The sequence below is a fragment of the Pelodiscus sinensis genome, chromosome 2 (assembly GCF_052426305.1).
Source record: "Pelodiscus sinensis isolate ZL-2025 chromosome 2, ASM5242630v1, whole genome shotgun sequence".
Classification (NCBI taxonomy): Eukaryota; Metazoa; Chordata; order Testudines; family Trionychidae; genus Pelodiscus; species Pelodiscus sinensis.
Window position 1 is genome coordinate 56,542,140 of NC_143053.1, and position 144,179 is coordinate 56,686,318.

At 42.3% G+C, this 144,179-nt stretch overlaps 1 protein-coding gene across 1 annotated transcript; it reads left to right on the forward strand.

Annotated features, from left to right (window-relative positions):
• The first annotated feature begins 28,590 nt into the window (after positions 1-28,590).
• TRPA1 (transient receptor potential cation channel subfamily A member 1) lies at positions 28,591-102,735 on the forward strand. Its single transcript, XM_075920527.2, has 27 exons — positions 28,591-30,189; positions 39,443-39,605; positions 40,076-40,251; positions 46,271-46,378; positions 48,412-48,520; positions 50,772-50,917; positions 55,015-55,151; positions 57,509-57,557; positions 69,466-69,565; positions 70,827-70,927; positions 72,884-73,053; positions 73,141-73,305; positions 74,409-74,523; positions 76,032-76,198; positions 78,966-79,059; positions 79,423-79,482; positions 83,703-83,801; positions 85,379-85,449; positions 86,008-86,155; positions 89,355-89,444; positions 89,670-89,839; positions 91,472-91,601; positions 93,077-93,259; positions 94,476-94,544; positions 99,886-99,996; positions 100,839-100,936; positions 101,610-102,735. The coding sequence occupies exons 1-27, from the start codon at positions 30,073-30,075 to the stop codon at positions 101,806-101,808; spliced, it is 3,345 nt and encodes a 1,114-aa protein (XP_075776642.2). The 5' UTR covers positions 28,591-30,072; the 3' UTR covers positions 101,809-102,735.
• Positions 102,736-144,179: the final 41,444 nt, after the last annotated feature.

A 144,179-nucleotide genomic window follows, 5' to 3' on the forward strand; every position in this document is an offset into this window, starting at 1 on the left:
GTCCCTCGAACTGGACACAATACTCCAAATGAGCCTCAATCAGTGCAGAGTAGTGCGGAAGAATGACTACTCGTGTCTTGCTCACAACACTCATGATCCCAGAATCATGTTTGCTTGTTTTGCAACAGCATCACACTGTTGACTCATACTTAGCTTGTGGTCCACAATGTCCTATTGATCCTTTTCTGCAGTACTCCTTCCTAGACAGTCGCTTCCCATTCTGTATTTGTGAAACTGACTGTTCCTTCCTAAGCGGAGCACTTTGCATTTGCCCTTATTAAACTTCATCCTATTTACCTCAGACCATTTCTCTAGTTTGTCCAGATCATTTTGAATTATGACCCTTGTCAAGTATGGGTTCTCTTGGCCAGGCCTCGTGTGTATAGCCAAGATTTACCTCAGCAATCTCACCACGTCACATGGATAGCAACAAGGCTTATCTACCAATAAAATGGAGTTTGTCAGAGTCCAGCACTCAACACCATATATGGGCCTCATACCACACCCAGACCACTCCCATGCCACTCCCAGAGCACAAACAACACCAAATATGGTAATAGGCAAGAACATAAAAACCTCTCTGCCCTTAGCTCGGGGAAGACTCCTGGATATTGGAAGACAGAATCTGAGTCTGGCTTAGGACTGATCACCCAAAGGCTGCCTCCCACCCACCAAATCTAAAAAGTCTAAAAAGGGGTGTACGAATCTCGAGCATGCTCCGTTTCCTTGTGTGTCTTTGTGTTGTTGTTGCTGAGTTTGTACGTATTTAATTTACCCCCACTGTTGTTAAGTTGTTTAAAAGAGCCAGGTTAGAAAAAATATTGCTCTGTGGTAACTTTTACCCTTGCTATTGTCAGTGTTAAAGAAACAGTTTTTTTAAGTGTGTATATATTTGACTTAGCTGTAACTTAGGTATGGTTTAAAAGTTGTTGTATGGTAAATATTAGGTAGTTCATTATATTAGGTAAATGTTAAGTAAATATTAGGAAGTTGTTCTGCTTAATAAATCACTCCTTCTTTAGCAAAATTTGTTGTCTTGCCATCATTCTGTATTTTCACTGGGTATTTGGCCTTAAGCCTCTGGGGCTCCTGCCATTTTATCGAACCAAGCACCAACAACCCTATCCTCCAAAGCACTTGCAACCCCTCTCAGTTTGGTATCATCTGCAAACTTAATAATCATACTTTCTATGCCATCATGTAAATTGTTGATCACGATATTGAACAGAACAGAACCAGTCTCAAAACAGGCCCCAGCTAGAAAAATTTGTGGTGTGTGTGTGTGTGTGTGTGTGTGTGTGTGAGAGAGAGAGAGAGAGAGAGAGAGAGAGAGAGCGTGCGCGCTGTGGTTAAGGTTATTAATAAACTTTTGGATATGCATAATAGTTGTCTAAATAAAACCTTCTTGGATTTCACCCTTTCAGTCTTGGCTTCTCCTCCTCAACAAACTGGCAATGAGGACAGTAGTATAGAAACTGCTGATCTTCTGTTTGTGTATGTCTACACTACAGGGAAGCCTCAAAATTAATCTGAGGCAGGCTCCCGTAATGTGGACATGCTACCTCAACTTAGAGCCCCAGGAATCACTGGGGATTAATTACTTTGAATGACTCTGGGGAGTAGTTATTTTGAAATAGCTGCCACAATTTCTCATTATTTCTCATAAATACAGGAGCTATTATTTCAAAATAATTTTGAATTAACAGGCTTGCTGTGTGGATGCTTACCTTATTTCAAAATAATGGGAGTTATTTCAAAATAACTCTTTAGTATAGACGTGCCCTTTAACATTAATTTCACTGTCCTGGGGCTTTCTTATTGCCATAGCAGAAACAAGAATAGTACACATTATTTTATCCACTGTGCATGGAGTACTGCTTCCATCCATACTCAACACAGTAAGAGCAGCACAGGTTTGTTTGCTACATAGAACATGCAGTTACTCAATGGGCATGTTGCTTCTAAACCATCAGGCACCACTAAAATACATACTCCAGGCTCCACCCTTAAAAACAATGATATGGAAGAAGCCCTTAGCTGTGCATTTGGATTTGTTTGTGAAATAAACTTTGACCTAATGTAACACATGCCTGGCTGAAGTTGCACCATCCTCCACTCTCAGTCAGGGATGCTGTAGTGCAAGAACTTAAAAAGTTAGTACAAAAAATGGTATCGAAGAGACTGAATCATCTGAATGGGTTTCACTGATAGTAGTGACAAAGAAGATAAGGTAAACAAAATATTCATCTTTGCATAGAGTTAAGGGAGCTTACTAAAGCCATCAAAATTGACAGCCATCCATTCCCATATATAGAAGTATTTGTGGAGTGCATATGTCTGTTAGTCTTTAAGGTGCCACAGGACTCTCTGTTGTTTCTGCAGATACACAGTAACAAGGCTACCCTCTGAGACTTTGAAGAACTTTGTGATGCAAAGATATTTTGTACTCTTGATCTACAGAGTGCATATCACAGACTTATGCTACAGGACAGCACAGATTTCAGCTTTTGTCATGTGTGATGAACTATTCTGCTTTAAAAGTGTTCTGTGCTGATTGCATCGGCGCCCAGTGCTTTCTGAAGAATGATTCTACAGAAGCAGCCTGGATTCCAGTGTTATTTGGATGATATTCTTGTGTTCTTTAGGAATCTTCCTGAACATGTAAACCATCTCCACGTGGTACAGAACTATATCAAAACAACAGAGCTGAACCTGAATTTGACTAAATGCCACTTCAAACAGAGTTGTTATTTCTGAGACATCTAATTTTGCAAATGTGACTGAAACCATGTCATGACAATTGCAAAAGCACAACCTCAAAGAGATGTATGACCCTTATGTGCATTCTTAGGTCTTACCTCGTGGTATGCTAAACTTATTCCGAATTATGCATCAGCCATAGAGCCATTATGAGCACTACTCCTGGGAACCTTGAGCTTTGACCTTTTGCACAAGTCAGTTTTGAAACAATGAAAGAACATTAGAAAGGTTGATTGTTTGACCTGTGTTATCCAAAATTGTGAGCATGGCTGCCTCAGACTATGGACTGGGAGCAACAATCAAATCTGTGATGAGACCATAGAGAAGACTATTGTGTTTGCTTTGAAAATATGTACAGAATCTGAAAGGAAGTATTCAACTGTTGAAAAGGAGGCACTTGTGTATGGGCTATGCAAAAATTGAAAACTTACCTTTAGGTTTGTGATGCTAACAGCACCCCAGTGCAAGAGAGTAGGGGGTTAAATGACATGTGCTTGTGCTTTAAGCGAGTTAAAGGAACATACAGCCAACAAGGAGAGGGGAATAACCCATCAACATCACAACAGGTGGAGGAGACTGCAAGAAATAGAACAACTTACATTTTAACAAACACCAGAAGGGGAAGAAACCAGCGTGGAACTTCTTTCACTGCCAAATTCCATATTGCCTTCCTCTCAGCTTGAATGTATTTTAGGGAGTAATCTTCAGAAAATCTCTCTCAAAGACACACTGGACAATATAATAAGGGCAAAGACCTACAAGTTAGCTTTTACCTAAGATAGAACCAAGCACTTTGGACTTTGCGAGTGATCTTGACCCAAAGGGGCGGCTAGACATCTTGGCGGAAACTACCTGGAACAAAATCTGTAGCTTGGTTTGTTAAGTCTTAGCTTCTATCAAGCACTTTTCATTTTTATTTGCTTGTAACTATTTCTAACTCTATTATTTGTACTTGAACTCACTTACAATCCTTTCCCTTTTCATTAATAAATTTGTATTGCTTTTAATCAGTACTAACCCAGCTCTGTGTTTGACTTAAAGTTGCTGTTAACTCCAGTTAATATGGCAAGCTACTGGGAATTGCATCTGTAAAGAAATGAGCAAGGATTGCTTACCTGCCAGAGCCCTTGCTGGGGTTGGGGGTGAACTCAGTCTATTAAAATTCATTTACATTCTTTATTGTTTGAATGTTTTCTCTGTAATGCTTTTACCTTAAGAATAAATTTAGAGGTGTATGGTAACAACTGTGTAATTATATGGTTGTGGCATACTGTACCTTAAAATAGTACTCTATAACCCCCATATTCATCATTTGTATATGACTGTGAGATTTCATACAAGGAATGCCTAGCAAGGTATCAGCTGAGTATATGTTTTCCAGTATCTTCAGTTTTTGGCTATTGGGTGTCCCAATCCTACCTAGTTTTGGATATGTTCTGCCTAAGAGTAAGTAGAATTAGAAATCATAGCCATTTCAACCTCAAAGAAGAATTTTAGGGCAAATGATATAAAGAAACAGCCGAGAAAGACAGAGGTTGCTCAAGACTGTATAATTGGGGAAGAAACCCTTTCAGAGGTCCAATGCAGAATTAAGAATGAAACTTAAGGATAATATTTAATCACAAAACTGAGGGACTTTATTTGCATTGTTAATCTAGAAGTTATAGTTATAATATGAAATGACTGGTAAAAATAAAGGCCCAGTCAGAGGCTGTCCTTGTATTCTGAGTCCCAAAGAGACCATGAAGGAATTTATGACATTTATAAACCAGTTTAATTTCTCATATAATCAGGGGAAGAATACATTTTTAGAAAATACATACATGACAAATTTAAGAGACCAAGTATGATTATAATTGGACAAAGCCAATCAAGTGCATGGAATTCTAAAAGACCCTGAGAAAGAAAAACAAACAAACAAACAAAGGAGACGAACTGTACTTCTTATTTGAATATATAACTACTATAAACAGCCATGCTACCAGTAGAATATATAGGTATTTTGCCATTAATTTGAATGGACTTCAGGCCCCATTGAAGTGAGACATTTAAGCATATGTCAATGACATTAATCATGTGCCTAAAATTAATCACATGTGGAAATGCTTTTCTGAAACTGGCCCAGAATGCTCAGCATCTTGCAAAATCAAGCCATTAATGGTTAGACTTCTCTATTTTTGCAAAAATCACTTGCATAATATCTTACTCCCTCAAGACAAGTTTAACACTTAGAAGTTGGGAAAAGAGCCATCCCTGTGTACAAGTTTCCACTTAATATTTTTATAAACTGCTTAAATTTTATTTATCTAGATTGCAAGATTATTTTCCCAGACTAATAAATACTTTGCTAAATAGGAATTGATTTAAAGACGTGTTTAAAATTTAGGAGACATATGAATGCTTTTGCTAAATCAGGACTTTAATGAGTGTCAAATGGAGGTGTGACTCCTTACTGGCTGATTTGTGTAATTATAGACTTTGGGATCTTTTCTAACCATCTAGATTGCCACTTCCACTCTATTTTTTTCTCTTTGTTTATTCAACACAGGAGGACTGTCTGCAAATATTAACTTGGGTCCTGAAGGAGCATTTGATCAGTAATGAGTTGATGTGTCTGTGTTTCAGTGAAGGTTGGTTGTCACTTATTGCTGTTTTTATGTACTGTATAATGAAATATACACTGAAGGGTTATAAGAGTTTTTGCTGGTAGGTGCATTACTATCTGATGGAGTTTGGTTTTTGCTATTTAATAATTCTAGTCATCTGTAGAAGTGGGCTGTGCCCATGAAAGCTCATGACTCCATCTACATGTTTTGTTAGTCTATAAAGTGCTACCCGACCATTTGCTTGCTGATTTTTTAATAAAAATAACAAAGACATATCTAGCTTGATATTTTCATATCTCCTGTTAGGCTCAGATTGTGAACAGTCTCTCTCCCACACAAGGGCAAGCATAAAGCTTCCTTCCACCCACTGTATTTCTGTGCAGGTGCAGCTCACAATAGTAGCCTTGTGTTCTGACTGTGGTGTTGGTAACCTTTGTGAGTTGATTAGGCCTGGGCTATACTAGGTGAGGCAGGTTGTCTTAAGGTATCCCATCCAGATTTGCAAAATGCGTAGCTAGTTGGCTTATCTTAAGCTAAGCAGTTGTGGTGTCCACACTGTGAGAGGCCAATAGGCGCACACACTCCTGCCGGCTTTCCTTACTCCTCACAGAATGGAAAATACTGGATGCCAGCAGGGGCTGCCCTCAGTGTTCAATTTATGGGTCTATATTAGACCAGCTAAATCGAACGCTAGAAGATCAACCTCTAGAGGGTCGATTGTCTCTGTAGTGCAGACATGCCCTTATAATCTATGAATTTCCAGGGGAAGCCTGGGTAAAGGCATGGAAAACATGACTGTTATGGGAGTCTTTGGGAGAGATGTGTTGTTAGTTGGGGATCATGCTGAAGAGTTTGCTGAGTTCACAGCAACCATGTTTTGCTGAATCAGCACATCAGTTCCACTAACTAATTAGTCATAACAGTATTATGTAAACACACCACCCACTTGCACAAGTGACTTCCCTAATCACTGCCCTCTCACACTGGAAATATGTGTGGGTGTGCAAACATATGTGCTTTTTATGTATCATCTGCATATATCTTCTATGTGAAAGGCATCAGATTTGATAGTTGTAGAAAATGACACTATCTTCTACAGGTGAAAAAGAGGAGATAACTATTGTGTCCAGTTTCCCTTTTCCCTTTCCATAAAATAAAAATAGGTTTTAATGGGAAATGCTTTCCTTTGCTCTTGCTATGAAAGCATAGTGGTGCTCCATTTCTCTACATAAACTCTATGGTACCAATTTCTAAATGATTGAAATTGCTTTAGAATATCTTGAGTGGAAGCCATTATACATAAACCTAATTCCTCTTCTTGTCTGGCCTTTGAAAAAGGCAAGTACTTTGAAATGCAGAGATTATTAATCTGAAAGTAAGGGTGTTTTGAATCCACTCATTTTGAGGGTTTGATTTCTCTGGCAATATAAAAACATCAATAAAAAGTTAATAACTAAAGTTCCATAGCTTCCACTTCTGTTGTTTCCTTAATAGTGTATATGGTTTAAAAGATTGCAGCCACAAGGCACTCTCTTCTTACAGTCAGATGATTAAGAAAAATTTTGGAAATCTGAAGTATAAAGAGAGTTTTCATTCGTGTCGTCTACCATGCATATAATATATGCAAGTACACACTGTTTCAAATGCCTTCTAGTGGTAGTTTTAAATTATAGTACAAGACAATCCTGTTTGCTTACAATGTCCAGAAAACTGTCATCTGAAGAAGTGGGTGCCCAAGAAAGCTCATGATACCATCTACATGTTTTGTTAGTCTGTAAAGTGCTACCAGACCATCATTTGTTTCTGGAAGGGTACGTCTATACTTGCATCCTAGTTTGAACTAGGGATGCAAATGTAGGCGACCGAAATTGCTAATGAAGTGGGGATTTAAATATACCACACTTCGTTCGCATGATCTCACCGGCACATTACTCCGCTCAACAGCTGTTTCAAAAGTGAAAGCGCGCACTGGGACTCGTGAGTTCAAACCAAAAAATGAGGAGTAACATTAGTTCGAACTAACATGTCCCGGTGTGCACTTTCACTTTCAAAACAGCTATTGAGTGGAGTAACTCGCCGGCAAGATCATGCTAACGAAGCTCAGGATATTTAAATCTCCGCTTCATTAGCAATTTCGGTCACGTACATTTGCATCCCTAGTTCGAACGAGGGTGCAAGTGTAGACATACCCTAACAGACTAAATTGGCTACTCCCTGAAACTTCAGGAAATAGGTAGATGTGTCTGTCTCTAGAGTGTGAAAATCAGTCTTTTTGAATTAGCAGCAAAACTCAAGAAATATTCTCTTTTAAAAAAGTGTATTTGGATAAACGGATATATAGTATAATAAAGGAGAAGTTATATATTCAAAAAATAACAGAAATCTCATACAATTAAAATTGAATGATTTGTTACTATGTTCAGACCCCCAAGAATCAAGGAGGATCTTACTAGTTTGCTAATAATTATAAACAAGTACAAAGAAAGAGAAGTTTACAGCTTGAAGATATCATGAGCTTTGGCTCTTGAGTCCAACCTGGGGTCGCAGAGATAGGGTGGATATTTCTTGTACAGTAGAGCATGCAAGAAAATCTTTTAAAAATACCTTGTTTACTCCACTTCCCTTCCATCTATACACACAAAAGGAAATAACATATCACATTTCACTTCTACTGTTTACAGAAGAGCTAAACTGCTTATAGAAATATTTTGGTGAGGTGTACTCATGGACGGAGATAAAAAAAAAGAGAGAGAAAAATAAAGATGCTAACTGTTCATGATTTAATTTCACCGCATAGTATTTTACACTAATCTCATTTAACTGATAACATGAGCGTGGTAAGAGATTTGAATGAAAAGCATTAATTACTATGCAATAAAATTACTTGCTTCTTCTGTTTCTTGGCTTTCATTTTCTTACCCATTCACTTTTCATACTTGTGGCTGACATGTTACAAACATTCCATGTGAGCTTCATATATTCTTAGACTTGTGATTTTAAATAAAAATCTCTAAAGAGCAGTGTGACAAATATAAGGGCTTCTTTAGTAGCCATTAAGACTGTATCTGGATCTATCACTTGCATTACATTTCTGTTCAAATATTTTTAAAAGCTTCCTACCAAAGGACTTTCCAGGACAATCCAGGCAGGCAAGAGAACATGTCTCGAAATGGTCATGTAACAGCTTCCACTTAAGAGTGATTAATGGATAAAAGCAGAACTACTAGCTTTCATGACTCCACCTCATTTCCACCAATGCAAGGGAAGTCAAAAGCCACCAATGCTTGAAGCTTTCTGGAGAATGAGGAACCTTTATAGCCTTCAAAAGGTAGGTGAGAACCAGATTGAGACAGACTAAGACACTAAAACCCATGAAGATGTTCGAAGAAGCGAAGCATGCCAAGGTAGTCAAAATGGGATGGTAGTATTTTAAGTAAGATAAGACTAACTGTGCACATAAGCTGATAGTTTTAAACTCTGTTTTTATACATGGGGTTGTGTATCCAGGTTCCAAAGAGGACTTGGGACTCTACGTCAAGACAGGACTAGCTGGGATCAGAAGCAGGAAGCATTAGCTACTTGGTCTGAAACAGATTCTTCTGAGCCTGAGACACAACCCTGCCTGAGGTCCAGTGTGAGGTCCAGTGTGAAATCAGGGGCTAGTTGGGTGTTGCTAATGATCTAGTTGTCCTCATGGTAGAACAAGCATGTTCTCAGGGAATTACCAGGCTGGAAATTCTGCCTTCTGATAGACTATCTTTAACCCTTTGTTTCCCACTTTCCTCTCTAGTACAGATGTTCTGTTGGTGGATTCTGTGCTCTGCGGGCTTTTCTGAAATCCCATCATATTGCTTGGTCCTGTAATCATGGGCTCTGCTTGCTCCACCAGAGACAGATCAGTACCATGGTGTTAGCTTCTGGCCAGCTGGCAGCATGATGAGATAGTGTCTTCTAAGCTACCTCTCAAATGCTGGAGCTCTGCCCTGGAGGTATATGACTAGAGTTGCTGGTACTGCATGCAAATGCCATATGGGCCTATAACTAGTGGTACATAACTTCCTGCCTGGAAACATGCAAGAAAAGTTTCCAATTCATATGATATTCTATTCTGCATAGAATTTTCTTCTATGTGCTGTTAAGCAGCTGGCATGCAGAAATGCATGAAGTGATCCATATATACATATTGTATTTGCTGTAGAGCTTATTGGAATCCACAGAAGAAAAGCCAGTATATAAATGTAAAAGGTAATTTTTAATCAGAAAAATACATCAAACAGAGATTAAATCTCCTGAGCACAGAACTAGACTCATTGTCTTTCTATTATGTCAAAGGGAAAGAAGTGCTTCAATAACAGTCAACATATTGCTCTGAATAGATTCTAATTCCTAGCCTGGTGTCTACTGGTTGCAAATAAGAGTGTGTGTGTGGGAGGGGAGGGGGAGAGGAGTAAGGTCTGACACTTAAATGATTATTCAGAGAGAAATCATTATTTCATTAAAATAAATTCAATATGCCTAAGCATATTATCTTTAGTTTCCTTCAAATTAGACACTGGCAGGGAAGCATTCAATGTACTTATATTAAATTTTAGAATGCAAACTCATCCCTTTCCCCACTCCAACAGAAAGTGCTTGAGTTACAAATATATAATTTTAATGTAGAAAAATGAAGATCTATATAAAACTAAATATAAATGGAAAAGGATTTGAGAATGGAATTTCCACATGCAATATAATCAGAATTGTGGACACTTTTAAAAAACAAGCTGAAATGCTAAATTGCTTGCCTTTTATATATTCTTTCATGCTTGACCAGTCTTAAAGTAATGAAATCAATGCAAAATAATGTTTACCTATATATTGGGAAATCTCTGGAATTTTCTTTGTGAGTATAGAGAAAATCAATATTTCTGGAATAACATGTCTTCAGCATACATATCTCAAAATCTGTTTGGTAAAAGATTGATCCGAAGTGGAACTTTTCACATGTCAGACCATACTCATGAATGCATCAATAATTGTAGCAAAAAAGGTATATCATTTTAAAAGGGCACAAGACTAGAATTTTCCTCTTGGGCGCTACGTCTACACTGTAAGCTTGTAGTGCAAAAAATTCTTGCACACAGTAAACAACTTTGAAACATTAGTTTTTGTATCTCTATAGAAAATATTAGTTACAGAAGAGGATCCGAGGGAAAACTTATCTGGAAGAGGGATAGCCATCCTTTCCAGGTTCAAGCACAGGAAAGATCCACTCAACACAAACTATTTTGCACGCATTCATCTAGCTTTGGAGATAAAGAACTCATCAAATTTGGGCAGCCTGCTATCTACTGGTCTCCAGATAAAAATGAAGAGGTGGCTGAAGCATTATCTGACATATTGGAATTCTTATGACTCATTATCCTTCAGATAATGTCTTGGACACAGCAGCACAAAAATCTCATAGGTGGTCTCCCCATCTTTGGTTTCATACTGGTAATTTCTGGATGTAGAAACACCTTGGAGTTGTTTCTAGAGTTTGAGTAGATGTATATGGATAATAAAAGCTATTTTTCCCCTAGAAGTGTGTTCCAACCTGTACTAATTCAACCCTGAGCTCTTCTCCAGTGCTTTGAATAGTGTGTCCAGGAGTCTGACAGACTAGCAAGAAACATTTCACAAATGGATTCTCACTCTCACATAGGTGTCATAAGTCTCATTCAGCACCATTCACATCTGTTGCAACTACTCATATGCATAATATCACAGCAAGATCGTTACATTTTTGATAGAATGACTAACCATGCTCAAAGGAATATAATAATTTTTCCAATGGCTAATCACTCACCGCAAATAGGATGAGTCACAGGATAAGAGCAGAATTTTACTGCAATTGTGTGAGTTGTTATTCAAAACTCCATGACTAATCAATTATCTCAATGTATTTGCTGCTGCATTCAGTTAGACCATGAGATTAATTTACCACAGTGACGTCTCAAAACAGACACTTTCAAGTTTAGTATAGCATGTAAAACTGGCATTCTGTAGAAAGACAAGTAGTTTCTTTGAGGCTAAAGGAGTTAGGTACCTATCTTTAATTAAATTTTAACTAACTTACATGCCATGTCATCAATGTAGCGTAAGTAAAGGAGGGATAATAGGGGATGGGATTTGAGGAAACATTGTTCTAAGTCAGCCATAAAGATGTTAGCGTACTGTGGGGCCACGCAAGTACCCGTGGCTGTGCTGCTGATCTGGAGGTATAAGTTGTTCCCACGATCAAGGACTCATATCCCTGTTTGTCCAGCAATGTGATTTATACCATCATGTGCCAGCAATGTCCCTCTGCAATGTATATTGGACAGACTGCTCAGTCACTTCGCCAAAGAATCAATGCCCACAAATCAGACATCTGACATTTTCACAAACAAAAACCTGTTAGTATACATTTTAATCTACCTGGGCATTCCCTTGAAGACTGGCAATGTGCAACTTACTTCAAAGAGATTTTAACACCAGATTGCAGAGGGAAACTTCAGAATTTTCATTCATGCTTAAATTCGACATGTTACGAATGGGCCTTAATAAAGATGCTAATTACCTTACACATTACAAAGACCTATTGATAGTCCTAGTAACTCCAGATTAGCCACTCACTGATTTACAATAAAGTATTTCCTCCTTCCCTCTCCCTTGCCCCACCTTTTGTTCTAAAATCTGATTTCTTAGTTTATAATGTGTTCACTTTCTTCATTGTATTCCTTTGTTATATATGGTCATGCCAATTCTCTTTCAGAATATGATCTGAAGAAGTGGGTCTGGCCCATGAAAACGCATCACTTAATAAACTATCTTGTTTGTCTTTAAAGTGCTACATATTTTTTTCCTTTTGCTTTACCAAGATCAGACTAACATGGCTACCTCTCTATTACTCTTCAGTAAATACAATGATCTGAATCCAAACACAAGCTCCAACACTGAAAATACATTAGTGATATTTTATTTACACAATACTATCCTCTAGCTTTCTCCCCTCACAATGCAAGCCCATTCGGGTCTTCAGTATATTCCCCAGAACCTTTTCTTTCCTTCACCAGTTTCTGAGAACCTTTCATTAGTGCATTAAGCAAATTGCCTACCCTTCTCTCAGGTATTATAAGATCTCTCATCCTTTCCACAGAGGGAAAAACATTTGGAGAGGAATGTTTTATTTGGAAGGGCTGTTTTTTAACCAAATATTTATTAACTTTATCTTTTGCTATGTGTTTGTATTGGAGAAGACAAGATCAGAGAAACATTCCTTCCAGTTGGAGGGGAAAGCAGCAAAGTTTCTGATGGTCTGCAGTTCCTGTGCTAGTTCATTCCTCAGTCTCCAACTACCCTACCTCCCATGAAGATGAGCTTTACTGTTATTGCTGAGTTCTGTTGTAACCAAGGGACAAATCTGTTGACCACAGTCATTGTCCCAAAATTTTAGATGGTCTTTTAGGTATCTTGGGTGCAGGCCATGGAGTGCTTTGAATATAAAGACTGAGACCCTGAATGTGATTCAGTGTTCTGTGAGAAGCCAATGCAGATAGAAAAGGACAAATCCAATGTGTTTTTTACCCTGCATTGCTGAGGAAACCTGGTGCAGCATTGTTTGCCAAGTGCTTAAGGTTTCATGCCCAGATATACAACACTGCTATAGTCCAGCCAATGTGTGATGACATGCAAGAATATCTGAGGCCAGGTCTTTGGCTATGTCTACACGAGGAAACTTTTGAAATTACTAAAATTGACTTACCTTCCAATTTAATAAAATTGAAATAGCGTGTCCCCACTGTGGGGAAACCTTGAAATATGTTAGAATTAGTCTGAAATAACATGTCTGCATTCAACGGAGCCTGCCTCAGACTTAGAGCCCCTGGAAGAACTTTGGGGAGGGCACCAGGAGGGCAGATACTCCCTGTGGCTGCTTGGTCAGGCAAGCTGTGATGTGTGCTTTCAAGGGCTTCTCTCTACAGCTGTATTTCACAAGTGACTCTTCCACGGCCTCTCCCCTCGTAGGACACAAAAAGGATGCAGTGGGCATGTGCCTTCTTGTGGACACCAAAGCACTCACAGCACAGAGCTAGAGCTTCTGCAAAGCAGTGCCAGACGCACAGGCCTCGTGCTGTGCCTCATGGCGCAGTACTTCTAAACTGCCCGTATGTTGCTCTAATAGGACAAAGACCTGCAGGACAAACACAAGCATGGACTGCAGGTCCTGCTCACCCAAGTTCTGGTGCTCCTGTGGTGGCACCACATACCTGCTGATACTATGACCAGGATGGCATCAAGCAGGTTATAGTAACAGCAGATGTGTGGTGCCACCACAGAGCATCCGCTCTACTCCGTGGCCCTGTGGTAGGCCAGCCGTAGCTTTTTAATTTTCATCCGGCACAGGTCCAAGGTCCTGGTGTGCCCTATGTCAGCAAGGCTGGTGGCAATATGGAAGTAGATGTACACATTCCTTTTCCTGGTGTGGAGATATTGGAGGTTGGTGTCTTCCCTCCACACCAGGATCTCTGCCCCAGTCCAGGCTGGAGCTCTCCTGTATCCCTGGGCAGTGGTTGCTATGGGAGCAGCAGAAGTGCTGACAGCTGTCGGAGGGTGAGAGGGAGCATTGGGGTCGCTCATGTCTCCCTTGATCGCACAGAGCTTTCAAAGCTGGCCACGTGTGACAAGCCCTTCTTCTGCTCTCAGGACTTTTAAGCTCTGCAGAAGGAGGAGAGCAATGGAAACACCAGGGCTATGTCTACACTCGAAGCTTCTTGCGCGAGTAATATGCAAATGAGGCTAAGTGTGGAATATCACCAAGCCTCATTTGCATACTGAGCCACCATTTTTTTCAGAAGAGGCTCTTGCACAAGAAGGAGCATTTCCACTGCCCCTTCTTGCGCAAGAAAAACCCTCTTGCGCAATGCTGTTCTTCCTCTCAAGTAACAGATGTAACGGCATTGCCCAAGAGAGTTTTTCTTGCACAAGAAGGGGCAGTGTAGACGCTCCTTCTTGCGCAAGAGCCTCTTCTGAAAAAAATGGTGGCTCATTAGGTATGCAAATGAGGCTCGGCGATATTCCACGCTTAGCCTCATTTGCATATTACTCGCGCAAGAAGCCGCGAGTGTAGACATAGCCCAGGTGTGGCCAGAGCAGTCGGAGCTGTAGCTGTGAGAGGCCTCTGGAAGCCAATTATTTTGAATTAGCAGCAGTGAAGCATCCACTGTTTTGAAATAACTATTTCAAAAGTAGTGTGATTCCCCAAGGAAAGCAGGAGTATAGATTTTGAATTAAGCGGACCGCTATTTCGGAATAAGCGGCTTGGTAGTGTGGATGCTCCACTTATAAATTCAACTTTAGGGCTAAGTCCACAAAGATGTGTTGGAGTCTCCAGTGATTATAGACATTCTTACTCACAGCGAGTGCAATGTGAGAGCTCTGTGTCAGTGAGGAATCCAAGAGTACCCTTAGACTACAGATTAAATTGTTGGAACCTAAACCTTCCACCTACTGGTAGGTTCTTTCTTTTCCCTGAAATGCTTCCAGTGATTAGATGATTCAGAATGAAATGTCTTTAAGCAGCACGTTATCCTAAATGCATAATGTGATCTGAGCGTAGTCTTAAATGCTGAGACAGTTCAAATAGCAGAGACGGTCAGTGCTTAAAGCAGCCTAAAACTAGCTCAGCAGTTAAAGGTGCTTCAAGTGTTTAAAACTGCCTTAAACACTTAAGTTGACTCAATGCTTGAAGATGCCAGTAAGCTGCCCTACTAAACCTCTTTAATGCTGATGTGACTTTAATCAAGTTTTCCAGCATTCCACCACTTTCGCATTTGCTTCTTTGCTCTGACATGTCCATTTAGTGGTGCACCTGAACTGCTCTTAGGAAAAAACATTTGTAATACTCCTACAGTGCTAATGTATTTTTATTTTAACTAATCAACAGGGAAAGACAGGGTTCCCTTCTGGGAACCTCCCTGACTTCACCCCACCCACATGCCTGCCCTGTCCCTTTTCACTAAGCAATTTCTATTACTCCATCTCAAATTGTTTGGTTAGTAGCATATTATCCATTCTCGCCCTTTCCTCATTACCAGCAAACCTCCTTTAGCTCATCTAACTGACCTACATCCACTTTGTCCCTCACTGCTCAACAATGTCCCATTCCTCAAAAATGCCTTTGTTTCTCTGCTTTGGCTTCTCTCCTTGCCTGATAATCTCTTCCCTTCTGCTCCTGGTCCCCCATCCCAATTTACTCCTTCTCCTGTCATCCTCTGAATTCTTCCTCTTCTGGCTTCCAAACCACAGGTGCTCCTCTTCCTTCAGTATTGAGGCATATTGTAAGTACTGGATCCTGGCAAAAGAATACTGTGATGGGGCAGTCACAGAAGTCCCTTCGGGATAGTTCCCCAATGTGTTGATCATCCCACTGACTTCTGCCTTCAGGCTCTCACCTGCTTGTCCCGCTGAACCAGATATTCTGGTCTTCCCCAGACAAGAGCTGGCATAGAATTGGGGTAACAGTTACCATGCAGAGCAGGTCAGATACTGAACCACTTCAGCTGTGGGAGGATGCAGTTCTAGGGCACAGCACTCAGGAAACCAACCCCCAAATGGGATAAAAAACCTCCAGATAAATCTGTCTTTCTGTATCAAAGTTTTACACAGTGAAAGCTCATCAGGTAAGCCTTATTTATCAATGAAAGAGAGGTATTCACAATGGTTATTCCCTTGAGATACCAATTATTTACACTAGGCTTGCTAGTTACAAAACTGTGTTACAATGGAAAGGAATGGGATTCTTGTCCCATGTTACACCAGAACATTTAAAAATTCTAATATTTCAATATTGGAATGAAGCATCAAAGTTTCAGAATTTCTCCAAGAACAGAAATTCTGAAAAGTTTTAATCTGAAAACACTAACAGGCAATTTCATTAGTAACATTATTACAACTATGAGCCGCATTCTAGATCAATCCCTTAATTTACAATGTTAACCACTTTTGGCATAAAATATTTGTATATAATTTAGAAAATGTCATACCCATATCAATTCTCATCTACACAGTGATGGATACTTACATATAATAGTGCTATAAATTTGAGGCAAGATCAAGAACCAGAAATTTCAAAGTTGTTTTGATCACTTCAAAGTGGGCCAGCAATTCATTCTGAGTTTGCTTTAGGCTATGTCTAGACTGCAGTTTCTCCGGGATACTGGAAGTATCCCGGAAAAACTCTGCTGCACCCAGGGAACACATCTGCTTTTTCGGAACAGTTCCCAAAAAAGTGGGCATGTTCTTTCGGCATCCCTGCATTCTTAATTTTATGAGGAATAAGGGATGTTCTGAAAGAGGAGGTTTTTCTGACATTCAGGTTCATGTAGAAGGGCCAAATGTCACAAAAGTCTCTTCTAAAAAAAACAAGCAGAAAAAGATATGCAAATTGCAAATTGCAATTTGTGTATCTTTCTCTGAAAAAAAAAAGAGCAGTGTGGACATAGCCTTAGTCACAACATTATCCCACTGGTGAATAGAGCTGGACTTAATCAACAGTTCAGATTCTAGTTGACACCAATCAGCAAGCTCGAGAGATGAACTCCTGTATCAAGAGTTGTTTGCTTTTTGGATGTTATTTTAGTTTACTATGTGTTTAGAATAGATTACTGTATTTTATGCATTCCTGTTTTGTCCTCTTTCTATACAATCAAACAATCAAATAGCAAAGCAAGAGAACACACTGTTCTGCACCACCAAACAAATCCCTTGTTTGAAAATCCCCTGTGTGACGAATGGACTCTGAAACCAGAAGATGAGTTGAGAGAAGGAAACATTTTTTGAAAAAAAAAACCAGAATAATTTGAGCATGGCACTCGGTAAATGAGGCAGTAGGATATACTGTTGCTAGCCAAATTTCTTCAGATTACACAAATACAAATACAGTTGTGCAGTTTGATGTGTGTGACTAGACAACTTCGTTAAAATATGATTGTACTAGGAAGTATTGTTGTCTATAAAATAAATGTGCTAAACCATACTAGCTATTTCCATATAAAAACATATCAGATAGTGGTTATGAGTAGCATGATTCTCACTGTAGAACATTAGAGAATTAGTTGAAATAAATCAAGATATTTTGTGCAGTTTGAAAGTAAAATAGAGAAAATAAAGTGCAAATTGTATTTCAGAAAGTATATGCAACTTTTTCTAAATTCCATATTACATTAGGTATTGATCACATTCTGCTATTTTTTATACACTAATTCTTTTTTCTTTTTTTTTGGAAACATTTATTAGTACAGTACTATGGATCTAAATAAGTAGACTACATTTTGTCCACTGATGTTTGAATTATCCATTAAAAGCAATTAGTTCATTGCAAATAGGTAAACAAATACTCTCTAGTGACCACCTAACAAATCTAAAACTGCTTTGTGATATTGCATTAGAAAAAATGTCTGAAATGCTAGGTACATTTGTAGGTGTATTTGCAGCCCATAATGAAAATGGATGGACTTAGTCAGATGTTAAAAAATGTTTTCAAGAGTAAACTTTATGAGTATTGATACTCCTCCTCCTTTGTCTGGAGGGACAGAGAATTCTCACAACCAGTGCAAACCACCCTGTGACATAACGACAGGAGGCAGGTAACTGTATAAAAGTATCAGCAGATCAAGATTCAGAGTCTTAATTTTGATATCTTTATGCGTGTGTTACCACGAAGAGATCATTAGGCTTTGCAAACATCTTTGTAGGGTAAGTATAATATTGTTTTTCTGCAGATCAAATACAATTACAGCTGAAGCATGTTGCTCTTTCTGTTTGTGTGCTTTAAAATATACTTCTTTATATTTGTAAGATACAAAAAGAATTATCTTGCCATTTATTTTAGATACAAACTTTGCATAATTTAAACTAATGACGGTTCTGTGCCCTATGTGCTATAATGAACTTCAATAAAATCCCTTCTGAAAATGGAAAAATGAAATAAATATGTAAAATCAGTTCTTTAGTACACTATGGAATGTCTATTCATCATGTAAACTAGTTCACAGAGTAGCTTTTTATTTTTACAATAAGAAAGATATTGTTTCTTTCCTTAAATTGATCCTAGTGCATTGCTACCATAGAAAAAATGTATATCTAAAAAAGCACTTCAGTTACTAGTAGCTGTTATATTAATTATATTTGTGTCATTATTGTTTGAGTAACTGAAACATAGAATTAATTATATTTGCTTCTGGAGATATTATGCAATTATTAGATATAAATTATGTTATCTCTGGTAGTGTCCAGTTCATTTCTACTAAACAAGCAATACAGCATATATATTTCAAACAGGTCCCCAATTCAGTGTTGTTGTACTCTATTATGTACAAGTTGACCCTATGAAATTTAAGCACTTAGGCCCTGAACTGGTGAATCACTTATTAAAGCGTTAGCAAATGAGTAGTACCATTGACTTAAGTGAAATTTTTTACATGCTTAGATGGGGAAAATTATATATATATAATTTCCATTTTATATTTCCAGATTAAATCCATGGTAAAGATGTTCAACCATATATAATTAGGCAAGTCTAAAGCAAAACTATAATCCACTTTTAAATGTATTTTTTCTTTACTTTTTTAAAGAAAGCAGAGATTTCATTTGATACATTTGCAATATTTTGCAAGAATTCTTTTTACCACATATTCTACATTTTAGCAAGTTTCTCCCATCCCACCCAGAAGAATCAGTTCATTGGGGTATCAGTGGAGTTGCGTGAATATAGCTGAAAGCAGCAGAATAGTTATGATTATTTGTTATTTATGCTACAATTCCACCTATGAGCCCCAGTCGTGGATTAGGACCCCATTACGCTAAGATCAGTATATACATTTTAACTGACATCTTGCATATCAAATGATTGATTGGATATTCATGGAAAGTAGATGCTGGCACAGTAACCTAACATAATTCTATTCTGAACAATGGATGTCCAATTTGAGCTATTCCCAGCCTGTGGTTTACAGACTTCTGGTGACTTCTGGGTGACCTGCAGAGAGCAAACTACTGCTAGGATGCTGGTCCTGTTCTTTGTTTTCAGCTGCTCCTACAAGTGCCCAGGTTAATTACTGCAAAGGACATTCAGACCTATAAAAACAGGTAGAAAGGAGGAATAGCCATTCCACCTGCTGGCTGTCTTACTAGTGCTCACTGATAAGGCCAGAGAAATTGGTATCTGTTAGCATGGAAAAGGAAAGGAATGTCAGTAGTTTCAGGGGAGAAGAGAGCCAGATGGCTAGTCAGTATGTCTAGAGAAAAGGAAAACAATGGAAGTTAAATATATGCGGGAAGTTAAAGAAAAAGAATATTAAGCATCCTAGAACTGTAAGTGGGGGAGCCAGGGAGAAAGAAACAGTAAAGGAACAGTAAAGGTGAGAGAACATAAGAATGGCCATACTGAGTTAGACCAAACATCCATCTAGTTCTGCATTCTCTCTTCCAACAAATGCCTCAGATGACATGAAGGGAACAGATAATCATCAAATGATCCATCCCTTGTTGCCCGTATCTCACTTCTGGCAAATAGAGGCTAGGAACCTCTTCCCATCGTAGCTAATAGCCATTGATGGATCGCCTCCATGAACTTACCTAGTTCTTTTTAGTCCTGTCCTTCACATGTAGGAATAAGAAATCCTTTCAAGTAGGAATAAGAAATCCTCCAGAAAAGGGCTTATTTTCCGGAGAATCACGTCTAGACTGGCGCTTTTCTCCGGCTTATCCCCAAGCCGGAAAAAAGCGGCAGCCATGTAAATGCAAATGCCGCGGGGGATATTTAAATCCCCCGCGGAATTTGCAATTCCAAAGTCTACATTAGCATCCCTTTTCCGGAAAGGGGTGCCAATGTAGACACAGCTCCTGTGATTTAGTCAGCTGTTGATAAAGGTACTTATTTTCCATGAATGTTAATGCAAGTTATTTATATTCACCCTTTCAAGAGCTCTGCAGTGGGACTGGATGACATACAAAAAAGGGTATGTCTACATTGCAGAGTTTTTCCAGAAAAAACGCTGTTTTTACGAAAAAACGTCACTAACATCCACACTGCAATTGTGTTCTTTCAAAAAAAAATCAAATGAACAGACGGGTTTTTCTGACATTAGTAAATCTCTTTCTGTGAGGAAGAAGGCTTTCGGAAAAAGGCATGTGTGGATGGGGAAGAGGGAGTTCTTTTGAAAGAAGAGGAAAGAGGAAAAAGCACAGGTGCCCTGATGGCCACTCCGTCCATAGCAATCACATCTTAAATGCAAGATGGCGTCCATTCAATGTGGACGCTATCTTTTGAAAAAGCAGATTGCTTTTTCGATGCACTTTAGCAGTGTGGATGCTCTCTTTCGGAAGAAGTCTTTTTGGAAGATCTTTTCTGGAAAACCTTCTTCTGAAAGAAGTCTGCTCTCAAGACGCAGCCAAACACACCATGATAATTAGCAGGAAAACACTAAATTTCTTGTCAGTTTACCACATAAAAATTGTGCCTGAGTTCTGTGTGTATGTGTGTATAAACACAAAACAACTTTTTTTTTTATAACATGGGGGAATCTTTCTTGCAGGATCAAAGATATTTGTGAGTGGGGTAAAAATGCAAGAAACAATGTGGGAGTGGGTATTGAAGGGTGGGATGAGAGCAAGACTATAAAACATACTGCCATGCAGGACTCTACCTCTTTCCAGCTCATTATATTGCTAGATATAACCAAGGGACCTTTGTAGATGGCCTTTTCTCCTGATCACATAGAATTCCTGGTTAATGAAAAATGTCATTTCAGTAGGGATGCTGTTGTCTTAGAAGAAGCAATAATTAGGAAGAGGCACTAACTGTAGGGACCACAATGATAATTTAGCATGTGCAGCTGATATGGAAGGGTCAAGCTAAGAGTAGCCAGTAGCACTTTTTAATTGTATCACAGCTAAAAAAAAAAATGGAAAAGAACTGTCAGAGGAGTAAACATTCAGACCTAGCCAGGCATTGAGACATAGTCAGAATTAAACATCAATTTGTCATAAGAACATATATCCATTAAGCAGAATCTAGCTCTGTTAAGAAGCAACTATTGCATTTGGTTTAATTATTTGTCAGATTTCAATTGACTCCCTGTGAGTCAAAAGGGAAGGGCAATCCAGGGAACTACAGACCAATCAGCCTTACCTCAGTCACTGGAAAAATCATGGAGGGGATCCTCAAGGAATCCGTTTTGAAGCACTTGGAAGAGGGGAAAGTGATCAGGAATAGTCAACATGGATTCACCAAGGGCAAGATACGCCTGACCAATCTGATTAGCTTCTATGGTGAGGTAACTGGCTCTGTGGACATGGGGAAATCTGTGGATGTGATATACCTTGACTTTAGCAAAGCTTTTGATAGTCTCCCACAATATTCTTGCCAGCAAGTTAATGAAGTATGGCTTGGATAAATGGACTGTAAGGTGGATAGAAATCTGCCTAGATTGTCAGGCCCAACGGGAAGTGATCAACGCTCAATGTCTGGTTGGTGGTCAGTTTCAAGTGGAATGCCCCAAGGATCAGTTCTAGGACCCATTTTGTTCAACATCTTTATTAATGACCTGAATGAGGGGACTGATTGCACCCACAGCAAGTTTGTGGATGACATTAAGCTAGGGGGAGAGGTAGATATGTTGGTGGGCAGGGACAGAGTGACCTAGACAAATAGGAGAATTGGGCCAAAAGAAATCTGATGAGGTTCAACAAGGACAAATACAGAGTCCTGAACTTGGGACAGAAGAATCCCAAGCTTTATTACAGGCAGGGGACCGACTGGCTAAGTAGCAGTTCTGCAGAAAAGGACCTAGGGATTACAGTGGATGAGAAGTTGTAACCAAAAAGGCTAATGGCATATTAGGGTGCATTAGGAAGAGCATTTCCAACAGATCTAAATAAGTTATTCCCCTTTACCCAGCACTGGTGAGGCTGCATCTGGAGTACTGTGTCCAGTTCTGGGCTCCACACTATACAAAGGATATGGATGCACTGGAGAAGGTCTAGCAGAAGGCAACCAAAATGATTAGGGAGCTGAAGCACATGACCTACGAGGAGAGGCTGATGGATTTGGGCTTTTTTAGTCTGCCGAAAATAAGAGTGTGTGACTGGAGGTGAGGGGGAGATTCAACTTCCTGAGGATGGAGAGAGGCTGTTCTCAGTAGTGACGGATGGCAGAACAAGGAGCAATGGTCTTAAATTACAGTGGGGGAGGTCTACATTGGATATTAGGAAGCACTATTTCACTAGGACGGTGGTGAAGCACTGGAATAGGTTATCTAGGGAGGTGATGGACTCTTCATCCCTAGACATTTTTAAGTCCAGGCTTGACAAAACCCTGGCTGGGATGATTTAGTTGGGGTTGGTCCTGCTTTGGGCAGGGAGCTGGACACAATGACCTTTTGAGGTCTCTTCCAACCTTATGATTCTATGAGACATCCTGATTAAGGACATATTTATTAGGCAGAGTGGCCTCTATTCAATGTGAATACTTAATAACTTCACGCACTCATGTTTCATATTTCCATTTCATCAGCTTTGGACAGTACAAAAAATGTCATTGCCTATATTCCCGTTTTCTGTCATTTCTCCACATTCATGTTATATATCTCACATTCCAGGGCAGTACTACAGTTCAAGATCTTGTTTCATATTCCCACTGACATTTTAAAAAGATTTTTCAGCATTTCAGGATTTGGTGGTAATATCTATTCTCGTTTACAATCCCCATTTTGATTTTATGAGATACATTAAACATTTGTCATAATAAGTTAAGCCATTTAATCGAAAGCAATTAGTGTACTCCTTAGTTACAAGAAAATTCCATTAAGATATAACACAGTAAAATGAGTCATGAGATTTATGTAAAGTTTTAAAATAAATTCAGTTAAAGGTCACAAGATTATACACAGGAAAAAAACAAGTATTTAAAGACAATATTATTGTTCTTTACAGTCAAGGAGTGCCAGAGTGCTTTTTATAAGCTACTATAGAACCATAATTTTGTAAGTCTAATAGCACTAGATCAAATTAAACTCTGGGTAACTCCATTGACCCAAGTAGAGTTATACAAGGGTTAATATGGCTTATTCATTAAATCAACAATATTAAACTCTAAATAATATTATTTTACATATCAATAATTTACAACATTTCTATTTGACAATGCTGCCAAATGGGATCATCTTCATAGTAAAAATGATAGTGTAATTTTTCCATTTATTTATGGAGGGCTAATTTTGCAGTGCCTATGACTATGAAACTTGACTTATTTGCAAGATTTTCCTGTGTCGAGCCCTTGTATATTCACTGTGCATGCAATTCAGTTATTAAACAGTCATATTTTCAATGAAAATTTTCTCTATGGAATTTTGCTGTACTAATGGAGCCATTGTTTTACCATTAGTGAGCTCATATCTGAAAGAAAATGGTATAAATGTGTTTTCAATCCACTCTAGGGAAAATGATTCTAAGAAGAGTTACTTTTTGACTGCTTATTTAAATTTGTTTCTTATGTCAAGTCATTATGGGGAAATCTGAAGCTGTGGTCAGTAGGCTTATGATTCCATTTGATTTCTATTGGGAACTAAAAAAGTGCATATTATTTTTTCACACTCTAAGCATTTCCTCTGCACACCACTGTAAGACTTCTAACTCATAGTGACTGAAAAAGAAAACAGAAGTATAATGAGTCTCAAGAATATTACTAAAACCACTGTAAGAATCTAGTGATGGCACTTTATGTGGGGATATAGCCTGCCATTGTTCTACAGAAAGAATTGTGGCAAAAATCCAAGGGAATTTTACATAAAAGGAGATAGCTGACATGATCCTAGAAAAATATTAGTTAAATACAAAGTGCAGATGAATTCAGTGATATACAGTAAAACTCCATTAGTTCGGCATCCAATGCTCCGGGACTCCTGATGGTCTGGCACCATCAGGAACCCGAAAGTGCTGGGGCAGCCGGACAGGCTTCCCCCATTCAGCTGCTGCTGAAACTGACCAGCAGCTGAATTGGGGAAGCCGGGAGCAGAGCAGCTGGGGTGCTGCCGGGTTGGTCCCGTAGCGCTGCCCCTCGGGGCTGCGGGACCAACCCAGCAGGACCCCAGCTGTTCTTGGGGACGCCTGAGACAGAGCAGCTGGAGTGCTGCCGGGTTGGTCCCGCAGCGCCAAAGGACGGCGCTGCGGGACCAACCCGGCAGGACCCCACCTGCTCTGCCACAGGGGTTCCCGATTCAACCTCTGCTGAAACAGATCAGCGGCTGATTCCAGGAAGCCAGGGGCAGAGCTGCTCTGCCTGGGGCTTCCTGGAATCAGCTGCTGATCTGTTTCAGCAGCGGCTGACTTGGGGAGCCCTGAGACAGAGCAGCTGGGGTGCTGCCGGGTTGGTCCCGCAGTGCCGAGGGGCGATGCTACGGGACCAACCCCGCAGCACCCCAGCTGCTTTGCCCCAGGCATCGGGATTCAGCCGCTGCTGAAACTGACCAGCAGCGTCAGTTTCACCAGCAGGCTGAATCCCGACGCCTGGGGCAGAGCAGCTGGGGTGCTGCCGGGTTGGTCTCGTAGCGCCTCCCCTTGGCACTGCGGGACCAACCCGGCAGGACCCCAGCTGCTCTGCCCCAGGGGTCCCCAAGTCAGCCACTGCTGAAACAGATCAGCGGCTGATTCCATGAAGCCCCGGGCAGAGCAGCTCTGCCCCGGGCTTCCTGGAATCAGCCTCTGATCTGTTTCAGCAGCGGCTGAATCGGGGACCTCTGGGGCAGAGCAGCTGGGGTGCTGCTGGGTTGGTCCCGCAGCCCCGAGGGGCAGCGCTACGGGACCAATTGGGCAGTACCCCAGCTGCTCTGTCCCAGGCGTCCCCAAGAGCAGCTGGAGTGCTGCTGGGTTGGTGCCGTAGCGCCGCCCCTCGGTGCTGCAGGACCAACCCGGCAACACCCCAGCTGCTCTATTGCAGGCATCCCCGATTCAGCTGCTGCTGAAACTCACCAGCAGCAGCTGAATCAGGGACGCCTGGGGCAGAGCCGGACTATCAAAAGGGGGGGCTATGAGGGGTCTGGGGTGGCATCCCCTCCCACCCCACTCCAGACCCCTCATAGCCCCCCCTTCTGATAGTCCGGCATATTTGATAATCCGGCACCCCCTGGGTCCTAAAGGTGCTGGATTATCGGAAGTTTACTGTACTATGCTCTTCATTATATAGCAAAGATCCCTGCAGAGAATGAAACTTAGCTGAAAAGGGCAGCCCTGTAAGCTACCTGAACCAGGCCTGCTGACGGGGAGGAATGGAAGGGCAAAAGGGGAAGTTGCCCCAATGTCCAGCGATTCAAAGGGACCCTGGGCTCCTGGTCACTGCAACTACTACTGCGGCAGCAGCTGGGAGTCTAGGCCATTTAACCACTGCCGGAGCACTGCACCATGCACTCCTTGTGGTTCTGAGGATTGGTGGGAGGAGGGGTACCATGTGCTGGGTGGCATTGAGGACTGGCTGTTCTTGTCCTCACCCCTTCCACCTGAGGCCCCGCCCCTGTCAGGAGTGGAGAGCCCTGCTCCCCTCACCTTACCCTAAACATGCCTATTTTGAGATAGAATGCTGCCAGCAGTGCTAATATCCACCCATGTTCTCTACCCTCTGTGCTCAGAAAGGCTAGACAGCCTTCTAGGTGGCTCTTATGCAGGTAATAAGCTCTAATAGAAAGCGTCATCGGTTCTCCTTTATCTGGGGCAGCCATTTCTTGACTTAAAGTATGTATTTACATAGTATAGATCTTCTAATACTTTATTGTGAGCACTATCACAATTCTTCTTGCTCTGTTTGTCAGTTTGGTGATCTAGCTTATAGGAGTCAGGACTATTTTGTTTTTCAGCATTAGATAGTGGATCTACTGGGTACATGTAGATGAAAATGGGAAACTGTGGGCTATATTCTATCCTTGATCCATACAGAGACCTTCCAATGATGTCACTTGGAGAGCCATACATGAACTCAAAGAAAAATACAACACTGTATTTCTCTTCAATATTACATTTTTGCACATATCTATAGTTTCAAGTCTTAATGACCTCTGTTTATGACGAAGTCAGCATAATACCTCCATAATTCGTTTCGGTATTCCACTCTTGGTATATGTAAGCCCAAACACTTAAAAAACTTTAATGTAAATCTATTGGGCTAAATTCTACCCTTAGTTAAAATGCTGGAAAAACAGGATAACTCAGCTGACTCCCATTAGATTTATATTGGTATAAATGGGAAAATAATTTGGTCCATCTATGGCAAGAACCACAGTAATGGTCACAGGTTTTCCAACCTGGATTACTTCAGTGAGGGAACCACTGGGTTATCAGCTCATTTAGCGTTCCACTTATTTAGGTGGAGTATAGATTAGGAAACTAGCTTTAAACAATGATATTTGAAAATCCTGGACATGTTTTCCAAACCAACCCCTTTGAGTAGCTGACCACAATTTTCTTTAAAAAAACCAACAAAACAAAATTTAGTCGTAAGCTTTCTATGACTGATCTCAACCTGAATTTGATTTTTGTAGACTATTTAACCAAATTTGATTTGACCTTCTTCCAGTCATATGAGCCTAAAAATGAAATAATTTTTGCACACCCCAATAAAAATTTTGGAGTTGCATAACTTAAAGGAAGCTTACTCAAGACATTTCTAAATTGCCATGATTATATTATTCATCACTGAGGAAAGAAAAGCAATTCAAATCTGAAGAAATCATCAGTGCCATTGTGAATTCTGTTACTTCAGAGAACTATCAAGAAAGATTAAGGCAACGTCTACACTCCATTCTTAAATTGACCTATGTTAGGTCAACATACAAGCATCACATTAATTACTATAGTGGCTGATATTTACACTACGCTCCTTCTGTCAATGGGAAGCATCCTCATCAGGAGCATTTTCACTAACTAAAGGGGGTAGGTATGGGGGGATTAGCGCCTGGGCTCTCTGCTTCATGCAGCTTCCCACCAGGAGCCCCCTGGCGCTTCTCATCTTCCCACTCCAAGCTAGGAGTGGGGGAGGAGAGCGACCATCTGTGACTTCTCCCCTCTGGCAGGGAGATCTCTGTCTGGAATGTGATTGGCTGCTGTGCTCCTGATGGATAGTGGGGAGTCAGGACCACAAGCTAGGCTTCCAGTGGGAACCAGTTTTGCCATTAAATTGACAAGACTGACAGTCAAAAGTCAATGTAAGGAATGCACTGTCTACTCGGACACTGCATTGCTCTACTATATCTACATAAGTCAAGGCGGTTTTATTATGTCAGCATGGCAGAGCAGTTAGATCGGCAGGTACACTCTGATTGGCCTGCGGGTGGAGGAGCGTGCAAAATCTCCTCCCACCGTGAGGGGCATGGGCATCTAGAGGGAACCACAAGTTGTTCAGAACAGCTGGTGGTTCTTTCTGGGGAGGTGTTGGGGGCAAAGACTTCACATGCTCACCCACCTCCAGACCAATCAGGGTCTGTGGGCAGGGATGCAGGAAGTGTTTTGGCCCTGCCCCATTTGCCTGAGGCCCTGCCCTTTCTAGGGCAGCCCACGGCTACTTAAACATTTCTGAAGTGGCCCCTGCTCAAAAATTATTGCCCACCCCGGGTGTAGATAGACAAGGCCTAAAAATAAAGTCTTGGAAGGAGAACAAACACTACTACAGTCTATACTGAGCTCTGAGAAATAGTGTAAAGTGCAAATTACTTACAACTCGCCATTTCTGAGAAGGGCTTCTTCATAATTAATTAACTATTCCAGTAATTCATACTTAAAGGCATTAGTAACGTCCCCTCTGAGCTACTGTAGTATATGAGTGACCACCCAATTTACTTAGTTGTAATGATAACTGGGTAGTCAAATAATTTACAGTGACTTTATGACATTTTTAGAAAATGTATAGTACATATTGGAACATCTGCAGTTGAATTTTCCCCCTTCAAGAGGCCCTAACGTAAAATGTGTCATTGTTAAAATGGCTTTGGTCGTAGGCATTTTAAAATGCTCTGCAGAGCTTTTTTTGCTTTTTAATTTTCTTCCTACCCCAAACTCTCTCCAACTCTCTGGTTAAATAAATTGCAAAAAATAATATTAATGCAATGTAAATGTTGAGAAATCAAGCATACAAAACTCAGGAAAATAATAAATTAAAGTTATAACATTGTCAGCCACATTCAACATGTTATTCATTTCTATTTTTGATTTTTAAAATAGCTATGATAATATACAGGATTATAGTTTATAATGTTAAATGTATACAGAATTATAACAATTTATACCGTGTTGCAGATATGCATGTAATGAATAGCATAAACATATAAGACAAAATTCTAGGCCCAGTTAACAGTGTTGAAGCCAGTTTAATCGGCTTCTTGTAATGGCTAGCTGACCTTGTCATGTTATCCTTCATAGCCTTCAGTATAAGCAGCATGCTGGAGTGTGAAGAGAGGTGAGCCACAACTTCTAGACAATCCCCAGCTTCTGGAATGACTCAAGGGGATTAGAGGCAGGAACATGGAGAACAGATCAGCCCAAAGGCTACCTTCTGTTTGTGGGAAACTAGTATAGCAAGAATTGCCTCCTTTCCCAATTCTCACAGAGTGCCAAAGGCTCAGCATTGCCAGCAGCGCACTATAGAAAAGCCTGTAGAATTTCCATATTTGAGGACTTGACTCATCAACAGTTAGGTTGCAACAATTCTTTCTTTCTTTCTTTCTTTCTTTCTTTCTTTCTTTCTTTCTTTCTGCATTTAAGTTAACTGCACTATAATATTTGTACATGGCACAGAGCTCTATAAATTTCTCCAATTTGTTGATATTCTGGAAATCCTCATTGACACCTTAATTAATTTACAACTCTGTGACTATACTGCCAGCACTATGGTTATATGTTTGTAAATGCTTCTCCACAAAACAGTAAAACAATGGTGAAAAAATTCACAATTCCATGTTGGGCGATCCCATTATAGGGCTATTTACTATGTACAGTGGGGGTTTCAGGATGAGCTGTTCAGGTCTAGTGTTAGCGAGGAAACCTTGCTTGATTGGAAGGCAATGTCAACATTTGACATTTCAGATGATTCTGACGCTTTTGCGTAAACATGGGGTTTCCTGGTTGTTCTTCGGACTCAGAGCCTGTCCAATATTTTGACCGGCCAAGACAGTTTTGGAGGCTTCCGTGCTGAAAGAGGCTGTGCTGCTTAGCACGTGGCTGGGACAGCCTTTCTCCAGCCCCCAGGCGAGCCCTGAGCCGCTCTCGAGCTCGCCTCTCTCACCAACACTCCGCGAGCCCACATCAATACTGGGGCCCCCGCCCACCGTGGTAAGGGCCTGTCCGTGGTGGCGGCGAACGCTCCTCACCGCCCCCTGGGGGCGCAACACTCGCCCCGCTCCGCGCCTCTCCTCAGCTCCCGGATCCTTCGCTCGCGACTGGGAGGGAAAGACCCGGGCTGAGCGCCCCCCGGGGAGGCTTTCCCCGCCGGCGGAGTGTCGCTGGGGCTGCCGGCGGTGCTAAGCGTGCGGGCAAGGGTGCCCGCTTCCAGCCGCGGGGCCGTCCCCGGGGGAGCTGAGGTGCGTGGCACGAGGCGTGTCCCTGGCTGGCCACGGCGCGGGACTCACTCGCTGCTCTGCTGCCTTCCAGGTGGCTGCACCGAGCCATGAAGCGCGCCCTGCTGAAGATGTTCCAGCCGCGGGAGAAGGCGGCGTGCGGCTTCTACCAGGGGGTCGTGTGCGAGGCCGATGCTGCCTCCCTAGCCTCGCAGGATGTCTTTAAGGTCGGTGCGGGGACGGCGCGGGGAAGGTTCGGCTGCGGGGTGGGGGTGAGTTGTCTAAAGTGAGGGCGTGGGAGAGGTAGGGGGCAAAGCTTGGAGGAGTTAGAGTGTTACTGATCAATGTCAGCAGCCCTCCTTTTCCCTCCCTCTACACCCACTTCCCCCACCACACACACTGTATTGCCGGGGGTAACAGTCCCAATGTACAGCCCGGGGAAGGAAGGAAAAAGACGCTTGAAAACTTGCCAGCAGTAATGGTGCAGCCTGTTGATCCCCAGATATTGGCTAAGAGACTGGATATTAGCTATTAGGACATGAAGAAGAGTGTGGCTTGAAGGCATGTTTCTTTCACCCACAAAAATTGACCCACTACAAGATGTTGCCTCACCCACCTTGTGTCTTTTGAGAACTTTCTAAAGTTTGATCTTAGGCTACTTGGTATATTTTGGCATGGAACAGTGACAATTTGGGTTTTAACAGAATGCAGGCTTTGAATTTTTTAATCTCAGTGTTTACTCTCATTAAATAAAGATTGTTTCATCCCTTCTGTTGTTTGACATGCACCCTATAATTTCCCACAATTATGAAATTTTAAATTTATAAAATTGCAAAAAAGCTTAAAATATAAACATTGAGAATATTCAATTGTATATCTATCTATCTATCTATCTATCTATCTATCTATCTATCTATCTATCTATGCAGAATAACAGAATATTCCATTCAACAGGAAAGATAAAGAGATTATATAAAATATTCCCAAATACACGTTGCATCTATAGCTAATCTATACTCAGAGGTATGATTCCCAGCTCTCACAGATGTACCCACATTAAAGATAATGGAGCAAGTAATTAAGGAAATCATCTGCAAACACTTGGAAGATAGTAAGGTGATAGGGAACAGCCAGCATGGATTTGTAAAGAACAAATCATGTCAAACCAATCTGATAGCATTCTTTGATAGGATAATGAATCTTGTGGATAAGGGAGAAGAGGAGGACGTGATATACCTAGATTTTAGTAAGGCATTTGATACTGTCTCGCATGATATTTTTATCAATAAACTAGGCAAATACAACTTAGATGGGGCTACTATAAGGTGGGTGCATAACTAGCTGGATGACCATTCTCAAAGAGTAGTTATTAATGGTTCACAATCCTGCTGGAAAGGTATAACAAGTGGAGTTCCGCAGGGGTCTGTTTTGGGACTGGTTCTGTTCAATATCTTCATCAACAATTTAGATATTAGCATAGAGACAGGGGCGGCCTGTGAGCCTAGGCAAACTAAGCAGTTGCCTAGGGCGCCGCTGGCCCAGGCTCCCGATGATGACATCACGGCCATTGACAGCTGTGCAGGCGGGGGGCGCTAATCGTGCCTTCCGCCTGGGGCGCCAGCTGCCACAGCCAGCCTCAGACTGCTCCTGCATAGAGAGTACGCTTATTAAGTTTGCAGATGAAACCAAGCTGGGAGAGGTTGCAACTGCTTTGGAGGATAAGGTCATAATTCAAAATGATCTGGACAAATTGGAGAAATGGTCTGAGGTAAACAAGATGAAGTTTAATATGGACAAATGCAAACTACTCCACTTAAGAAGGAACAATCAGTTTCACACATACAGAATGGGAAGCGACTGTCTAGGAAGGAGTATAACAGAAAGGGATCTAGCGGGTCTAGTGGACCACGAATGAAATATGAGTCAACAGTGTGACACTGATGCAAAAAAAGCAAACATGATTCTAGGATGCATTAACAGGTGTGCTGGAGCAAGACACGAAAAGTCATTCTTCCACTCTACACTGCTCTGATTAGGCCTCATTTGGAGTGTCCAGTTCTGGGCACCACATTTCAAGAAAGATGTGGAGAAATTGGAGAAGGTCCAGAGAAAAGCAACAAGAATGATTAAAGCTCTAGAGAACATGACCTGTGAAGGAAGACTGAAAGAATTGAGCTTGTTTAGTTTGGAAAAGAGAAGATTGAGAGGGGACTTGATAGCAGTTTTCAGGTATCTAAAAGGGTATCACAAGGAGAAGGGAGAAAAATTGTTCTCCTTGGCCTCTGATGATAGGACAAGAAACACTGAGCTTAAATTTCAACAAGGGAAGTTTAGGTTGGACATTAGGAAAAAGTTCCTAACTGTCAGGCTGGTTAAACACTGGAATAAATTGCCTAAGGAGGTTGTGGAATCTCCATCACTGGAGATATTTAAGAGTAGGTTAGATAAATGTCTATCAGGGATGGTCTAGACAGTACTGGGTCCTGCCATGAGGGCAGGGAACTGGATTCTATGACACCTCGAGGTCCCTTCCAGTCCTAATATTCTATGATTAGCTCCAGCAGAGCTAGTGAATTAAAAAATAGCAGAGTAGATAAAGTATCATGTGCTGTAACTCAGGCTAGCCACTCAAGTATGTAACTCTCTAAGCCCCATGTCCATGTACCCACAAGTATATTACTGTTTCTGGCATGCTAGCTTGTACAGAGTTACCATGGTATGTCTATGCACAATGGGAATCACAGACAGCTCCCAGCTCAAACATAGGCATAGACGATACATAATTGGAGTAGTCTGAAGTTTCTAGTGCCAGAAAATATGTGAACTTGCAAGTGTGTCTAGACTACAGGTTTTTTTTTTAAAAAAGTGGCCTTTTTTCGAAAAAAACTTCCCCTGCGTCTAGACTGCCACCACATTCTTTTGAAATTAAATTGAAAGAACATAGCAGTTTGTCGACCGCGGTAAACCTCATTTTACAAGGAAGAATGCCTTTTTTCGAAAGTGCTCTTTTGAAAAAAGGCGTTCTTGAATGCAAACAGGGCTTTTTCGAAAGAAGTGGTTGCAGTCTAGACGCTTTCTTTCGAAAGAGGCTTTTTCGAAAGAATCTTTTGAAAAAGCCTCTTTCAAAAGAAGCTTGTAGTCTAGACGTACCCTAATAGAAAACAATGACTGAGAAGAAAATTCAGGTAAGTCAGGACTGAAACATTACCATCTGTGCCTTCTACTTCTCACTCCAGTATTAAGGCTCCTTGAGCCTGAATGTCATTTCATGGGCACTAGTGTTACACTATTGTAATTCCATCTTGAATAGAATTACTTTTGATATACACCAATGTGAGTAAAAGGAGAATCTTGTTGTAAATTGATACATTTAGACTAGACCATTATGACAATTGAAGTTGTGTGAGTATACAAGACAGAAAAAAATGATAAAATGCTACATGTGTAGTTAAGGTCATTCTGTATTATTTAAGAAATAATATGTAATTAATTTCTTTACCGTAATACACGTACACCAGGAAGGTTGGAATTTCCTGATTTTTGAATACTTAATTGTGGAACCTTAAATTTTTCTTAACTCTGTGTGTGTGTGTGTGTGTGTGTGTGCGTGCGCATGCATAAAAATATATATACAATTTGTGTGCGTAACAGAACCCTTATTTTTATAATCTTGCCTTCAAGAGCTGTTATTTTCATGTTAAAGACCCTTTCAGTACTGATATCCCCTGCTTTTTATCACTTTCTTCAGATAGCACTCTGGTAGATGGTCTATGTGCCTTAGGTCCCAATCCTGCAAGTACATGTTTAATTCAGTTCACCTTAGTAGTCTTACTGAGGTCCTATATGGGCTAGAATTGTGCTTCATGGGGCTGGAGGAGAATTCCACGAGAATAATCAGGCTATGTCTACACAGCAGCATTATTTCGGAATAATAACGCGCATCTACACTGACAGCAATTATTCTGAAATAATGTTGAGGTGGAGGACGTCTTACTCTGACTCCTGTAATCTCATTTCATGAGGAGTAAGGGCAAAGCCAGATTTAGGAAGTGCAGGGCCCAATTTGAACCATTTTGGCGCCTCCCCCCCATCCACCCAGGATTTTTTGTTGAGCAAAAAAAAAAACCCCCACTCACACAAACGACAACCACACACAAATATCACATCAGAAGTAGATCTGATCAAAATGTATACCAATGTAGTTGAACGTTTTAAAAAAATGCCATCCTTTATTATGCAAAATTTTACACAAAATTAAATCAGTTTCCTTAACTGTGGGTCAAATATTTTCAATTGCAAACTATCCAATTTTTTCAATAAAGTTTAATTTTTAAAAAGTTACCAGAGAGCGCTGCAGTTGTCTGTTACATTGATTTACTTTTTAAATAGCAAAAATGGAGTCTTTGTTAAGAAAGTGTCAGTTCTGTGGTCAAGTTCCAGTCCTTAGTGATTTCAGCACCAATGATTTCACTAGGTAATATGGTACCTCACCACACCGTTGCCTCCTTTGCACTGCCCTTCAATACATTGCCTGCATGTTGAGCCCAAGGTCAGTCTACACAAGATTTTATCAATGATTTTTGCTCAAGCGATCACTGAGACAAGTCAAGGACTTTCAATTGATTCTAGTCAGCTCTGCCTTTAAACACTGGATAAAAAGGGTCAGATATAATCGAGGATTCCCAAATAGACTCTACACCGCCAGAAATAAAACCTGTTTCCATCTTCTGTGACTTTCAGTTAGATGTGACAGTTGATTAACAGATGGCAGTAGATCGCTCATTCAGACCACTGGCTGATAATAGTTAGTCACCCTGACCAGTCATTAACCAGAGTCATGGACTAACCCTACTCTCCATTGTCTCTATGATTCTCTAATGACCTGTGACAAAAAAGGAAGGTGGAAAGGGAAACTGAAGGAAAAGACCTCTCTAAATTCACCAATCAAAGAGCAGTATTGCCAACCCAAAAATCACAAGGAACGCCTACACAAAGTTATGAGACTGGTCTACAAATCATAAGATTTTTTTAAAAATAAAACATGTTGGATTTTTATTGGCCTTTTGTTTGAGTATTTCGGGTTCATGTTTTAAAGCTTTCCTCCTTAGCTGTAAGGCCCAGAAGTATAGAGAACTTTTTTTTTAAATGAAAGCTGAGATTCCTACATAATCAATTGACTCCAGGTCTTTAAAAAACACCAAATGTTTTGAGACTCATGGTAAAACAATGGAGGAATTCTTGTGAGCCCATACTTTGCCCACAGTATAAATAAAACACACACACACACAATATCTTCTCCACTAAACATCCTAATGAGATACTGCAAATGAGGAACTGAATTCAAATGAGGAAATGAGCTCCTGATATGAACAGGTATCAACCTAGTTTTTCATGTTTGAGATGGGTTACCAGGAATCATACATGACAATATGAAATCTTTCTACTCTCAAGTCAGCATAGTCACAAAACACCTATAATTTTGATCTATGCATTTATTGGATAGTGAAAGAGAAAGGAGGGGAATTAGTGTAGATAAATGTTCAAATTAAAAAAAAGCCTGAAGGAATTAGGACAGGGCTCCTACATCTCACATTCAGAACTGACTAGGACACTTATGACTAGATTTTCAAAGGTGTGTAAAGATTAGATAGATATCTTTGAAGATCTGAGTTGGCAACTGTCTCTTTAGGACCGTGGTCCCCAACACGGTGCCCGTGGGCGCCATGGTGCCCGCGGGGGCATTTCCATGCGCCCGCCAGGTGCTCGGGGCTGGCCTGGCACCGGGCGCATGGCGGGGGGAGCGCCGGCCCCGGGCGCGCGGCGCTGGGCGGGGGGAGCGCCGGCCCCGGGCGCGCGGCGCTGGCGGGGGGAGCGCCGGCCTCGGGCGCGCAGCGCTTGACAGGGGGAGCGCCGGCCCCGGGCATGCAGCTATGGGGGGGGGCCGCCCCCGGGCATGCGGCTATGGGGGGGGCTGCCCCCGGGGCGCAAGTGTCCCCGGCGGGCGAACGGCCACGCCCCCTGGCGCCCGGCGGGCGAACGGCCACGTCCCCTGGCGCCCGACAACCTCGAAAGGTTGGGCACCACTGCTTTAGCAGCTTAATTACCTTTGAAAATCTGAGCTTAGATTTCCAAGTCCAATTTTCAAAAATGACTTTAGTCACATAAGTGCTTTTGAAAATTTTAACTGGGGGCCTAAAGAGACAAAAATAGACAAAAGGGAGGAGATATGGTATTCCTTTTAAAAATGTGTGACATCTATTTTTGACTAAATTTTATATTATTTTTCTCCCACGGGTAACTGATCCCTCCATCCCCCTCACTATGCCACACTCCCCCCCCACCTTCCTGCAGATCTATCATCTTATGCATGTGCAAGATCTGTGAGAGCCGTCCCATGACTCTGCAGTTAGTGTCTGCTGGCTTCTGGGTGGTGTCTCAATGCTGCCACATTCACCTCCAAAGAGTGGGCTTTCCCAAAGCAAGCCCTTGCTGCAGACCCCCAAGGCATCCACAGGTCCAGTCTCCTTTCAATGGGCTCACTTCCCAGGGCTCATTGATCTTGGATCTGGCTTCTATCCCCTTTCCAACCTTTGCAACTGCCCAGAGGTGCTCACCTTCCGCCTTATCCATTCCCACCTCATTCACCCCACAGGGACAATCTCTGCCTCACTTGTCTTAGGGACTATTCTACCGAGATGCAATATAAAGTTTCCATGTAAAAGGACTCAATACAAAGCTAAAAACTTCAATGAGAGAATGATTATTACAGAGATGTGTCTACATCTGCTGCAGGGAGACACCTCTGCCTGCCTTCACCCCTCTCCCTCAGAGTCTACAGCCCCATTGCAAAGCAGGGGAGTGGAAGGAAAGAGGCTGAGGCCCATCAATGGGACTGAAGCAGTCATGAGCAAGCCATGCCTGGGAGCCATTCTCCTGTCCATTGATGGTGCAGTGTTGCTTCAGGCATGCTGAAATGCAGTCACCTCTAGGGTGGGCTGGACAGCTGTTTAACACCTGCACAAGGTTTCAGGAAGGGGGCAGAGCGGGCTGCCTTCCTGCAGAGCCCCCATCAGAAATACCATGCCCTCCTGGCTTAGGAAAAGAATAAACAGGAGGACTGGAAATTAACCCACCCAGTCTCATGTCCCCTAGGCAGGGAATGAGCCATCTACATTAGGCCCCAGCTGGAGTATCATGTCCAGTTCTGGGCGCCACATTTCAGGAAACGTGGAGAAACTGGAGAAAGTCCAGAGAAGATCAACACAAATGATGAAAGGTCTAGAAAACATGAGATAAGAGGCAAGGCTGAAGAAATTGGCCTTGTTTACCTTGGAAAAGAGAAGACCGAAAAGGGACATGAGAGCAGCTTTCAAGTATCTAAAAGAGTATCATAGGGAGGAGGAAGAAAAATTGTTCTGCTTGACCTCTGAGGTTAGGATGAGAAGCAATGGGCTTAAATTGCAGCAAGGGAGGTTAGGTTGGACATTAGGAAAAACTTCCTGCCTGTCAGGGTCGTTAAATACTGGAATAAATTGCCTAATGATATTGCGGAATCTCCATCACTGGAGATATTTAAAACCAGGTTAGATAGACACCTGTCAGGGATGAGCTAGGGCAACTCAACTTTGGAAGCCCCAGGGGCCACACGGATACTTAAAGAACATGCTGAGGGCCTCAACTTAAGTGTGGTTGCATATGCAAGCAAATATATACAAATAGCTTCTCTCACACTGACAGGCATGAATACAAAGATTAAGGCAAGACTACACAACACACAGGCCCCATTTAAGTCAGTTCTGCTGATATTAATAAAATGCAATATTTACCCGATCTCTACCCATGTGACAGCACTTTTCATGAGCAATGACAGTGCAAGAATTTAACTACTGAAACACATATCAACAGAAGATCATTACACTGACTACTTTTTTGTTTCGGCTCCCACTCGCCGGCCACGTGTTGATCCCCACATAAACCCAAACTGCACCGCGGGGCACAAACAAACTGGCCTTAGGCAGCATACCAAGTTATTAATAAATATTTTATAAACCTTGACCTTTTCTCTCTGCTGCCATGTCTCCTCTCCTTGCGCCATCATCTCCCCTAGTGCCTGCTGCCCCCCAACTCCTCACCCTCCTCTGTTGTCCTGACTCCTGCCCTTCTCACTGCCCTCAGCCTTCCTGAGACCTGCCCCCCTCCACCAGGAGGCTTTTAAGCTGACTCCCTCCAGCACTGGCTCCTGCTTTTCCTGCCTTGCTGCCTCTAATACAGAGGCAGCAAGGGGGGAAGCAAGTAGTCAACCAGACTAACCAATAAGCCTAGGCTACTCGTCTACATCCTTAGAACAGAATGGAGGCAGGTGGGTGGAAAGATCTCTGACCTTGGGCAGAAGGGAAAACAGTTGAGTCTGGAGATTATTTACAGTTTTGTTAAATTAATTTTATTGCTCATCTAAGGCTTGATTCTGCACTCTTTGAAGTCCGTGAAAGGCTTTGCCATGGACTTCAATGGAGCAGGATCTGTTTCCTTCAACATGGAGCTAAGCAACTGGTGATCTATAGGGTGCATCTACACTAGCCCCCTAGTTTGAACTAGGGAGGCTAATGAGGGCAACCGAAATAGCAAATTCATTCCACAAGGAGTAACAGCTAATTCAAATTAGGGGTTTACTTCGAACTCCCGTTTCACTGCCGCGGGTAGTTAATCTGGGTTAGTCAGATTCCAAAATGGCGACCGCCCGGGAACATGCTAATGAAGCGTGGGATATTTAAATCTCACACTTCATTTGCAATTTCGGTTGCCCTCATTAGCCTCCCTAGTTCGAACTAGGGGGCTAGTGTAGACATACCCATAGAGGGGTTTGGTTATAGCAACTGCAAAGAACATACTCATTTTAGCTTTTTAATATGGCTTATTTTATGCATTTTCAGGCTGTAAGGCAGGAGATATAACATGAAAATTATACAACAATTCACATGGCATTTTTTATTTTAATTGTTTGCCATTCTTTTTAGCAAAAGGGAAAATTAGAAGTTGGAATAAGGAAGTTGAATTTTTTAAATATTGTATTTCATGTTTTGTTTGATGTTGAGTATCTGTTTTCTAATTTTCTGTTGTTAGCTGGTTTACAGTTGGTTGATTCATTTTGTTTGTCTTTTGTATATTGAAAGCCCAAATCAATTATAACATTTTATATGATGTCAATAAAAAAGTTTAACATTTTCAGAAACAACTGTTTTACTTTTAGAAATTAATTTTATGCAAAGGTTAGGAACATATCATACATTTATATTTGAAATATTATGAAAAACATGTGCAAAAGTTTTATTAAAAGCAATGTAACTCACACAACTGCTTCTGAAACTGACAGGCAAACAAAACAGAAAAAAATTATCGTGAGCTGCTTTTTAATATGTGTTGTTACTAAAGCCTACTTACTGGAAAAAGAGAGACAATTACTATACTTGAATCCAAAATTAGATGATTTCAGATGGAAGTGCTTGCAGATTACGGAGTTTTATTAAGAAAAATCGTTCTGGACTAAGCAAATTGGATGAACTGAATGCCACTCCATTGCATCATGCTGCAGGAGCAGGTCAAATAGAATTAATGGAGATGATTATACATGATTCTTCCAATGAAGGTAATAAATAATTCAATATTTTTCTGTATCAAATAAAAATAGTTAAATAAATACATTTGTAACTTCACTGGTATAGACTGGTGTTTGAATTTATTGCTTCCATTTTCACAGTGGAATCATGATTTCCTTAATATTTGTTTTGGTAACTTTGCTACATGTCCATCTTTGTACTTCTCTACTGTAGTATGTTGACAGTTTTAATGTAATATTTTCTCTCAATAATTACGTAATTAATTAAATGTAATTAATTTATTATGCAAATGTCAATATGGTAATAGCAGCAAGAATCTTTCACTGTTGATAATTTATTTAAACAAAATTACAAACCAACGCAATGAAAGAGAACTAAATCTCTACTGACATTATGATATTTAATAGGAAAATCAGTTCTCTATTAACTACATCAGAACATTTGCCCGCTACATGTTTATTGTAGTGTTTACCTTTTTTTTTTTAAACTTTTGACCTAGCGCTCAATGTGATGGATTCCTTTGGAAACACCCCACTGCACTGGGCCGCCAAAAGAAACCAGGCTGAAAGTGTTAAATTACTTCTCAGCAGAGGAGCTAACCCCAACATTCTAAACTCCAGTATGATGGCACCTCTTCATCTAGCTGTGCAGTCCCTTCACAATGAAATAGTTAAGGTGAGATTATAGAACAAGTAAATATACATGAATAAATGGCTCAAGAGCCAGCTGGTAGTGGACACAGTGTCATTAGCTGTATGTGAAATTACAACTGTACAAATTAACCCACAAGAGGCTTATATCCCTGAAAATTTAGCCCTTTGTGTTCTTCATATGACAGGAATGTGATCTGGCATGTGGCACTCACAAAAGATATAATCTGCACTGAGATATGATTTATCAACAAAGTTATCATGGAGATGTGTTCTGACAATGGTTTTTAGTAAGAAAACTTGATTTTTAGTAAACATATTTTATAACCATTTTGAAAACAATTTCAATATAAATATTAATAAAGCTGAAATCAAAATATTGCAAAATATTATGAAAAAATGTCACAAAAATGGGACTATTCCAAATCCTGTGAGACAAACAACTTCGAAACTTTTAGAAAAACTATTTCTTGATTTTTTGACAAGGCATATTTCACTCCATATGGGTATGTCTACACTACAAAGTTAGTTCGAACTAACGGACGTTAGTTCGAACTAACTTTGATAGGCGCTACACTAGCGCTCCGCTAGTTCGAATTTGAATCGAACTAGCGGAGCGCTTAGTTCGAACTAGGTAAACCTCATTTTACGAGGATTAAGCCTAGTTCAAACTAGCTAGTTCGAATTAAGGGGTGTGTAGCCCCTTAATTCGAACTAGTGGGAGGCTAGCCCTCCCCAGGTTTCCCTGGTGGCCACTCTGGCCAACACCAGGGAAACTGTATGCCCCCCTCCCGGCCCCGGACCCCTTAAAGGGGCACGGGCTGGCTACGGTGCCCGTGCCAGGTGCAAGCCTGCCAGCACCCAGCCAGCAGACCCTGCACCTGGCACGGATCGAGCCACCCACCCGATGTCCCCCAGCCCACCCCCTCTTCCTGGGACCAGGCTGGCGGCTCCCGGGAGCTTGCCCTGGACCGCAAGAGGCGGGCACCTTCCTGGGCTAGTGCGGACATCGTGGACCTTGTCCACGATCTCCGCACGAGGCACAGGAAAGTGGCCGGCTAGGGCAGGAGAGCTGCCAGCCTGGCCACCCAGGAGCAGGTGTGCATGAAAATCAAGGGGGTCCACTGAGACCCCCGACCCTGAGCCCTGAGCTTACAATGGCCGTCCTGGGTCAGACCAAAGGTCCATCTAGCCCAGTAGCCTGTCTGCTGACAGCGGCCAACCCTAGGGACCCTGGAGGGGATGGACCGAAGACAGTGACCAAGCCATTTGTCTCGTGCCATCCCTCTCCAGCCTTCCACAAACTTTGGGCAGGGACACCACTCCTACCCCCTGGCTAAGACCACTCCATGGACCCAACCTCCATGACTTGATCTCACTTCCCTTTAAACTCTGTTCTAGTTGTAGCCTTCACAGCCTCCTGCAGCAAGGAGTTCCGCAGGTTAACTATTTGCTTTGTGAAGAAGAACAACTTTCTCTTACTAGTTTGAAGCCTGCTACCCATTCCTTTCCTTTGGTGTCCTCTAGTCCTTCTTTATGGGAACTCAGGAAGAACCGTCTCCACCCAAACCCTGCTTTTAGAGACCTCTATCCTGTCCCCCTCCGTCTCCTCTTTTCTAAGCTGAACAGTCCCAGTCTCTGTAGCCTTTCTTCATCTGGGATCTGTTCCCAACCCCTGATCATGTTAGTTGCCCTCCTTTCTCCCAGCCTTTCTCTTCCCCTCTCCCACCTCCTTTTCCCAGTCTCCCCCCAGTTTTGTTCAATAAAGACAGAGTCAATGTTGGAAGAAACGTTATCTTTATTTTGTACATCAATAAGAAGGGGGGCTAGGGAAGGGTAAGTGGAAGGAGGTGAGGGAGGAATGGGGTACGAGCCCCCGATGGGGAGGACTGGGCTGGCTCTGCGGGCTTCTGGGGGTGGAAGCTCTCCTGCAGCCCCCCAATTACCCGCTCTCCCCAGATGGCAGCCTGCGGCAAGTGCAGCCGGGCTGATGGCCGAGTGGTGTGATGTGCCCAGTGTGGGTACTCCGGGCACTCCAAGCCAGAACTTCTTTGCAAGCGGGGCACCCCTTAAAACTGTGTGTCCGGGGTGGGGGTCGGGACCCTTTAAGCGCAGCCCTCGGCTAGCCTGAGACAGCATCTCCATGCTCTAAGTCCTCCTCTTATGCCCTGCCGGCACTGCTTCCGGCCATCCTTAAGCCCTGTTCAGAGCCCACTCAATGTGGACTTGCTAGTTCGAATTAGCAAAACGCTAATTCGAACTAGTTTTTAGTTCTAGATGCGTTAGTTCAAATTAGCTTAGTTCGAATTAACTAATTCGAACTAAGTTCGAACTAGCGCTGTAGTGTAGACGTACCCTATGCTAGTTAGGTACCTGTACGGGTAGAATTCTGAAAGTTATAACAGGAGCAGAAAAATCACTTTTCAGAATTGAATCCAAACTTTTCCAATAGCTATCGCAAACACAAAAAGGAATACAATACCTCTGTATTCCATAATGTAAATAAAAGTTCTGTAAGAGGTCAAAGATTTCCCTAAGCAGCTGCCAACTCCTCCTTCCTCCTCATAACTTTTGCAATGCACATATGTACTGTTGGTTAAAAACAAATATGGAACATATTGGGATATGAAAATTAAATTCTGGATTTGAGTATAAATTAATCTTCAGGACTCTCTACAAGTCTACTCGTGTTTAAACATATGCTTTCATGTCATTCCCCTTGCTCTCCTGTATTCAAACTAACTCTCCTTTTGTTTCTTTTTCCAAAAGCTAGTTAATGTGTCAAATTCTCCAGTGCAGACAAAGCATATGGGAGCTATTGGAAAGGGAAATAAGCAAGAAAAAACACAAAAAGAGAAATACAGATAATATATAGAGATATTTAACTTTTTCAGATTTCCCATAATCCATTGCTTTTTAGAACTGTGCTGGTAACTTTGAGCAATGTACCCTGATGGCAGTAGAAATGGAGTGGTATATAGTTCAGTTCAATGTGAACACAGAGCAAAATTGAATCAGAACTTGACTGAAAATAGTATAGCTAGTGCGGAGTCACTTTACTGCTGGTGCATACAACAGTATTGCCCCACTAGTTCAATTACTAGTGATTCTTCAGACAGACATGACCTGGACTACTCTTACCTATATCTTCTTGTATTGTGGTACATATACCTGGAACTCCTTTCCTCTCCTTCCATTACTCTTCTTTATTCTGCCTGCAATTGGTTCTCATCAAATAAAGTATTAATAGTAAGAAAAATACCCTATGCATTATAAGCAATTACATAGTTAAGCTATTAGCCAGGATGGGCAGATATGGTGTTCCTAGCAAGAAGCAGGGAATGGGCAACAGGGGAACACTTGGGCTATGTCTACACTACAGGGTTTTTGTGCAAAAACTCGTGGAGCATCCGCACCTCAAGCTTGTTTTTGCGCAAAAAAAATATATATCTACAGTAAAACTCCATTGGTCTGGCATCCAATGCTCCGGCACTCCTGATGGTCCGGCACCATGAGGAACCCGGAAGTGCTCTGGCTGCTAGGCAATTGGAGCTGCTCTGCGCCTGGCTTTCCCGATTCAGCCGCTGCTGAAACTGACCAACCCGGCAGCACCCCAGCTGCTCTGCCCCAGGTGTCCCCAAGTCAGCCGCTGCTGAAACTGAAGGGCAGCTGGGGTGCTGCCGGGTTGGTCTCACAGCGCCGAGAGGCGGCGCTACCAGACCAACCCGGTAGCACCCCAGCTGCTCTGCCCCAGGTATCCCCGATTCAGCCGCTGCTGAAACTGACCAGCAGTGGCTGAATCGGGGACGCCTGGGGCAGAGCAGGACTTTCAGAAGGGGTGGCTCTGAGAGGTCTGTGGTAGCATTCCAAAAAGAAATAACAAAATGTTTTTTAAGTACATTAGAAGCAGGAAGCCTGCTAAAAAATCTGTGGGTCCCCTAGAAGATCGAGATATAAAAGGAGCAATCAAGGACGATAAAGCCATTGCGGATAAACTAACTTCTTTGCTTCAGTCTTCACAGCTGAGGATGTTAGGGAGATTCCCAAATCTGCACTGTCCTTTGTGGGTGATGAATCGGAGGAACTGTCCCGGATTGAAGTGTCATTAGAGGAGGTTTTGGAACAAATAGAAAAACTTAATGTTAACAGATCTCCAGGACCAGGTGGCATTCATCCAAGGGTGCTAAAAGAACTCAAATGGGAAATTGCTGAACTATTATCTGTGGTTTGTAACCTATCCCTTAAATCGGCTTCCATACCTAATGACTGGAAGGTAGCCAACGTGACACCAATATTTAAAAAGGGCTGTAGAGGCGATCCTGGCAATTACAGACTGGTAAGTCTAACTTCAGTACCGGGCAAATTAGTTGAAACAATAGTAAAGAATAAAATTGTGAGGCATGTAGAAGAACATAATTTGTTGGATAAAAGTCAGCATAGTTTCTGTAAAGGGAAATCATGTCTTACTAATCTGTTAGAGTTCTTTGAAGGGGTTAAGCAACATGCGGACAAGGGGGATCCAGTAGATATAGTATACTTAGATTTTCAGAAAGCCTTTGATAAGGTCCCTCACCAAAGGCTCTTGTGTAAATTACATGGCCATGGGATAAGAGGAAAGGTCCTTTCTTGGATTGAGAACTGGTTAAAAGACAGGAAACAAAGGGTAGGAATAAATGGTAAGTTTTCAGAATGGAGAGGGGTAACTAGTGGTGTCCCGCAAGGGTTAGTCCTGGGACCAATCCTTTTCAACTTATTCATAAATGATCTGGAGAAAGGGGTAATCAATGAGGTGGTAAAGCTTGCAGATGATACAAAACTGTTTAGGATAGTCAAGACAGAAGCAGACTGTGAGGGACTCCAAAAAGATCTCACCAACCTCAGTTATTGGGCAACAAAATGGCAAATGAAATTTAATGTGGATAAGTGTAAAGTAATGCATATCGGGAAAAATAACCCCAACTATACGTACAGCATGATGGGGGCTAATTTGGCTACGACAAATCAGGAAAGAGATCTTGGAGTTATTGTGGATAGTTCTCTGAAAACTTCCACACAGAGTGCAGCGGCGGTCAAAAGGGCAAATAGGATGCTAGGAATTATTAGAAAAGGGATAGAAAATAAGTCTCAGAATATCTTATTGCCCCTGTATAAAACTATGGTACGCCCACATCTTGAATACTGTGTACAGATGTGGTCTCCTCACCTCAAAAAAGATATTTTGGCCTTGGAAAGGGTTCAGAAAAGGGCAACTAAAATGATTAGGGGTTTGGAACGGGTCCCATATGAAGAGAAGTTAAAGAGACTGGGACTTTTCAGTTTAGAAAAGAGGAGGCTGAGGGGGGATATGATAGAGGTATATAAAATCATGAGTGGTGTGGAGAGGGCAGATAAAGAAAAGTTATTTATTAGTTCCCATAATAGAAGAACTAGAGGACACCAAATGAAATTAATGGGTAGCAGGTTTAAAACTAATAAAAGAAAGTTCTTCACACAGCATGTGGTCAACCTGTGGAACTCCTTTCCAGAAGCCTGTGAAGGCTAGGACTATAACAGAGTTTAAAAAGAAGCTAGAAAATTTCATGGAGGTTAGGTCCATAAAAGGCTATTAGCCAGGGGATAGAAATAGTGTCCCTGGCCTCTGTTTGTCAGACGCTGGAGAAGGATGGCAGGAGACAAATCGCTTGATCATTGTCTTCGGTCCACCCTCTCTGGGGCATCTGGTACTGGCCACTGTTGGCAGACAGGCTACTGGGCTAGATGGACCTTTAGTCTGACCCAGTACGGCCATTCTTATGCTCTTATATAAGAGTGTCCATGCAGCGTGAATGCTCTCTTGCGCAACAGAACATCGCTTTTATGCCAAAAGCTCTTCCACAAAAAGCTTTTTGTGCAAAAACCCTGCAGGGTAGACAAAGCCTTGATGAATATTTTTCTGTTTATTCCCTCTGAAGCTCTTGGCATTGATCACTGTTGGAAGACTGGATATTGGGCTAGATGAACCATTGGTTTGAACCATTATGGCCATTTTTATGTTTACTATCCAGGTGTTGGTCCAACACAGCAGTACAGATGTTAATTTGGAAGGAGAAACTGGGAACACACCCATAATAGTAGCATGTTACAAGGAAAATCCTGAAGCACTGACACTTCTGGTATGTATAATTATTCAATTTCTCCTAATGTTCTTCCGCTTATCTTAATATAATGTGATGTCTCCTTTTCTACTTTGTGTATCTGTTTAATCAAAGTGTAAACATAAATTAAAGTACCTGTACTGCAAGCTGCATGTGCCTAAAGGTAGCATCATTCACTTCTAATAATAACCTTTATAATAATGTAAATAAATGTGTCATGTCCTTATGCTCTGATATAGTTCCATTATATGGAAAGGTACATCTATTTGCAAAATTGGTGTTTTAAGCTGGTAGGAGCCCCGGCCTCATTTCTCCAGCTTCCTTGGTGATGTCTTTCCCTAATCCCCTTTCCAAATGAAGTTTATTGAGGAACTATATCCCCTCTCTAATGAGTACTTTCACTGGACAGCTGCTACACATACTACAGTAAACTTCCAATAATTTGGCACCTTTGAGACCCAGGGGGTTCCAGATTATCGGCTATGCCACAGTATCAGGAGGTACTCCGGAAGGAGGGCTCTGAAGGGTCTGGGGGCGGGGCGGTGGTGGGGGAAGCCCTGCGCAGCTGCCGGCGACAGCAATGACTTGGGGAAGCGGCAGGGCAGAGCAGGTGAGGTGCTGCCGGGTTGGTCCCGCAGCGCCGCCGCTCACCTGAGCAGCGCTGCGGGACCAACCCGGCAGCACCCCAGCTACTCTGTCCCTGGCTTCCCCAAGTCGCTGCTCGTCAGTTTTAGCAGCGACGGACTTGGGGAAACTGTGGGGCAGAGCAGCTGGGGTGCTGCCCGGTTGGTCCCACAGCACCACCCTCACTCCTCTGCTCAGCACCCGGCAGCACCCCAGCTACTCTGCTCTGCAGCTTCCCCAAGTCCGCCGCTCATCAGTTTCAGCAGCGGCAGTGGTGTGGAGCAGAGCAGCTGGGTTGCTGCCGGGCACCGAGCAGGAGGGTGAGGGGCAGTGCTGCGGGATCAGCCGGGCAGCACCCCAGCTGCTCTGCTCTGCATCTCTTCCCCAAGTCCGCCACTGGTCAGTTTCAGCAGCAGCAGCAGACTTGGGGAAGCGGCATGGAGCAGCTCCAATTGGCCGGGGGACTTCCGGGTTCCAGTTGGTGCCGGACTATCGGGAGTGCCGGACCACTGGATGCCGGACAACTGGAGTTTTACTGTATCTACTAAGTTCAATTTGCTGGGTCTCTAATCTTCCATGAGGAAGATGAAAAAAAACCTCACTCTACCTTGGTCATGTATATTTCTTTTTAAATGCAAAAAAGCCCTTAATGAACTGTGATTTTTTTCAAATGTGAATTTTAGAAAATGGAAGAGTAAGCTTCAAGTATGCCCCTTGAGCAATTATACTTCATTGTTTATTGCATTTGTATGTAAAAATATTGCTTGCTAGTCTAAATAAATAAATGATATACAGTTTGAATCTCTCTAGTCCAGCACCTCTGGGACCTGACTGGTGCTGAACCAGAGAAGTTGCCAAACCAAGGGAGGTGAATATTGTCTCGCAGGATTACCAACACTTCCATTGCTTACAGGGAAAATGTACCCCATTTTGGGGTAATTTAGAGCTAACTAACATTACAGAACACTCAGAGTCAGGACTGGTGGCAGTAAACAAACTTTATGAAACTGGGGGAAAGTTGGGCACACCTATCATAAGTGGCTAATTAAAATTGTGTTGGGCTATGTATGTTGCCAGATGATAGAATGCTGTTCTAGAGCAGTTCAACCTACATTTTAAAAGTCTTCAAAACATAGATTAGAGACAGACATTGTGTAATGCCGGCAGAATCAAACCTGGGACCTCTGGAGCTTAGTGAATGAACCTCTACTGCATGAGCTAAAAGCCAACTCCCTGTTAGCTAAGGTTGTAGAGCAAATTCACCATTCTCTCTGTACATGGTCTCAGTGACACTATGTGGGACAGTATGCCACATCATCAGGTGGGTAGGGTACAGTTGCATGTAAGAAAGTACATCTATGTCAGGGTCTTATTTGGTCATAATTTGCAGCATGACCTTTAACTACATGTGAAACACTATTTTTCAGCTTGAAAATGGAGGAAAGTTATGTAAATCAAACAAAACTGGATGTATGCCTGTCCATGCAGCTGCATTTTCAGGTGCAAAAGCATGTCTGGAAATTATTTTAAAAAAAGGTAAATACATGTTCCAAATCTCTTTTTTTACTGCCCTTATTAGTTATAACATGGGTGGGAAACCTCTAGCAGCAGAAGGTTTGTCAGAGTGAGCTGCGGGTGAGCCACCACGCTGTTTGTTTACCTGCGTGTCTGAAGGCACAGAGCCCTGCAGCTCCCAGTGGCTGTGGTTTGCCATTTCCAGTGAGTGGCATCTGAGGGAAGTGGTGGCTCAGCCTATGCCTCTTCCTGCAGCTCCCATTGGCCAGGAACAATGAACCACAGTCCCTGGGAGCTGCATAGGCTGGAAGTGGCTGGCAGCATATCACATCCCTGCGTCCCCTGGGGGGATCTCCATGTGGTGCCCCCACCCTGAGTGCTGACTCTGCAGTTCCCATTGACCAGGAACTGCAGCTAATGGGAGTGATGGGGCAGTGCTGGAGTGTAGGGGCACACAGAGATTCCTTGACCCCCTGACTGGGAGCAGGTGCTAGAGGGGTCACTTTTGGAAGCTGACCCCAGGCTCCATGTGGGCTTTTGCCTTTAAAATGTAGCAACAGCCCTAGGGCTGTTGCTACACTTCAAAAACGGAGACGCCCTATTGACTATTCAATTAGTCAATTACCTGCAATTTAACATCCCTACTCTCCAGCCAGGAGACATCATCTGATGAGCCCCTCCGCTGCTGCCCCTGGTGGTTGGCTCTGGCTGAGAGCCATCAGGAATCCTGCTATTGCTCCTCCGCCTATTATTACTACATTTATTTCTGTCCAGTCCTGGCTTTCTGACTTGATCCCATCCAGCTAGCAAATACTTCTTCCTGCTCTTCTGCCTTCAGAACTCTGCTAGGAACTACTTGCTCTTCCTGGCAGCTTTCCTCTCCCTTCCCCTTTCTGACTCCTCACTGACTGATCCAGCTCTGACTTTTAACTGACCTTTTATAGACCCCCAAGTGCTTCCCTATCCTCTCCACTGACACAAGTGGGAACACATAAACTGGGACAGGAGAGCTGAGCACAGTTTCATTTAATGGGCCACACTGTGGGTATTTCAGTGGACCTCATGGTGTCATGCTGCTTTGAGCAGTGTGGTGCTACCATGTCTGGCTGTGTGTTCCACTTTGTTGCTGTCTGGGTGCCACCTATGTTAAATGTCTCCTGACCAGGGACAGATCCTGCACGTGGCACAACCTACCACAACCACTTGCTCCAGATCAGTACCTCCTCCTGCACTGACAATCCCTCTCAGACCCCGTACTCCATTTTGTACCCCATTCCCTACATGGAGCTCTCCCCACACTCCCTCATTAATAGGAAAGACCTGTGCCTACTATGCACATTTTTTTGAAGTGGCCACTGTGAAAATTATTGCTCACCCCTGGGATAGCCTACCGAGCGGCTTATGCTGCTGAGATACACTACCAATTTTAGGCACTAGCTTAAGCACAGCTAATGTGGGTATGTTTAAATAAGCTGGGAATCACATCTCCCAACTCAAATGCAGACAAGCCAGTAGTAACAGTTAATGTGTATTTAGTGCTTTGCTTCTCAGGCTACATCTAGACTACAGGCTTCTTTCAGAAGAAGCTATTTTTGGAAGAGATCTTCCGAAAAAGCTTCTTCCAAAAGAGAGCGTCCACACTGCAAAAGTGCATCGAAAAAGCGAACTGCTTTTTTGAAAGAGAGCATCCAGACTGAATGGATGCTCTCTCACATGTAAGCTGTGATTGCTATGGATGGAATGGCCCCCAGGGTACTTGTGCTTTTTCCTCTTTCCTCTTCTTCTGAAAACACTTCTTCTTCCCCATCCACATTTTTTGCGAAAGAGCTCTTTCACAAAAAGGCTTCTTCCTCGTAGAAAGAAGATTACCAATGCCGGGAAAACCCCTCTGTTCTTTAGATTTTCTTGTGGAAGAACGTAGTTGCAGTGTGGACGTTCCTCAAGTTTTGTCGGAAAAAACGGCCATTTTTCCGACAAAACTCTGTAGTGTAGACATACGCTCAGAGGACTGTGCAAACAAAGATTTTGATCCTGCAAACATTTACATTAACTTTCTACAAGTTCAATAAGAATTATCCGATGATTAAAGTTACACATATGATTAAGTGCTTGTAAAACTAGGTCCGTAACTTATACACTCTCTTCAATGCATGCACAGGAGTTACATATTTGTATTGAGGGGGAAATATATCCTTATGTTTGCTTCCTTTTTAAATCTTGTTTTGTTGTGTAATATTTATTTAATACATATGTCTTTTGTTTTCTCTCTCAGGTGAAGAGTTAGGCCATTCTGCTGAAAGTCACATCAATTTTACCAATAATGGAAAGTGCAGTCCTCTCCATCTGGCAGTTCAGAGTGGAGACTTGGAAATGATTAAAATGTGCATTGAATATGGAGCACAAATTGATCTGAAACAGGTAACTGACATAAGCCATTTTGTTTTCAGTATAAACTGATTATTACTAAAAAAAACTTGAGTTTTACAAAATGTATTACTCATTTTTTTCTGATTGTCACCCTCATTTTGTAGCATTAAAATATACAAAAACTTGTTTTATAGGAACATACAATGTATTGCATACAATATGACTGCGTCTAGACTGGCAAGATTATGCGCAAAAGCAAGTGCTTTTGTGCAAAAACTTGCCAGATGTCTACACTGGCCACTTGAATTTGTGCAAGAGCACTGACGTTCTGATGTAAGAATTCAGTGCTTCTTGCGCAAATACTTTGACGCTCCCGCTCAGAGATAAGCCCTCTTGCGCAAGAATACTTGTGCAAGAGGGCCAGTGTAGACAGGCACCTTAATTTTTTGCGCAAGGAAACCCAATGGCTAAAATGGCCATCAGAGCTTTATTGCGCAAAAGCGTGTCTATACTGGGCACAGATGCTTTTGCGCAAAAGCACTTTTTGCACAAAAGCAACTGTACCAGTCTAGACGCTCTTTTGCGGAAATACTTTTAATGGAAAACTTTTCCGTTAAAAGTATTTGTGCTACATCTAGATGTAGCCTATATGTTTTACAATAGTATATCAGTTGTATTATTGGTCTCCAACCTTTTTAAGCACAAGATCACTTTTTGAATTTAGGTGCAATCCAAGATCTACCTCAAACCTAAATATCCTTGCCCCACCTCTTTTGTGTTCCTCGCTCCACCTCTCTCTGAGGCCCTGCCCCTGCTCACTACATCCTCCTTCCCTCCCCCTTCCTCACTTACTTTCACCAAGTTGGGGCAGATGGTTAAGTGCAGGTTCTGGTCTTGGATTAAGGGATTTAGAGTGTGAGGGGATCTGAGCTGAGCTCGGGATAGGCAGTTGGGTTGCAGGAGGGGGTTCTAGGTGCAGGCTCTGAGGGTATTTGGATGCAGGGGAGCTCAGAGCTAGGGCAGGGCCTTGAGGCATAGGAGGGGGTTCATGACTTGGGTAGGGATTCAGGATGTGGACTCCAGCTGGGCACTGCTTACCTCAAATTGCTCCTGGGTGATGGTGGAGTGGGGCTAAAGCAGGCTCATTCCTGCCACAGCCCTGCACCACTCCCAAAAGCAGCCAGCAAACTTAATCTATCCCTAGTCCTGTTGTGCCCCCTCTCTGCTCTGTGGAGATAGGATATAAGGTGGAAGAAGGGGGCACCTTAACATCAGCACCCTCCTCTCCCTCTCCTGCCCTGCCAAGAAAGTAGGAGGCTCTTGGGGGAACAGCTCCAAGACCAAGGGCAGGAGATGTGCAGCAGTGGGAAGAGGAACAGCTGAAGTGCCAGCACTTGATAGCCACGTGGCCAAACCTGTCAAGATCAGCTGTCAGAGGTTCCAAGATCTACCAGTAGATCCTGCTCTACTGGTAGGTGACCACTGATGTAAAACAATGTGTTTCTGTTAGAAAAGCTAAATGAAAAGCATGTGGTATTTGACAACTTAGTTGTATCAGGGAAAACTATGCAGAAAAGGCTTGCATGGGACATTTGAGGATACCTCTTTATAGCAGCATTATTGTGGAATAACTGATGTTATTTCAAAATAACATAGTGTACATCTACACAGCAAGCCATTCATTTGAAATAATGTTGAGATGGAGGACTTCTTACTCTGCTCTTGTAACCCTCATTTTACAAGGAGTAAGGGAAGTCAGAGGAAGAGTATTCTAACTCAGACTTCCTGCCGTGTAGATGGCTTATTTCAGCTATTGGTGCTATTTTGACTTAGGCTACACAATTGATGTAGTTCAAGTTGCAGAGCTTATTTCGGCTTTAGCTCAGCTGTGTAGACATACCCGAATTCCATCTTTTTTGTGGAAGAGGCAATGCAAATGAAGTGCTTATTAGCATTTTCTTGTGCTTCATGTGCATAATCTCTTCCGATCTGTTTGTGGAAGAGGTTTTTGTGCAAAAAAAGCAGCGTAGAGGTCCATTTTGTGGAAAAACCCCTTTTGCTCAAGAGCCCTTGTACCTCAAAAAAGGACCCATTTACACTGCTTTTTTTTTTTGTGTGTGTGCAAAAACCTCTTCCGCAAAATGGATCGGAAGAAATTATGCAAATGAAGCATGAGAAAACGCTAATGAAAGCTTCATTTGCATTGCCTCTTCCACAAAAAAACTTAGTGTAGACATAGCCTGAGTGTCTCTGGAGGACAAATTGTAGATCAAGCCCTGTTTTGTCTTTGTCATGCAAGCTATCTTAGGGTATGTCTACACTACCCCGCTAGTTCGAACTAGCGGGGTAATGTAGGCATACCGCACTTGCAAATGAAGCCCAGGATTTGAATTTCCCGGGCTTCATTTGCATAAGCGGGGAGCCGCCATTTTTAAATCCCCGCTGGTTCGAACCCCGTGCAGCGCGGCTACACGGGGCTCGAACTAGGTAGTTCAGACTAGGGTGCCTATTCCGAACTACCGGTACACCTCGTTTCACGAGGAGTAACTGTAGTTCGGAATAGGAACCTAGTCCGAACTACCTAGTTCGAGCCCCGTGTAGCCGCGCTGCACGGGGTTCGAACCAGCAGGGATTTAAAAATGGTGGCTCCCCGCTTATGCAAATGAAGCCCGGGAAATTCAAATCCCGGGCTTCATTTGTAAGTGAGGTATGCCTACATTACCCTCCTAGTTCGAACTAGGAGGGTAGTGTAGACATACCCTTACTGACTTCCAAAGGTCTCTGAGTATGAGTAAGGGCTATTTACTTAAGTATCGATGTGCTAGATCGAGCAACATTCACTCACTTAAAATCTGCAGTACTTTTTATATCTAAAAAGCCAAGTCCTGTTCTCCTCACTGTCACCACTAGTCTGATTGTAATCAGCAGGAATACAGATGTAAATAAAACAAGAAGTCCTACTAATCATAATCAGACTAGTGGACCCGAAGAAGCTGGAGATGAAGAGGGTGTTGTGACAGGGCTGCTGCATCTTGCCCCAGAGAGACAATAAAGAAGTCCTCCAAGCACGGTAGAGTGGCAGTGGAGGAAGCAGCCAATCAGTGGCCAGGAATGCCCTATGAAAGGAGGGGACGAGGAGCAGAGGAGCAGTCAGGTGCTCTGGAGATTTCAAGGTGTACAGCCTGGGAGATTGGCTGGCTGGCAGCACAGTGGACAGCTCCCTGTGGAGAACTTCTTGCAGTTCTGTGGACTATGATGGGACTTGGAGACAAAGCCCTGAGGTGAGGATGAAGATAATACTTCCAAGAGGGGAAGGCCTGGGGGCACCACTCTTTTCCAGAGTGAGGAACAAACTAAAGAGGGGACAAACTAAAGGGGGACTCCAAAGAGGGCACTGAGATGGCTCCCTGTTAGATGTGTCCTCTGGAAGGGGTTTGTGTGCTTCAGCACATGGGCTATTTGTGTGACTCCAAAGAGCCTTTGAACAGGAGAGAGTGCAGGAACAGTCAGCCAAAGGGGGCACTCATGAGAGATGAGCATCACCCTGTTACATGTGGGTTACAGAGGTTCTATTAATGTAGTTGAATGTGGACCAGCCTTATGTGTTTTTCTGTGTGAGTGTAAAGAGAAGAGTATTTACCATGGATATGGCATCATGAGAAAGACCATTTCAATTCAGTGATACTTTCTGCTCATTAAGGAATTGGAAATTGTATCTCAGGAAATAAATATAATTATCATGACAAAAACTGAATAATCCTTTTTGAGATTTTTTGTACCAGTTTACACACAGATGATTTTCCCTGCTTTAGCCTCCTACCTTCAAGGCTACACTGTGTGATCATTATTATTCTAGCTTCATAGGACAGCTTGGACTTTTTCACAGTCCATCTATGTCACTTTGCTCAAGAGGCTGCTGTGCAATAACTATGAGTATTCGGTAGATCTTAAAATTGATCTCATGGACACTGCATTATTCCTAGGCTTCTGTGGCCTAAGGTGCAAGAGTCCACATGCATGAACTGAAAGGTGGTCTCCTGCATTGCAGTGCAGGTCACTGAAGTAAGGATATGACTCATTTTTTAAGCAGAATGAATTGATTGAAAACTAATCTGATTTTAAATTGTGCCTTAAAATCTTGTTTGCAGAATGAAAAATGCACAGCTCTTCATTTTGCTGCCACCCAAGGAGCAACTGAGATTGTTAAATTAATGATGTCATCCTATGCCGGTGATGAATCTATTATTGATGCAGTAGATGGGAATAAGGAAACACTGCTTCATAGGTAAGAGAATCCTCTGACATCGTACTCACAATCACTGTTTCAGTTCCACCAACATCCAACAATGTCACTTCAACAAAATTAGAGAAAACAGGAGGTAAGCATCCACATCTGGAAGGTTTTCTCACTGAAATGGGAATTCTGGAGGGAGGTGATTTTAGTTTACAGTGTAACTGGTTGATTGGTCAAGATCTTGATGCCTGGAGTGAAGACCAGGGAGACTTTGAGACTGTGGCATTTCAGATGGTACATCCAGCTATTACATTGCCATTTGAACTGGAAAATGATTCTAGTGTAGGACCAGTGGGCAAACCAGCTGAAAGAAATTGCAGTACAGGCAGTCCCCGGGTTACGTACAAGATAGGGACTGTAGGTTTGTTCTTAATTTGAATTTGTATGTAAGTCAGAACTGGTACATATTGTAGGGTAAACTCTAGCCAATCATTTCTCCAGAGCTCAGTTTTATTCTCCCACACCTCACTTCCCTCAGTCCTTTATTCTCAAGCTGAGGTGTCTGCTGAGAAAAGCTGCTCCGCGTCTCCCTGGTCTGCTGGGGGGAGAGGGGCGCTAGCTTCATGTCTCCCTGGTCTGCTGGGGGGAAGCAGCTAGTGCGGGGTTGCCTCACCCCGTTTGTAAGTAGGGATCCGATGTAAGTCGGATCCATGTAACCCGGGGACTGCCTGTACTGGAAAAGGGGTACTCATGGGAAGAGAAAATGGCATTTTGGAATGATCAACAGTCTCTTGAGGCACCAGGACCAAATAAATTCTACATGGGTTTAACAAGATTCAGCGGATCTTCCCAAACTAATGAAGAAGGAATGTAAAAAAATGCACTGGTGTCTATTTCACTGTTCCATAACAAAATTATTTAGTGACTGATTTAAAAGAGTCAGGGTGTGACTGCAAATCCGTGCACAGTTACTATGACTGCATTTGCACGTTAAGGATTTGTAAATGGCTATTTGTGCATGTAACTGCATTTCAGCTCAGGTGTAAATTAAAGTAGCAGTAGTAGCAAGATCAGGATTCTATTGCTGAAGAAGGGCAGGCAAATAGGAAAGCAGGATGCAATCTGCACAGATTTTTCTCATCACCCAGTGAATTTTGGATGTAGTAAATGCCACCGGGCATCACAAGAATTCACTGTTAGCAGGATTCCTCACAAGACACCATAAGGTAGGTAGGGGCTCTGTTAAGGGCAGTAAGTGTGTGTATGATGATGACGTGGTAAGAGTCCTGCTCTCAGGCTTCAGTCTGAAAATTTTACAAAGGCTTATTATTCTATGTCCTGTCATCTTGGAGTTTCTTTTGTCCATATGCCAAATAGTTGATTTTCCTGTTAGTAAATGTCTCCTGTAGATAGCAGAAGTCTCTCCACATACTTGAATCACTTATATTATTTTTAAAAATCACTCTTTTAATATTATCGTTTCTAAATATAGTGTTGTACTGTTATATAATAATTCCACCAATGTGTTTTGTGGTATCTGAGAAATTTTATCACTGTGGCACTGTAATTGTGTATAGTTACATCACACTGAGATCACCTGTTGTAAAATGTAGTTTTAAGCCTGAATGGAAAAGGGAAGATACAGTTATTGAATATAGTTTATTTGCAGTGAAGTCCCATTTTTTCAAAACATTAAATTCCTAACTTCAGAACTTTTCTGAAAGTTTTCCCTACAATATTACTGTTTAATATCTTAATATCTTACTATTAGATAAAACTTCAGATATATGCAATATGCAGACAGTTAAATATATTTTAAGTTAATAACACTTCCACTTCCCCTGAAGTATGTTTTAATTCTTTCCCTAGTTTTGCTGTGCAATTGATTATTACAGTCAGAATATTCACTGAGCAGAGCCATTGCAATTACAAGGCTTGATCTGGCATTCTGTGCAGATCCAAAGCTTCCAATAAGGCCAATAGAAGTTCCAGGTGCCATATCTCATTGAAATCATTTGAAGTTTCAGGTGACACAGAATAAGTTGAGCTCATGGTGCATATGATTTTTTAATCAACATTTTACAGTATTATAAAAAGTACTAATGCCTTTCTCCACTGAAGTCAAAAGGAGCTTTGCCATGAAACAAAATCCTGGAGCCTTTAACGTCAATGAGATTTTAGCATATCTACAGAATGGAACATGGTTAAAAATTCAAGGTTAACAATACGAGTGGACAAAAATGTATTATATGTGGCATTATGCAGGAAGCATTTTTGTGTCTCACTTTTTATATAAAGAAAATTATTTGAAAGCACTAAAAGAAGGCAGCAGATGTAGAAAAGTGTATTGCCCTTTACGTTTAAATGTCATTGACCTTTCTAAAATAAACTATGTTTTTACCCCACAGGACTGCATTATTTGATCACTATGAACTGGCAGAGTATTTAATTTCAATGGTAAATATTTAATTAAGGAATATATTAACAAAGATTGTTGCTAGTTACTAATGCAGTTTGTACAGAAACATCTATTAAAGGTTTTTACTTAAAAAATAATTTCCTGTTTAGCAAGCACAGGAAATTACAAAGACGGTGTTTCTTCAGTAACAGGTTTTCTTCTTTCTATACCTTTCAGAATACACAGCTGCAGATTATAGTGCTGTTATAGTTATGATTCCCTTCTGTAGCATTCTGTAGGTGTTCATAATCATGCTGCAAAACTGCATCTGTATTTGTATTTGAATTATGAAACATGCAGAAGTGATAATAGAATATACCAGAATGATTCAATTGACCTCACTTTTAAAGTACTTAACAAAGAAAGGAAATAAAATTTAAAATATACATTTAATTCATCCCCTTTTTTCAAAAGTGAAATCTCACACCCATCATAGACATGTAGGTGTTACAAGCATCACACAGACATTTCTAGGTGGAGAAGAGGGTTCATGTGTGGTCCAGCAATAGCTTGTATACACTCACTCACCTCACCACAGGAGATTTATTGGGTTTCTTCATTGACTAATTGGGAAGGCAAAAGAGAAAACCTAGTTGGAGCTGCTGCTGGCTACAATATGGGTGCAAATTAACACCAATGTAGGTTGTCACATCTTTATATATTTACTGTATGCTCCACTGTTTATCCTGTGTTTGTACAGCTGAACAAATTGTATTCCCCTATATATAGAGCTATGCCAGATTGTAGTAGCTGAGGATTTTGCCCTTAATGTCATGTTAACAGACAATAATAGATGTTTTACTCCATATAAGTAGTCTCAGGAACTTTAGTTAAAAGTGAGTTACAGAACCAGTTTTCTTTAAAAAAAATAAAAATAAAAGCAAATGCTAACATTTGGTATTAGACTATTTAAACTTATCCTTGGGTGGTAACAGGCACTTATATGTTTTGACCTGCGAAGGGCAGGAACTACTTTGTGCCTATGGAAGCCCACATGTGCAAACAATTAGAAGATAAAGAATGAAAATCCATTTTAACACTGTATTTGTTAAAAAATTAACTTACACTCTTTTTTTTATTTTTCTCTAGAATATTTTTGTTATATTTCTGAGGTTTGGCTGAGCTATGGTCAATGCAGGGCCTATGTTGGGAGGTGAAGGTGACTGTCATGATCCTGTACCCAATATGGAGTGGTCTCTGAACTTGCTTATGCATACCAGATACATTCATTATTAAATCTGTTAATGCTCTGCCCTGTCTGGCTGAGATTCATTGATATAAGGCTGCTGGTTCTCTTGCCTTGCTGTGGCTACTACTGCCATGGTGAGTGCAGAGTGGCCAGACTCCTGGTGCCAACCCATTCCAGGCCCCCTGGTTGCCTTTCTTGTGGGAGAGGGCTTTGGGAAGGGTACGTGGAAACAGGAAGGGGCAGAGCAGGGGTAGGAAGAGGCAAGGCCTGGGGCATGGAAGGGGAGGTTGCCTGGGCCCCACACTTCCCTAGGGGTGGCCCTGATCATGGGAGCCATATTGCTGCTGAGAAGTTTGTATCCTCTGGTTACGTGCACTTTGAATGAAAAGCTTTTGTCTTTCTAAGTTGTTTCTGTGGCGAACTGGTCTATGAATTGCAGAGCAGCTCCAGAGTCAGAGCTGTGTAGGTGTGTCACAGCACCACCACAGCACCTCCTGCCAGGTGCACTGAGAAGTAGCTCATATCTGCCCACCAGACACCTCCTCCTGGCTGGTGTCAGTACCAGACCCTTATTGCTCCTAAACCATGGTGTTCTCGCAATTGTTGTCTGTCATCCCCATTCTAGGGGGTGTTATCACTCTGCACTTTGGGGTTCTCCCCTCCCAGGGGACCCCCAATTCTCCTATACCCACCTTGCCTCAGTGACCCACTTCCATTCTTCATCTAGCTCCTGCAATCTGAAATGGCCACTCATTAGCAAGGGGGTGTGGACCTACTGCCTTTTCCTATCTATGATTGCCAGATACCTTAACAAAAAATCCCGAACAGGCAGGGAAAATTTGGCTGAGCCAAAAAAAAAAAACCAACCAAAGTCACTGCACCTTTAAATTTTACATGCCCAGTATTCTTCTTTTTTTTTAAACCAGACAGAAGGCCAAAATATCAAACTGTCCAGGCAAAAACCAGACACCTGGCAACCCTATTCCTATCCTGGTTGTCCCCTTACAGCTCTACTACACTCAAACCTTGCTTCAGGCCCTACTGCCTGGGAGTAAAGTCAAGCCAGAGATCCCCAGCCTTGCTTGCCTTTCCCCAGCACTGCTCTGTCCTGGGAAGCCTCAAAGCTTCCTTAACAACCAGGTCTTTCCTGCTCCCCAGCTAAAACAAGTATGTCCATGTACCTCTCTCCAGGAGCCCTTATTTATAAAACCCCCCTGCTGGGCTCTAACTGGCAGTATCTGCTTCAGCTGCAGGCTTTGCTCTCAGCCCTCTTCCATGGCTGGGTTTTACCTTAAAGGGCCAGTGTGGGCCGATGTCCCATCACAATGCCCTTTTAATCTCAGTAGTCATGCTATGAATATTCAGTTTCACTGTCCAGGGAGATTCAATGTCCTTTTAAGTGATAGGTCCCCAAAAAAGGGCTCTTGATTGTTTGTAATGTGAGTTAACTACCAGCAGCAAAATTTCTATATTTTATGCATTTATTACAACCCATGTTTCTGGCTGGACATTTATCATCTCTTGGAATATGATTTTTTCCACACTTTATGCATGTAGGCTGGACTATGTCCCTCTTAGCCTGGATTTTTCACTCACATCAGGCATTTTAGGATAGTGACTTTTAAGTCTCAGAGTCTGTTTGCAATTGCTAAGCTAGTTTCAGGTTTTTAAGTTTGTCATGTTTCTCTAGGCTTTCCTGTTTCACTATTTCAGACTGTTCTGCTGCTTGAATAGTTGTGGCTAGGATTAATCTCTCATCATTTGTGGCTGCTGTGAAAGTTTTTTATCCTTTAACCCTATTACCAATTTCAGGTTTTGCATTCCCAAAATCAGTTTTCAGTCAATGTATGCAGAGCTTTTATAAAACATTCAACACTTTCCCTTTGTTCTGAGTTTTCAGGTTAAAACATGCTCTTTCATAAAGCATATTTCTCTGAAACATAATTATGCATCAAACATAGACTAAACTCCTTCGTAGTCATCTTTGTGACTGTCTTAATGTCAAAGTATTTAAAGATATGATTTGCTCGCTTCCCCATAGCATACATTAAAGATACTTCACTTTCTTTTTGCTGCTTGATAGTAATGCAAAATCTTGCAAAACCCTGTTCCTGTCTGTCCATTCTGAAGGTTTATCCAAGTTGAAGTTCTTTAAAGCAGTGAAGAGTAGCATGTTGATGAGATCTTGCAACCTTTGCTCCTGTGTTCCTTCTGACTGAAATTTTTATTGCTGTTTTCTTTCTGTTTCTGTTCTTATCTTATGCCTAGTACCATATAATGTTTCTCTATCTGGTATGGACAAGTTTTAGAACACGCCAGATATGTTCATCATAAGGTCCTTTAATGGCCTTCCAGGTATGGCTGAGGGTCATTTACATAAGTAACACAGGCAAGTGGCTGGACAGTATAATACAATTTAGCATTCTATTACAATGACTACGCACTGTCTTTGCACTCCTTGTTCCTGTAGCTGCTTCGAGCTGTTTTGCATTAATTAAGGCTAACTCAGGACTGCTCTTATTTGCAGTGGATTCTAATAAGTGCTGAAGTACCAGCTGAGATTAACAGAACACCACACCTTTCAACTATTACTTCTGTTGCAGCTCTCAGTGGCATCTTTTACACTGGGTATGAGTAAGGATACAGGCAGTCCCCGGGTTACGTACAAGATAGGGACTGTAGGTTTGTTCTTAAGTTGAATCTGTATGTAAGTCGGAACTGGCGTCAGCCGCTGTTGAAACTGATCAGTTTCGATCGCAGCTGAATCTGGATGCCAGTTCTGACTTACATACAGATTCAAATTAAGAAACCCAGGCATCCCCAAGTCAGCTGCTGCTGAAACTGATCAGCAGCTGATTCCAGGAAGCCTGGGACAGAGCAACTCTGCCTCGGGCTTCCTGTAGTCAGCCGCTGCTCAGTTTCAGCAGCGGCTGACTTGGGGACGCCTGGGGCAGAGCAGCTGGGGTGCTGCTAGGTTGCTCCAGTAGCACGGCTCCTCGGCGCTACTGGAGCAACCCAGCAGCACCCCAGCTGCTCTGCCCCAGGTGTCCTGATTCAGCCGCTGCTGAAACTGACCAGCAGCGGCTGAATCAGGACGCCTGGGGCAGAGCAGCTGGGGTGCTGCCGGGTTGGTCCGGAGCGGCGCTGCGGGACCAACCCGGCAACTCCCAGCTGCTCTACCCCAGGGGTAGGCAGAAAAGCCTGGTCTGCTGGGGGGGGGCACTAGTTGCACCTCCCCACCCCCCCAGCAGACCAGGGAGACGGGGGTGGCGGACCGCCCAAGTCCTCCACGGCTTTGCTCCGTCTCCCTTGTCTGCTGACCTGGGAGACGCGGAGCAAAGCTGCAGAGCACGCGGGCAGCGGGACAGTCCAGGCGCGCCGCGGCTGTCCCACTGCTGGCGTGCTCCGAGGCTTTGCTCCCCATCTCCCTGGTCTGCTGGTCAGACCAGGGAGACGGAGAGCATAGCCGTGGAGCATGCCCACAGGGGGACAGCTCAAGCGCACCCGGGCTGTCCCGCTGCGGGCGTGCTCCGCGGCTTTGCTCCTGTCCCCCTGGTCTGCTGGGGGGGTCCAGCAAAGCCGCTGAACCCCCCCAGCAGACCAGGGACCCCAGAGCAAAGCCGCCACCTAGGCGGCTTTGCTCGTTTGCCCGGGAGCAAAGCCGCCACCTGGGCGGCTTTCCTCCCGGGCAAACGGGCAAAGCCTCCCAGGCAGCGGCTTTGCTCTGGTGTCCCTGGTCTGCTGGGGGGGGTCCAGCGGCTTTGCTGGACCCCCCCCCCCCCAGCAGACCAGGGAGATCGGGAGAAGCTTTTCTCGCCCCGGAGGACACGGGTGGCGACCCGCCGCCCGTGAGCTCCGGGGCGAGAAAAGCCCCATTCGTAAGTGCGGATCCGACATAAGTCGGATCCGCGTAAGTCGGGGACTGCCTGTAAATGGGAAATGGTGGCATAGTGCTGATTGTGTCAGTCAGAAATTTCACTGTTCTGTGGGAATCATGAGCTCCCAGTTTAGTACAGTTTTCTGGCCAAAGCATGGCTTAATCTCCTGCCCATTGTCTCCATAGTAAAAAGAGACAAATATTGACTTTGGGTTTGATTATCGCTTGTATTCTTTAATAATCTACATCTCATTTCATGCATGTTAGCTTGTATAAACATTAATTTTATTTTAAGCACCTGGAAATAGAAATGACAGTTGTCAAAACATTCTTAACATGTTGTAGGTTGTGTTTTAAATAATAAAGGCCTGATCGCCCTCACAAAAGCAGAATTCTCCGGCAGCATTATACGCCCACTTTGTACTTACTGTGCCCAGTGTAAACACCTGAATAAGATACAAAGCACCAGAGAATCAAGCCATGCAGCTAAAAATTGTACAAAATGGTTTATTTTGTAGTATTCATGTAGGCCCTGGTTCAGCACATCACTTAAGTTGATGCTTAATTTAAATGGGACTTAAGCACATGCCCAAGTACTTTCTGGAACAGAAATTGATCTGCTTATATGCTTTGCTAAATCAGGACCTTAAGAAACAAAACAAAGTAAGCTTGAAAAAAAGGAATCAAAACCACTTTAATTAGTCTTTTTTTCTTTCTTTTTTTGCTTCTTTTTTCTTTTCTTTATTTTCAATTAAAACATTTCTGTTAATTGCAAGAATAACATTAACATTAAGATCAATTCAATTACACAAAAGTCAGACTATTCAGAAGTTAAGGTTTATAGAGTACCAATGATATGAACATGTTATAAATACACATTATCTTCCATTTATGATTTCCTGGTTAAAATTATTTTTAATATACTACTCTTTATCTTCTTAAATGCATTAAATTATTTAGGATGCACAGTGTTGCTGAACTTATGTTCCTGAGAGGTTAACAACATTAATATCTGGAGTAAAATTAACTACTCAGATTGCATATGTAAATGACTACTTGTAAATGGTTACAGTTGTGTCAGCTGAAACTCTATTTTATTTCTAATACCTGAGCAGGTAGGAAAATTTGATTTTGAGTGGCTCCTTAGAAATGAACACATTTTTTAGATGCCCTCTTAAGTTATAGAATGAATGGTAACTGAGAGGCAGGGCATGAGGGGCAGGCAATTTTTTTTTTATCCTTAAGCAATTGATAGCTTTGCTTGGTAACTTCTTGATGTTTCTTGTTAAACCCATCATTATGTATGAAACAATCAATGTAACTTATCATGTTTCTATGACAACAAGATTCATTATTCCTTAAGTTAAATATTGATTGTGGTATTAGTTAATAATTCTCTCATAATTTAAGGTCTGAACCAAAAATAATTGAAATTAATCCAGTTGATTTTGCATCAGACTTGCATGAGTTGTACCCAGATCTTAATCCCATGATCTGAGTTGGTCTCAGCTCAAATAGTATCCACATCACAAAATCCATAATCAACGCTGCTACATAATGACCCTTTTACTTGCACTCTTTGGCAGCCTCAATAAAGAAAATAATCAATAACAATTATCAGAGGGGTAGTCATGTTAGTCTGTACCCGCAAAAACAACAAGAAGTCCTGCTTTCATGGGCAAAGCCCCACGTCTGGCAATTACAGAATAAAGCATAAATATACACATATATATATTTATTCCTCTGAGGATCTGATGAAGTGTTTTTTTTCCCCCACATAAGCTTATGCCCAAATAAATTGGTTAGTTTTTAAGGAGCCACAGGACTCCTCCTTGTTTTAAGGATTTAATGGGCACAGAGATCAAGTTACACTAATTTCTGGATGTGATGTGTTGTGGTGACTCAGAAGAGGCTTGCACTTTTGCTGCCTATTATGTGGCTAGATAGGGAACATCATTATTAGGGTTGTAATTTTGGTACATTTGCAGACCATTAAGGTTATGGTTTATGAATTGGAGTCCATAAAGATAGGTACCTAATTCCAGGGCTGGCAAATGGCATCCCAGACTAGGAATGTCTTCAGCACCCTTTCCCCCATTAGTTAAATTTTTATACCTTATTTTTATTGCTTTTCTACTCCATTTCATGACATTGATGCCCAATTTGCATGCATGGTTTATACCTGTCATATAAGAAGTTACATTTGCACGCCAGGATCCATAAATTTGTATGCTGTATATAAGCAAATATAAAACCTGTTTTCTCTAAGCTTATAGAAACTTTTTAATTTTAAGAATACCTGAAATATACTAACATCAGGAAATTGAACAGTGCACAGCGTTGGGTGGTTCACTATTTAACAGTTTTATAGGAGGTGACAGCCTTAGAATATTACCCCTAGTCTTTTAAAGAGGTCACTTTTATCACCTATTTCCTCATAAACTGAAGCACAGCTTCATAGAGATTCAAAGTATGACCATTGGCATTTTCAAGTGACAAAATAGTAAGCTCAGTTGGCCTGAGCTTTGAAAAGCTGTGCTCACTAGCTCATGTTTGTGATTAGCAGCATGAGCAAAATCCTCAAAGCTATCCACATATTAGGAAAGTGTCCTTTTGCTCTCCATTATTAATGAATTGGAAAATTTGGAGTGGAGATTGCTTCCCATGTTGAAAATTTGATGGATATGGTCAATATAGAGGTCTTTATCATTGATATCCAAAGAGTCCCTGTGTGTCAGCATCTAGTGGAGGTCTGTACAATTATTTAAGAATGTTTTCCTGTCTGCTAGCAGTTTACTCAGATCATACAACAAAAAACGAACAAAAACAAAAAATCACCCCCCTCAACCAAACAACCCCCCAAAAAACTCCTTGAATTTTCTTCTGAGCTTCCAATCATTTCTTCCCTTATAAACAGCGTCTCTTCTTTCAATGAATATGATTTTCCTTGAAGACGGGCTCAACTCTGATGCTTTCTGCCATTTCTTTGGCAGCAGTGATGGCATCTTCAGATCTATTGTCTCTGTATAGTAGTCATGATGTCCTTCGACTGAGTTTGTAATGCCTTTCTTACAACATTTACTAGAAACAGTATATATGACAAACCACAACTGAGACTAGAAATTTGAAACTAGTGATCTGATTTGCCACGTTTTATGCCTAATATCAGATTCTGGCCTTCGCTTTACTTGACTGCGCCAGTGCCATCAGGGCATTATTAACCTCAGTCACTTCGTATTTCACTGGCCTTATGCTGCTACCAATGCAGCTCTCCCACCAAGTGGCACGTTAGAGGTTTCATGGACAGATTTGTAACATTGTCTAGGAGGGCCTAGCACCTGATAGTTATTGCTAAAAACAGGATGTCTACCCTTTGCAGTACTGCAAAGAAAGATACTGAATCTAAAGAAGGTGATGCTGTGTCTGACATAACCAGTTTAGGGAATAGCTGAAGAAAGCTCTTGGATTCAATACAAAGATTCTTGCCTGGATCCCACTGTTTCTTTCCTTCAGGTTCATTCCATTGTTGTAGCAATCCTGAAGCTTTATTTTAGTCTCATTCAGAACATTCATAAACAATTCTATTAGGTCTTTTCCAGAAGAGTCATCCACAAACTGGAAACAGATACAGTGTTCCTTTCCTTGGATACAACCAGCCTTCTCATCAATATACCTTATTGTAAGTGACATCTTTTCATTGTGACCAGGCCTACTGGTAGTGGGGGGAGGGGGGCAAAGGGACACTGTCCTGAGGCCCAGTGATTCAAAAAGGCCTTTCAAAGCATTGCCAGATCCTCACACGGTACGCTTTGGGTGGCTCTTAGGGGTGGCTGGGCAGGGCGTAACATGGTTCTGGGTATTGCTTTGGGCTAGCTGCCCCCAGCCCTTCCACTTCCATCTGAGGCTCCTTCCCTTCCAGGAACGAGGAGCCTGGCTCCATTCCACCTTGCCCAGGGACCCAGCAAGTCTTTTGTCTCCTCTGACTGTGACCAATATCAGGAGTGCAGCTGTTATTAAGTGTAGTACTTTGCTGATCTGCATCAATATGTTATCAAGCATCTTCCTTGACATAAAATCAATCAATTTGCTTTGAATTGTTTTGCTGCAGTAATAGGCCATAGTATCTTTCTGTAGGTGCTCATGCATGTCATAATCACATTTGCCAAGGAACCAAGAAAATTAACATTATGTTCAGTGAACAATTTATCTGAGCCCTGGAAAGTCAACTTATCCTTTTTCAAGGAGGAGGGTAATTTAGATCAAACATTTGAGCATGTTCCTCCAGTGCTGGGTTTCTGCATTAACAATATTCTAGTTTTCTGCATCTGTGCACTTACTCTGCTTGAGCCTGGATTATTGAGCTCAAAGCTGCATCCATTTGAGTAGGCCATCAAAGTTATGTCTACAGTATCCTGAAATAGCTACCCTACGTCTTTTGAATGCGCCTGCTATTTCGAGACCTATTTCAACATTCCTGTAACCTTCATTTCATGAGGTTTAAGGGATATCTCGAAATAGTGCATTATTTCAAAATTCAATTGAAATAAGAGATGCAATTTGTGTAGTGCAAATTTCATATCTTATTTCGAGTTTAGGGTGCTGTGTAGACACACCCCAAATGGCCAGGTGACTTTTCATGTTGTTTCAGGGCATCAGCTAAGTTCTGCCACTAATTGCATCCAGAAACCACAAGCAATGATTTGGCATTCTTGTCACATATTTTGCAACAAAACTAGAGCACTTTGTCAGTTGATTTTGAGTAAGCTAGCTAATGTCGATTCAATTTTTCACCATTGTCAAGTACTTGTTCACAGTGTAACTTTGAGAAATGTCACTTCTGCTCCATTACTGGAAATGTCATATCTTCAATTTTGCCCAGCTCATTCTAAATTGTGTTATCAATATGGGCAGAGTTTGATCATCTGCTTAAAAGCAAGAATTGCTGTATTGATTTATGTTGTGCAGTTTTTCTCACTGCTGCTTCTATCATCTAATGTGATTGATTCTTCTTTATATTTTCTCTACTTACGTAAGACAGTATTTTCTTTGTCATTACTTTCCTTTTCATGTAAGCCACATTCTTGTTTATTCTCACTCCCCTTTATTCTGCCAGGAAAATTGGAGAATACTCCATGTAAAATTGATAATTCCTTCATAACAGAACTTCCTTCATTTACACTTTATTTTGCTCTTCAATTTCTTTTGCACAGTGATGATTTTGTGCTATTGCCAAAAACCTCATTTATATTCTGTTTTAGATGATTTCCCATAAAATTTACCCCTCACTGCAAACTAGATTACAGTTGTTATTGTGGTTTCTTTTTTCTTCCAACACTGTGCTCCTGAAACCTTCTTAACAGTATTAAATTGAGTAAAAGTCTATGTTTTGCAGTCTTAGAAAGTCATCAGTCGTTACCTGTTAAGCATGGCAGTAACAGCACCTTTTTAATATTATTGCATTAGGGATGCCAAATGGTTTCAGAAAAAATACCGACACCCCCAAAAAATGCAATGAAAACATTCTGTTGAGAGAAAAAAAAAAACACAGTAAAAGTTATTGAGAAAAAAGCGGGGGGAGGGAGAGGGCCAAAATACAGTCGCTTCCCCCTCCCTTCATCCCAGCCAGCACGAGCTGCGCCACATGTCAAGCCTTCCGTCGGCCGCCCAGACTGGGCCTCGGGAAAAAAACATTTTAGATGTCTGGTATTTTCTGAATTATTAAACCAGGCTGTCTGGTTTAATACTGGACACTTGGCATCCCTATATTGTATAAATAGGGTTGGTAGGGTGTGAATAGATATTGCCATCAGAAATATGTCCTCAGTGCTGCCCAGACCATGGTGGGCATCTTCTGCCTAAAATCCTGCCCTTTCTGGGAGTGCAGTGTTGGGCATCCCTCACCTTGCCCAGGGCCAATTGAGTCTGTCAGCTCACTTGTAGTTGCTACCTACGCTCCTTTAGTTTTAAAACACAAGTATACTTTCATAATTAAACAATAAACCATGGCTCACAATATTGCAGCTGGACTCTCACTTCATTTCACTTTATATCTCACTGAGGGTACGTCTAGATTACATGCTTCTGCCGACAGAGACATGTAAAATAGGCTACCTAACATAGTCAATGAAGCGGAGATTTAAATATCCCCAGCTTCATTAAAATAAAAATGGCCACCACGCTGTGCCGGCTCAGCTGATCGTCGGCACAGCGCACGAGTCAAGATGCGGCTCAGTCGACAAGAGAAGACTTTGTCGACCGCTCCTATAAACCCTGTAAACCCTGCCAGTTATATAACTGTGAAGGCTGACAACATTCTAGAAGGTTTAAGAAAAATATAGTTCTCAAAGTCTAAAAGGTTCCACAAGATTATACAGAAGTCCAGAAATTTCTACAAGGTTTGTGAAAAATTACTCAACATACAAGATATCCCAAACATTTTGCTTCAAACATTCTATTTTCCCTTTTGTCACTAACAAAATAACACTCTGATCCTGGTGCCCCTTCTCTCCAGGTCTGGCAACTTTCCCTGGGTTCCCTGCCCTCAATTCCAGCCTTGCCTAACTCTATATAAAGGCTATGATATTTCCTAGCTCATGATCTTTTAAAATCAGGATGCTGTTATTTAGATGACTAAATATGGGATTAGATGCTAACCTTAGGCACTCAAGCTTGAACACTTAGACTTAAATTCATTTAAATTAAGAAGGAATTTGTTTATTGAACACAAAAATTTAAACATGAAAGTGACTAACCATACCTATAATTCTTCTCTGTTACAACTTATTGCTAAGCTGTATTTGTTCAGGAATCAGTGATAAACCTGTTTTTTTTTTCATTGCAGGGAGCAAATATTGATAGTCTTGACATTGAAGGTCGGTCACCACTTCTACTGGCTACTACCTGTGCATCATGGAAAATTGTGAATTTATTACTCTCAAAAGGTACAAAGGAACAAAGAAATATATGTGGGGGGCTTTTCTCAGAAAAGTCCATACAACTTAAGATACTCTCTCAAAAATGTCAGGCACAGGTGAACACAAGGACTGTTCCATGCTAGCACCTTCTGGAGTGCTAAATCTCACAGAAAAGGGAAGGAGGAGGCAGGACCGAATCTATGCCCCTCCAGATCACTGTGTAGCATATACAGGCTATGGAAGGAAATCATATGCTGCACCCTCCTAAGGATTGGTGTGCATTCCCTCTGCACTTTCCAGAAGTTCAAAGCAGGGTAACAGAATTATTGAACATTAAGATATCACCAGGGGAGCTGACAGACCTTACTGGGTCCCTGGGCAAAGTGGAGGGGAAGAGGAGGACAGCTGCATGCTACCAGAAGGGGAGAGACCTCTGGTGGAAGGGTGCAGCCAGGGGCAGCTAGGCCTCAGTACTGCTTGGAGTATGTCATGCCTGTCACCCCAGTCCTTAGAGCTGACCAGAGCACACTGGGCAGTGCTCCGGCAGCAATTTAAAGGGTCCAAGGCTCCTGGTGCTGCTTCCGGATACCACTTTAACATGGTCAAGTTTCTTTAATTGGGTTTTAAACCTAAACTGTAGTAAGTTGTCACAGTGCAGTGTCACCTGAAACTGTACTAATTACTACACCCTTAATGAGGTTTCCTCTTTAATTATTAGTTGCCACATTTTTAAGAGTAAGCTACTGTAAATATATTGTGAGTATTTTTCTCATTAATATTTATAATTTTATTAACAGCTTTCTTTTTTAAATAAAAAGCTTATAGTAAAACTGCCATGGACTTTGGAAGCAAGACAGTGCCTTTCTAATCAGCAAGTCACTCCGTTTCTGTGTTGTCCAATTATTATAATGTTATCATAAATTATTCATGTAACATCACTGAGGTAAAATGATAATAAAACATAGAATTCCAGTTGAAATAATATGACTATGACTGGAGTACACTATGAGCCTGATTTATTTAGAGGTGTTGATCATGCAGCCTCCATTCATACCTAAAGCTGTGGAGGCTCAACATTTCAAAATAATAGATGCCTATAAATTTGAGTGCTACAGTGGAACAAATGAAATTCACAGAGTGCTGTAAATTGAAAATTTAGTATCCACAGAAGTCTTGGTGTGATTTTTTTGTTACTGCATTTTTAATCTCATTTTAGCTTGTGTATTTTAATTAAACACAGAAGCTAGTAATATTTCAATTGCTAGTATTTATCTCCATATTTATTTAGGAGCAAATGTGTTCTTAAAAGATCAGCTTGGTCGGAATTTCTTGCACTTGACAGTACTTCAGCCTGGAGGACTACAACATCTGGATGGGAAATTTCTGCAGGTACACTGAGGATCTATTTATAACTTTTGCTGATTAATGCAATGTCTTTCCCCAACTGTGTAAGAATTCTCTTGTCTTCCAGATCATTTATGAGCATTCATTTTATTTGTAAACATCTCACTGACCCATAGAGTAATTTAAATAGATAACATTTATAAAAAATATCCAAACATGACCAAGCCAATAACATGGATCTCTTTGGAAGGCAAAGGAATAAAGTAATGCCATAAATATATTTGCTGCTGGTGGATTGAATGGCTCAGGAGATTAACAATATATTATAGGAACTTTTGCTTCTACTTTCTCCAGTTATGCACTCAAGCTCTGGGTAATGCTGCAGGCTGCAGCAAATCCTTCAGAAAGGCTCTGTTGATTGGGTTTCAATAAATCTCCAGTCATTTTTAAAATAGGAATATCAAACATAATTCTGCATCTGTCCTGTTTTACGTGTCTATATAGACCACTTGGAATATTCAGATTCTCTGGAATCTACAATTTCTTTTAAAGAAAATTCGGTAAGTTTCTAATCCTCTGAGCTGCAGAGATAACCTTCCAGATGTCAGCCAAGTATAACTGCTGCAGTTATGTCTGCCGGAATGCACAGACAGGATGAAACCCATGAGTCAGATGTGTGAACTCTCCTGTCCCATATGAATCTAATTGGAAAATCAACGTTAATAATGACACTTGCATGTCATATTGTCAACTTTTTAAATTATTTAATATCATTTCAGTGAATGGAATGGGGTTAAGAGCTGAGAGTGAACTACACTGGGCTGGGAATAGGAAGTTGCTGCTGGGAGGGAAATGCAGACAGAAAAACAGACTCACAAAATTAGAGGATGGAAAGAGAAAGGATGGCCAAGGGAGGGAGACACAAAACAGCTATAATGACATCTCAACAAAAACATCTCAACAAAAACAATCTCTTACTAAGTAGTGAATGTTGATAATGAGGACCTGAATAAATAATAATTAATGCTACGTTTACACTGGCTTTTTTTATGCTAAAATTTTTGTTGCTTAGGGGTGTGAAAAAGCACCCTTCTGAATGACAACAGTTTTAGAAATGAAAAGCTCCTTTGTGGACAGCACTGTATCAGTGGGAGCCACAGTCTTGTTGAGAAAGCTACTGTCCTTCACTGGGGATGGTTTTATATTGTTGCTGGAAGAGCTTTCCTCTAGTGATAAACAGAGGCCATGCACCACACCTTTGTAAGGTGTGATGTGTGATCTAGCCTAAATGCTTCATTACTTCCTATAAGCTTTATTGCTTTCCATGCAAATCTATCACTGGGCATTGCACTGAATACTGTGAGGAATAAATACTCCTAAATTTATACCCCAGCCCATGGAACACAAGTAAGTGGAATTCATTCCACTCCTCTGAATGAGTTTGACATTTCTGCTGTAATGGTCTTAATTTCCATTTGAACCCCTATAGGAGGGTGTTGGAAAAATGCCATCTCCCATCCCTGACTGAATCTCCCCTGTAGTGCAGCTGTACCTACTGGCACAGATGTTCAGTTTCTGCCTCTCTTTACTACTGTGGGCAAATTCGGCCTCAGGTCATTTATGACTACTTTTTTTCACCTTCTGATGGACTCTCAATAGTCTCATTCCCCTTCCAACTAGGCAGGTGCTCACACTGCAAAATTATCACCATCCGAACTGGCCTCCTTTTTAATGGCCTCATAGAGAGCCCAAATATTCAGGAGACATGCAGGCTGACATGACTTTATTTTTCTGCCTGGTGTGGTTGAAGTGCATGCTGAGGCAGCATAGAAGAATCTTGTACTTTCAATATTGTACCTGTGAGTTTCTGAGTTCTTTTTGCAAAGTGTAAATTTGGTGAAAAGCATCTATCAGTACATATATTTGTAAAAGGCTCTCTTCTTTTTGTTGTCTTTGATTTTAACTTTACCTAAGTTCCAAAATCATTTCTTTTTGCCACAGATGAAATATATTAAAGATCTTGTTGTGGAAGAAGATGACGAGGGGTGCACTCCACTACATTACGCATGCAGACAAGGAGTGCCCTTCTCTGTAAATAGCTTGCTCGACTTGAATGTTTCTGTCTATTCTAAAAGTAGAGACAAGAAGTCTCCCTTGCATTTTGCAGCCAGGTAATTTAACATAGTCTATACAACATATCAGTGCCATTTTATCCATCCAGATTTTTACAGTATTACCCTGTACACTATCTTTCAAAGCTATGGGCGCATCAATACCTGTCAGCAACTTCTAAGAGGCATGAATGACACAAGGCTTTTGAATGAAGGTGATAAGAAGGGAATGACTCCCCTTCACTTGGCAGCCCAAAATGGTCATGAAAAGGTTGTGCAATTTCTGCTGAAGAAGGGTGCCCTCTTCCTATGGTAAGTGTATGGATTTCCTTTCTTTAAAACAATTAGATTTACTGAGCTACTTTGTTACTTAGGTTTTTACTCACCTCTAAAGTTTTTCTGCATTCTCAAGACAAGGTTGCATTAAAAGAGATGTATTGTCACATGCACAGTAACTTCATATATTACATTTTTGTTTAAGTCATTAGTAATAGTCTTCAATTAACCTGATTCAGGCGATTTTTCTTATACAGTAAACTTCCGATAATCCGGTACCTTTAGGACCCCGGGGGTGCCAGATTATCAGATATGCCGTACTATCAGAAGGGGGGGCTATGAGGGGTCTGGAGTGGAGGGTGGGGGATGCCACCCCAGGCCCTCATAGCCCCCCCTTCCGATAGTCCGGCTCTGCCCCAGGCGTCCCCGATTCAGCCGCTGCTGGTCAGTTTCAGCAGCGGCTGAATCGGGGACGCCTGGGGCAGAGCAGCTGGGGTGCTGCAGGGTTGGTCCTGTAGTGCCCGCCCTTCGGTGCTGCAGGACCAACCCAGCACCACCCCAGCTGCTCTGCCCCAGGCGTCCCCGATTCAGCCGCTGCTGAAACTGATCAGCGGCTGCCAGGAAGCCCAGGGCAGAGTTCCAGAGCATTGGATGCCGGACCAGTGGAGTTTTACTGTAATATGTTATTAGCCTAGGACAATTCACTAACACATAAGATGTCAAAATATTAACATGGAATAATGTTTATAGAAATTAAATTGTGTGCTTTTAATGTTTGTCAGTTGCCTTAAACATACAGTTCAACAGTACTATAGTGTTGTGTACAGCTAAGTGTTAGTACCAGGGTCCTGTAAGTTTCTCACTTATTTCAGAAGGGAAATCCCATGAAATAGTCAAGATTCCACAAGATCACATATCCGCCTTTAAGAGACACAGTTACTTCTGTGCACTTGAGATTACTCTTACATGCCTGAATGTAGTACTAGTGGGATAATATTGTACTTTATACAACAAAAAGACCCTGACATTGACAGAGAACAATAGTGGGGAAACTGTTATGGGGTAGAAGAGAATCAGGCCCCTGAGCTCAATGACCTATGGTAACTTATGTGAATAACATTGTATCTGCTGTTTTAAAGTGATTATAAGGGCTGGACAGCCCTGCACCATGCTGCCTTTGGAGGATATACTCGCACAATGCAGATAATTTTGGATACTAATGTGAAATCTACTGACAGAGTGGATGAAGAGGGGGTATGTAAATGTGTAATTTTTTGTTTGCATTCTGTTTTCCCATTGCAATCGAACAGGCAGTTACTGTTAGCAAACTTGTTCTGTTGTTGACAATTATAAGAGATTGTGTTTATGATCATGTTTCTTTTGGCAGTTATAAAATCATACTCTTTTGTTCATGATAATATATATTGTTTAGGTTTATTTATAATTAGTGAAAATGCCAGTTCAAGTTCTAAGAGTGATACAGAACAGAAGTTGGACATGATTAATATAAAATGTAAAGTATAAAACTATACAACATGTGGGAAATGATGTATCAACAGTCTCTTTTCAGAAATAGGGATGTTAGCTAGCGAGTAATAAAACAGCAGAGTAATTTCATTAATTCTTATTGGTTACTCGACTATTCTAATGTCCCTGGAGGTGGGGCCGGCAGCCAGTGCTCTCTGGGCCCACTCCTGGGGTGCCAGGTAGGAGCTGGTCCACGAGGGAATCCAGTTTAAAAACCAACTCCCCTCATGGATTGGCGGCTGCCTGCCACTGCACGCAGCCGGGGCGGGGAGCAGGCAGCACCACAGAGCCAGTGCTGGGAGGCACTGGCTTTTAAGCCGGCTCCCCCCAGCACCAGCTCCCGCTTCCCCACCTTCCTGCTTCTGTTACAGAGGCAACTGTTTGTTTGGGGGGGGGGCGAGGGGGAGGGGAATGCAAGTAGTTGAGAAGATACTCATTTACATTCCTACTCAGAAATCAGGTGATGCTCAGTCAACTGCTATATTACCAATATGGAAGAGAGACAATATTTTAGGTGGTCACGGTTCAAAGCATTTAAAATTTGCCAGATTAAAAACAGCACTTCGGATTTCACTTAGAAGCTGATTGGAAGCCATTGTGTAGTCCCTAATTTCTAGATTGCTCATAGAACACTAGATGGGTTGATATGTGGGGAGATTCAAAAGAGTGCCACGGAGATCTAGAAGTACTTCTGTTCCTGCCCACCAACTTGCAATGGGACTTGTACTTTTAAGTCCTTTTGCTTTTTTTGAAAATCCCAACCATTGCACTTAGTTTTATGCAAGTCACTGAGGACACAATCTTCCTCTCAGAGAGCTGCTTGCAAATAATTTCCTGCAGACCTCTGTGTACCACCATGGTAGAACTAATTTGTGATTCGTCTTTTCCTGACTCTCAAATATGGGTTTGTGGGTCTTTGACACAGGACAGTTTTAATTATTTTTAATGTCTTGCTTTCGGTAATTGCAGAACTATGAGATATTAATGACCTGTATCTCTTGTATATGCTTTCCTGTTTCCTGCATTTGGTTTCTCTCAAACTATACCAGCATATAAAACTAAGCACTTTGGACAAGGTTTTACTTTTTTATATCACCACTGAAATGATGCAGGACTTGTGCTGATGGAATGATAGCAGAATCTGGCCCTTGAGAGGTGATGGGGAAGATGATTGTACATTCCTTTTAAGCATAGTGATTGTTAATGATATTTTGGTATCTTGTCTTTCTGAAAAGAACACAGCTCTTCATCTTGCTGCAAAAGAAGGACATGCAAAAGCAGTGAGACTGCTTCTTGACTGCGGTGCCAAAATAATCCTCAACAAAGCATCAGCTTCTTTTTTCCATGAAGCAATACACAATAGGAGAAAAGATGTAGTGTCTGCTGTTATTCTCAATAAAAGGTGATATGCCTAAACAACACTTTTTAATAGTTTCATGTATTTATTGCCCATTGCCTTTTCTTTTTTTGCTTGCAGTAATAAGCATGCAATGTACTATGAATTGAACAGATACATATATTCCATATTCAAAAGACTGTTATAATGTATATCATGAAAATTGAAAGAAATGGCAAATAAATAATAATTAGCTATAGGAAGAAAATACTCTCCATGTCAGGATAGTTGTTCAAGGACTGCAAGAAACACATCAAGAAACCAAAAGATGTGAGTAGTTCTCACCATAGAATATGATATTGTAATATCACAAAAATAGCTTTACATTAGGACTTGCAGTTAATTGCAGTTAATTCATACAATTAATTAAAAAAATTGCTATTAAAATAATGTGATGAATCTTAGTTTTAATCACACTGTTCAACAATAGAATATCAATTGAAATATATTAAATATTTTGGATGTTTTACTATATTTCCAAATATTTTGATTTAAATTATACCACAGAATATAAAGTGTATTCTGCCCACTGCTGCTTATTATTTTTAATTGCAATGTTTGACCAGTAAAAATGATAAAAAAGATGTAATTTTTCAATTCACCTCATACAAATTCTGTAGTCAATTTCTTTACCATGGAAAGCAACTTACAAATGTAGATTTTTTTATTATATAGCTGCACACAAAAACAAAACAATGTAAAACTTAAGAGCCTACAAGTCCACTCAATCCTATTTCTTGTTCAGCCAATCACTAAGATAAGTTCGTTTACATTTAAAAGAGATAATGTTGTCCATTTCTTATTTAAAATATCACCAGAAGTGAGACATTCTTATGGGACTTACTAAGCTATTTTTAGTGTATTAAGCTTTCAGAAGTCTTGAAAGAGCAACACTCTAATGTAGAAACTACAGAACTCAAACCACCAAAAAAGAAAATCAATCTTCTGCTGGTAGCCTGACTTAGATGATGAAAATTAACGTGCATTGTTCCACACTGTTACAGATTGCTATTGAGCAGAACCCATCATCACCATTGATTTATGTGCTCTGGAATGATGTTTGAAACATGAAGAGACATATGAATCTTAAGTATGTGGCATGTAGCTTTCTTGCGACGCTGACAACAGTGACACATGAATGCCTGTTCTCACATTCAGGTGACATTGTATCAAGACTTAGGCTGCATTATCTTCTGCAAATGTAAGCAGATGTATCTGTTTGAGTGTTTGGCTGAACAAGAAATATGACTGAGTGGACTTGTAAGCTCTACAGATTTACATTGTTCTATTTTAGAATGTAGTTATTATTTGTACATAATTCTACATCTGTAAGTTCAGCTCAGCTTTCATGATAAAAGGTTGCACTACAGTACTTGTAATGCGGGAATTGAAAAATAGTATTTCTTTTGGGTTTTTTTCAGTGCAAATATTTGTAATAAAAATAAAATGAGCACTGTATTCCATATTGTAATTGAAATCAATCCAAAAAATTGTAAAACACCATCAATTTATAAATACATGGCATTATATTACTGTTTAACAATGTGATTAATTGCATGATTAATCATGATTAAGTTTTTAATCATTTGATTAACCACAATTTTTAAAATGCTTGATAGTTCTACTTTAGATACAGAATTTTAATTAAAGTCATACAGCTCACATAATTTCAGAGATTTAATATAGAATTCCTGGATAAAACTGTTGCAAATGTTTACATATGCAAGAAAGATTCAAGGAAAAAAAAGACTACTGCAAAAGAAGATAAATGAATTTTTTGATTGATCTTCATTGAAGAGAATGTGAGGGAAAATCCCACACTGGAACAATTCTTTTTTGGTCACAAATCTGAGGAACTATTCCAAACAGAGGTATCAGTAGAGAAGGATTTGGAACAAAGTAATAAACAGTAACAAGTCATCAGGACCAGAGGGCTCTGAAGGAACTAAAATATGAACTTGCAGAACTACTAATTGTTGTATGTAATCTATCACTTAAATCAGCCTCTGCACCAGATGACTGGTGGATAGCTCCTGTAATGCTGATTTTTTAAAAAGTGCTTCAGAGATAATCCTGGCAATTACAGTCAAATAAACCTAATCTCAGTATCAGGAATATTGGTTGAAATTACAATAAAGAAAATTATCAAGCACATAGATTAAAAAGATTGTTGGGAAAAAGATTTGTCAGTGTGGCTTTTGTAAAAGGAAATCACGTCCTGCAACCTGTTAGAATTCTTTGAGGGAATCAAGAAATATGTAGAAGGGTGATTCAGTAGATATAACAAGAAGAATTATCTGGTGTTGCCCGGGTCCTGCTTGGGGTTAGGGTGACACTGTGCATCCTGGTGTTGGCTCAGTGTTATTATTATTTTCAGAATTTTGTGAGCCCAAGATATAGACTTCCAGTATCAGTTTGGGTTTCATAATGATTCCAATGTTTTAACAAGAGTTCAGTATATCCTGTGATTTAGAAAATACGATTGCTTATCTGCTAACAGGATTAAAAAATGAATCATTCTTAGGGAAACAGCCAGAGATATTTTCAGTTATGAGTTTAACAGCTGACTTTCACTCCAAGGCATATCAATTCATTATATATTGTAATCTGCAGAATGATTTCTGAAATAACAGCTCATCTGGTCTAAAAATAATTAGATTTCAAAATAAAGATACTCCTTTTCTTTCTTTCATTAAAAAGCTGATATTTAGCTTCGTATCCTTCACAGACTAGCATAGAATTCATTCTCCGCTATTTCAACTTATTCTTACAGGTGGGAAGAAGCTGTAACAACATTTTCTCATTCTTCTACTTCCAATAAATGTCCTTTGTTGGAAATGATTGAATATATTCCTGAATCCTTAAAGGTAAGGCTGTTTAGTCAACTCATTAAGAATTTATCTCATTCTAAAAAGTCTGTGAAATTTGCAAGTAAATCTATATGTATCTATCGATATTATATTTGCATATGCAAATTTTCATACACCTATGTAAATAGGGTTAATTCTTCATCTGTTTTATATATACACACACACACAAATTCAGGTTTGTGCACATCATTATGTATGCTGTAAATGTGGACTGAATAATTATTTTTGTTAGGCTATTATTGAAGATCATGGACACTCTTTTTTCAAAAGCATAGACATCTTTTTTTTCTGAACATACCTAATTTTCAACAATCATAATTAATTTATGTAAATTAATTGTTTTTCTCTTCAATTTTAAAGTTGGTTTTGGACAACTGTATGATTGAGTCTTCAGAGGAAAAGTCAAGTCAAGACTTCTATGTAAGTGGAAGAAAAAAAGTAATTAAAATTAGTACCTATTAATTATTAAAACTCTTATTACAGTTAGATACTTCATAATGTAACAGCAATATGTTTATAGTAATACATTATTTGTTAAATTTTGATTGCAGTAAATTGAGTGAGCGTGGCACTTTTTGAACCGTGGCAACTCATAGGTATAGTTTATATCTGCTTAAACTTGCTTATTCTGTAAAGTTTAATTCCTTTTTAACATGTTTTAGATAGTTTATATCTGGATCATTGTGCAACTGAAATTCACCTAAGGTAAGTTATGTAAACTCATGGGTCTGTGCTCCCAGTGTGTGATTGGCAAGAATCCCTTTAGTTTATAATAAATTGTTTAAATCACCTGATCAATAAGTAGCACGAATTTACCAGGTAATGAGGTTTGGTGATACCAACTGTCTCTAATTGTCTGAATATACCAGAAGGACAGGAGTCATTGAAAATGGTTTAGTTAAGCGTCAGCTGTCTAGGACTACCAGCAGATACAAGTGTCCAATGCAAATAAATCCATGATCATTTCACTATCTATCGAGGGGGCTTCCATAAGCCATATTCTTTTTCCATCCTGGGCTTAGCCAACCCGCTGTTGAGTCTTTACCACTACCACCATCACCCATGCCCTCAAAATAAGGTTAAGGTGAACTGTAAAAGAGGGGACTTGACTCCTTGCTTTGCTAGTCATGGGATTTCCAAAATTCCTTTTCTAATCATTTAACAAACACTTCCTTTAAAATCCTTTACCAATCCATTTATCTGATCAATCTATCCCTTTCCTATGGTGCATCTGCCCTGGACTCCTGCCCAATGCTTACATAATGAGGTGTGATATCAGCCTCAATCCTGTTCTTGCTCACCCTACCTGTACCCCACTGAAGACGCTATGAGGAAGGCAAAAAAACCCACCTTGCTTTGGTTCAGATGAGAAGGTATTAATGGTTCATTGAGCACTTGTGATAACTCTTTTAAAAGTCTTAGATACATGTTATCTGGACCTGCTAATTTTAAAATGTCTAACTTTAGTAGTTGTTGTTTAACATCATTTAGTGATACTAGTGGACTGGAAGGAGTATTACCATTGCTGTATTATGAGACTATATTATTATATTATAAAATGATCCATTCACGTCCATGGATGTAGGTACCTGAAGACATAGAGCAAATATCTGCAAATTTGCATGGTTACAGATAGAAAATTTGTTTCCGTATCTGCATCTGTAGCTGCAAAAATGAGCCGCAGATATCCTCATCCACATCCGTGGATGTGAATACTCATGAATATAAAGTGAATATCTGTAGATTTGTAGGGCTTTATTGATAATTCTGCTGTTTCCATCTTGTAGTGGACCAGTAACCTTGTCAGGATTCTTTTTGTTCCAAGTATATTTTTAAAAAAAGTATTGTCTTTCTCACTGCTGATCGCAGTTAGCTTCTTATGTCCTTTGGCATCCCATATCAATTTTCTGCAATTCATAACTTCTGATTTATACTCATAAGAACATAAGAACGGCCATACTGGGTCAGACCAAAGGTCTGCTGACAGTGGCCAATACCAGATGCTCCAGAGGGAGGAATCACAAGAGGTAATCCTCATATGATCCCTTCCCTATCTCCCATTTCCAGAGAAACAGCCATTCCTACCCATCCTGGCTAACAGCCATTGATGGCCCTAACCACCATGAATCTATCTAGCTCTTTTTTGAACCCTGTTAAAGTTTTAGTCTTCACTACATCCTCTGGCAAGGAGTTCCACAGGTTGACTATGCGCTGAGTGAAGAAAAACTTCCTTTTGTTTCTTTTAAACCTGCTGCCTGTTAATTTCATCCAGTTTGTATATTGTGGAAATAAGTAAATAACTTTTTCTTTTTCTCTTTTTCCACATCAGTCATGATTTTATAGACTTCTATCATATCCCCCCTTAATCTCCTCTTTTCTAAACTGAAAAGTCTAAGTCTTTTAATCTTTCTTCATATGGGACCAGTTCCAAACCCCTAATAATTTTTGTTGCCCTTTTCTGAACCTTTTTAAATGTCAATATATCTTTTTTGAGATGAGACGACCACATCTGTAAGCAGTTTTCAAAATGTGGTCATACCATGGTTTTATATAGAGGCAATAAGATATATTCTGTCTTATTCTCTATCCCTTTTTTAATGACTCCTAACATTTTATTTGCTTTTTTCGCTGCTACTGAACACAGAGTGGATGTTTTCAGAGAACTATCCATAATGACTCCAAGAGCTCTCTCTTGAGTAGTTGTAGACAGATTAGTCCCCATCATATTGTATATATAGTTGCGATTACTTTTTCCAATGTGCATTACTTTACATTTATCAACATTAAATTTCATTTGCCATTTTGTTGCACAATTATTTAGTTTGATGAGATCTTTTTGAAGCTCTTCACAGTCTGTTTTGGTCTTAACTGTATTGAGCAGTTTGGTATCATCTGCAAATTTTGCCACCCCACTGTTTACCCCTTTCTCTAGATCATTTATAAATAAGTTGAATAGGATGGATCACAGGACAGACTTTTGGGGGACCCCACTAATTACCTCTCTCCACTCGGAAAATTTACTGTTTATTCCTACCCTTTGTTTTCTGTCTTTTAACCAGTTATCAGTCCACGAAAGGACCTTCCATTTTATCCCATGACAACTTACTGTACTTAAGAGCCTTTGGTGAGGGACCTGGTCAAAGGCTTTCTGGAAATCTAAGTATACTACATCCACTAGATCCCCCTTGTCCTTGTATTTGTTGACCCCCTCAAAGAACTCTAGTGGATTAGTAAGGCATGATTTCCCTTTACAGAAACCATGTTGACTTTCCCTAAACAAATTATATTAATCCATGTGACAGTTTTATTCTGTACTATAGTTACAACTAATTTGCCTGGTACTGATGTTAGACTTATGGTGTGTAATTGCCAGGATCACTTGTAGAGACCTTTTAAGTATTGGGGTCACGTTAGCTATCTTTCAATCATTAGGTACAATCATTAGGTACAGAAGCTGATGTAAAGCTGATTACTCATTACTATCAACTTCCCCTTTCTTCCATTTGTTACGTATTAATTTTTTATATTTGCCTTCATTTCCCGTCTAAACCGGGTTGTTTTTCTAACTATTGTGTGCTTATTCCAAACCTGAATTTGGTCTATTTATGCAAATTGGCACATCCTACTTCTTTCAAAATGTAAAACAAAGGCAGTCACCTTATGGATATTCAAGAAAGGAAGATATATTTTAAAGTTACTTTTACAATTGCACTAATTTTGGATTTATATTAAAACAACTCTTGTAAATTTTTATATCGGCTTGTCAATAACAGATATATATATATATATAGTTTGGGAAATATATTATGGTGTGGGTTTTTTCTTATTTTACCTATATAACTTTTACCTTATAGTCAATGCTATAAAATAAAACTAACAAATCTTAATATTTTCACTTTCAGAATATTTTAAGATCCCATTTATTTTACTGATAGTTATGATAATTCATAGTACTGTAATTGTAGATGATCATTGAGATCGCAGTTTTACTGACTGAAAATTACAAAGTATACATGTTGATAGTTATTCTGCCACATCAGATATATTTTTCTGAATATTTAGTTATTTTGTGTTTTGTTTATATCAATGTACCAAGATTGAATTGCCGCTAGGGATATTAGATAGTATGTAACTGAATAGTCATGTAATTACATTTTAGCGATAGTCCCTGGGGGTGGGACCAGCAGCCAGTATGCTCCTAGCTCCACCCCTCTGAGAGCCCCCTGCCACCTCACTCTGCTGTCTCTCTATGATAGAAAGGCAGCAGCACAGGGTGGCATAGCCTCTGTCCTCAGGGGGTTTGGGCTTGCCATGGAGAGAGGCTGCTTTGTGGCACCCCCTTCCGCCCCACACGCTGCAGCCTCTCTATCATAGAGGCAGCAGCGCAGGAGGTGGCAGGCAACTCCGCGGAGCTGGTGCTGTGGGTGAACTGCCTTTTAAGGTGGCTCCCCCCAGCACTGGCTCCTTCCTGCCCCCTCCCTGCTGCCTCTGATACAGAGGCAGCAAGGAGGGGAATGTGTATAGATGACACGATTAATCGATAAGTCCAGGCTTATCGGTAGTCATCTACACGTTGACATCCCTAATTGCTACATCAAGATTGTCATAAACACACACTAACATTTGTGTTTACTATATAGATTGAATATAACTTCAGGTATCTTCAGTGTCCACTAATACTTAACAAAAAAATAAAGGCAGGTGAAGAAATTGTCTACGAACCTCTTACCACCCTAAACGTAAGTTCTGTTTTTTAACTATTAAAATATTTTAAATTAGTGTTATTGGAGCTAAAGGTAATTTTTTTTATTCTAAACCTTCTTTTCCAGGGTTTTAGCGTTTGAAAGCACATTGGGCTGAAACTAGAGCTTTAAGCTTCCAGGCAAAGTTCTTATAAATTATGTATATAATAAATATTTTAACTAGTTGTTAGATATAGATAGAAATTATGAAGTTATTTACGCACTTAAATATACTTTGAAAAGGGTGTAGTGCATGTGAACATCCATATAACTAAGCAAACTCATCCTTCATCGGTTGTGCCCAATTTCTGAAATAGAAATAGAATTGTCGAAAAAGCATTTCTAAGGAAAGGATCTGGCCAGGAATCATGTGGTCATGATGTACTCACACCTTCCTTTCTTTGCATTGAAATTGCAAAATGTTTTATTGATCTAAAACCAGTTCTGATATTCTCACACAATATTAGGCTCAATGAATATTTAGGTTTTTTTTCCAGTTCATTCATAATAAAATTAGATTAAAAAGCAAAATTTAAATATATTGCAGTAGTCTAGAATTAATGTAAAGTACAGTGGAACCCTAATAATCCAATCTAATTGGACCCTCAGACAGATTGGATAACAGAAAATCAAGATAAACTAAAGAATGGGTGGCCCCTGCTATCAGCTAGGGATGTAAGGGTATGTCTACACTACCCCGCTAGTTCGAACTAGCGGGGTAATGTAGGCATACCGCAATTGCAAATGAAGCCCGGGATTTGAATTTCCCGGGCTTCATTTGTATAAGCGGGGCGCCGCCATTTTAAAATTCCCGCTCGTTCGAACCCCGTGCCGCGCGGCTACACGCGGCCCGAACTAGGTAGTTCGAACTAGGCTTCCTAGTTCGAACTACCGTTACTCCTCATTCCACGAGTAACTGTGTAACTGCTAAGACGTGTAATGGTTTCATGGTTACATTAAGGCTATGTCTACATTGAAGGCTTTTTGCACAAGAACAGCCATTCTTGCACAAAAACTTGCGGGGCATCTACACTGCACGTGTGTTCTTGCGTAAGTACATTTACAGTAAAGCATCAGAAGAGAGGGCTTCTTGTGCAAGAGTTATTCCTCTTCCCACAAGGAATAAGCCCTCTTGTACAAGAGCTCTTGTTCAGGAAGGCAGTGTGGACGGGAACAGAGGTTTCTTGCACAAGAAACCCCTATGGCTAAAATGGCCATCAGAGCTTTCTTGTGCACGAGAGCATCCACACTGCAATGGACATTCTTGTACAAAAGCACATCTCTTGCACAAAAGCACATGGCAGTGTAGACGTGGTCTTGCGCAAGAACTTTTTGCTCAAGAACTCTTGCACAAAAAGTTCTTGCACAAGAACCTGCAGTGTAGACATAGCCTAGCTGTTTTTTTACATCCCTACTCCCCATCCATGGTTAATACAGAGCTGGATAATGTATGCTCAGATAAATGGAATCTTATTTTACTGAAATAAGTAGTCTAAACAAATTGGTTTGTAACTAGGTCTCTCACCTGAAGCAGATATACTGTATTTTGACACATCTGTTTACACATTTTGTAGGCTATGGTACGTCATAACCGCATGGAACTTCTCAATCATCCTGTATGTAAAGAATATTTGCTCATGAAGTGGTATGTATCTGTGAATTGAATAACTAAAGCAGTGTTTACAATCTCTTAATTAGGTTTTTAATAGAACATACACTTACTATAAAATCTTTTATATTTCCCATGGAAAAGATTTTTTATAATGAAAGATAATTTTAAATTTAGAATTAAAGTGAGTTTCATTCCCATCCACTCACCCTGATAAGAATCTTTGAATGTTTCAACTGTTGGCAGATAAGATAAAAGGGTTGCTTGGATGCTAGCGAAGATTCTTGCAGATTCTTTCTAATTTACAAGAGGCAGAAACTCACCTCATTCTATAATGGTACAAGTTTTATTTTCATTACCATCACAAATAATCTGGTGCAACTTCATTAACTTTAAAGGAAATAAGAGCAGAGATGGGCCAAGAGTCCATAAAGACAGCCATTAAGCCTTTGTTTGCTTTGAACTTCCTGGGCAAGGCCAGTCGCTAAGAATATTTATACAGTTGTATTTCCATGGCTGCAACCCATGATCACAAAAAGACCACTGGAAATACAACCTTCCAAATACAAACTATCTTCATTTTTCACTTGCCAGGATGGCCTATGGGTTCCGAGCACATATTATGAACCTCGGCATATATTCTCTAGGTCTCGTGCCTCTGACTCTTCTGATAACCCGCATACAGCCAGGAATGCCCTCCAATGCAACAGACTCCCACCAAACAGGACCATTTGAGTATGAGGTACTATTTTTAATTTAATCACAATATAATTATCAATTTAAAACAAGGTGATATGAGAATTGAAATGGTTTTCTAAAATTATTAGCAACAATAAGGCCATATCATTATAAAACATGTACAGGCAGTCCCCGGGTTACGTACAAGATAGGGACTGTAGGTTTGTTCTTAAGTTGAATTTGTATGTAAGTCGGAACTGGTACATATTGTAGGGGAAACTCTAGCCAAACATTTCTCCAGAGCTCAGTTTTATTCTCCCACACCTCACTTCCCTCAGTCCTTTATTCTCAAGCTGAGGTGTCTGCTGAGAAAAGCCGCTCCGCGTCTCCCTGGTCTGCTGGGGGGGAGGCGCTAGCTTCGCGTCTCCCTAGTCTGCTGGGGGGAAGCAGCTAGTGCGGGGTTGCCTCACCCCGTTTGTAAGTAGGGATCTGATGTAAGTCGGATCCATGTAACCCGAGGACTGCCTGTACATCCAAACTATCTATTCTCATGCTGCTATTGTTCTGGAATGCGAGTGGTAACTCCTATTGTTTCAGTGCTGATTCCCTGTTTTCAATTCTAATTCCCTATTTTTACTCATTTTATGAAAATGTTATCTCTTGGGCACATTTTTTTTAGTTTCAGTTTCTGCCCTAAGGCAGAGTTTGAACAAAAGGGATTAAAAGCTGTTTTTATGTGTGAAGTGACTGAAAACAATAAATACAAAAAGAAAAAGTGGCAAAATGGGTGATGTTCAAAGTTGCAAGATTGAAATCTGGCTTGGATATATTCATAATTAAGGAGTACTTTTGAGTATTCAGGTGAACACTGAGTTTTCATTGGCCATGTTTTGTGTCTTTGACTTAGACAGGCTTCACAAGCATAGTACATTTTGCATTAAGCTCAGAAAGGATGCAGGTAAGAAGGGTTGTACTTCTGCATAAGTAAGTCAGCCATAGCTATAGTGAAAAATGTAGTATAGAAATACTGCTAACCCATTCCCTCATCCTATATTCCTTTTGCAAGGGGTTAAAAAAAGTCTCCTGCACATATTTCCAGGATTTTCAGGCTTCCTTTTCAAGGTTCTTTCCACGACCCCCATGAACTTTGTAAATTATAAAAATGTTGAGGAAAGGCTGCTGAGCAACAATATTTATGATATCCTAATCAGGAAGTAGAATGTTATCACATAATAGACTTAATCAGAACACATACCCATAAGTAACACTTGTGTATGCAACCTTACATTTTCATCTACTGATTTTTGAATGATTAACTCTGTATTCTCAATATTCTATTGATACAGATAGTTTAGAATTCATTATTTATACAGCCTCATGAGTTAGCATCATGCTTTACACATAAAAAAAGCAACAGACTAAAGCGGGGAAGAAATTTGAAAAATGGATAGATGTTGCTATACTATGGTGAAATAAGAACCCTAGGACTAAAAAATAGAGTTGAAAGTTACAATAAGAATATAAAACATATTGGTATGATGGTGATGTTGCTTCTTTTCTTTCTTTCTTTTTAAGTTTCTAAGAAAACTGAAACAATGATTTTAAAATACTGCATGCTTATATTATTTTTGTGATGCTGTGATGTCCAAAATGAACATTAAGATGAATATAAATCAGCTAATGGAACAGAAAAAGAGGGGGAAGGATCTAAATTATATTGTAATATCACCTCCCCACAAAATCCCCAAAACATTGAAAATAGTGTTCATTTCAGAGTGTCTCATATATGTGCATGGTTGCTCTTTGATCAGAGAACCCCGGTGGTCTAGTAGCAGAATGGCAATTCAGAAGGGGCCAGGTTGAAGCAGTGGGGGGGTAGAAGCTGGAGGCAGCCCTCGACAGCCTGAGGCACTGGGACCAGGTTGGGGCATCCCACAGCAGCACAGGATCGGTGACAGCTTGTGGCAGCAAAGGGCTGGAGCTAAAGCCCCCAGCAATCCATGGAAATAGGACCAAGGCTGGGGCTGGTGGCAGCCCCCAGCAGCGTGGGGCTGGAGCTCCAGACAGCCCGTAGAAGCAGGGCCCGATCCTGTAATCTGCTGCATGGCAGGACTCCCACGCTCTCAGCAGCCTACAGCAGAGGGACCAGGTTTGGGGCTGGAGAAAGCCCCAGAAGCACATGGGAGCATGGTGGCGGAGCCCCAAAAAGTCTGTGGAAGTGGGTCTGGAGCCCGCAGGCTGCCACATGGCTGGGACCTGAGCCCTAGCCCTTAGCAGCCCAGAGCCAGCCCCAGGCAGCCCATGATAGCGCAGTGCTGGAGCCTATGGCAGCGTGGGCTGCTGGGGCCTGGCAGGCGGTCCAGTGGAGGCATCAGGTAGCAGGGCTTGAAGGAGTCCCTCTGCCTCCTCTCACCCAGCTAGTAGAGGCAGTAGCTGGGAGCTGTGGCAGGGAACCATCTGTAGTCCAGCAAATTCCCTGATTTGGGACCGGTCAGGTCCTGAAGGTGAAGGATAAGAGATATCCAACCTGTAGTACAATTAAAAATGATTAAATGTACCTAGGAGGAAAATCTACAACACATAGTGTGCTGCTGAGATCAGAGACACAAACATCCAGAAACAAGTCATACAGTAAGTCAGTAGCTCTCTGTGTGATTTATTGCCAAGGCTTATACACCTTGTGGACATTGCTGGAATATGCAGCCAAGTCTTCTTCTTTCTTAAAATCGTACAGCATCTCTGAAGGCAAGATATGACCGGTATGAGCCAAGTGCCCGAGGCAGCAGAATGTATGTGAGGCAGAATTTGGTCCATAATGTAGATTTAAAACTCATTTGATCCTTTCAGGTAACGGTTGACACACTGGCGAGAGAGTGTGATAAATCAGAAGCTGGTGGATTGAGCACTGCAGCATTGCTCCACTGCATAGTGTAGACAAGACCATAGCTCAGATAACACCTCTAGAAGGTCTGCACAGCGATGCTGCTCATTGACTCTGAGTTGTAGGGCTGGATTTCACCTCTTGAACCCCTCTATATAACACTAGTATAGATCCTCATTATCTGAACTCAATACAGGTGGAGTGGATTTCATCATCAATATTAATAGAACATTTTATTACTTATTTTTAATGATATTTTCTTGAAAATCTTGTTCTGTGAAAAGCTAGCAGACTTGTCAATGCAATGTGAGTGCCCTAATTAGAACCTGGGCCAAAGTTTCTGTTATTCACTATTGTGTTGACTTTGTGGTTTCTGTTTCAGGATTCATACTTCATAAGAGTATGTATGTGTTTAGTTTTTGTCATGAGTTTATTTGGAATCTGCAAAGAGATATTTCAACTCTTTCAACAGGTATATATTTATTATTGTTATCATACGCTATTTATTTGTAATAACGTGTTTGATATTTAAAATACAGCTGGATTTTTCTCTTAGTAGAAGGGAAATCCTAACTCAGGGTTATACTTAAGCTACATTAAAACTTAAGAGGACAGAAAACATAAAATATATAATTTATTATTTTTAATAGTTTCATACTTGCTGGTGTACTAATATTTTCTCTCATTTAAATCCTAGAAATTGAAGTACTTGTTGGATTGCTCTAATCTATTAGACTGGACAATTTATACTTCAAGCATAATGTTTGTGTCTTCCTTATTTGTTAATATCCCAGCTCACTTGCAGTGGGAATGTGGAGCAATTGCGGTATATTTATCTTGGATGAACTTTTTGCTTTATCTTCAGAGGTAAAATTTCAGTCCTGATCCTACAAATATTTAGAAAATACACATTTAATTCAGTGGGAGAAATGTCCTGGGTAAAATCATAGTACAGGTTGAACCTCTCTAGTCTAGCACCTTTGGGACCTGACTGGTGCTGATTGAGAGTATTTGCTGAACCACAGGTGGTCAGTATTGTCTAGCAGCATTACCAACACTTCCACTGCTTGCTGGGCTCTTAGGAGACATTGAGAGATAAATTAGAGCTAAATAACAGCACAGAACACTGAGAGCCAGAAGCGGTGGCTGTAAACAAACTTTATGGGACCAAGGGAATCTTGGCCACACCCATGATAAGTGGACATTCAACTAACTAAAATCATGCCAGACCAGAGTGTGCTGGACTAGAGAGTGCCAGACTGGATATTTTTAATATCTACATGCCTGTTTGCAGGACTAGATATACTGTAACGATCTATGCTAGAGTTACTGCAGCAATATAATTTTGGCACTGCAGTGCCGTAGCATAAACACTTTCTACATCTATCTGTTTGAGAGGCAATAGCTTTATCTACACTGGAGTTTAACTTGACCTAATTATCTTGCACAGCTTACAAAGCTTTTCACAGCCCTGACCAACATAATCTAGTTTTTAAATATGGGCCAGGTCTAAATTGCTGGCTAAGGATCATACAAGTCTATGATAAAACAAGAAGTTGAGTCTGAGTTTTCTACAGCCAAGACTGGTACCCTAACTTCTCAGCCAGCCTTCTTTTCCCTGGTGAATTGCTTCCATTATTCAAAGCACTTTCGGTTTTGTGCACAAGCAGAAACATTTAGGGTATGTCTACACTGCATTCCTCCTTTGAGAGAAGAATGCAAATGCAGACAAACAAAATTGTGAATGCACGGATTTGAATTTCCCATGCTTCATTTGCATAATTGCGGCTGGCCACTTTTTCGATATATCCTATTTCGAGATAAAAAACGCTGTTTAGATGCGGTTATTTCGAGAAAAAACCCTTCTTTCAAAATTACCCTTAAACCTCATTTTATAAGGAGTAAGGGTTATTTTGAAAGAAGGGTTTTTTCTCTAAATAACCATGTTTAAACAGCATTTTTTATCTCAAAATAGGGTATTTTGAAAAAGCAGCTGGCTGCGATGATGCAAATGAAATGCGGGAAATTCAAATCTGCATTTCATTTGCAATTTTGTTTGTCTGCATTTGCATTCCTCTCTCTCGGAGGAATGCTTTGTAGATATACCCTTAGTTACCTAACATAACAGGCCTGACTATCTTCTCAGTTTATTCATTTTACATTGGGGTGACTCCTTTGTCTTTGATGGGAGAGGAAGTGGGATAATGAATGAGAGAGAAGGAAGCCATGAGGTAATAATCTTTCCATGAAAATGTGATCCACTGTGTTAAAAAATCAGAGAATCCCTGTGTTCTAAACTTGAGACAAACTGGACTTTTTCCAGTTTTGTGTGCATGCAATTAGATAAATGTACTGACTGTTTAAAAATTTGTCCTAGAAGCAATAGGTCAGCCATAGTGCGTGGTTATGGGGAGTTCTCATCTTTACAAATATGGCAGGAAACATTACTTATTGCAGTATTTGATGGTAGTTAATTTTTATCTACAATCATTTCCTTAGATTTGAAAACTATGGAATCTACATCGTAATGTTCTGGGAAATTCTGAGGACTCTGCTTCGGATTGCTGTTGTGTTCTTTTTTCTAATATTGGCCTTTGGACTCAGCTTCTTTGTCCTTCTATGTTCACAGGTTAGATTGATGTCATAGTTATTTGCTGTCGTTGTCAATAATCCTGTTTGTATGTATTCTATAATTAGATATTTAGTAAATAGAATTGATGGGTGATTTAAAAGTCAAAATAAGGATAATTTGCAATGTAGTGAAAAATCTTTATTATAATTCACAAATGAGACCAAAAGGCACTGCTATTATTTTTCCCTATCAAAGAAAAAACATACAAATATATTGCTGCCTAGGCTTCCACAACATTGGGATTCTTTTCTCACACAGATCTTCCCCCACACTTGAACAAGGAACTCTCTGGATTGTTTATGTTAATTGTTAATATTCTGGGGATGTTCCAGAAATCTGGAGAAGTGCTAACAAGATGCCAGTAGAGGTTGGACCTCACTAGTCTGGCACTCTTGGGACCTGAGTCCTGAATTTTCCAGACCAGGGAAGGTCCTCTGCCTCTGGCCCCCTCAGCCTGCTGCTCCTCGCTGCCGCTGACTTCTTTGGCCCTGATGCCTGCTTTTCCAGCCCCACTGCCGACACAGCAGCCCTGACCCTGATCCTGCTGCCGTGACACCAATCCCTCTTCCAGCTGGCATGCAGTCCCGATTGGACTGCTGAGCTGCCGTGGCCTGGCCTTCCTGCCATCCAGGCTGCCATGGCTCTGTCCCCACAGCTGAACCAGCACGCAGCCTCACTTGGGCTGCCACAGCACAACCCCGCTGCTGGGCAGGCATGCACAGGCTGCCCCGTTACCACATCCCTATTACCACTGCCGGTCTTGTGAACCTGGCCCTGCTACCACCAGCCTTGCCTTTTGCGAGCTCTCAGCTGATGGCCTCCTGCCCTAGGGCTCTCTTGTTTAACAACATCCACAGTTCTGCTGGACCACAGATATTACCAGATGACAGAGTCCTGGTTTAGGGTGGTGCAACCTGTATTTGAAATAGGAAAAACAGAGTTACCTAGATAGTTGTACATTGACATTGATCTTAGGTGAAATAATGGAAAGGCTGACACTTGATTCGATTAGTTAAGAATTGAAGAGTGGTAACATGTTTAATACTAGTTAACAGAATTGTATGGAAAATACCATAGGCCTTATTAAATGAACTTGGGACCATTTTTGCATGAAATTACAAATTTGGTTGATAAAGGGGTATGTGTTGACATAATAGGCTTTTGCACAGAGGTATTTCCCAGTGCAGCAGAGAAACTCTCAAATTCCATTGCCAGAAGTACTTTTACTCCTAGCAGAGGTGGGAGACCAATTTGTCCCTATGTGCATACAGTAAATAAAGATCAAGTTAGAAGTACATCATTGGTATGGTCTTTAGGACACTAGTTTTTCCAAGGCTGAACCATCACTGGAGCTACAGCAGTTTACACCAGGGGAAGATTTGGTTCACTCTATTTTGTACTTGTAAATTTTACAGATCTGTGTGCAAATTTTAAATAGACCACAACCAATATTGATTTCATTTTTTTTTCAGCACCATTACAAGACTCCCCTCCTTTCTGTAATGCAGACATTTGCTATGATGCTGGGAGATATTAATTATCATGAGGCTTTTCTTGATCCGCTTCTAAGTAATAATTTGCCCTATCCCTTCCTGAGTTATGCAGTTCTCATTATCTTCACCCTGCTTATTCCAATTCTTCTTATGAACTTGTTGGTAAGTATTTCATAGAATAAAATACGGAGATTTGGGAACATAGCTGTTTATACAATACACATAATTTATTGGATAGGATAATTTGTGTATGTGTGCACTGATTTACAGCAAATACCGTTCGTTAGTTAGCGACATGACTTCTTAAAATAAGACATCAAGGCTATGTCTAGACTATATCCCTCTTTCGAAAGAGGGATGTAAATTAAACATATTAAAATTGCAAATGAAGCTGGGATTTGAATTTTCCGCGCTTTATTTTCATAACCACGTCATGGCTTTCTTTTGAAAAACACTGTTTCAAAAGTGAAACCACGGAAATAAAGCCTTTTTTGAAGGATCCTGTACTCCGGGATTTTTTTAAGAAGCAGTACACCAAACAGGGGGTCAGAGAAGGAAGCAGGGCCCTGGGTGGGGGTGTCGGGCTTTGGCTTCAGACCTGGGCCCCAACAAGTCTACAATAACCCATGGAACCCTATTAAAACAGGGTTGCGACCCACTTTGGGTTGCGATCCACTTTGGGTTGCGACCCACTGTTGAGAACTGCTGATCTAGCACTTACTATAGTAATTTACAGCTTCATTTTCTTAAAGCTATATTAAAACGAATTGTTTAAGCAAATCACAGTAGGTTGTATTAAATAAATGAACCACTTATCCCATTGGAAACATTGTTGAACACTAAATGATAGTACTGGTGTAAATAAAAAAGATCAGAAAACTGGAACGGTAGCAAAGTGAGAGAGAAAATACTGAATACATCTTCGTTGCCTTCTCTATTAAACAGCTTCTTTGATAGGAAATGAATTCTATCTGGACATTGTCGAACCAAATGATACCAACATTTTTATTATACAGGATGTTGGCCTGATCCTGCTTCAGTTGATCGCAGTAGTAAATTTATACTTCTATAGCAGCAATAAAAGGACTTTAAAGAAAGTTTCTGAAAAGTTTTTAGTAGTAATAAAGAGCATCAGTGACATCCAAATAAGATTTGCTAAGAAAATGAAAATAGTATTAAATAAACATTAACTTTTTTGATTATGGATTTCAAATGTGAACAAAACTTCTATGTTTAGTGGTTAAGTGTTGTGCTGATCCAATATGATTTAGCCAAAGGATTATCAGCTCTTTATACAAGTGAATTATATAATTTAAACCACCCAGTGTGAAAAATCATGTAATTAAAATATGTCTTTGATTCCATTTTGTACTTTTAGATTGGTTTGGCTGTTGGAGACATTGCTGAGGTGCAGAAATATGCTGCACTGAAAAGGATTGCAATGCAGGTTTGTAGTATACGTTCAGTGTGTGGGGAGTAAGTAGCAGATATAATTGCTTAAATATCACCTTGAAATAACTGGTTTATTTAGCATTAGTATTCTTGGTCTGTAGTGAGGTTTTTAGTATTATTTTCATCACTATGGTAAAACTATATTCAAATATCTCTATAAACTAGGTAAGTTGACAAATGCATTCCATCTTAAATCCCAGCTTTGGTCATTTGAATTACTATAAAAAATCCTTATAGGATGAAATTTTTCATAGTTTAAGCTAATGAATGGATAAAAAATCAAAAGTCAATTTAGACTATTTTAAGTTATGTGCACACAAAAGCCAAAAGCAGTAAATGTCATTTGGGGGACTTATTGCTTTCCCTCTGAAAGGAGAATCTGATTAACCTAGAAATGATAAAGATCCATGAAAATGTAAAAGACACCAGATCCATTGCAACATGTTTGGGGCTCACTTGATTGGTCAGAGGCCAGTATTGAGACATATTATGTGGTTCATTGATTCCGACCCTGCTTACTATAACTATTGACAATAATAACTAAGGAACTTATTTCAAAGTTACACAGGAACCGAAAGATGCAGATGATGGAGTTTTCAAAAATTCAGGAGCATTTAACTCTCATTTATGCATTTATGGAAAGCTCAGTAAGGGAGCTATCTGCATCTTTAGTTGCCTAAAATCCTTTCAAAATCTAGCCCTTAGGACAGGGATTGGAAACTTTTGGCACATGACCCATCAGGGTAATCTGCTGGCAGGCCATAAGACAGTTTGTTTACATTGACCATCCGCAGGCACTTCCCCCTGCTGCTCCCAGGGACTGCAGTTCACCATTTCCGGCCAATGGGAGCTGAGGGAAGTGCCTGCAGAGAACCAGCATAACCAAAATGTCTCTCAGCCTGATGGGCCATGCACCTTAGGGCTAGTTACTGCAGGTAAGGCAGCTTAGGGGCATGACTTGTAACGTTTTCACTTAAGAAATCTGCAGGTCTGCTAGCTGGAGCTCTTTGCACATGTTTATTTTGAACTCTCCTGCCCACCTACTTGTAGGTTGTATGAGCATTAGACTTCCACAAGTAGAAACCATGCAGAATATGCAATTGTCTAAGAAGAAATAAAGATTACTTATCATAAAGTGTAGTTCTTAGATGTTATTGTTTCTGTATCCTCACACTACCTTGGAGTTCTGCTTCTCTAGGGCTCTAAAGTTGGGTGAAAGGAACCAAGGTGATCGGGAGCATGCAGCTATTTTGTAGTATCAGTTTTGAACATTCGGAAACTCAAGTGTCAAAGGGGGATGCATATGTGGCCCTGGTTGGCACTGCTCTCTAAAAAGTTCCCAGAGCTTCACTGTGCTGCAGCATATATCCCAGAAGTGTGCAGAAGCAATATACTCAAAAGAACTATACTTATTTTTGAGGAGCCTTTTGCTTTTGATGCTCACATAATTCATAATTAGATGAACTGAGTATGATCAAACTTATTTTAAAATTTTGCTGCTAGCTTATGGTGTAAGAAATATCACTCCCAAAAGAATTTCTTTTGCTAGAGATACTAAAGATTGAAAGCAGGGGTTTGGGTGGATGCAGTTCTTGAAGAAGGTTATTTTAAACCAATCCACTAGTCCATTGGTTTGCGTATGGTTTAATGACAGTCTCAAAGAGTTACCTCTCAGCAGGTCACACAAGTCCTTGGTTAATTGTGAGGTGAAGTTTATTTCTTAGTCTGTTATTATTTCTTTGGGGCCACCCCCTCCCACTCAGACAAATACTCTTGAGTTCACTGAAGACAATAACTGCTATTGCTGACTAGATGGAATGGGTTACAAATAAACAACAGTAAAAACAATATGGTTTCTGACGGCTAAGAGCTAACTTAACAAACTATAGACTCTGCTCAAGATAGTCTTCTCTTCACTCACTCTTTGTCCAGCATGGCTGACCAGACCCTTTGGCCAGGGCCTATCACATGGAAAACAAAGAGCATGGTTCCTTTATCTGCTCAGGTATGGGATAAAGATGGAGTCCTTTATATTCTCAAAGGGATGTCTCTGTCCTGAAGTCAAATGCCTCCTGAAGACCCAGGCTTCTGTGTCTCTCTGGGGGGCAGGAAACATTTTAATTCTGTCTCTCCTCGGTTCACTCTCAGGAGAACCCCCGCTAGTTTAGCTTGTTGGCTTTGATTATTGCTAGTACAGGCAGTCCCCGGGTTACGTACAAGATAGGGACTGTAGGTTTGTTCTTAAGTTGAATTTGTATGTAAGTCGGAACTGGTACATATTGTAGGGGAAACTCTAGCCAAATATTTTTTTTAGTTTTGGATAGCATAGGGAAAGGTTAACTCCCCTCTAATGTTTGTTTTGCTGTCTGTTCCCCTGTTCAGAAGATTTCACATCTATTTCTGTCCCTGTGACAAACTCAGGACTAAAGGAGTAACTCATCAAATACCAAACAGCTCTGCACCATGCTTTGAGCTAATAGCTTTATTTCCACACACCACCCAGGGTTCTAGGAGGAGGGTCCTTTTTTTGCTAACACAATGAGGCCAGCACTTTGTTTGTTTTGGTGGAGTCTTTGTTTGCCCAGGGAGCCCAGCAGGTATAGGGGGAGGAGGGGCGGAGAGGCTGCTTTTGTCTGCTGTTCGGCAGCCTGTTGCTGGCAGGGAGGGAGGGGGGAGGCGTGCAGGATGCGAGGCCGCGGGGGAAGGGCAGCGGGCGTGGGGAGGCACTTTTCCTCTGCCCGGCAGCTCTGCGGGATCCCTGTCCCTGTGGCCAGCTGCTGCAGGCAGAGGCTAGTTGGAGCCGGCCGAAGAGGAGGAGGAGGTGGATTCTAGGACCCAGGTGAGCGAGCCCCAGGGACGCTGCTGCGCTCCGGGAGCCCGGCATGTATAGAGGGGAGGAGGGGCAGAGAGGCTGCTTTTGTCTGTTCGGCAGCCTGTTGCTCAGGGGAGGGGGCAGCCTGTTGCTGGCAGGGGGGGGTGGGGGGCAGCGGGCGTGGGGAGGCACTTTTCCTCTGCCCGGCAGCTCTGCGGGACCCCAGTCGGAGCCGGCCCGAGGAGAAGGAGGATCCTAGGACCCAGGTGAGCGAGCCCCGGGAATGCTGCTGCGCATGTGCGGGAGTTGCCTCACCCCGTTCGTATCTAGGGATCCGACGTAAGTCGGATCCATGTAAGTCGGGGACTGCCTGTACAGTAAACTTCCGATAATCCGGCACCTTTAGGACCCAGGGGGTGCCGGATTATCAGATATGCCAGACTATCAGAAGGGGGGTCTATGAGGGGTCTGGAGTGGGGTGGGAGGGGATGCCACCCCAGACCCCTCATAGCCCCCCCTTACGATAGTCCGGCTCTGCCCCAGGCGTCCCTGATTCAGCCGCTGTTGGTCAGTTTCAGCAGCAGCTGAATCGGGGATGGCTGCAATAGAGCAGCTGGGGTGCTGCCTGGTTGGTCCCGCAGCGCTGAGGGGCGGCGCTACGGCACCAACCCAGCAGCACCCCAGCTGCTCTTGGGGACGCCTGGGGCAGAGCAGCTGGAGTGCTGCCGGGTTGGTCCCGCAGCGCCGTCCTTTGGTGCTGCGGGACCAACATGGCAGCACTCCAGCTGCTCTGCCCCAGGCGTCCCCAAGAGCAGCTGGGGTGCTGCCGCGTTGGTCCCGCAGCCCCGAGGGGCAGCTCTACGAGACCAACCCAGCAGCACCCCAGCTGCTCTGCTCCCGGCTTCCCCGATTCAGCTGCTGGTCAGTTTCAACATCAGCTGAATTGGGGAAGCCTGTCCGGCTGCCCCAGCACTTCCGGGTTCCTGATGGTGCCGGACCATCAGGAGTCCCAGAGCATTGGATGCCAGACTAATGGAGTTTTACGGTATGTAAATTAAGATAAACCCACATTCATTTGTTTATTACCTTTATCTAGATGTAGCAGCCTGGTCTTAAATATGTTTTGGTGACATCACAGATACTTCATAATGTCACATAACATTGCCATATGTATTTCACAGTGATATTATTCACCTGTGTTATTTGTTTTCAAATGATACTTCACAAGCCAAATATTAAAGTCATGCATAACATGTGAATATAGGTATGCTTAGGAGTGCTTTGGAGAGCTTCCTACCTCACTGGGTCACTCCTACCGTCTCCAACAAAATCTCCAAGTTCAATATAAGATAACCCTCCCCCCCCAAAAAAAGACAACTAAATCTTCAGCCCCAACTGGTCTCACAGTGAGATTTCTCCAGCACTCTTGTTCAATAGCTCTCTCCAAGTTCTTCCCCTCTGAGCTGGAGCATACTCCGTAGGCCTGAAGGGGCAAGCCACTTGGCTACAGTTTTATCCCAATAACTCCTTCGGGCACAGGAGTTTGTATATCCCATCACAGAGGGAATCATTACTCAGCAGCAGTGGTGTAAAAGGGTCAAGAGAGCCCTGAATCAAACCGGGGTGAATTCCTCCTGGTTTTGCACAAGGCAGCTTGGGCTCCCTTACAGGGGCCCTGTCACAGACTCATACGTGTCAGCGCATCATAATACCTACTTCAACTACTGAATGATCTCAATTCTACCAGAGTGACAAATACCCAACCACAAACCAATTGCAGAATCTCTTCTAATACCCTACCATTCCCAGTCTTGCAAACCCAGCTTCTTCAAGTGATGGAAATCATCTCTCATCTAACCTTGAGACAACTGCATAATCCTTCCTGACTCCCACTGAAACCCTCAATACTAGTCTCTCTATCTTAGCTACTTACATAATCCTCATTACTAGAGTCTTTGAGAGCCTATAATTATTGTATTTACCCTTACAGTACCACTGCAAAGCAGGGGATTGCTATTATTCCTATTCTGCAAATGGAGAACTGAGGCACAGACAGTAAGTGATTGGCCAAGGTCACACACTGTCTGTGGCAGAGCACGAGATCCAGGTTTCTGAAATCTTTAACTACAGCCTAAGGCACAAAGTCATCCATCCTCTCCTGGAGCTTTGGAACCGAGCTTTGCAAACCATCCAGATGTTTCCCTGCCCACCCTGCATCCACTAAAGAAGTGTCTTCAGTGACTTTTTACATTCATTCTCTATGAATAGTTTACACTTACATTATTTTGCAACACATGGCTTTTCCTCTTTTTGGCTATAACAAACCAGCCTTATATATTCTGCATTGGATGAAGGTTTACATTTCAAAACAATGAAGCAAAAGTTTATTTTTAATCTATTACTACATTGAATAAAATATTGGTGAGATGAAGGGCATTTACATAATTCAAATCATGTATATTGATATAAAGAGAACAATGCTATGCTATTGTAATTACTAATCTAAATGCAAAAATATGTTTAGGTCAATCTTCACACGAATTTAGAAAAGAAGCTGCCGTACTGGTTCCTAAGTCGGGTGGACCAGGAATCAATCACCGTGTATCCTAATAGGCCAAGATACTGTGGATTCATGGTAAGTTGATGTATTTTAGAAGAAAATGCTGACGCACACTTGGGGCTCTGTTTTTCACAGACTGAAGGGAATAGAACGGTTGCTATTAACTTTGCTGGGTGCAGGATTTGGATCAGAAGATAAAATTTTGCCCTCATTAAAGTTAATGGCAAAATCTTCCATTGACATCACTGAGAGCAGGATTAGACCTCAAACTATGCACAACAACAAAAATCAAGTTGTGATTAAGCAAGGAAGTGTAACTCTGTGGGAAGCTTGGCAGGGGAAAGCAAAGAAATATGAGATAAAATAATATAGTACAAACAAGGGAACAGTTCAATGACCTGCAGACTTTGGGGGGACATGTTCTTTTGCTGGCAAAGTGAATTTGGCTGTTTTCAGGCCAAATACATTTTCTAAGCCAAAGTTATAAGGGAGCTAAAATATAGCTTCATAATAGAAGCTGCAGCTTTCACTCTGGGGAGGACAGCTTTCTGCCTCTCTTTAATCTATGTAAGAGCATGCCTACACTACAGAGGATGATTGAAGTTGCCTCTGTTGATCTTCCAGGGTTCAAATTAGCAGTCTAGTTAAGACAGCTAATTTGGAGTGAAAGGGCATACTCCAGTCGATGCCAGTAACCCGGCTTTCACGAGGAGTAAGGGAAGTCAAAGGGAGAGTGTTCTTCCTTCGACTTCCTGCAGTATAGAGAGTGCCAAAAGCCAAGTTACGCTTCTTCGACTTCAGCTACATAATTAACATAGCTGAAGTTGCGTAGCTTAATTCAACTTTGTCCTGTAGTGTATACATTCCCTAAGGGTTTTGCACCTCACTGTAATATCTGATAGTTCTTTCTTCTTTAGAGTGTGTTTAACTATTGCTTTGGTTATGAAGACTCTGTCACAGATGCTCAGAGTGCTGACACAACTTTAGAACTGGAAATCTTGAAGCAGAAATACAGGTATTGATTTTTTTTTTGCACTAAAAATTAGAATCAGCATTGTGAATGTTTTCAATTAAGTCAGTGTCTTAGCACTTAGATTTAATTTTACAGGGCAGGGACTTGAAAACAGCTCTTCCATTTTCTGTGCCAGTGATGCTCAGATCTCAGTGGTTCAGGAGCCAAATAAGCAATCGACATTAACCAAGAGAACCACAGTCATGTGAATGTATTGCTTCATCTACTATGTATTTCGTCAATAATTTTGCTGTGAGAAGTAATATATGTGTATAAATAACATTCTCACAGGAAAACGACTGACTCTTTTCAGTATTTTACAATGGTTAATAACAGTAAAAGCACCCTGACTGGTTAATAATTTACATTGGTTAATTAAACTATATATTTTTCTTTAATATGTGCTGCAAAGAGGCACATGAGACACATTAAAGAGCCACTTACAGTTTCCAAGTCTCAGTCTGAAAATCACTGTTCTATCACTGGATCACCAATGAATTTTTCTAGACACTCATTCAGTAGCTCATGGAGGACAGTTAATATCTTATTTTTTCTTGGAAGAGAAGTAAACTTGATGTTCTAGTAAGTCTTTTGTGTCTAGAAAGTTTATAATTTTATGAAACTTGGTGTAAAACTAAATTATAAAATTTACTCTGTATACACTTCTCTATTTTAGGCTTAAGGATATGTCAACACTCTTGGAAAAACAGCATGAGCTCATTAAACTGATCATACAGAAAATGGAGATAGTATCAGAAGCTGGGGATGAAGACAGTAATGATTTATTTCAGCATAAGTTTAGGAAACAGCAGTTAGAACACATGAACAGTAAATGGGATACTGTGTTAAAAGCTGTAAAATCAAAATGTCCTTAGATGTAGCACAGCTTAAAACAACTCTTTCTGAATGTGACTATCACATCATTTATTATTACCTATAAAATTGCTTCACTTTAGGATTTCCTATCTTTAATGCCCATGTGTAATGTTAATGGGACTCACATCATGTACGTAAGTATAGAACAGGTTCCCAATTAGAGTTTCCAGAGATACAATAAATCTCTTAACTCTCTATTTACTGACCTGTTTTGCTATTATGAACATCTTTTTGAAGCATTCAAAGCATACTAATTCCTATAATCATCTGACTTTTTAGGTAAGATGAGGAAAGGAGTCACTTTATGTAAAAAATAATTTAATGTAAAACAAGAAGTTGAGCCAGGCTGATTTAATTGGGAGTTTTGACTGAGTAAGGACTGCAGGATCAGGCCCTGAAAGGTACCAAGTAAATGTAAGATTGTGAATCTGTTGTGCAACTGAAGGGCCAGATTTTGTCATGAGATATGTATTCAGGGATGTACTTATAGCAGAGTGCTACATTTAGCTCTGTGAATCGCTTTGAACTACTGTCCCTTATATATAGTATATTGAAAGTTTGTCTATCCTGAAATTGGCCTGCTGCTTTCCAGTGCAGGTATACCAACACGCTACTGCTGCTCCAGGTAGTGTGTTAGAAATGGCAGTGTGTCTGTGGCTGTAAGAGGAGTGGTTCAGGCTAGCCAACTGAGTCCAAACCTGCCCATCTCACTGGGTACCTAGCCCAAGCCTAGCAAAGCTAGCCTATATGTGTTTACCTGGGTTGGGAAGCAGTCTCGGCTGCATCTTAGATATACCTAACACTCTTATTAGCTTAATCTGCACTTTGGGTCCTGTTATTTATTTACAGAATATAACATGTATTATGTGGAATACAGTAGTATACCTGTATGTATGCATAAACATTAATTAAACTGAACTGTTGAAATGCTGTGGTGTATTTTCAATATCACAAATAGAGATAATAAATTAATTGTCTGGATTTGGTTGTTGCTCTCAGGGCTCTGCCTTTGTGTTCAGACATATTTTAGGTTTGCACGATTTTACTCATTCTCTAAAGAATACCTTCTTATTTAGGTAATGGTGAACTAAGTACTGGGAATGATGCTATACAATGTAGAACCTCACTAATCCACACAAAAGGCAGGGAGCATCCATGCAAATTAATGGCATTTGTGCTGTAAAACTGCCTGGGGTGAGGTAGCACAGATGACATTACGTGATTTCAATGGGGGTCATCATCTCACTCAATAATTTTAACCCAGAACTGGCTATCGACCAGAGCTGGAGCTAGTTAGTATCTGCTCATCTTCATTCTACTTGACACGGCAGTGCTGCTGAAAGAGAACAGGGAAAGAAACAGGCTCTCTGTTCTCACAGCTATTCTGATGGGCTTACCAAAAGCTTCAGTGCAGACTGCTGCTGGATTGCTGAAGATTCCTGTGTCTCTGTGGGAGAGCAGGGGGGCTCAGGAGGGCCTTCTGCCCTTATGTGGCAACTCTTACTGAGCCACTGTTGCCTCTTGCATTCTGAGCCTCAGTCCAGCCGCAGGCACAAGTAGACACAACTGCTATTGATCTCTTGAAGATAGAAGACGTTTCCCAGCTTTGTCCCTCCCCTTTTCCTTCTGCTTCCAAGTGGAAGTACTGACCATTCTCCTAAGAGCCCCTTCTGTAAAGATGTCCAGGAATCCATTCTGACATTGCTCATCAGGTGGCTCTTCACTCCTAGAGTGACCCACCATGCTCACCCCCAGAGAAACAGTGGCAGCAATGTGTCAAAATTTGAAACTAAGGTAAAGTCAGGCACCTTAATTTATAATTAAATTTATCCAAATAAGCGGTCTGGTTTTCAAAGTTTCCAAGTATACGCAGCTTCGAACTGACTAAACAGGTCTATAACTCTAAAATAGAGCTAGTGGGAGACAGGAGCTTGCAAGCCCTGAGAAATCCCACTCTGAGTTTCTCCTCCATGCTGTGGAGCCAGGAACTCCTGGGATGGGCATCCAGGGTCAGGGACTCCAGGGAAGCCCTGCCTTGTGGCCAAAGTGAGTTGCTGACCACCTGCAGTTCTCACTGACATCAGTGGAAGATGGGGATGCTCAGTACTATTGAAAATCTGGCCATTTTTTAAAGAAACTTAAGTTAAGAATTGCCAGCAAGTATGAAAATGTTGGCCTAAGTCAGTGGTTTTCAAACTAGTCTGCAGACCCCAAAGGGTCTGCCATCTGTCTAAGGGGTCCGCAAACAGTGACTGTGAAAATAAAGTTTCAGATCCCAGAAAAAGCATTCAATTTTACTGATCAATCAAAAGTATGTGAATACCTACACTTACGGGTCAAAAGCCAGAAGTGTTGTGGATACCATAGAAGCCCACTTTAGCACTCTTTCTGAGACTGCATCAAGTGCTGGACTGAGCACATTTATAGTTGAATTCTTTTCAGTCAGTTTTCAGTCTAAGTAGGGTCCCTGAGACCACAGCTTGAATTTGCGAAGGGATCTGCTTCTCCAATGGAAATATTTTAGAGGTCTGCAAAGGAAAAACGATGAAATGACCAAGCCTTTGAAAGCAGAAGACAGTGATTTGCAGTTTTGGCATTCTCTCAGATTAACACTAGGTGGCAGTGAATGACAGTATTTCTTAAAAAACAACAAATAGTCTGGTAGCACTTTAAAGACTAACTAAACAAGATGGTATCATGAGCTTTCGTGGGCACAACCCACTTCTTCAGATGACCAGCTGAAGAAGTGGGCTGTGCCCACGAAAACTCATGATACCATTTATGTGTTTTGTTAGTCTTTAAAGTGCTACCAGGCTATTCATTGTTTTTTAAGTTTATCCTGTATAGACTAACTTGGCTACCCCCTGAAGCTTTTTAATATTTCTTAATGCAGTGTAGTTATAACTAGCTGATCCCAGGATACTAGAGAGACAAGGTAGGTGAGATAATATCTTTTTACAGACCAGCTTCTGATGGTGAGAAGGACAAGCTTTCAAGCCATGCAAAGCTATGAAGAAGAGCTATGTGTTGTTCAAAAGTTTGTCTCGCTCACCACCAGAAATTGATCCAATACAAGATATTACTTCACCCACTTTGTGTCACTACTATTTCTTAGATAAGAAGATTCGATTTTTAGAATATTCTTTTAAGGGACTCAACACAGTTACTTGAGAACAGAAGAAAATGCCATCTGGAGTGTTACAGCCTGATTCTGTCAGCCTTTCATGTGCAGAAGCAGAGGAGTTTGCACATGAGACTTTCAGCAGGGGGCTCTTAATCAGTTCTTAGGTTTTAACTTTTAATTTGAAATGTTTCATTTTTGTTCTTTTATGTTCTTGTCTCTTTTATTCACTTAGCAGCTGTGATGAGGGTTAGAAGTACAGATAACCATATCCATCCCTCCTGTATGCACATCCACAGCTAACCCCCAAAGCCACTCTGAGGATTGGCTGGCAGAGAGGACCATTTGACTGGTGTTGTTAGCAACTTCCCAAATCTCCAAGTGGTTTTGTTTTATTTTATTTACTGTGACCTAGACATAGCAGGTTCACAGCCAGTTGAAATTTATAGCCACAGATCTTCCACAAATCAGGATGACAACACAGCCTGGAAATTCAGGGCGGTCGCAAATCCCACCATTAGCTCCAGAATCCCAAGCCAATGTGCCACAGAGCACCGAGAAAATTAGTAATTTGGAGGGAGTAAATGCTTTTCTGACATGTGAAAGACATAGTTTAAGAAGGCAAACAATTTATATATTGTACACAGTAATTTTGTACATATGTTGTACCAAATAAAAGCAAGCAGGATCTTATGAGGGGGATAAGGCAAAAAGCCACATTTATTGTAAAGATAATAATAAAAATAAAGAAAAGATAGAAGCAAACAACGTTGTTTAACTACTTATTCCTAACACTACTTAACCCTTATACACTTGTATGTATATTATATATATATATATAACCATTCATTCATACATCCATTCATTCAAGTTCTGTGTATAGTTACCAGCCTGGAAGTTGCTTGTGACAGGATACTGGCCAGGTACTCTGTACACAAGTGATGGTAGTGGGGAGCGAAGTCCTGATCAGATGCGCATCTGAAGCTCCTGGTAGGCTGGCAGCAGAACCTTGGACTCTGGTTCCATAGTTTTTTAGTCCAGTTCTTATAGGAATTTCTTCCTATGCCAGTCTATGGAAATTGCTGCATCATGCTGAGGTCTCCAGGGTGGCTGCCAGGTGCTCATCAGTGATCTCATCGGGTGGACCTCCAGTTTCTCCACTTGACACCTTTTGGTTGCACTGGCACCTGACGCCTTCTTCAGCCCTTTGTTGCTGTATTCTCAGGCTGGCACCTCTTAGAACCATTCACTCATCATCCAAGCACTCTCTCTCTCTTACATACATTCCTTAATGTTTCCCATACAATGTTTTTGTATAATAATAAAAGTTGTAGTTACAGAAAGTTTCTGGGTGGTATTGCTTAAAACATTCTCTGAGTGCTGAATAAAGTTACAATGTTTTAAAGAGAACAGGCCTCAATTAAGTAACAATGCCCTTAGTCAATTACAGGGCTTGGCTCCCATAGCAGAGTTAGTGGCTTGACAATGCATTGTTACAATGTATCTCTGCAATGTCAATTTCAAGCAGCCCCTTGCACAAGCTTGAGCATGCCCTGGAGCACAGAGGGGGGGGGGGGGGGGCTGTTTCTGGCTACATAGGATTATATTCTTAACAGTTTTAAGTTACATGACCTAATACATTATATTCTAAAGGGACAATAATAATAATAAATGTAAACATTTAACAATCTTAATAATAATAAGAAGAAGAATTAATAATAAATCTAAACACTAAGTTGTGGGGAACAAATTATGGGGAGTCACTTCCATTTGGAGGAATCATTTTTAATACATTAATATGTTATCCCTACACATATACACACTTATGCATAAATCATTTAAATGGTTTCATACTATTTTTGGAAGCCTGACTAGTAAAAATAGTCAGATGTACGTTGTTTACTTGGGCATTTTACACCAAATGTATTTAAACAAGCATTAAGATCCAGCAATGCCAATGGACCAAACTAGTTTATACTACTATAATCCTGGGAGATGTTTTGGTGGTAGCATCTTCCAATGCCCCTGGAAAGGGTGGCAAAAAAAAAAAAAAAAAAAAAAAAAAAAAAAAGCAAATTCAGTTATAAGGAGAAAAGAGCCAATATTATTATAGTGTGGCAGGAAACATTGTGTAGCAAGCGTATCTGGGGAGCTTGCTGATTCAATAGTACTCCATTGAACCTCCCGCCAGTAGAGCTCCTTTGGATGCTTGACAGGAGTAAGAGCTGCCCACATCTGGGGAAAGCCTGTAGAGGTCAATGGCAGAAACACTGCCCGTCCTGCACCTGAGATGAACGGAATTCTGCTGGCAGAGACTAGTCTAATTCCTGGTGAATTTGGGAGCAGATAGAACACGACACTGTCTTCCGCCATAGAAACCATGGAAGGGAGTGTCCATTGACACACTGGTAGTGGCAGAGTGACTGTACTGTCTGGCAGGCACAATGCATCTGGAAGTTCTCACAGGGATCATGCACCTCTCTCTGGCCTCGTGGGAACTATGGTTTTTAGGCCACAATTTAGCCCCCAAATGCTACAGGAGGGCTCGTTATTATTAGTTAATCCTAGGACTTGGCTTCCCAAGTTTTGAAGTGCAGCTTAGCTGGCTCCTTCCCTGAGCAGGGAAGATGCACTAATGTGATCTAGCAGTTGTTGGGACACTTGGGACATATCTCTCCAGTGTGGGGAAAGTTCTGGAAGAATCATAGAACAGATGCTTATGCAGGTTTAGTGTGAAGACTGGAGGAGAGTTATTGCTAAAATCAGAGACCAGAGGCCGCCTAGGGCATGTGCCCAAGAGAACCAGGAGTTGAAGCAGAAATTCAGGGAAATTCAGACTGATAAAGGACACTGGCCATGTGAATTAAAATCAACCAGAGCAATAAAATGCTTCCTCCTGAGAAAACCCAAAATGTCCTTATTTAGCAGTGGAAAAAATTGAGGTTATTTTAGGATTGGAAAGCCTAGTAAGCAAGGAATTTCCTGCTTCAGCTCACCTACTTGGTGATGTCTGTTATAAAGTGCTGACTTCTCTAGTCCAGCACCCTCGGCACCTGACCAGTGCCGAACCAGAGAATTTGCTGAACCTTGGGAGGGTCAATATTGACTAGCAGCATTACCAGCACTTCCACTACTTACTGGACTCTTAGAAGACATTTGGGAGTAAATTAGAGCTAAATAACAGCACAGAGCACTGTGAGCCAAGATTGGTGGCTGTAATCAAACTTTATGGGACTGAGGGAAACATGGCCACACCCATGGTAAGTGGACATCCAACTAACTAAAATCATGCCAGATCATGGATTTTGCTGGACCAGAGAATGCTGGACTTGAGAGGTTCAACTCGTAGTTGTATTGAATGGTAGGCGATTCGTTGGGGTCAGGCTGGCATAATTGTTCCTGTGATATGAGAATGGGTGTATTTGTACTTCAAAGAATCATGTAAGTCTCGTTTTAATGATGGAGTCTGTAGCCTGTGTCAGTATTGGTATACCAAGTTCTTGTTCTGTAGGGGTACGTCTACACTACAGTGCTAGTTCGAACTAACTTAGTTCGAATTAGTTAATTCGAACTAAGATAGTTCGAACTAACGCGTCTAGAACTAAAAACTAGTTCGAACTAGCGTTTTGCTAGTTCGAACTAGTAAGTCCACATTGAGTGGACTCTGAACAGGGCTTAAGGATGGCCGGAAGCAGTGCCGGCAGGGCATAAAAGGAGGACTTAGAGCATGGAGATGCTGTCTCAGGCTAGCCGAGGGCTGCGCTTAAAGGGTCCCGACCCCCACCCCGGACACACAGTTCTAAGGGGTGCCCCGCTTCCAAAGAAGTTCTGGCTTGGAGTGCCCTGAGTGCCCACACTGGGCACATCACACCACTCGGCCATCAGCCCGGCTGCACTTGCCGCAGGCTGCCATCTGGGGAGAGGGAGTAATTGGGGGGCTGCAGGAGAGCTTCCACCCCCAGAAGCCCGCAGAGCCAGCCCAGTCCTCCCCATCGGGGGCTCGTACCCCATTCCTCCCTCACCTCCTTCCACTTACCCTTCCCTAGCCCCTCTTCTTATTGATGTACAAAATAAAGATAACGTTTCTTCCAACATTGACTCTGTCTTTATTGAACAAAACTGGGGGACACTGGGAAAAGGAGGTGGGAGAGGGGAAGAGAAAGGCTGGGAGAGGGGAGGGCAACTAACATGATCAGGGGTTGGGAACAGGTCCCAGATGAAGAAAGGCTACAGAGACTGGGACTGTTCAGCTTAGAAAAGAGGAGACGGAGGGGGGACAGGATAGAGGTCTCTAAAAGCAGGGGTTGGGTGGAGAGGGTGCATTCAGAAAAGTTCTTCCTGAGTTCCCATAAAGAAGGACTAGAGGACACCAAAGGAAAGGAATGGGTAGCAGGCTTGAAACTAGTAAGAGAAAGTTGTTCGTCTTGACAAAGCAAATAGTTAACCTGTGGAACTCCTTGCTGCAGGAGGCTGTGAAGGCTACAACTAGAACAGAGTTTAAAGGGAAGTGAGATAAAGTGATGGAGGTTGGGTCCATGGAGTCCTATTAGCCAGAGGGTAGGAGTGGTGTCCCTGCCCAAAGTTTGTGGAAGGCTGGAGAGGGATGGCACGAGACAAATGGCTTGGTCATTGTCTTCGGTCCATCCCCTCCAGGGTCCCTAGGGTTGGCCGCTGTTGGCAGACAGGCTACTGGGCTAGATGGACCTTTGGTCTGACCCAGTACGGCCATTGTAAGCTCAGGGCTCAGTGTCGGGGGTCTCAGTGGACTCCCTTGATTTTCATGCACACCTGGTCCTGGGTGGCCAGGCTGGCAGCTCTCCTGCCCTAGACGGCCACTTTCCTGTGCCTAGTGCGGAGATTGTGGACGAGGTCCACGATGTCCGCACTAGCCCAGGAAGGTGCCCGCCTCTTGCAGTCCAGGGGAAGCTCCCGGGAGCCGCCAGCCTGGTCCCGGCAAGAGGGGGTGGGCTGGGGGGCATCGGGTGGGTGGCTCTGTGCCGTGCCAGGTGCAGGGTCTGCTAGCTGGGTGCTGGCAGGCTTGCACCTGGCACGGGCACCGTAGCCAGCCCGTGCCCCTTTAAGGGGTCCGGGGCCGGGAGGGGGGCATAGAGTTTCCCTGGTGTTGGCCAGAGTGGCCACCAGGGAAACCTGGGGAGGGCTAGCCTCCCACTAGTTCGAACTAAAGGGCTACACAGCCCTTAGTTCGAACTAGCTAGTTCGAACTAGGCGTTAGTCCTCGTAAAATGAGGTTTACCTAGTTCGAACTAAGCGCTCCGCTAGTTCGATTCAAATTCGAACTAGCGGAGCGCTAGTGTAGCACCTATTAAAGTTAGTTCGAACTAACGTCCGTTAGTTCGAACTAACTTTGTAGTGTAGACATACCCTAGGTTATGAGCAGTGTGTGGACACTCTGGGGTGTTATGAGTGGTGGTGATATCTCAGTAGGAATATTTAGGGCAAGGGGGAAAGTGTGTGTGTGAGACATCCGTTCAAGGCACTTAGAACAATGAGACATTCTCCAGCCATTTGCAAGAGAGGCTGACTTAAGCAGTAGGTTTACATATGGCCATTAGTAGTTCTACAATTTCATATTTGAGTCTTTAAAACTCTTGGGTGAATAGCATCTGGTTCTGGTGACTCCTGAGTGTTTAATATATCAGTTTGTTCCAAAACCTCTTTTACTGACATTTCACTCCAAGGTAGTTTCTCAGATTTGTCACCTGAAATAAATGGCTCAAGTGCACGCTCTCCCTCATGATCCTCTGTAGTGAAGACCAATGTGAAGAATTCATGTAGCTTCTTTGAAACTCTCCCCACAACTTGATCACTAAACTGTCTTCTCTGCGGTGCATTGGCTTAATGGTTTTGTTTATCTTCTATATAAACGTCCTTTCTTTGTCCTTTACTAGTAATCAGGCTAGTCAGGCATATAAATACACATGCTTTTGCTTAAAGCAGGCTGGGTTTACACATTGCCTCCCAAAGCCATTTAAAGAACATATTTCCAGCATGCATCTTTAGCTCTTTGTACTCAACTTGAACATATATCACTCCTATGATTTTTTTCACCAGCGTGTCACCAGTTTACCTATGATACTTCACACGCCATCTTCTAGATACATAGAATGATGATATGCATTACAGGACAAAGGAGGCCCTCTGCCAGTTGGCACTAATGGGCACCCAAGTGACATGGTGATAACATTTAGCTAATCTGGGTGGATTGTGTGGAATGGGCTCAGTGTTTGACCATAACCAGGTAGAAGTAGCTCCTTTTTGCTACACCCAAGTTTTGCCTTAGCAAAGAGAATATGTTAGTGTGTGTCTGACACTGCTCTTGGGCTCTGTTTCCAGAGTGAGGGTGGAGTACTAGTTTGCACATTACAGTTGTGTTGGGACATTTCCCAAGAGGGCAGAGTTAAGGTCACATTGCACAACTACTGTGTACTTTAATTCTTTATTTTCTAGTTTTAAGAAGGATAATTTTGTGTTAACTTCATCTTTGGGTTTTCAGAGATTTGAGCGTAACTGATTCAATGTCCTGGAGGGACATGAGCTACTGCTGGGAAACTGTATCTCTGTTAATGGAGTTTGGGGGCATTTAATTTCTTTTTTCTTAAAATAAACTCTCAGCACTCCTATCCACTGCGTCTGGCCCTTTGGCAATGATTTCCCTAGCTGCATGTTAGTCCCTTCACTTTCTCCTTGTCTTCCTTCTTTCTTCCTTTCCAGCCTGGTTTTCCCTCTTCAGCTCCCTTTCCAATGGGGAGGCACGGGCTCCTGCGGTTGAAGAGCTAGGGAGAGGCTGCAAAAGTAGTGTGGAGCTAGCATGGAGTTAGGGGAGACATTCATTGATGAGGGAGAAAGACTTGTGGGTATATAGGTGAGCAGTGTCTGAGCTAGAGACTACCCACCCCCAACATCCCTCACTGCATGGTTCTGATGCCCTCTATTTCCCCTGCATGTGCACACACACACATACACAGTCACACTCAGTCACACACACACACACACACAGAGCTCCTGGAAATCTCAGGGAAGAGGTGGTGGGACTTTGAGGAGGACGGGAGATCTGACAGTGTTCACAGGCTCCTGGGCAAGGTTGGGGTGGCCCGCCTCCATGCTTCTAGAAAGGGCGGGGCCAAGAGTGAAAGGGGCGGGGCCAAAGACACCTAGCCCCGGGTGCTGCCTGGAGCATGGTGTGCCCCCAGATCTTAGCGCTGCTGGAAACATGTGTTGCGGCACTCCAATGGTGATTTAAAGGCGCCCACAGCTCTATTCACCACCATCAGCAGCAGTGACGGCCAGAACCCTAGGCCCCATTGAATTGCTGGGCCCCAGGGCAACTGCCCCATTTCCCCCACCCCCCACCTCGGTTGCCCTTTCCGTGGGCCTGGAGGAGGCAGGATGAGGCAGGAGCGTAGAGATGCAGAGTCTCTGCCCAAAATTTGGGCCTGGTATATGGGAAGGGCCTCTATACATCTGTAAGGTGCGAAGTGGCCCATTCATCTCAATGAGATGTGGTCAGCTAAATGAAACCTGAAACAATAGCTTTGGGAAGAGTGAACTACTATGTTAATTTTAATACATAGCACATCCCCTTCTTGTAGTATCAGGGCTTATGAGTCTGTGTCCAAGTATGCCTGACCCCCGTTTTAACCCAACCTCAGCACTATGTTCTGGGTGCATGCCGCAAGCATGCCTTTTCCTCAGCTCCCAACTGAGATCTCAATGCTGTGTGCTGTGACATTTGACAAATATGCTCATTTCTGGGTTCTTACCCAGAGCTCTGCTTTATAGCTCTGGGCTGTGAACCAAGTAAGTCTGTTCTCAACTCTCCACCTCCACTCTGCCCTGTATGCTTGTGCCATCCACTGTTTCAGCTTCCCATCTTGGTTTCAGCATGGGGGTATGTTTTGGACAAAAATGGGGAGGATCTGTTGCAGAGGAAGGCAAAACAGCTTCAGCTATGTATATTTGCAGCTATCTGAGGAGATCTGAAGTTTGCTTTACATTCCCCACAGAACAGCTCTGACCCACTTCCTTCCCTTTCCCCATTCTTACTGACCCCTCCACCCCACTTCCACCCCTTGTGATGGTGCATCAGGAATTCTCTCAATCCTGCACCTCCATAGCAGCCAGAACAGACTCCACCAGCCTGTAGAATAGGAAGAGCTTATTGCTTCTCCAGGATACAGCACAGTATAGACTCGACGTGAGTATCAGGAGTCAGGGCCAGGCAGCCGTAGACCCCGTGGGGTGGGGTGCCTAGGCCCCCAAACTCCAAGCCCTCTGCTTAGTCGCCTCTCTTCATGATTCCAGCCAAAGACTAAGTCTTCCCCCAAACACTCACTTCCTTTATTCCTTCCCTTCCCTTAAGCAGTTGGGTCACTGTCTATGTAACATGGGGGCCCTCAAGGCGCCCCTTGCTGGGCAGTGCTTACAGACAGAAGCCAGTAGGGGTCATCCACAGCCCAAGCATAGCAACTAGCAACGTACTGACCCTACATCGCACCCCTCTCAAGACACAGAGAAAGAGCAGGGCCCAGAGCCCTGAAGCAGGAAAGTGAACAAATGATGAGCGAGTGGCCAATCTGTGGTGAGCAAGTGTGCGGCCGATGAGTGAATGGCTGACAAGTGGCCCATGAATGAGAGTCAATCAAACATGTGGATGAAGAGCAAGTAGCCAACTAGCAGCAAGAGAAAATAGATAGAGAGGAGAAGGCCAAGGAAACCCTTGAACCACTGTAAACTGAGAAGAGGAAGAAATGGTGTAATGACTCGATAAGCCAAGGGTGGGGAACCCCTCAGGCCCGGGGGCCGGATACAGCCCCCTGCTTGCCTTTATCTGGCCCCTGAGGCTCGGCATTGGGGAGCCCACACTGCCACTCCAGTCACCTAGCCACCCAGCTACAGGGCTGGAGCACACAAAATCTACTAGCCAGGGCCCCCCAGGCTCTGGTGTATGAGAGGAATGTGGGGAGTATCTTTCTCTTTGTTAGTTAGGGGCTTCTCACATTGCTTCTCACTTGTGTATGGCCCCTAACCAATTTTTCTGTGAGTCAGCAGCTCCCAACCCGAAAAAGGTTCTCCACCCCTCCCATAAGCCATTTTGAAAGAGAAAAAAAGGGATTTGAAGTTGGAGAGAAAACTACTTCATCTGCAGCCAGGATACAATAATAATAATAATTAATAATAAACCTCACTGGTTCTGCTATGGAGTCCTGGAAACAAGATATCACAGACTCATCAACTTTAAGGTCAAAAGGAATCATCACCATAATCTTGTCTGACCTGCGCATTGCAGGCCTTAGAACCTCAGACACCCACTCCTGTAATAGACTCATAATCTCTGGCTGAGGTGTGGAAGGCCTCAAACTTTGATTTAAAGACTTTACAGAGAATTCACCATTTACTTTAGCTCAAAGCAGCCAATGACCCATGTTGCAGAGGAAGGCAAAACCACTCCAGCTGTATATATCTGCAGCTACTTGATTATATCTCAGATAAATGCTTGGAAGCTGTGGGATCTAATCAGCTAAAATCTCCATATTTGCTATACTGTAGTAATCCAGCGTCATCCACAGATCCAGATGATCACAGGAGATTAATATTTGAAAGATTGAAAAGCAATAGCTACAGGGAGGGGACAAGGACATATAAAAAGACAAAAACTTATTAAGTTTGAGAAAGTTCAGTGCTTCTTCAAGTCACCTCCTTTTGACCTATTTCACTACCAGTTTAAATATGTAACACACACCAGAAGATTACACAAAGAACTGACCAAAGTACTTACTTGGAAGCTTCCTCTTCTTAAAAAAAAAGTTTAATGGGAAAGCTAGTCCATATTTGTATAACACACTGTGTAAAATAGATCTGGCAAGGAAAAACAAGATTAAGAAACAATGGACTGATTATTTGGCAGTGGAATGGGCTGATTCCACCAGAGAAAACTTTGTCTTAGTCAAAAACGTTGTTCCTAATCCTCCACATGGGCTCATGTTATATTCTTCACAACTCTCACCTTGTCATTATAGGTGTAAGGTTCATGAGGGCATTTTATTGCACAAGATCTGAGCTTGCTCACTTGATTTTGTTTTTTGTAAATGTCTCTTTACTTGTCTATAACGAATATGAGAAAACCAGGCCCCTTTAAAGTCAACTGCAATGCTTCCATTGATTTGAATAGAACTAGGATTTCACGCCACGATTCCAGGTTTTCTGTTCTGATTTTTCACTTTTTTCATATAATTTTAATGAACACAGGACAAACATTTCCCTATACTTGGGTGAGTGTGGACAACTGAGTATTTTTTCTCTATAGAGTATTAGTTGATGGCTCAGTAATACGTGCACTTCTTTCCTTTCACAAGTTGATTACAAACTCAGAGGGAAAGCCAAGGAATTCTGTTGGGCCTCTAATTTCACTTACAAGAATCTTGTCTCATTCATTTATTTCTAGGGCTGTAAATCAATTAAAATAATCATGATTAATTGTACAATTAAAATTAATCACAATTAATTGTGTGATTAATCATGCTGTTCATAATGGAGGGCCATATATTTAAATATTTTGGATTTCTACATTTTCAAATACATTGATTTCAATCACAGCACATAATACAAAGGCTGCAGTGCTTGCATCATATTTATTTTGTTTGCAAACATTTACATTGTAAAAACCAAAAGAAAATGTATTTTTAGTTCACCTAATACAAACACTGTAGTGCAATCTCTTTAGCATGAAAGTTGAACTTACAAATGTAGAACTGTGTACAAAACACAACTGCATCCAAAAATAAAACAATGTAAAACCTTACCACCTAGAAGTCCACTTAGACCTATTTCTTGTTCAGTCAATCCTTAAATAAACAAGTTTGTTTATATTTGCAGGAGATAATGCTGCCAGCTTTTGATTAGTGTCACCTGAAGTATGCCTGTTCATGCTTTAGGTGCCATTCCAGAGGACATGCTTCTATGATGATAATAGTTTCTGCTTGATAATGACCCAAAGCAGTGCTAACTTACACATATTCATTTTCACCTAAGTCAGATGCTACCAGCAGAAGGCTGATTTTTTTTTTTTTTTTTTTTTTTGTGGTTTGGGTTCTGTAGCTTCCGTATTGGAGTGTTGATCTTTTAAGACTTCTGACAGCACGCTCCACACCTTGTCCCTCTCAGATTTTGGAAGGAATTTCAGATTCTTAAACTTTGGTTTGAGTTATGTAGCAGTTTAGAAACCTCACATTGGTACCTTTGCATTTTGTCAAATCTTCAGTGAAGCATTCTTAAAATGAACAACATATGCTGGGTCATCAAAGATGGCTAGAGCATGAAATAGATGGCAAAATGCAGGTAAAACAGAATAAGCAATGTACAGTTCTCCCTCCAAGGAGTTAACACAAAAATTTAATGTATTCTTTTTAAACTAGCCAATTAGCCCGTCATAAGATGGGATTTTCAGGTCTCTCCTCCACGTCGGTCTTCTCTCCTGAGCCTCCGGTCTCTCGCTCTGTCTCTCTCTCTCGCTCTCCTCCTCCTACTGTCTCGCCTCCTCCCATCTCAGCTTTCCTCCACCTCCTGCCTCTCTCTCTGTCTCTCTCTTTCTCTTCTCCTCCCCCTCCTGCCTCTCAGTCGGGGGACCGCTGAGCCCAAATGGCCATTTGGGCGCCACACTCCCCATGCTGGATGGGGGGTGTGGAGCCCAAAAGGTCGCTTGCACCACTTGCTCCCATGCAGCAGCCTGGCTGAGCAGCGCAGAAGTCAGCCGAGCACCATGGCGGGAGGTGAAGGGGGTGGGGCGGTGCCATTCACAGCCAGGGGCAAGGCCTGGAGCCGCTGTCACGCCATACGTCACTGCCCCGTCCCCCTTCGCCTCCTGCTGTGGCGCTCGGCTGACTTCTGTGCTGCTCAGCTGGGCTGCCGCGGGGGAGCAAGTGGCCGTTTGGGCCCCGCACTCCCCATGCAGCATGGGCTGCCCAGTGGGAACAGCCAGCATTTCAGGCAACAGCGCCCCCCAGAGGGAACAGCCAGCATTCAGTGTTACAGACTCTCAAACATTTGGCTACTATATTTATGATGAATGTCATCAGCATGGAAGCAGAGTGGGTGAAGCACAAAGAGGCATATAAATAGTTAGCATATCTAGCACATAAATACCTTGCTTTCACTTGACATTGTAAATAAGAAAGTGGCAGTAGTATCTCCCTTAAATGTAAACAAATTTATTTGTCTGAGTGATTGGCTGAACAAGAGGTAGGACTGAGTGGACTAGTAGGCTCTAAAGTTTTACATTGTTTTGGTTTTGAATGTAGTTATATAACAAAAAAAATCTACATTTGTAAATTTCACTTTCATGAAAAAGAGATTGCACTATAGTATTTGTACGAGGTGGACTGAAAAATATGTCTTTTGTAATGTTTACAGTGCAAATATTTGTATGAAAATAACAATAAAAAGTTAGCACTGTACACTTTGAATTCTGTGTTATAATTTAAGCAATTTATTTGAAAATGTAGAAAAACATCTAAAATATTAAATACATTTAAATTGGTATTCTATTGTTTAACAGTGGAATTAAAACTATGATTAATCACAATTAATTTTTAAAATTATGGTTAATTTTTTGAGTTAATCCTGTGGGTTAACTGTGATTAATTGAGAGCTCTACTTATTTCACTTTCATTTCAATTTGTTCCATGGAGATCACAGCCATATTACCTCTGAACCTGTGAAAACAACTTTATTATTTTATGGGGTTATTTCTTAATATGGTCAAGTAGATAACAGTACACTGCACTGCTATCTTCATTTTTTCATCAGACACATGAACTGTATCTTATTTTTCAAGGGTCTCTGTTACTCTGTAATATTATTGAATACACAGTTTGGAGGGGGAATAAAGGTCACAGTGAAATAATGTTGGATAAAAGGAGTCCAAAGAATCTTATTTAATTAACCAAGTAGAGAAAAGCAAGACTACTCTTGGGGGAAGGACTGAAAGCAGGTATGAAAATATTCAAGGAGTTTGTGCTGCAGCAAACTAGTGAAAGTGATCAGAGAGGCAAGAGAAAGCACCTTCTCCAGAACTTTGTTATACAAAGGCAAAATGCCCATGTTGATAGTGAAAAACAATCAAGCAAGGGATTTTTCCAAAGAAGTAGGTGACAGCAAGAGACCAGGAAATGTCTATTTGAGATAAAGACAATGATTCATGGATAAAGGACAAGAGATGACAAGTGAAGGTGAAAATGCATGATCCAGGAAGCAGGCTTTTGAATTAGACAGGCCCCGGTTCAGCAAAGTACTTAAGTACTTGCTTAATTCTTAATTCTCTTAATTAAGAGAAACTGGGACCATAGTGAGTGAGTGGATAAGATGGAAGAGGAGATGACATGAAGGTAGATTAGAGAATGGAGGTACTTGGCTTTGGGGCTGCAATGGAGCCATGCAACTGTGTTCTTCAAAAAGAAACAAAGGGCAAACTTCTAATAATGCACAATGAAGAAAGATAAAAAGAGGGAGGTGCTGAGGGAGTTAAGAATGGAGTTAACAGTCCAGAACAAGCGCTGTGAGTCACCCCTTACCTCTGGTTGTTCTCCAGCAGAGTCATAAAAGCATCATCCAGTTATCTGAATAAATTCAACAATATACAAATTAGTCCTAAGCAACTCATAAACTATGTCCTAATGACTCCAAATATAAACAGTGAGATTCTAACTGTGGCACTGAGTATTTTCTGTTTGAAAAGATTGCTTTTTAATTCTCTGTCAGCAAATCTTTTACATCACCAAAATCACAATGGCCTTTAGATAAAGCAAGACTGATTGGTAATGGGCCGCATCTTGTATAACTACACTGAATAGCAACATATTTGTAATCATGGGAAAACCTTACCTCCCATATTTCCTGCATAGTTATAAATATATATGTTAAGCTGATGAGCTGGGGAAATAAAGGAAGAAATTACAAATAAACCTCACTTAAGTGTTTATCAAACTTTGGCTGTTTGTTTTTAGCTTCGTCCATAGAAGGCAAAATACTTCAGTGAGACCTGAATTAAAAGCAAAGCAGTATTTCATAATCATATTCAACAAATACTAATCTGTTCCATGATGTATACCTGGCATGTCCTAATGTTGTATTTATTTGAATGATGCTCCATCAGAATCTATCTGTCCGTCTTAGGGTATGTCTACACTTTGAGCTGGGGTGTTTGAGTCCCAGATGGAGGAAAAATATTCGCATTAGTGCTCATGGAGTTACTACATTGAAAATAGTGTTATCTGCTCCGTGTATGTGTCTAGCTTCTCAGACAGATACATATTCAGGGTGGCTAACCCTTCCGACCACTTGCACTGCTGCATCTATCCTCCAATTTTTAGTGCACTATCTCAGTGAAAACTAGCATGAGTATGTCTCCTCAACCTGGGAATCAGATGCAGCTCAATGTGCAGACATGCCCATTGGTATTTATCTGGCCTTCATCACTGCAGTTTTTAGTGTGTTCATCCTCGCAACACCCTGGAGCAGTAGGGCTGAGGTATTATCCTCATTTTACAGATGGGGAACTGAGAGAAATGGAGGCTAATTTACTTGCCCACGGTCACACAGAAAGTTTGTGGACCGGGGAATTCCAAGTCTCTGAAGTTCTACGCTAGTGCCCTCACCACAGGACTACCCAGCCTCTCTTACAGAAGCATCCTCCCAGAAAATGTGAATGAGGTGAACATTTTAGTAGCAATAGCACTGATTGGCTCAATCCCAAGGTGACATTCTGGCCTCAGTGAAGTTTGTGCTAAAACTTATTTTGACTTCCATGGGGACAAGCTTTCACCCTAGTGAAAGTGTAGATTTCTAGATTGTTCCTATGGCACAGCAATTAATTCTTCTTCTAATATTTTAATTATTCCAAGCTCTTGGCTGCTACCTTATTTCAGAGACCATGTTTCCAGCATGTAATACTTCTCCTTTTGACCCTCTAGCATAAGAAATCAAATTTCAGATTCAGAAATATATTCAGCATCAATGTTGCTGAACTCATCCCTAGTAGAATCATCAGCAACATCCTGCCCTATGTTACCTGACTCATTTTTCCAACAGTATCTCACCTTCCTAAGATGTCCGCTCAGTGTCAGCTGCTGCCCAGGGCTGCTTCACTATCACCGGAGTTGTTTCTTGTTTACCATCAATAAGATCACTGGATTGTGTCATCCGAATATCCCAGAGACAGCATTGCCATTACCAAAATGAGTATTATGTTACTGTCACACTGATGACATTTTCTAATTGGTTCCATCCTTCTTTTGGAACAGTTGGAGGCAGATGCTGAATTTTTCTCACCTTTGATATGTTCCATGCTGGTCCAGAGCATCACAGAAGGCAAAGAAATTCTTTAGTGATTATACCCACAATGAGCGTTGGGAACCCCTCAATGACAACTGAGAGAGGGCACACCATACCATAACTCACACCAGGCCTGACACACTCACTACCCCAATATACTGTTATAATCATTATAATCTGTATCTATAAGGTGTGGTGGGGGTATTGTATGTGACCTGGTAAAATGCTGTGCGATGGAAATATATTGTTAAAGGTATTTCACAAGCAATCCCAGCCTTTTCTAGACAAAGGCATGTTGTTTCATCTGTTTTCCTGTGTCTCCAGTGTAAATTGAGGCAGGTAATTCCTCAGGGTACATCTACACTTGCCCTCTACTTAGAAGTAGGGAGGCAAATGAAGCATACCAAAATTGCAAACCAAGCGTGGGATTTAAATATCCCGCGCTTGATTAGCATATTTGCGGCTGGTCGCCATTTTAAAATGCCGGTCACCCGATGTAACTTGCCGCGTGTAGACACAGTAGTCTGATTTTAAATCGGACTACCGCGTCTACATGCTGCAAGTTACATTGGGTGACCGGCATTTTAAAATGGTGATCGGCCGCAAATATACTAATCAAGCACGGGATATTTAAATCCCACGCTTGATTTACAACTTCGGTATGCTTCATTTGCCTCCCGACTTCGAAGAAGGGGACAAGTGTAGACGTACCCTCAGAGAAAAATGAAAAGAACATCCACACAGAAGGCAAACAAAGACATTGAGCTAAATGAGGGAGCTTGGGAGCAGGAAGACTGTTTAATGATCCCCATGGGGATGAATCCTGCACCCCCAGGAAGGGTCTTGGATCATAAAACAGAGACATTGGAGCTGCTTTGGCATCCATCACTGAGGTGGGGATAGTGTACAGCACCTTCAGAGCCTTTGAAAACTGGAACCTTCTACACTGAAAACAAGAGGTGCTGGAGACGTTAGGTAAGTGAGACACCTGCATAGGAAAAGAATGTAACTTGCTGAAATTAAGTGTTAGTTGCTGGGAAGTGTGTGTTGGCTGGGTAGGGAGACATGTATGCATACCTGTGTCTTCTTATCACTTATATCCCTGGTCTTTGTTAATGAACTTACTCTAGTTGTATTAGATAATTCTCTCAGTGCTGTGCACTAAACTAAAGCATAGGCTGTCAGTTAAAATACCCACCAGGCATGTGCTCTGTCTCTTTGGAAGCAGCCAACTTCATAACTTCTGTGAGGGGCTCAGGACAGGAACAGGACATGGCAGAGGAGGTGGTTTGGAGGCAACTCTGGACTGCAGGGGTTGTGGTGCCTGCAAAGAGAAAGCAGGCTGGTGGAAACCAGGGTGAGGTCACTGTGCTGTTAGCAGGCAGCTGATGTCAGGGCTGCACACAGCATGTAAGGACTCAAGGTGGTGACAGAACCCCTTACTGGTCTGGGTGAACCCCATAGCATCACGCCCACAAAAGCAGCAGTGGCACAAATGAGTGCTCTTGCTCTTTGTCATAGTAGCAGGAACTGTCACACACTGGCACAGCGCTCGCTGCCAGGAAGCATACAGCTGGGGAGCACACCTCAAGGAAGGGGGACTCAGCCGAGCAATAATTGGGAGGACAAAACAACAGGTGCTGTAACACGCAGTGTTTGTGTTTAAGAGGGCGAGAGATAGACAACTCCCCCAAAACAGTGCTGACCCACAGGTGTGCCCTGATTAAACAAGCAAACATTGAGCTGGCTGCAGGGATCAGTCACCCTGACAAGGTGGTTTTGGGTTTGCTAACTAAATAGTACACTCTGGGCCTGTGGTATGCCCTAGGTAAAAGTGCGTAGGAAAATCTCAGGATTACTGCAGTCCTGCTATCTAGAGCTCAAAATGGGGATGTTTTTAAGGACACCCAGTGTACCAGCAGCACCATAACAGAGCAGCAACTGGCAAGAAATGTGCAACAGGTGCTACGGCTACTGGAATGTGTGTGGTCTCCCACAAACTGAAGCCAGATGACCCTTTCCAAAGGCTTTCTAAGTCAGACATTTCTGGATGTTCTTGCTGTAATTTCCCATGTTGATATTTTATAGCTACTTGCAACTCAGTCCGGCACCACCGGGCGTGAAAGGGCAGTGAAAGTGCTGGCAAAGCAACTATCTACTCTCACTCATGAGTCATTATTAATTCAGCTAATTTAAACTGCACAGCAGTTACCAATCCCTGCAGCAGAACATAGTAACACACAGGCCAGATCCCCAGCTTGCTGAGGTCAGTTGGAAAGATTCCCATTGACTTTGAATCAGATCTCTGGTGTGGCTGGAGTAGATAGCATTGGGGGGCATTCTGGGGCAAGCAGTGGCATGTCAGAAGTAGATTAGAAGAGGGGTGAGTGTGATATGAGGAAGAGCAGAGAGAGCTCTGCAAAAGGAAAATGGGAGAAAATAGCTTTACTGGAATTCTCCTGATTTCAGCAGAGCTACTCCTGAATAAGCTGCTCCCATTGTGAGCTACTCAGGCCCACTGACTCTAGCCTATATCGGCTCAAAATCTCATGAGGGAGCAGCTCTCATCTCATTTTAAACCCAGAAAGAAAGACAGAGTATCATCTGAACCCAGGAGGTAACTTATGGATTGAATGAGGAACCTACTTACTAGAAAGAGCAAACCAGTATTCTGCCCCGCCACAACACAAGCTCTGAAAACTCAAGTCTGTAAGTTGACAACTCAGATGGTCTGAGTGAGTTTTAAATCAGTCCTAATATGGTTGTCCATCCCTAGCACTAAACATCAAAAGGCAAAATCAATATGTACTGTCACAAGATCTCAGAATTATCTACAACCTAGCAATACTTCAGATTAAGCACTCCACAGAGCTGGGGAACTAACTATATAGCAAGCTTCTGTAAGGAATAGATTGACTATCACATGGATATGTATTTGGGGTGGCTTTAAGCAATGCCCTCTCTCACACCCCTAAGTGTGTTGATGCAAACAAAGGGCTAAAACGTCTCTGAACAAGCTAGGGAAGATACTGTAATCCCTTTGTTAACTGATAAATCTGGCAAGTGCTGAGGGCTAGCTGGAATTTATTAGTGAGCATGTGAATCCAAAATATTGACAGGAGAGAGGCAGGACTGATGTATCTAAATATGTTCAAAGGAAGCCACTTTCTTTTCCCCTCATTCCTTTTCCTTTATTAGAGGAAAGCTGAAGGGAAGTTAGAGGATTAGAATAGTGGAGTTAAGTAATTATCTGATTATGCATATTCTGTTGTTTTTATGACTCACAAGATGCATTGTTATAGGTACATTGACCACTCTCTTATAAGGGCTATATTCTGCTACCTTTACTTGTAGCAAGTGCTGCCTTATCTTTCAAGTAGAATTGCTAATTTTAGACTCTGGCCCTCAGTTAGTACACCGTACTTTATGGATTTAATTTGCAATTTTGTTACCTAGGTAATTTATTTATTAGATGAGGAAACTTAATGCACAAAATCTAGGGTATTCCTACAACCTCAAATTTTTGCTGTGATAAATGGAGGTACCTAAGATTACTTGATGATAGCCCCAAACCCATCCAATCTAAGGAAAAGCAAACTCACAAAGGAAATTCTTAATAGCTGATTTACTTCCTTAGGAGAAATTATTTCTGTAAGTATTTTTCTGAAAACCTTTCAGAATATGAACATGCACCATTTACAGCAATTCTACTAAACCTAGTACAAATAAGGGCAGATGACAGAGAGCTAGCTGTAGAAAATTACAGGCTTCGTGAGACTCAATTAACCTATTGTGGTGATGACTGTTGACACACTGGGACAATGATTAGGCTAATGAGGTAATTAGCTCAGTGGGGAAGCTAAAGAATTGGCAGGAAGAGGAAGTAAGGTGAGAGGCCTGGGAGAGTGAGCTGGGTGTGGTAGAGAAAGTTGGGTGAAAGGCTCCCCCTAATGCATGTCTGTGCTATCGTCTGTAGTGCTTGGAATCTAATGGTTAAAGCTACTCGTGAGAAAAGAAAGGTACTGTGCAAATGTTGTGAATAAAAGACCACACAAACTGGCTAGGCCATGTAGCACACTTGGTAGCTGAGGAAATATTTTGGGCCAGCACAAGTGATCCTGGAATGTTCTACTCCCTATTCCCACTTCTGAATCAGATAGAATTTAGATAACTATAAAATTAGCATCTTCCCTCTTTTTCAGTGAAGGAACTGAACTCCTCACTACTGTGTATTACACGGCCACTTTGCATTATAGTAGGGGTATGTCTAGATTGCGGCACTACCTTGGGATACCAAAGGTATCCCAAAATGGCTATTCTGCATCTTTTAAACCAACCAGTTATTTCAAAATAGATTTTGAAATAACAGGGTTGCTACTCTGATGTCCCTGTAACCCTTGTTCTATGAAGGTTAAGGGATATTTCGGAATAGCAGTTTATTTTGAAATTTGGTGCTGTGTAGACTGCGCTAAATTTCAAAATAAGCTATTTTGAAATAAGATATGCAATTTGCGTAGCTCAAATTGCATATCTTATTTTGACGTAGGGGTGCAATGTAGATGCACCTAGCTGTCCAGTTAGCAGTTTGCAGAAAATGTGAGACAGAAACATGAAGAAGAGCTGCACATTTTTTTAAAAAATCCCAGAAAAATAGTGAACGCTTTCCATTCACCTTGCACCTAAGTACCATAAAGAGTGCTTTCCAAACACTACTAAATTACTGTACACCTCATATCTCTGCCAGAAGGCATCTGACTTTAATCTTGTTTTACAGATGGGGAAGCAGGTAAAATTAAAGAAGGCTGAAATCAAACAAAGTCTTGACACTTATATAAATAAAATGTTTGAATTAACCTGGTCTGATTTTTTTCATTTTCAGTTTGTGAAGATTTGTGCAATTTTGACATTTTGTCTCATAAGAAGATAGAAAATGCTAATTACATTTCAAAAATCTCTGAAGGATGAGAAATTTTTTTGCTATCCGGCTCTAATTGTATGTGCACCAAGATGCCTCTGGGCAGCTAGTTGTCAGGGGGAATCAACCCCAGAACCTCTGGATTTAAACAATGAACCTCCACTGTGCACATTAAAAATCCAGCTCTGCTAGCTAAGGCTCATAGTAGGCTCATTGATCTCGACGTGTGGCTCAGCTGGTACAAGAGAAGGACAGATTGCCATGCTAAGTGGGGATGGCTTACAGTGTCAGAGACATTGCTTCTCTGTAGTTCTGGACTTTAGCCCACAGTAAATGCTCCTTCTTGTGAGCTCAAAAGTGGCATAGAAATCAGATAGAAAAAATGGTTCTGTTCCTACTGCCACTTCCACTATAGGTAGATTTCCACCCAAGCATTTACAGTCTTAATTTTTGTATCTGGCAAGTCATTTGCTGACCTTCAGGTCATGCTGTAAAGCTTCTTGCTGGAAAAGTAGGCTGACTGCACTGCACTGGATGGTGGAGGAATCCTGATTTGATGGGTGTGGGAGGATTTTATGTTCAGGATAATGTTCCATTATTCTTTTCATTATTTTTTTGTACATGCTCCCAGAGCTTCAGAAAGGGCCATTTAAAAATAAATAATAATAAATAACAATAAACGGCACAACTGCTCTTTAGGGTTTACTCACCCATTCTCTTCTGCATTCACATTGCACTAAATAAAACATGTCAAATTGTTCTCTAGTCGAGAATTGTTTTCATAAAGAAGACAGTGGCTGTGAGATGGAAGGTTTTCGCCTTGTGTCAGCTTTATGTCGTGACCTAAACATTAGTTTCGGATTTAGGGAAAAGTGCTGTTATCTGCAACTCCTTCATTAGGACTTAATTAACTTTCCTTTCTTTCACCTGCTTCTCTAGTGTCTTTGTATCTTCATCAGCAGTGCTCTGAGTGACGCTTATTAGCAGCTGCAAGTCTGCCAGCACCCTTAACATTGTCAGACATTAGATATCTCACTGGTGCAAGACTACCGTCCCACTGCACCCTATTGTCTGCCCCTTCCTCCCAGCCTCCCTCAAGAGAGGCAATCATCCTGAGGTGTGATACCCTATCGCTTGCCCCTTCCTGTCTAAGGGAGCCTAGAGAACTATTAAAACCTTGTTATTAATCATAGTTATTAGCCAACTGACGCATCTTACAGCACTGAGAGGGAATCTGTGCTCTCCTGAGAGCTCACAGAGCACTAGGGTGTTGATGAATCTTTATGGAATCCTTATCTTGTATTTCTAACAGCAAAACTCAAGCTATGTTTTACTCTGGCTGTTTATACATCTAATCAAAGTAGGCCAGGAAATGTGGAAGACAGCACCAGGGCTGCCTGAGAAACATAATATTTGTCAGAGAGCATTAACTCAGCCTCTCTGTTTCAAGGAATGATGGATGAAGTGTGCCTGATCCTCTGTTTAGATTATGTGTAGTAATGCAGTGGTGGTTACATTCGTCCTAGGCAAATCATTTCTACTCCCTTGAGCTGCCTACGGAGTTTTCCAATAACACGTTAGGCAGTGTAACACAAAATGAAGTCTTGAGAGCTCTCTCATGTGGGAGTTCTTCTCAGGACACATTCAGAGACAGCGAAATTGGGAAGGTTCTGTGTATAGAATACAGGTGGGCCCAAACCACCTGGATCAGGATACATGGTTGGGAGGGATTAAGGGGCCAAGGTTTGGTTTAAGTCCATATCTAATATAAACCAGTTAGGCTGGTGAGAATCTTACTGGTCCAGTATCAGGAAGATTCAGATATCACTTAACGAAATAGTAGACTAGGTTAACCTTTGCTTGTGTGCCAGGAAGAGAGACTGACCCCAGTGTTGCAACTGCCACCCTCCCTCTAAGAGATGCATCTATGGCAGAGCATCTGACTATCAGGTGAGAATTCCAGAAGAGCCCTGATGTCTTAATGTGGATGTGTAGCCCCTCCGACCACTCACTTTTGGAGATATTCTGGTTGGCTGCAAGTTCGCCCAGGTATTTTCCCACACCCTCCAGTAGAAGGGAGGTTGTGAGAGTGTATTGGGCCACCTCATTCCCCATCCAGGGAGACCTAAGCAAGGCTATGCACCAACAAAAGTCTGCAGACTCTCAGTGAATGTAGTCCAACATGTGGTTTTTCTGAGATAGATCTTTATTTTGTTCTGTATTTTGATGTATAAATGCAAACATTAATCTGATTGGGCCTGATTCAGCCTTGCTGTAATTCTAATAAAGTTAAGGGTGATCTATAAGGTCATGTCTAGACTATGCTGAAGTTCCGAAAGTGGATATGTAAATTCCATGGGAATTTGCATATCTTCTTCTGATCTCGCTTTCGAAAGCGGAGCCTTCAGAAGTGAAAGTAGTCGGGATGCGGGTTTTTTGGGCAACCCCCCCTTTTTGGAAAAGCCGCTCTTCCTCAAAAAATGAGGTTTATGAGGCTTTTTGAAAAAGTGAGGAGTGCCGAAAAGAATGCATGTCGACTACTTTCACTTTCAAAAGTTCCGCTTTCGAAAGTGAGATCAGAAGAAGATATGCAAGTTCCTCTTTCAGAACTTCAGCGTAGTCTAGACGAGCTCTATGAGATGAATCTGGCCTACTATATTTAATAGTTACACATGCATATGCTGCACACACATCTCTGATTAATATCAGAGGCAATTGTGAATTTACGTTTGCTTGAGTATTACAATCTGCAGGAGAAGCTATAGTTAGATTAAGTACCCTAGATTCCTTCTGCCTGCATGTTTTAAAGATCTTTGCCTTTAGCTTTTATAAAAGAAGCCTTTTGTTGACATCAGCTCATGCTTTTTCAGCAACTCTTTACCTTCATGTGGCTGCAGCAATTAGGAATGCTGGGGATTAAGGGTAAAGTCCCATTTTAAACGTTTCATAAAATGCCTTCAAACAAGAAGGGGGAACCACTTAAGTCAGTTGCTTCCGTGCAAGGTTTTTTCCCTGTGGTATGAAATATGACTTCAAAGAAAACCTCTCTGTTTCCATTTCAAGGTCTTTTTGTAAGGAAAGAAAGATAGGCAACCAACATTGGAATGCTACCTTTAGAAGATTTATTGAGAGTCATGAAGGGCTCACTAAACTAGGAAGGTAACTTTTGTATCCTACTGCACTCAAGACTGATTTGATTTCATGTCATTTCTGGAACTGCAACCACAATATGAGCTGTGAGTTTATAAATTGCTCCTTAGAGTGGCTGACCTTGGTGGGGAGAGGAGACTAGAAGGAGTTAGAAGATAAAGATATCTTGCACTGTTGATCAGATATATTTCACTGGGTTGGGGGCCTCTCATTTGTTCCTCATTTCACCTCTAATTGCCTCTCTTTTACAGTATGTCAGTCCTATAAAATGATTCTCTCTGTGAACATCAAAGGCAGAAAGGTGGCCTTGTGTATACCGTCTATTACATTATTTCTGAACTTTGGATCATATTATGATATATGTTGAGTTAAAATGGAAGATAAATGAACTGAAAAAGAATTAGTTCTATCAAATAGGACTACTTTAAAAAAGTGGACTGTTTACTAAAAACAAGTACTTTAAAATATTATTGTTTATGTACACACATCAATTTTTTTCTGTTTTGATTATAATATATGGTTTTAAAAAATGAATTGGAAGGAAAAAGCAAAGAAAATGTTAATGGCTGGCAAATTTAGACTGAATACCATGAAAAATGCCCCAACAAATTTATTAAACTAAGGAGTATTCTCTTAAGAGAAAAGTCCATTGTATGAGTCATTTAAAAGTAGATTGGATAAAATTATTCAGAATATATTGTAGAAAGCAATCCTGTTTTGGTAAAATTTTTATATATTAAATGAACTAATGATACTGAAGAATGTGTCAGTGTTCAATTCCAGATCTAATTTCTATTATTCTACTATAGGTTGAACATCTCTAGTCCAGCATCCTTGTGATCTGACTGGTGCCAAGCCAGAGAATTTGACTGGCCATGGGAAGTCAATATTGTCTAGCAGCATTATCAAACTTCCACTGCTTACTGGGCTCTTAGACAACATTTAGGGGTCAATTAGAGCTAAATAAAAGCTCACTGAGACCCAGGACTAGTGGCTAAAAAAATTTTTTATGGGACTGTGGGAAACTTGGCCATATCCATGAGAAGTGGACATCTGGCTAACTAAAATCATGCCAGCCCACAGATGTTACCAGACCAGAGAATGATGGACTAGGGAGGGCCAACTTGTACTGCAATGTATGCATTGTATTAAATCTCCTTAGAAACCAACCTTCCTACTCTTTGGCTAATAGATCATTTATCAAATGTAAGACATTCAGGACAGAGTGATCACCTTTCAAAAGGCTTTTCAATTACCTGAGGTTACTGTAAATATTATTTCAGTATTTCCTCTGGTAGTTATTCTCTATTCTGAATACAGGCAGTCCCCGGGTTACGTACAAGATAGGGACTGTAGGTTTGTTCTTAAGTTGAATCTGTATGTAAGTCGGAACTGGCGTCCAGATTCAGCCGCTGCTGAAACCGATCAGTTTACATACAGATTCAACTTAAGAACCCCAGGCATCCCCAAGTCAGCTGCTGCTGAAACTGATCAGCGGCTGATTCCAGGAAGCCCGGGGCAGGGGCTTCCTGTAGTCAGCCACTGGTCAGTTTCAGCAGCGGCTGACTTGGGGACGCCTGGGGCAGAGCAGCTGGGGTGCTGCTGGGTTGGTCCAGTAGTGCCGCCGCTGGACCAACCCAGCAGCACCCAAGCTGCTGTGCCCCAGGTGTCCTGATTCAGCCGCTGCTGAAACTGACCAGCAGTGGCTGAATCAGGACGCCTGGGGCAGAGCAGCTGGGGTGCTGCCGGGTTGGTGCAGTAGCGCCCAGAGCGGCACTACGGGACCAACCGGCAGCACCCCAGCTGCTGTACCACAGGCGTCCGGAGCAAAGCCGTGGAGCACGGGGGCAGCAGGACAGCCCAGACGCGCTGTGGCTGTCCTGCTGCCCTCGGGCTCCGCGGCTTTGCTCTGCTTTGCTCCCCGTCCCCCTGGTCTGCAGACCAGGGGGACGGGGAGCAAAGCGGCGGAACATGCGGGCAGCCCAGACGCGTCTGGGCTGTCCGCTGCCCGCGTACTCCGGGGCTTTGCTCTGCTTTGCCCACTGCCCGCGTGTTCCGCCGCTTTGCTCCCCGTCCCCCTGGTCTGCAGACCAGGGGGACGGGGAGCAAAGCAGAGCAAAGTCGCGGAGCACGCGGGCTTTGCTTCCTCTCCCTGGTCTGCTGGAGACCAGGGAGAGGGAGGGCCCCGTTCGTAACTGCAGATCCGACATAAGTCGGATCCGCGTAACTCGGGGACTGCCTGTATAGGGAAATTTAGGCAATATCATGAATACCAAAGTAATGTTTAATTACAAAGGCAAATCTGGAAAGGGCCTCAGGGGAAATGGTGTATCAGATTCTTCACATGGTAGAGATATAATGTATGCCAGAGGATATCAGACTAGTTCATGGTCTGTGGCATACTGATGGGACACATGCTGTTGGTTCCTGTCCTTATTTTCCACTGAAATTTGCATTTAAAGACATCTGAAATATATATTATATACTTACCTAACATCAATCTTTCCTATAAGCAATTGCTATCACTGCCACAGGAGTATTATATGATCAAAAATGGAAAGGGACATGATCCATGAGTCACGGTTAAGATGTGGATCACACTAGAGAAAAAAGGAGAAGCCTTTTTACGTGTCATATCAACACAATAATATGATGTCTTAGTGTTCATTTACATAGGTGTAGTATTTAGAGACTATACATATTGTATATCAGAGGTATTATATAGGCATGGTATATAAATAGTATGTATGATGATTGTAGGGGATTCGGAAAGTGATACAAAGCCTTCTGCCCCTTGGACACCAGTAATAATTGTCCACTTCTGCTGTGGTCCCAGACAGTATAATGCTTTCCAGGCATTCTCTATAGGGCCAGAGTGGAGGGGAACAATGTGTAGCCCTTCCTCGCCCACTCATCTCTTCCAGTGCAATCCCCAGGTCTGCCGAGTGACTTTTGTAGGGGCCGCCAGAAGGCAGTGAGAGCTGCAACAGGAATATCTCCACTATGCATGGATCTTGTTGGGGGAGGAGGGGAAGGAAATTCAAATTAGGATCAAAAGTTGCACACTGAATCAGAAGTTTTATTTAGATATGAGGACTAGGAAGAAAACTCAGCCAAGCATTTCAAAGACTTGCCCCACAGCATTTTCTCTCATGTGCAGATGGTGGAGAGAGAGAGTTTATGAGGCTCTATTACATTCATTGTGTTGCACAGCTTTCTCAGAACTTTTCTGGCAATTCTGTTCTTAACAGAGGCCAATTGATTTGAGCATTCTATATGGCTCCTTTGAAACAGAACCACATGATTTTTGCTGCAATTGTAGCTTTTAGTTTAAGAATGAGTAAAATTGTTAAATCTGCAACAAAGCTTTTAAATCTGAGGTTATGCAGGTCCGTGACTCATGCAGCTCCGTGACTCTCCTCTCTTACACATGGATTTTTCATAGGAACAGGTCTTAAGAATGTAACTGCAGACCTTGAGCAATGTCAAGATGGCAAATCATCTCTAATTAGCCAGCTACCTCATTTCTGGTAGTGAATTCCAGCTCTGCCAATTGTTCTTTTTATCTGATTTAGTGAAGGTCTCACTGTTCAGGATATGAACTAAGATTACTTCACTGGATCTTCTGACAAAATGGGGATCTCTCCTGTTACATTGTATGTGAATCTTACTGTTTTGTATGGATATTATGTGTGGCTCAGTTTCTCGGTGTATTGCACCAATATCCAAGTGGTGGAAATAAGGGTGTATGATTTTTGTGCAGGCTGTTCAAGCTGCCTGTGTGTATGTTATGCCTGGCCCTTTGGTAACCTGAGACACAGCAGGGAGATATGCCCAGGTGACTCTTGGCCTGGGAAGGGAGACAAAGGCCTCAGGAGGTGCAACTGGCAGCTGGAAGTGAATTAGTGTAAGCTGGCTTGGGGTGCAAGGGAAAGGCCAGAACCCTCACACTGGGCTCCCTCCTTCCCCTGATGGACTTTAATGGATGTTCCTGTTTTTGGCGCTAGCAAGATCTGTGCTACGCTATGTCCTTGTTGACTAATAAACTCTTCTACATTCTCGCTGAGAGTTATGGTGAACTACAGAGCTAGGGTGCAGAGGCCTCTGGCTTCCCCAGGAGCCCCACCCGAGTAGGTTCACTGCAGGAAGTGCACGGTGTGGAAGGAGATGCTGAATATTCTGAGCTCGGACTCAGGAAGGCGGTGGTGACAATGTGCTCAGAGAAAGGAGGCATGCTGCACCTGAGTCCTGACTGGCATCACCCCCAGGACTCTGTGATAGATGGAAATGTCTCACCTATGAGGAACAAGGGAGAAAAATTACAGAGTTCTAAAAAAGATTCTACAGAATCATAAAGTTCTGTAAACTGTGTTCCATAGGGACTTGTCATCCTCAGCTTCATTTCCTCACTCTTCTTTCTGGCTGGCTTTTTATTACTATTTGTTCATATCTGAGAATGTATGCACATCAGGGCAAGGTTAGAATCCATTAGTCATTTTTATGAGGTGCTTAGCTCATTGCTGGGAGTTGTTATTAGTAGTACTTATGTGTTACGGTAACTGTAGCACTAATTCCTGCATTCGCAATCCACGGGCTAGATTGCAAAGCATTGTGAAGTCCACTACGGGCCTCACTATACATATTCAATCTAGCTGTTCAGCAAAATGCTCCCTGAGGCCAGAATATCATTTTATATGCTGAAACATTCCCTGAAAAGCTCTAAAATAAATGGAGAGATTAAGCAAAGTGACTTTGGCCCCATAGCACCATGGAGGTTAGGATAATAATTCAAAAGGATCTGGACAAACTGGAGAAATGGTCTGAGGTAAATAGGATGAAATTCAATAAAGACAAATGCAAAATACTCCATTTAGGAAGGAACAGTCAGTTTCACACACACAAAATAGGAAGTGACTGACTAGGAAGGAGTACTGCAGAAAGGGATCTAGGGGGTCATAGTGGACCACAAGCTAAATATGTATCAATAGTGTAACAAAAAAACCAAACATCATACTTGGCTATATTACGAGGAGTGTTGTAAGCAAGACACGAGAAGTAATTCTTCAGCTCTATTCCGTGCTTATTAGAATATTAATATGGAATATTGTATCCTATTCTGGGCACCACATTTCAGACAATATGTGAAGAAATTTGAGAAGGTCGAGAGAAAAGCAACAAAAATTATTAAAGGTGTGAAACAGTGTTTCTCAATGTAGGCCCTGGCTGGAAATGGTGACCCATTTTGAGACACACTGGTTTGTTTGGAAAACATGAGCTGTGAGGGAGGATCGAAAGATTTCGGTTTGTTTAATCTGGAAAAGAGAAGACTGAGAGGGGACATGCTAGCAACTTTCAAATACCTAAAAGGGTGTTACAAGAAGGAGGGAAAAAAATTATTCTTCTTAACTTCGGATGATAGGACAAGAAGCAATGGGCTTAAATTGAAACAAGGGAGGTTTAGGTTGGACATTAGGGGTATGTCTAGACTGCACCCCTCTGCCAGCAGAGGGATGCAGATTAGGCTGGGCGAAATTGCTAATGAAACGGGTATTTAAATACCCCACGTTTCATTAGCATCAAAATGGCCACAGCTTTTTTCTGGCACTGAGCTTTGTCGGAGAAAAGAAGCAGTCTAGAGGCTGATCTATCCTTAAAGAAAGCCTTTTCGCTGATAGATATCGGAAAAGACATGACAGATCTAGATGGTGTTTGGTCCTGTCGTGAGTGCAGGGGACTGGATTTGATGGCCTCTCAAGGTCCCTTCCAGTTCTGGTACTCTATTATTCTATTATACTTTTCTGATGTAGGCTGATACAGTTAAACCATAATCAACCCCCCCCCCCCCCCCCCGTGTAAGTGAGAACAAAGGATGCCCTCTGAAATTTTTCACATGGTATGCACAACTGAACTGCTCTCATTTTAACTTGACATTGTGCCTACACACCAATGAACCTCATGGAAGTCAGTGGAGTTCCATCTGCCAAATTTCTCAAAGGAACAAATGTCTGATGCCCAACTCCCATCAGATTCCAGTGAGGAATCAATTGTGCCTTTGAACATCTCCCTCAGAGTGAGGGAACTAATTTGTAGGTGGGTGCAAACACATAGGGCTGGGGAGAGGGGTACCTCCTCCTCAGGGTCAGTGGGCGGCCACTCTGCCCCACTACCTTCTGCTTAGTCTCTCGGGGAACTTAGCTGTGACATTCAGTTCTTCAGGGCTGGTGGCTGGTCAATAAGCAATCCAGAACCCAGGACCTTGCTTGGGGTGGGCAATAGACAGGTAAACAGTTCAGTGGCCCAAGCCTCGGTTCTGGGTGGGGCAACAAGCACAGAAGTTCACAAAGTCAAGCCCCAGCTTGGGGTGTGGGAGCAAAGCAAACAGTACAAAAGCCAGACCCTTGCTCAGGGCATGGCAGCAAGCAAATAAAACAGTTCAAAAGTCTTGATATGCAAACCCAGCAGGGTCCCCTTGCTCGGGCAGGGGTCTGGCAGGTGTGGGCTGCTGTGGAATACCAGCTGAGGGGGGAGACTGCCACGCAAGGCTAGGGTGGCAGGAGGGACACGGGCCACCCACTCCACCATGTCCCAGCCCAGGGCCCTAGTAGCAGCAGAACCATCTGCTGCTGGGTCAGCGGGACTCTGCTCCAAAACATGCTGCCCCGGTTCTGGTTCAGCCACACGGTAGTTGGTCACCCCTGGGCTTCTTTTCTCCCCCTCGGGTGATACCTGAATCCACTGCACATCTTTTGGGCTTTGTAGTTCTGGAACCCCCGGTCAGGCAAGTAGTTCCTCTAGGTCACCATTCAGTAGGGGTCCCAGCGGCCCAGGCCAGTCCTCTGCCTCTCTGGGTGCACAGGAGAGGCTTCTGGCTCCTTCCAGTGCTGGCCTCTCTGGCAGGCCTTTTATATCTCTGGCCCCGCCTCCTTGCTGCCAGTCAGGTGGGTCATCAGGGCCAGCTGTTGCCCACCAAGGCTCGGGGCGGGGCTCCTCCCCCTTGGCGGTCAGTGAGCGGCCACTCTGCCCTACTAGAGGGGGAAGTAAAGTCAGACTAAACTATATCAAAACTGAAATAAAGCAGTAGCATTGACGGAATGTGTAATGAAGTGGTGCAAAAGAGACTTGAGAGAGAGCTATCCGGGAACTCAGTTTTCACGCCATCTTTAATTTATGAAATATGTTTCCAAAAAGGACTTCATACTTATCTGAAGCTATGGTAAAATATTTTTAGTTGAATAGTGGTTCTGTATAATGTCTTGGTTATTGCAAACTCTTTACATTAAAATCTCACCCATTCAATTATTAATTTATAATAGTTGAACCAATTTTTATTTTCTTTCCAGCTTTGCTTTAACTTGACATGTCACTGACTACAAAGCAAGAGAAATGGGCTTTTAAAATATATGTAGCTAAGTGAAAAGCTTAATTTTAAAATTATGAAGGCAAGACTCTTAAAAACATGTGCCATGAGGAATGTATTTACCATAACTATCAACCCGAGCACTGTAAAACTGAGGTATACAAGAATTCATTGTAGCCTGCAATCAATGTCTGAACAATAGCTCCCCCCTTTCCTCCAGCTATACATTTTGAGCATATATGGTAGGTTTTGACCATCTTTATTTCTATTTCATGAATCCTGCATTATTAAAGTGTATATAATACAAGCACAGGAAACTGCATTCAGATAATATTAATGTTCAAAAGTAAACCCAGAAAGAGCAGGTAATGTCAAAGTCCAAAACACCTTTCTGAACTTTTTGCACTGTGCATATGCATTGCAGTACGATTAAGGGTGTATTCTAGAGTCATTTCTCTTCTCCACCTCCTGCCTCTCACTCTCTTTCTCTTCTCCTCTCCCTCCTGCCTCCCATTCTCTCTTCTCCTCCTCCCTCTCATTCTCTCTTTCTCTTCTCCTCCTCGTCCTGTATGGGGAGTGCAGAGCCCAAATGGCTGTTTGCGTCACTTGCTCCCATGCGGCAGCCTGCCTGAGTGGCTGCCTATGAGCTCCAGCTGCCCCCCTGCACCGTTTCCATTCACCCCAGCATTGATCCTGCAGCCTCCCAGTTATCCTCCACCTCCCCTGCCCCTTCGTTTCCCCATCCTCCCCCGGCCAGGGTCTGTTCACAGCCGGGGGCGGGGCCTGAAGCTGCTGTCAAACCGCACGTCACCGGCCCGCCGCCCTTCACCTCCCGCCGTGGCACTTCTGCGCCGCTCAGCCTGGCCGCCGCATGGGAGCCCAAAGGGCCACTTGCTCCACTTGCTTCCCCGAGTGACATCTGTGGGAATTCTGCTCTCCATATTAGAAGTCTATGTACAGAAGCAAGGCACTTGGCATGCTTCCCCACTTCCTCTCCTCCCCATGTGGGCAGGGCCTCAGCAGAGGGGGTGGGGCTGTAGGTGGGGCTAGGTGCCCATCTCTCCCAACCCAGCTGCAACAACTGCCCATGGAGGGTGGCGAAAGCTGGGAAACCTGGCATGGGGCTCAGCTAGGCTGGGATAGGGGGCTGGGAACTGGCACACGGTTCAGGTGGGATGGGAGCCAGCATGCAGCTCAGCTGGGCTGGGGAAGTGGTGTGGGGGGAGGAGGGGAAAGGCAGCCCAGTGCATGACCCAGTTGGGCTGTCTGGGGATCCCAGGAAGCCCAGTAGGACAGCAGGGCATGGGGTGGGACTGGCAACAAGGGGGCCAGAAATGAACTCTGCTGGTCCAGCAAAATCCCTCATCCAGGGTCAGTCAGGTCCTGAGAGTGCTGGACCAGGGAGGCCCAACCTGTATTAACAAGGGGAAGGAATGCAAGTCAATATAGGGAAAGAACAGATTAAATAATATTTATGTAAGTTAGATGTATCCAAATCAGCATGGCCTATTGAAATTCATCCAAAGGTACTTAAGGAATTAGCTGATGCAATCTTGGAACCGTTAGCAATTATTTTCAAGAACTTGTGGAGGACAAGTGAGGTCCCAGAGGGCAGGAGTAGAAAGTAGGTTTTTTTGAAAAGTGGAACAAAAAAGTACGCGAAGAGTTATAGACCAGTCAGCCTGACTTTGATGCATAGAAAGATAGTTAAATTATTAAACAACCAATTTATAAATGCCTCGATGATAATTGATTATAGAGAATAGTCAGTATGGATTTGTCAAGAACCACTCATGCCAAATTAACCTATTTCTGTCTTTGACCTGGTTACTAGCAGAGTCGATGGGGAAACAGTAAACATGATATATCTTGAGTTTTGTAAAGCTTTTGACACAGTACCACATAATATTATCATAAGCAAATGAATAAAATGTGGTTTAGATGAAATTACTGTAATGTAATGACTGGGATTGGCTAGTCAAACTTAGTGGTAGGACCTGTGAATTAGGCCTGGTCTGGTTCCATGAGGTTAGAGTCCAGGCAGCAGGAGATAGGCAGGGTCAGATTATCAGGAGATCAGGATCAGACACCAGGTTGCAGGGAGCAATCAAAGAACAAAAGCCAAGGACAAACCATTCTAGAAGTCAGATTCTAAAGTAACCACAGGCAGGTAGACATTCTGCAGTGTTGCTCGGGCAGCTTCCCCTCCTGGCATCTTGGTTTAAGTACTGGTGCCAGCCAATCTGTGAGCTGTGAGGGGATGCCACTTATGTTATCCTGGGCACTACTTCTTGCCAAGCCCAGCCTTTCAGGGTCCTCTTATAGAACTCCAGCCTAAGCCTCCTGTAGCAATGCATGGTCATCAGTAGGGCAGAAGCCTCACAGGCCCAGACTCCAGTCTGCAGGTTCTTAAATATAAGGCAAGAACCATATAAGGTAAGAACTGAATGGAAGACTGTACTTGAGAGGGTGTCTTTAGAGGAGTCCGGCAGGAGGCAATCTTGTGTCTGATACTATTCAATATTAGTGGCTTGGATAATGAAGTGATTATAAAACCTGCTGATGACTTCAACCTAGGAGGGGTTGTAAGTGCTTCGGAGGACAGGGCTAAATTCAAAACAAGTTGAAAATCAGAGAATTGGTCTGAAATCAACTAGATAAAATTCAAATAGGAGAAGTGCAAAGTACTACTTGTAGGAAGGAAAAATCAAATGTACAACTACAAAATGGAGTATGTGGCTGCACTTCTGAAAACCATCTGGGGCTTATAGCAGATGACAAACTGAATATGAGTCAACTGTGTGATTCAGCTGCAAAAAAGTCTAATCATTATCATTATCATTCTGGGGTGTATACGCAAGATTGTTTGTTGCATGTAAGAAACAGGAGGGTGCAGGAATTTGGGTTGGAGTATGTCAGGGGCTCAGGGCAGGGTGTTCCAGTGTATGACAGACTCAGATCTAGGGTCTGTGTGTGTGTGTGGGGGGGGGGGGAGTGCCGGAGTGTTATGATGCTGCAGCCAAATGGGGCCTTGGCCCCAACTGGGGGTTTGTTGACCAGGCTTCATTTTCAAATAAAATACTATGTCAAACACAAAAAGTTTCTGCATTGTCTTTATTTCTGAGAAGGGCAGGGAACCTGTTTTGAATCAGGGGTCACTGACTCACAGAAAAGTCAGTTGGGGCCATATAAGTGAGATGCAAAAAAAAAAAACCTCCTCCAACCCCCCCACCTCCCAGCCTCACTAATGTGGCTCCAACTGTGCTGGTGGGAACAGGGGATATGGTACTAGGGCAGAGTGCTAGTGGGTTCTGGGGCAGGGGACAGGGTGCCAGCGGCAGTGGGGGATAGGGTGCCAGAGCGGGACGGGGGGGCAGGGTTCTGTAGTAGAGGACAGGGTGCCAGTGGGGGCAGGAAGTCCTCAGCATCCACCTCCTCCCAGGACTCCTTTCCCCTTCTTTCCCCCTCGCTCCCTGCAGAGGAGGGAAAGCCCCAGTGTACGCCTCCTCTGTGGACGATACCTCCCTCCCCACCCCCGCAGAGGAGGGAAAGCCTCATCACGCACATCCTCTGGGGACTCCCCCCCTCCACCCTGCCATGCCATGCCACACCACACCAGTTCCTGGTATGCCACAGACCTGGGGGAGGGGAGCAGCCACTGCACTTCCAGAACCCCAGGAAGTGGCGCGCAGCTGCCAGACTTCCGTCCCCGCCTCAGAAAGGCGCCACTACCTCCATCATCACTGGAGGTAGGTAATGGGGCTTCTTGGGAGTGGGGAGAATCGGGGGAGGGACCCCGAATGCCTCATGATCGACTGGTCGAGCCTTCGTGATTGACCAGTCGATTGCAATTGGTGGGTTAGTGACTACGGTATTAGAAGGTTTACGGTGGATATTACAGTCCATTCAGATGACAGCCCACCGGGAAATTCCCAGTATCCTGCTGGGCCAGTCCACCCCTGGAGTTGCGGACACCCAGCCCCAATTGCTCCCAGGAGCATGCTGCCCTCCTCCTTTCCAGGCAGCCCTCAAGCACTGTCTGGAGTGTGCCACATGGTGCTCTGGTGGCACTTTAAAGGCCCTGGGGTTCCAGCTGTCATTGCTGCCACACTAACAGCAGCAGCTGGGAACTTCAGGCCCTTTTGAATTGCAGGCCTCTGGGCAGTTGCTTTCTCCCACCCCAACCCCGCCCCCCATCTGAGTGCCTGCTGATCACTTAGAGTAAGTGTTAATGTTTCTTACATTTTCAGTTTTGTGTTCTTAATGCCTATTATCTTATCAACACTAATATTTGAGCCTGCTATACGCCAGAGAATACTATTTCTGACATATACACGCACATGCACACGCATATGCACACACAGACACTTGTGTCAGTAAGAAACATTTACACACAAACTGAGATATAGTTAGAAGTTAGCAAAGCATTGGCTCATGTCAAATTTTTGTGGCAGATTATAAACTCAGTAAAATGACTACAATGAAAATGTTCCTGTAAAGGAACTGATTTCAGTTAGCTCCTTTGGTAAGTGCACATGTGCTGTTTATGTTTCGACTGAATGTTTGCAGACAAGCCACTTGGAGCAAGAGCAGTTGAGGGCTTACACTGGGGACTGTGCCCGGACAATTTGCTGCATGTTGCAAGCTCACAGGGTTTCACTGAACAGATTAAATAAGCCTTAAATATTTTTTAAATAAAGGGTTTCCTGCTTTTCTCCCACATAAATTAAAGTGGTAAGTCTTACATGTGAGTAGCTTGTAGTGAGGAATCTTGTAGTGTAGGGCTTTGTACACACACACACACACACAAATCTACCACTGAGCATTTTACAGTAAATCTCAAGAGTTATGAGCACTAGAATTACAACACACACTTCATTGGGAACAGGAAGTATACTATCAGGGTATGTGCACTATAGCATTTTGTCAGAAAAACAGCTGTTTTTCTGACAAAACTTGAGGAACATCCACACTGCAATTGTGTTCTTTCAAAAGTAAATCAAAAGAACAGAGGGCTTTTTCCAGTGCTAGTAATCCTCATGCTATGAGAAAGAACCCTTTTTGCAAAAGAACTCTTTCAGAAAAGGGCGTGTGTGGATAGGGAGGAGGGTTTTTTTTCAAAAGAGACCTCCACGAAATAGCACAGGTGGTCTTGTAGCCACTCTGGCCAAAATAATCACAATTCTATAGTTCCTGTCTCCTGGCCCCTCTTAAAGCTGCAGGCACCTTGGACAAAAGCCTTATGTCAGGAAGCTGGCTTCAGAGCAGCACCCTGACAGCGCAGCTCTCCCTACCTCAAGCCTGCATAGAATGGCACAACCTCAAGCCCCCCGTGACTCCCCTGGCCCTTGCAGGGAGTAGCCCCAGGGATCCCAGAACCCACCCAGGGGGACCAAGAGGTGTGCCCCATCCTGCTCTGGCCCGGAGATCCAGTCCCTCCTCAAACTGTGGGGCTGGATGGCCGAGATGGCCGAGTCCCTGGTGGAGCGTGAACACCCACCTTGGAACTAGTCTCAAGTCAAGTCAAAGAGCTCTGCCAGGGATATGTCCAGGCCCCAGAGCAACTCGCACTCAGGGGCAGGACCCCACACCTGCCCCTATTAGAAGGAGCTCCACCAAATACTGGGGGATGGGGAAATGTCTTCCCAACCCATCCTTGTTGACTCTGGCCTCGAGAGCCCCGTGATCACACAACCAGAGGTCTCCATGGAGGAGGAGCAGGAGGGCCAGGGCCAGCTGGCGGTGGAGGAAGAGGAGGAGGAGGAAATGGGCACTGTGACCCTCTCCATTGAGTTGGTGCCTGTGAGCCAGGACATCTCCAAGGCCTCTTCGGATGCCTGGGAGGGATCTTCAGATGAGTGATCTTCGTAGACACAGGGTGTGGGAGGCGGGCACACAGGAGGTGGGGGGCGAGTGTCACTCGGGCTGCTCAGGCTGAACGTTGCGCTGCAGTCTGTGCATGTGCAACCACATGCAGCGTTACTGTGCAGCACGTGGACACAGCAGGCAGCCCCTGAGCACAGAAAAGGGAATGGAGCTTCATGCAGGTGAAGTTTTTTTTAAAAAAAGGCTACTTTTTTTGAAAAAACCCTGCAGTCTAGACACAGCCCAGGTGATGCCCATGCCCCTCCACAAGTGATGCCTATGGCCTCTCTCCATGCCAACCCTGACCCCTGCTCCTGACTCCGCTCCTGTAAACCCCCTGTGCTCCCTGGACCCACTCAACCCCAACTCCAACAAGGTCCCCATACCCAAGGCGGCACATTGCACTGCCCCCTCCCCCTCCCAGTTATGAGCCCCCCTCCTCTCTCAGTTATGAGCCTCCTCCCCCTGCCCACCTTCTCAGAATCTTTCATTAATAAGAGTGCATTTTTTTGAAAACCAAACAGGTGTGTTTATTGAGAGGTCAGGGAAAGCGTGAAGGGAGTGGTTGTGGTGGGGAAGGGATAGGGCCACAAGGCAGAGGCCATTAGGAAGGAGGCCCTGGAGAGAGTTACTGGGGTCCTTAAGAGAACCTCTTCCTCAGGGCCTCCCAGATGCACACCCTGGCCTGATGGGCCTGGCGGATGGTAGCTGTCTGTGGCTGCTGGCAGGCTCATCCCTTGTGGCCAGCGTCTGCACCCCCACACCAGGAGGAAGGCCTCCCCCTTCCTTTTCAGAATGTTGTGGAGGACACAACATGCTACCACCACCTCAAAAATGTTGTGCTCCCCCACTTCCAGCAGGCTCCAGAAACATGACTTGAGGTGGCCAAAGGCACACTCCACCTGGATCCAGGCCTGGTTCAGGTGGGAATTGAATTGGTCCCTGCTGGGATCCACGAGGCCAGTGTACGGCTTTATTTGCCATGGCATCAGGGGGTAAGCCATGTCCCACACAATGCACAGTGGAATCTGCACATCCCCAATGGCAAGTTCACAGCAGGGGAAAAATGTGCCTGCCTCCTGCTTGCAGTACAGTCTAGAGTTTCTGAACACTCGGGTATCGTGTGCCCTGCCCAACCACACAACAAAAATGTGTGTAAAGTGTCCCCTGTGGTCCACCAGGGCCTACAGCCAGGGGCGGCCCAGGAGTATAGGCTGACTCAGCCGTCGCCTAGGATGCTGCCTTTAATGGGGCCCCCGGGGCACCCAATGATGACGTCACGCCGATGTCACACCGTTGAGGGCTGTGCAAGCGGGGGGTGCCGAGCGTGCGTTCTGCCTGGGGCGCAAGCTGCCGCAGCCCACCTCGGGCTGCCCTTGCCTGCAGCACCATTGAAAAAGAGGTTGCCTGAGCCCTTTGGAGGTGCCCGCACTGCTCCCCTCCCCTGTCCCCCCCCAAACACTCCAGGAGCCACCTCCTATGAGGCTTCCTCCCCTCCCAGCAGCAGAGCTGTGCAAGGGCGGGATGGCACAGCCCAAAAGTGCCTTACCTCCATGAGGAGGGCCCTGACGGTGGACTTTCCCACACGAAATTGGTTGCCCATCAACTGGTAGCTGTAGCGGGTGGCAAGCTTCCAGAGGTCCATTGCGACCCACTTCTCCAGGGAGATGGCCAGCTGCAGGTGAGTGTTTCGTCCCTGGAGGGCAGGGGCGAGCCAGGCACACAGCTCAGTCTGGATGCTCTCTTTCGGAAAAGCGCATCACTTTTTCGATGTGCTTTTGTATGTACGATGTGCTCTTGCGCTAGAAGCTTTTGCAGAAGATCTCTTCCGAAAGAAGCCTGCAGTCTATATGTAGCCTGAGGCTGCTCTCTCCCCCTGACACACACATTCACACAGTGTTAAATGTAAACTACTAAAAAAAAGGAAAAGCAGCATTATTTTTCTGCCTTAATAAAGTTTCAAAGCTGTATTAAGGCTGTAGTAAACTTTTGAAAGAACAACTCTAATGTTTTGTTCAGGGTTATATAAACTTTAGAGTTACCAACAACCTCCATCCCCAAGGTATTTGTAACTTTGAGGTTCTACTGTACAGACCTGCCCAAAATGACATATTCTTGTCATTTTTTTTAAAGTCATCAGCTACTTGGATTGTGTTTCCCATTGCATCTGGTTTCTCAGGCATAACTTGCAACGTTCAGGAATAAAAGTAGGTGATTTTTTTTGGCCATATAAGATCTTTAAAATAACATCTATTATGTCCTTACATAAAATTTGATTTCTGGAATATCATTAAGTCAGGCAATATCCATGAGTGTGTTTTTTCTTCCCACAATGGGCAAAAATACAGCATTACATTGTGTACCTTTCCCCCATCCTCCCCTTTGGCACTGTTGTTAGCTATAAAGAACTTTTCCAAATGGTTAAGATAAGCATCAAAGCTTTTTTACATTTTCATCAAAAGAACAAAAAACTAAGTTTTTTGTCTACAAATTTACTGTTCTTGGGAGCGGATCCAAAAATGATTTGTCTGGGAGCAAACCTTTAACTAATCTTAACAAGATCCCATCCTTCTTGCCAAATAGTCTCTGCAGTGTAATCAGGATTTATAAAATAGCC

Bases quoted from the DNA above. Each gene is read 5' to 3' on its own strand.
- TRPA1 (XM_075920527.2), top strand. From the start codon at position 30,073: ATGAAGCGCGCCCTGCTGAAGATGTTCCAGCCGCGGGAGAAGGCGGCG. The intron at 39,606-40,075 runs GTAATAAATAAT...CTTTTGACCTAG, and splicing joins ACATGATTCTTCCAATGAAG to CGCTCAATGTGATGGATTCC. The intron at 85,450-86,007 runs GTATGTATCTGT...TTCACTTGCCAG, and splicing joins GAATATTTGCTCATGAAGTG to GATGGCCTATGGGTTCCGAG.